This window comes from Ornithorhynchus anatinus, unplaced genomic scaffold, assembly GCF_004115215.2.
Source record: "Ornithorhynchus anatinus isolate Pmale09 unplaced genomic scaffold, mOrnAna1.pri.v4 scaffold_561_arrow_ctg1, whole genome shotgun sequence".
Lineage (NCBI taxonomy): Eukaryota > Metazoa > Chordata > Mammalia > Monotremata > Ornithorhynchidae > Ornithorhynchus > Ornithorhynchus anatinus.
In genome coordinates, this window is record NW_024396865.1 from 49,354 (window position 1) to 172,500 (window position 123,147).

Here is a 123,147-nt window from a genome sequence, read left to right on the forward strand (position 1 = left end):
GTGCCAAGTAAAATGTACTGCAGACAGTAAGCATTCAAAAAAAACGATGATGAGGATGTGCCTATGGCCTATAATAGCTCCAAAAGAGCCAACTGGGGAGAGATTTGGTTGCCTCTATAGGCCTGTCAGTTTCGTGGGCAACCTCTGGGGTAATTACATACAAGGAGGGTCCGTATGCCTGATGGAGAAGCCCGTTTGGAATTTCTTCCCAGGTCAGTGAACAGAGTAATTAATTTGGGCAGGGTGGACCTATAAGTGACAGAAAGGTCAGGAGGAGGACAGGATTTGTGTAGGAAGATAGGGATTTCGGTTTGGGATGCCTTAGGTTTTTTGGTGATGGCAGGACATCCAAGGAGATTTGTCTTGAAGGCAGGAGGAAATGCAAAACTGCAGGGAGGGAGGAGATCAGGACTGGAGATGTAGATTAGGGAACCATTGGCGTGTAGTTGGTAGTTGAAGCCATGGCCGTGAATGATTTCTTGAAGGGAGTGGGTGTTGATGGAGAATAGAAGGGAATGCAGAACTAAAACTTGAGGGATTTGTTTCCCATACTTTGGGGGTGGGAAGCAGAAGAGAAACCTGTGAATGAGACTAAGAATGAGCAGCCAGAGAGATGGGGTCAGAAGCAGGAGAGGAAAGTATCAGGGAAGCTAGATTTGGAAAATGTTTTCAGAAGAAGTGGTTGATCACAACGTCAATGGCAGTTGAGAGGTCGAGGAAGATTAGGATGGAGTAGAGGCCATTGGATTTGGCAAGAAGCAGTGTCTGAGGAGTGAAGGAGACAGAAGCCAGATTGGAGGGGGTTAAGGTGAGAATTGGAGGATATGAAACTGAGAAAGCTGGTGTAGACAATTTGCTTAGGGAGTTTGGAAAGGAATGGTAGCAGGCAGAAGGGGTGATAACTGGAGAGAGCCATGGGGTTAAGGGAGAGGGTTTTTTAGGATAGGGAGAATGTGGGCATGTTTGAAAGCAGTGGGGAGAAAACCTTTGGAGAGTAAACATGAAGATGGTAGTCAAGGAGAGAAGAAGGGAGGGCTTATGTGTTTTGAGAAAGTGTGAAGGGACGGAATTGTTTGAACAGGTGGTGTGGTGGACTTTGAGAGAAGGCAGGTGATCTCCTCTTGAAATACTCCTAGGAAAGATGAGAGAGTTGAAGAAGGGACAGGAGGATGGCGGGACTGGAGAGGAGTAAAGAGATTTTTAGGGAGATCCTGTCTGATAGTTTCAATTTTCTCAGCAATGCAGGTAGCCAAGTCATTAAGGGCAGGACAAGGGGAAGGCAGGGACGGGATTCGAAGAGGGAGTTAAACATCTGGAACAAATGACTAGGGCAGTGGTCTAAGTAATACTGCCACCCTGATTCACTGGGCACCAGTGAATCAAACCAAACAAATGCTGTTTTTCTGTTGTGAGAGTACTAGTGCATGGGAAGGGGCAGGAATGTCTGAGTCATTCTCAGGATTCATTTATTCAAAAGCATTTTTTGTACAGAACAATGCTTCAGAAAATACAAAAATGAAAATCTGTCCATGCCCTCAAAGAGTTTACAGTCGAATGTGGGGAGACCAAAAGGCCTATTTTGAGGAATGGAGTAATATTCATTTGCAATGGTATCTATATGCTAAATACTAGCTCCCTGTAGCATGGCCTATTGGCCTAGGGGAAAGAGCACAAGCTTAGGAGACATAGGATCTGGATTAGTCTCTGTCTCTATCTCTTACCTGATGTGTGACCTTGGGCAAGTCACTTAATTTTTCTGTGCCTCTGTTCCCTCATCTGCAAAATGGGGATTCAATATCTGTTCTCCCTTCTGGTTAGACTGTGAGCCTCATGTGAGACCTAATTATCTTGGATCCCCCCCCAGGATTTAGTACATTTAGTGAAATTTTAGAGGTGAAAAAGAGATGGCAAGGGATGGAAAGGAAATGGAAAAGGAAGTATGCACATGGAATCATTTTTATTCTTCTGGAGGATGACATTGGCTTCCAGTCTCTTCATTCCACAGAAATGACCTTCTCAAAGGTGGCCAATGATCTCCTTCTTGCCAAATCCAATGGCCTCTATTCCATTCTAATCCTCCTCGACCTCTTCTCAGAAACATTACCCAATCTCGGAAACATTATCCAATGTTGCCTTCACTGACACTGTCCCTTCCTCATTCTCCTACCTCTCTGGCCACTCATTCTCAGTCTCTTTCGTGGGATCCGTCCCTCCCTTCCACACCCTCAAGGTTCAGTTCTGGATCCTCTTCTATTCTCCATTTACACCGACTCCCTTGGAAATCTCATTCGCTCCCATGACTTCAATTACCATCTCTATGCAGATGACACCTAAATCTATATCTCCAGCCCTGATATCTCTCCCTCTGTGCAGTCTCACATTTCCTCCTGCCTTCAAGACATCTGTACTTGGATGTCCTCCTGTCATCTCAAATATAATATCTCTAAAACACATCTTATTTTCCCACAAAAACTCTGTCCTCCCCTTGATTTTCCAATCACTATAGATGGCACCACCATCCTTCCTGTCTCACAAGCCTGAAATCTTATCATCATCCTTGACTCCTCTCTCTCTCATTCAAACCATGCATTCAATCCATCACTAAATCCTGCCATTCCTACCTTCACAACATCACCAAAATCTGTCCTTTCCTCTCTAACCAAATTGCTACCACGTTAAGCCAATTACTTATCCTATCCTACCTTGATTACTCTATCATCATCGTTGCTGATCTCCCTGCCTCTTTTCTCTCCCTACTCCAGTCCATTTTTCACTCTACTGCCTGGATCATTTTTCTACAAAAACATTAAGGACATGCTTCCTCCACTCCTCAAAAAATACCCTAGTGGTTGCCGATCCACCTCCGTATCAAACAAAACTCCTCACCATTGGCTTTAAAGCACTTATCCACCTTGCTCCCTCCTATTTCACCTTGCTACTTTCCTAGTAAAACCCAGCCCACACACCTGACTCTAATGCTAGCCTTCTCACTGTGCCTCTATCCCATCTATCTCACTGCTGATCCTTCACCCACGTCTTGCCTCTGGCCTCCCTCCTTCCTCAATTCTGAAAGACAGTTACTCTCCCCTCCTTCAAAGCCTTATTGAAGGCACAACTCCTCCAAGAGGACTTCCCTGACTAAGACCCCTTTCCTTTTCTCCCACTCCCTTCTGCGTCACCCTGACTTGCTCCCCTTGTTCATCTCTCCTCCAAGCTCCACAGCACATATGTACAACCTGTAATTTTTTCATTTATATTCATATCCATTTCCCTGCCCTATAGACTGTAAGCTCACTGTGGGCAGGGAATGTGTCCATTTATTGTTGTACTGTACTTTCCCAAGAGCTTAATAGGGTGTTCTGCACACAGTAAGTGCATTACAATTGATTGAATGAATGAATGGATTTCAATGTGAGGAATGTTAGGTAGGATCCTGGAAATATGGGGCGGGAAAAACTGGCAAGGTTTGAAATTTGAGTGACAGCAAAGAGTTAAGGGATGAGTCCAAGACTGCACGCTTCTAGGACATGGAGGATGAAAGTCATATTGACTGAGATGGGAACATCACAGTGGGGAATGGGATTAAGTCTGAAGGTGAAGAGTTTGATTTTTAGCAATTCGATTTAACTGCTGGCTGAATGTCCAAGTGGACATTTTGTGGAGACATGAGAGGATGCATGTAGTTGCAGATTAGATGAGAGGTCAGGCTAGAGAAATGATTTGGGAATTATTGCACTGGGGTAGTAACAGAAGTCCTATAAGCAGATGAATTCCTCTGGGAAAGTAGTGCAAAATGTGAACCTAGAAGACATAGAAGAGACAGTTGGAGCATGCCTATGATAATAGGAGGGGAGACAGAGGAGGAACCAGTAAAAGAAACTGAAAAGGAGGGATCAGAATGGTAAGAGAAACAGGATGTTACCCAGGCTATAACCGAAGGCTAAATAAGGTTTCAGCCGAGAGCTTGGACTTGCTTGCTGGGGTGGAGAAGTTTCAGCAAGCCCTCAGAATCATGCCGCTCTTAACCTCTCAACGTTGCCATTACTTAGGACATTATAAAGATGACATTCTTCCCAAAAGGACTCCCCAAGGTAGCCAGTACCCGTGTAACTGGCTTTTAAAGGGAACACTGCTCTTTAAGTTGCGGAGCATTGGAAGCACTAAAGCAGAGGCAAGAATGAGTCTGGAGAGCCTTGCATTCTTCCTTGGAAATCAGAACAACCCAGAAGACAATCTTCCTTGTCGTCATTCATTCAGTCATTTATTGAGCACTTACTGTGTGCAGAGCACTGTACTAAGTGCTTGGGCAATACAATTCAGGAACAAATAGAGACAACACCTGCCCACAAAGGGTTCACAGTTTAGAAGGGGGAGGCAGACATCAAAATAAGTAAACAGGCGTCAGTAGCATCATTATGAATAAATAGAATTATAGCCATATACCCATCATTAATAAAAGAAATAGAATAAGAAATATGTACACATATACACAAGTGCTGTGGGGTGGGGAAGGGGGTAGAGCAAGAGGGAGGGATTTGGGGTGATGGGGAGGGGAGGAGGAGCAGAGGAAAAGAGGGGCTCAGTCTGGGAAGGCCTTCTGGAGGAAGTGAGCTCTCAGTAGGGCTTTGAAGGGGGGAAGAAAGATAGTTTGTCAGAGGTGAGGAGGGAGGGCATTCCAGGGCAGAGGCAAGACATGGGCCAGGGGTCGATGGTGAGGCAGGCGAGAAAGAGGCACAGAGAGGAGGTTAGCACCAGAGGCGTGGAGTGTGGGGGCTGGGCTGTAGGAGAGAAGGGAGATGAGGTAGGAGAGAGCAAGGTGATGGAGAGCTTCTTAGTTAACCCACAGGTGGGGAGAATGATTAACCCAAATAGTTGCTAATTGCTACTCTTCTTCTCAGCGCCTCAAGGAGGAACGTTGCTGATTTCTGGTTTGGAGGAGGTTGTTATGCAGATGGTGAATAGAGAGGGGGGAGGTGGGTTTGGTATTGAAAGATTTGGGATTATGTAAAACAAATTCAGAAGCTTCAGAATCTAGGAGATTTCTGATGTGTGTGTGTGTGTGTGTGTGTGTGTGTGCATGCATGTGTCTATTCACTCATCAGGGTGTTGCCCTGTTGTTTTAGGGGCTGTCCCTCTATGCCACTCCACCTGGATAGCCCATAGCAAACTTTGCTTTAGGAAGAACAAGCCTCATGGTATAGACTGGTGGAGTAGTGAATAGAGGTGTGTCAGAAAACACCACTTGGTCATGGATTGGGGGGGGGGGGGAGTCTTCTGATTCCTGCTCCCCTCTTGGACTACCCCAGACATAAGACAGCCCGGCCCCAGCTGTCACTGGTCACAAGCTGGACTGTAAGCTCACTGTGGGTGGGGAATATGTCTGTTATATTGTTATACTGTACTCTACCAAACACTTAGTACAGTACACAGCACACAGCAAATGCTCAATAACTACAATAGATTGACTGACTTTTGAACTCAAGCTATATGTAGGTGGTTTCTCCCACCAATTCTTTAACCCCAGTCCTCCCACCCTGTTACAAAATGAAGCATCCAAGGCACCAGAGTGGGAATGATTTCTGCATATACAGCTGCGTGTGTGGAGGTATTAACCGGGATCCTTCCCTATTGCACAGTGAGATGTCAGTATGATAGAGGGGAATGGGAGGGCCCCCAACAGTCCTGCTTCCTTTCTCAGAGTCCCTACCATGTAGTCACCTTAGCGTTCAGAAGATAAAGTCCCAGGAGGATTAGTGGAGAGGAAGAGAGAAGAGACACCAAAGGAAATACCCCTTGGCCATAGCAGGTGACCCACTGGACACTTGCTCAGCCTCCTACCCTTGTCCCAGACAAAGGCCAACTGACCCCAAGTACCAACTCCCCAAAGCTTCAATCAATGTGGCCCTGACCAAGTTATTTCTGTGTCAGAAAAACTGAGACCCGATGGTGCTTTGAGGAGACAGGAGTTATCAACAATGTCAAATGCAGTATCCAGGTCGAGAAAGGACAGGATGATAATTGTTTTTTGGACTTGGGTTAAAGGAGAATTAGCATAGACATGTAAAGAAACCTGTTTATTTTTGTAATTGAAAATGTAAAGAGAACTACTACAGTTTTCAGTCAGTCAATCATTAGTATTTATTGAGTGTTTTCTGTGTGCTAAGCACTGTAAGAGGTTCTTGGGAGAATACAGAGTAAGAGAGTTGGTAAAATGTCCACAGCCCACACGAAGCTTACAGTACAGACCGGAAGACAGACGTTAAAATGTTATGGTTGTACGTAGTGTTGCGGACCGCCTCAAGATGGCGATGGTGAGGCGCCCCTCGGTCCTAGATCGTTTCTTGTCTTTCTCCCCCCTCGTAACTTTCCTCGCGCCCGCCACTGCTCTTCTGGTTCTCCCGGGTCTGCTGTCTCTCGGACCTTCGGGCCCGAATTTTCCACGTGGAGCGTGTTGTGGCGTGGCCTTGTCTCGGTCCTCGGGATGGACCTGGTTATCCGTTCGATTAATGACCAGAAGCAAGTCAAGTGGCTTTGAGAGGGCTATCCACACTTGCTGCTGCAGTGTGCTCGCCCCCCTGCTGCTGCCTGCCTCAGCCGCCCTCGGCTTGTCCCGCGAATGGTGGGACTGGCTGCCCAACTACTGGGGGCATGGACCTCTTCTCTTTTGTCTTTCCTTTTCATTCATTCATTCATTCATTCATTCATTCATTCATTCATTCATTCACTAACGAGTATTTATTGAGCGCTTACTATGTGCAGAGCACTGTACTAAGTGCTTGGAATGTATAGATCGGTAACAGAGACAGTCCCTGCCTTTTGACGGGCTTACATTCTAATCGGGGGAGACGGACAGACAAGAACAATGGCAATAAATAGAATCAAGGGGAAGAACACCTCATTAAAGCAATAGCAAATAAATAGAATCAGGGTGATGTACATTTCATTAACAAAATGAATAGGGTAATGAAGATATATAGAGTTGAGCGGATGAGTACAGTGCTGAGGGGATGGGATGGGAGCGGGGAGGAGCAGAGGGAGAGGAGGGTTTAGCTGCGGAGAGGTGAAGGGGGGCGGGGTGGAGGGAGCAGAGGGAAAAGGGGAGCTCAGTCTGGGAAGGCCTCTTGGAGGAGGTGAGCTTTAAGTAGGGTTTTGAAGAGGGGAAGAGAATTAGTTTGGCGGAGATGAGGAGGGAGGGCATTCCAGGACCGCGGGAGGACGTGGCCCAGGGGTCAACGGCAGGATAGGCGAGAACGGGGGACGGTGAGGAGGTGGGCGGCAAGGAGGAGCGGAGGGTGCGGGGTGGGCAGTAGAAAGAAGGGAGGAGAGGTAGGAAGGGGCAAGATGATGGAGAGCCTTGAAGCCTAGAGTGAGAAGTTTTTGTTTTGTGCGGAGGTTGATAGGCAACCACTGGAGGTTTTTAAGAAGGGGAGTGACATGCCCAGAGCGTTTCTGCAGAAAGATGAACCGGGCAGTGGAGTGGAGAACAGATTGGAGTGGGGAGAGAGAGGAGGAAGGGAGATCAGAGAGCAGGCTGACACAGTAATCTAGCCGGGATATTACGAGAGCCTGGAGCAGTGGGGTAGCCGTTTGGGTGGAGAGGAAAGGGCGGATCTTGGCGATATTATAAAGGTGAGACCGGCAGGTTTTGGTGACGGATCGGATGTGTGGGGTGAATGAGAGAGCCGAGTCAAAGATGACACCGAGGTTGCGGGCCTGAGAGATGGGAAGGATGGTCGTACCATCCACAGTGATAGGGAAGTCAGGGAGACGACCGGGTTTGGGAGGGAAGATGAGGAGCTCAGTTTTGGCCATGTTGAGTCTTAGGTGGTGGGCAGACATCCAGGTAGAGACATCTTGGAGGCAGGAGGAGATACGAGCCTGAAGGGAGAGGACAGGGGCAGAGATGTAGATCTGTGTGTCATCTGCCTAGAGATGAGAGTTGAAGCCGTGAGAGCAGATGAGTTCACCGTTCACAGTTCTTTACTGTGTAGTCACAGCCTCTGAATTTCGTGGTGAGATTAAGATGGGTCTAAAGAGAACTCATCTTGCATTCCACCTTCCTACCGTGCCCAAAATTTCTTTTGTTTAAAAGATCCACTGTTGATAGGGCTGTTAATTCAAAATTGTCATTAAAAAGCTTTGGGGGAAAAAAAGGAAAAAAAAAGGCAAAACAAATCACCAGCTTTACAGGGTTTTGAGGATAAATTTCCCTTTCAATTCAAGAACTACCCTTTGGTTCACATTTCTTTGTTGCAAATAGGCATTGAGCTCAGGAAAAATTGGAGAAAAAAAATATTTCTATTAACTAATATTCTCTGTTCAGGAAAGTGGAAAGACTTCCCTTTTATAAGAGTTCATCTTTCTCGGGAGATGCAGTATTAACAAGATTAGAAAACAGGTATTTGACCTATGAGTAAAGGTTCTTTTCCAATGGGTTTAGGTACCAGGCAGCCTCCTTCCCCTTTTGCCTAAGTTGGTGGAGGGTAACTATGCTCAAAGGAAAGTGACTTAATTTTTCTTCTTAATAACTTAGAGGAAAATTATGTAAAATTTGAAATATTCACCAAAATTTTAGAACCAAAATTTGTACATGATCCTTGCCTTTTGAATTCATGCTGACATTCCCCTGGCATAAGTCTCCTTAGAAGAAAGATGTTTGGGGTCCAGAAAGTATATCAAAAAAATAAGACAGTCAAATGTTGTAAATTTAAAGAACATTTCTGTGCTTAATAACAAAGCTAGCAGAATTTAATGTGCATATTTTGTAATAGATATTCCAGTGGTAGTAGTTGACAGCATAGAGCCTTGGTTTTGTCTAATGTTTTTTCTCATCCCACTGTTAATATACTTGTAACTATAACTGTAATGCTGGAAGTTTGGTTTTGGTTTTTTTGTAAGTTCAATTCAGGTGCCAAATGGAACTTTATCCTAAACCATGGGAATACGAAAAATATGAGGGATTTTTAAATATACATAGGTCTGATAAGCCAATCTAGGAAAACAATGGAGTGAAATTGGAATTGCTGAATCTTATCATTTGACCTTCCTCTTTGAACCAAACTAATTGAATGTAGATGTTCCAAGCTTTATAACCTTGGAAGTACAGGAGTTGATTGAAATTGTATAGCTTTTTAAAGGTGCAGTTTCTTCAAGTTGTTTGCATTGCAAAATGTTCACTTCCTGAGCTTTGACAAACATGTTTATTCAGGAAGAGGTTGGGTACTGTCTTTGGTGGAATATTCACAAGGAGAAACTGCATTTGCATTAAGCATTACTGTAAATTTGAAATGTATAGTCTTGCCACAGAGCGTTTAGTTTAATCTAAACAAAGTTCATGTGGTGGTGGTAGAAAAATTCTTGAAATGCAAATCAGGACAATTCTTGAAAGGCAAAGATGGGTATCCTAACCTGCAATACTTTGTAGTTGTACAAAAAGCTGTTTGGGAAGAGGTTTGGAAATTTTCAAGTGTGTGTGGGTATGCTTTCTGATAAGGTGTGTTCAGCAATTCTGTCTTTGAGGCGGGTTAGGGTATTCCATTGTTCCAAGGAGCAGTAGGTTTCTGTCGCTCCTGGATCCCTGAATTCAGCCTTCTCGCCAATCCTTATATGCCTTCTGACAGCTGGGACCCCAGAGCCCCCCCTGTGGGATACCAAGACCCGGCAAGCTTTTGATCGCTTGCGTTCTTCATTAGGAACTGCCCCTGCCCTTGGGCTCCCTGATTATTCAAAACCTTTCCATCTGTTCATCCATGAGTGAGTTGGGATGGCGCGTGGGGTCCTTTGCCAGTACCACAGCCCTTCCCTTCGTCCGGTGGCATACCTGCAATTGGATCCTGTTATTCAGACCCAGGTCCCCTGTATTTGTTGCATTGCAGCTGCCTGTGATATTCTTGATCACACCCAGGACTTGCTTCTGGGGCACCGGGTTGTCATACGCGCCCCACACGACGTTGTAGCCCTTCTTCGTTCACGGGCCATACAGGCATTATCTGCTGCCCGTATGACTCGTTACGAGCTCACCTTGATTGGTAACCCCACTGTCATGGTGGAGCGCTGCGGCGCTTTAAACCCCGCCACCCTACTGGGAGCTGGGTTGGTAGACCCAGTGGTTCCAGCTGAGGGACCACCTGATTATGTCCAGGTTGCTTCAACAGTGGCCATGGCCCGGCCGGACTTAACGGACGTTCCTCTTCTGGACCCTGACCTTGAGCTCTTCACAGATGGTTCATCCTACGTGGATGATGGGGTCCGGTTCTCCGGGGCCGCAGTTGTTACCACCTGGTAACGGCAACCTCTGGTCGACCACCTTACCTCCTTCCTATAGCGCACAGGCTGAGGAACTAGTCGCTCATACTCAGGCACTCCTTTTGGTGGCAGGCCACTGTGTGAATGTCTACACGGACTCTTGTTATGCCTTTGGAGTTTGCCATGCCACTGGGGCCCTTTGGCGAGCCCGTGGTTATGTCGCTTCAGCTGGACGGCCTATTGCCCACAGCAACCTCATCGTGGGGCTGCCTCAGGCTCTGGCAAAACCTGCTGCAGTGGCCGTCATCCATGTCTGATCTCACAGAAGGTCCCGAGATGCTATCAGCCTGGGTAACACCAGAGCAGAGCACACCGCTTCGGTGGCTGCTCGGGACCCTGTCTGAGACAAAATGGTAGTGGTTACGCTTGATACAGATGTGACCCGGTTGACTACCGCCACACCTGTTACTGCTGAGGAGAAGGTCTGGGACTGTTGCGGACCGAGTATGAGGCTACCGAGTGGAATGGGTACTTCTGGGTCCCTGACGGCTGCCCCCATCCTCCCCCGTTCAGCCGTGTTCACTGTTTGTCAGTTGATCCACAAGTCTTCCCATTTTGGAGCAGGGGCCTTAGCTGACACGGTCCTCCGTTATTGGTTTGCTCCTGGCATTCACCCGGTGGCGCGCCGAGTCACCGAGACATGTCCCATCTGCCATTCATTTAATTCAGTCCGTCCTCTGGTTCCAACCTGTGCAGGGCGCCCCTAGGTTTATCTCCCTTTTGAGGGGCTCCAAATTGATTTTATTACCGTTCCCTGAGCTGAAGGCTTCTGCCATGCCCTGGTCATCATGGACCGCCCGACGGGCTGAGTTGAGGCTTTCCCCGCCAGGATCTGTACTGTCCTAGTGGTTGTTTGTGTTCTCTCTTAACCACTTTCTCTGCAGTTTGTGTTGCCGAGTGCTCGGCGTGGATCCATCATTTGCAGGTGAAAGCAGCTGTTGTGGACGTCCCCACGACGGCTCCCGGAGGACCTGCACTGTCACCTCCCATGCTGGCCGCTGCCCCGTGCCTTCCTTCAACGCCTCCGTCCCCACAGGCTGCCCGCGTCCCACCTCTATGTCTTGATCGATCCTCGTCTGGATGGGCTGCGCTTCCTTGACTGTGCTGGTTGTATATATATTTTTTTGTGTTTTCCTGGTTGTGTCTTCTTCAGGGCGCTCCATTATGGGTTACAGGTTCCGGCTGCTTGCCCATCCTCGCCCCGATAGCAGCCAGGACCCTGATGCGTCTCTGGGGGGGCCTCTTGGCCCCAAGGACGCAGAGGGGGGACTGTTGCAGACCGCCTCAAGATGGCGATGGTGAGGCCTGCCTCAAGCCCAAGTCATAGGACCTGCGCCATGCGAACTGTAAAATGCCTGCGCCATTACCTGTGCCATGCGGACTGTAAAATGGCCACGCCACGTGAAACTCCTCTACCATGCGCCACTTCAAACCTCGTGCGCCACTTTCCGCGCTGGCCGGTCGGGTGTCATGGGATCAGGAAAGTGCTTACTGATTGGGTACTGATACTATGTGTTCCTAGCCCCGATTGGGTGCCCTGTGCCAGCGGGGGGTTCCGCTGTACCAATAAAGCTGGCAGGGCAGCCCGGGATCAGGGTGCTGCAGTCACTCGTACCCCATCGGGGTGAACGGGCTGCTCGCCCGTTTCCGACTGTCCTGTTCTTTGACCCGTTCTCTCGGAGTCTTTCGTCACTTCCACTAAACGAACCCTTCCTAATTTGTCTAATTTTTGTCGATAACAATAGGTACTATGGGGCTGAGGGTGGGGTGAATATCAAGTGTTTAAAGGGTAGAAATTGAAGTGCTAGGACAATGCAGAAGGGAGAGAGAGTAAGGGAAATGAAGATTTAGGGAAAGCCTCTTGGAGGAGATGGGATTTTAATAAGTCTTGGAAGAGGGAAGGAATTCCAAGCAAGAGGGAGGACATGGGTAAGGGCTCTGCACCAAGATGAATGAAAAGAGGATATGGTGAGTAGGTTGGGGTGGAGGAGAAAAATGAGCTGGCTAGGGTCACAAGCCCCGGGCTGGTACCAACCAGGAATTTCTTAGACTGGTTACTCTGTGACACATTCAAAGTGAAGAGCTAAACCACCAAGATTACTATGGAAAGCTTTAGTTAATTCTTAACCTACATGAAGGGGACTAACACACACACTCACTCGAACAAATGTAGGTACCCATCTGACTGTTAATGGTGTCCATCTGTCACCCGTTGCCGGGGACAGGTTCTTTCGGAATCGGCGCGGGAGAGAGAGAGAGAGAGGCTGGAGATGGAAAACCTGAGTTTTGTATAGAATTTATTCCACGGGGCGGATTGAATTAATTAATTATTTAGACGCGACAGTCGGCCTTCCCTTTTGGGGGAAGTATGGTGTTAAAGCTTCCCCTTTGGGAGGAATTTGGTGTTAAAGCTTCCCTGATGGGGGGATTACACTAGTATGTTACTCGAGTGTGGGCGGACCAGGGCCTGCCCAGGAAGAGCTCGTTAATGGTTTACTAACAACGAGGTGAGGCGGCTAGTTCCCACCGTGTGCGCACCCACTTGGGAGGAATCCACTTAAGCGTTCAATCTACTTATGCGCCGACCCCATTTAGGCTTTAGATTCACTTATGCGTTACACACTCGTGCGTTAAACTCACTTGCGCGTTACATTCGCTTGTACACTACCCACTTACGCACTAAACTCACATGTGCATTATACTCACTTATACATTGCCCGCTTATACACTAAGCTCACATATGCGTTACACTCATACATTACCCACTTATGTATTTAACCCAGTTATGTGTTACACTCACCCGTCCCGCGACCCCTGTCTCTGTGCGTTGTTCCTGGTGGCAGAATGGTGTCTGGTGCTCGGGACAGGGAGAGACACGTGGGTGGCCGTTGCTACCGCTGTGATCTTCCCAGAGAGAGACCCGAGCACCAGAGGCAATAGGTATTTATTACCTTGGTTTGGGTGGTCCCCACTTCCTTCCTGTTCAATCTCCGCCCCCTTCCGCTCCCTTCCCTTCCATACCTTATTGGGTGGGCACGGAGGTGAGGGACACCTATCTTCCCGTCCTGCCTCCTCTGGCCAGAGAGGTTACGTCACTGATGGCATTTTGACCTTTGGGTAGCCAGTGCCCAGGTCCACCTTGGCACACCATTCCACTGATACCACATCAGAGGTTTGGAGAAGTTCCTGCCATCTTGGCTATGCCTGACTCTGTGCTGGTGACACAGGCTGCTAATGCAAACTTCCAGATGCTCCTTCCCCCTGTGCAAGTCAAAGTGACTGCCTTTTATCTGCCTAGGGTGTCGCAGTGCCTTCATGTGGCAGTTGTTAATAGGTCCAGGCCCATTACAAAGCAGAGCAAAGAGGGAAATCAACTTCTCCCTCTGTACCCTATCCCATGGACTAGCCTGGTAATGATCTCTCCTGGAGTAGAGCAGTCTAGTTCCTTCGTAAATTCATTCTTTGCTGTTTTTGTTGTTTGCAAGATCAAAAGTCACTCAAAATGGCTTCATGTGGGCTCACTGCAACTAGGTTATAGTAGGAAATCAATGAGGTAAGATAATAATGTGCTTACTAAATGCCAAGCACTGTTCTAAGGACTGAGGTAGATTCAAGCTAATTGGGTTGATTCAAGCTAATCCCAGTCCCACAGGGGGCTCACAGTCTTAATTCCCATTTTACAGATGAACTAACTGAGGCCCAGAGAAGTTAAGCAACTTGTCCAAGGTCACCCAGCAGACAAGCAGTGGATCTGGGGTTAAAACCCAATTCCTTTTGACTCCCAGGCTCATGCTCTATCCAATAAGCCATACTACAAAGATAGAAGATGTGGTGAGCAAGAGTGACTCCACCTTGTATTATCTGGCCTGGGGGCTGGAAGTGGGGGTGGGGGGGAACAAGGTCAAAGGACGACTCCATCATGTATTATTCGACTCTGGGAGCAACGAGGCCAAAGGACGATTTAGAGGAGAAACTGTTATCTTTCTGAGGTGTTTTTAGGACCTGAATTGTTGGAATTGTTTTGCAGAGGGCTTAAGGAGGGGCTAAATTGTTCTGCTCGGCAGGAAAAAGACTGCTGGATGGGGCTACACCCATAGGGGAATAAGGCCGGAGGAAGGGGTCGCCTTCCCCTCTGACTTACCCAGTAATGAGTGGAATAATAATAATAATAATAATGGTATTTATTAAGTGCTTACTACGTGCCAGACTCTACTAAACACTGGGGTGGATACAAGTAAATCAGGTTGGACACAGTCCTTGTCCCATGTGGGGCTCATAGTCTCAATCCCCATTTAAGGGGATAAGGCAACTGAGGCCCAGATAAGTGAAGTGACTTGCCCATGGTCACATAGCAGAGAAATGGCAGAGCTGGGATTAGAACCCATGACCTTCTGACTCCCAGGCCCGTGCTGTATCCGTTATGCCAAACTGCTTCAGGAGCAGAAGACAGCAAGCAATCCTGAGTAGCCCCCTTGCTGCAACTCTCCCCAAAGAACTGATAAAAGGGGAAAAAAACTGACCCTCTTTGCCCAGCATGGAACCACCTAAGCCATGCACTGACACCTATGGCTGCTGCAGGCAAGCACCTAAGACTTGAACCAGGATGACAACGAGCTGTGGGCAATCGGACTCCATGAAACTCCTCTAACATGAGATCATCTTCACCAAGACTTGGGTGAAACCAGCTGGGTTGGTAACTATAGGCATTGTGCTTTGTGTGTGTGTGTGCGTGCATGCATATGTTTTAGTAAAGTAAGCTTTCGGTTGTAACAGTGCTGTTTGGTTTTACTTTCTGGAACATATCATTTGAGCATCCAAATTAATCAAGGAATCAAATCCCTGGTTAAGGTCTCCTAGATCAAGCGCCTGGTACTCTGGGGGAGCAATCCCCTGGTGGGGCTCATGACAGAAGAGACTGAGCCGATTGAGTGCTTTAAAGGCAATGGTACGGAGTTTCTGCTTTATATGGAGGCAGATTGACAATGTTTTAGAGGATAGAAATTGAGTTGTCAGATAAATCACTAAAATAATAAAAATTTGTGCAAGAAACAACCTTCCATTTCAAAATACATGCATTATTTATATGAACAGGCAAATGTCACAGCCCTCTGTGGTTGAGCAATCAATGAATGGTATTTATTGAACATTTATTATACGCAGAGCACTATACTAAATGCTCAATAAATACCACTCATTGCAGAGCACTATACTAAAAGTTGGGAAAGTAGAATGCAGTAGTTTTGCTCAAGAAGATTACAGGTGTCAGGAGCAAGACAGACATTAAAATCAATGATGGATAGGGTTAACAGGAGAATATTAAGCGCTTAGAACAATATTCCACACATATTTGGTGCTTAATAAATATCATTGATTATAAGGAATTTTTCAAAATCACTACAGGACTGGGGGGTGGTAAGTATCAAAGGTTTAAAAAACGTACAGACCCAAGTGCAGGGGTGACACAGAAGAGAGAGTGAATAGGTGGGGAAATGAAGGGGAACCCATGACTCATGGGGGATCATGGGTTCGAATCCCCGCTCTGCTACTTGTCAGCTGTGTGACTGTGGGCAAGTCACTTAACTTCTCTGTGGCTCAGTTGCCTCATCTGTAAAATGGGGATTAACTGTGAGCCTCACATGGGACAACCTGGTTAACCTGTATCTACCCCAGCACTTAGAACAGTGCTCTGCACATAGTAAGTGCTTAACAAATACCAACATTGTTATTATTATTATTACTCAGGGAAGGTTAAAAATTATATACCAAGAAAACCTACCTGGACTGTGAGGTATATACATAGTACATAGATTTTGGAGAGTTTTTCTTTAATTTATTCCAAGTTGTTATTGTAGTCATCCATCTTTTCATGATGGTTTAGGAGTAACATGGACTATATTTCCTCTAAATGTCCTTTAATGTCTCCATAAGGATCAGCTGCTCTCAAAAGCTAAAGAACAGTTGCCCAGATTGATCTGCAAAAACACATAATTTCCTAGAAAACCTAACTCAGAATACTTATCCCACCTCAAAAGAGCACTAAATGAGGCATCACCAGTCCTAAATGTCCTTTTACAGAAAGCTTCATTCATGAACTGACATCTGGGCAGTGTGCTGGCAGGTTGTATAGAAAAAAATGAACAGCTGAGAATTTAACACTACTCAGCTCTTCTGAAATTCACTCTGAAGGTACTTTGAGTTCTACAGTTGTAAAAAAAAATCAAGAAATGCTTTGGCATGACATGATTTTCACAGTTTTCTTCATTCAGATTATAACTGGGCTCCTGGTGAATTCCACTTTGCTCATAATATACATCAGCACCCTCATTCCTCAGCCCCATTAGAAGAAATCTCCCTACTACCCTTCCTTTCCAAGCTCCTAGAACGAGTCGTCTACACTCGCTGTCTAGAATTCCTTAACTCCCATTCTCTCTTGGACCCCTTCCAATCTGGCTTCTGTCCCCTCCTCTCTACCGAGACTGCTCTTTCAAAGATCACCCATGACCTCCTTCTTGCCAAATCCGGTGGCTCCTACTCTATCCTAATCCTCCTTGACCGCTCAGCTGCCTTTGACACTGTTGACCATCCCCTTCTCCTCCACACCTTATCTCACCTTGGCTTTACGGACTCCGACCTCTCCTGGTTCTCCTCATCTCTCTGGCCGTTCATTCTCTGTCTCCTTCGCAGGCTCCTCCTCCCCCTCCCATCCTCTAACTGTTGGGGTTCCTCAAGGGTCAATTCTTGGCCCTCTTCTGTTCTCCATCTACACTCACTCACTTGGTAAACTAATTCGCTCTCACGGCTTCAACTATCATCTCTATGCAGATGACACACAGATCTACATCTCTGCCCCGTCCTCTCCCCCTCCCTTCAGGCTCGTATCTCCTCCCGCCTCCAAGACATCTCTACCTGGATGTCTGCCCGCCACCTAAAACTCAACATGATCAAAACTGAGCTCATCTTCCCTCCCAAGCCCTGTCCTTTTCCTGACTTCCCTATCACAGTGGATGGCATGACCATCCATCCCGTCTCTCAAGCCCGCAACCTTGGTGTCATCTTTGACTCGGCTCTCTCATTCATCCCGCACATCCAATCCATCACCAAAACCTGCCGGTCTCACCTTTATAATATTGCCAAGATGCGCCTGTTCCTCTGCACCCAAATGGCTATCTTACTGTTATCTTGCTCTCATAACATCCCGGCTGGATTACTGTGTCAGCCTTCTCTCTGATCTCCCTTCCTCCTGTCTCTCCCCACTCCAGTCTATTCTTCATTCCGCTGCCCGGCTCATCTTCCTGCAGAAACGCAGTGGGCATGTCACTCCCCTTCTTAAAAACCTCCAGTGGTTGCCTATAAACCTCCAAATGAAACAAAAACTTCTCACTCTAGGCTTCAAGGCTCTCCATTACCTTGCCCCCTCCTACCTCTCCTCCCTTCTCTCTTTCTACTGCTCACCCCGCACTCTCTGCTTCTCTGCTGCCCACCTCCTCACCGTCCCCCGTTCTCGCCTATCCTGCCGTCGACCCCTGGGCCACGTCCTCCCGCTGTCCTGGACTGTCCTCCCTCCTCACCTCTGCCAAACGAATTCTCTTCCCCTCTTCAAAACCCTACTCCAAGAGGCCTTCCCAGACTGAGCTTCCCCTTTTCCTTCTGCTCCCCCTCTGTCCCCGCTTCACCTCCCCTCAGCTAAGCCCTCTTTTCCCCCCTTTCCCTCTGCTCCTCCCCCTCTCCCTTCCCCTCATCTCAGCACTGTGCTCATTCACTCAATTGTATATATTTTCATTACCCTATTTATTTTGTTAATGAGATGTACATCACCTTGATTCTATTGATTGCTATTGTTTTCATGAGATGTTCATCTTCTTGATTCTATTTATTCTTTGTCTGTCCATCTCCCCTGATTAGACTGTAAGCCTGTCAATGGGCAGGGACTGTCACTATCTGTTGCCAATTTGTACATTCCAAGCGCTTAGTACAGTGCTTTGCACATAGTAAGCGCTCAATAAATACTATTGAATGAATGAATGAAAGAAGCCCAGAGACCTCGATCTCATGCACCTGACCTCTCTGGCCAACATAGTCACACTCCTCACCCAGTGTCCTCCAGGAATGGTGATGGCCTTTAGTTTGGAGCCATTTATATTTACCTTTGGATGCCAGATCACCTTGTTTATCCAGAGAGTGGCCAGAGCTATGTAAATCTGTACCACCTGTGGGCATTCCAGGCCATCACCATCAGTCCCAACAATTCCTGGTGGAAAAAACTCAAACCCAGAATCTCCAACTACATCCTTCCATCCTTCATTTTCTTCTGGGTCCTCAGTGTTTTGGTGGATATGAATATAAAATTCAGGATAGCAGCCATGAAAAATGTCACTATCAAAGTCAGAGTTCAAAATCTGAAATCTTGATCAAATACATTCCAAGAAACAGATGCAAACATTTTGATGCAATTTTGAACAGTTATAACATTGCAAGATATTTTCTATCTATTCCTCATGAGTTGTGCTAGTGGCTACATGGGGACTATGCTACACCAACTCCATAAACAAGTTCAGCACATTCATCGAGCCAGCTTCTCCTAAATTTTCCCCAGAATAGTCCAGAACCACCAGTACCATCCTGTTCCTTGTCATTTGATTTGTTTGCTTTTGCTGCATCAACAGCGGCATTAATAATAATAACATGATGGCATTTGTTAAGCGCTTACTATGTGCAAAGCACTGTTCTAAGTGCTGGGGAGGATACAAGGTGATCCGGTTGTCCCACGTGGGGCTCACAGTCTTAATCCCCATTTTACAGTTGAGGGAACTGAGGCCCAGAGATTAAGTGATTTGCCCAAAGTCACACAGATGATAAGCGGTGGGGCCAGGATTTGAACCCATGACCTCTTAATCTGACTGTCAGTTTGCTAGGGGAGGGTGTGGGGATGCTCTTTGACTCTTCTACCCTCTGGTGCTGATCTGTAATGATCCTTGTGTCCCTTGGTGTCAGTGGACCCTCAAGAGTTTGAGAAATGCTACTACTCTCTTAGATCCCGGGAATGAATAAGAGGAAACCTTCTCATCCTACTCTGGTCCTGCAATCTAAAGAGAAAGAGTCCAATAAAAGAGAAAGTGGGAAGCAGCAGATATCCACAGGTGTCTGTCACCCATTGTCTTAGCGGGAGAGGGCAACTGAGTGATTATCATTTCACTGGACCTGTCTGGAAGCCAGTTCATCCTGTGTGGCCCAAACACCTGAACATAATCTTCAAAAGACAAATTCTTGATGATACAATTATTAGGCAAATATGTACCCAATGGCAGCAGATATCCAGAACCAATCCATAAAGTTTGAGATAACTATTCTTTCCCAGTAAAATTTAACAATAGCACATATTCCCAATTGTTATCTTTCTGTTATGACTTTCCAAATCCCTGGGATCCAATGCCTAACACTTTCTCCAGCTCTTTAACAGGAGACATAATTGCAAAGACAAAGACAAACAGATACTCAAGCCTTTTCTTCTACATATGACCACATACTAAACAAAGTGACAAAGATTTGTATGCCTTTAGCCACATATGGGCAGGCTATATAGATTCCTATATTGGCACATCTTTCCTGGCTGAAGTATAGATGCACAGGACCTGCATTACTTTAACCTTTAACATCACATATCTTTAATATTTAATACCATCTGAACAAAAATATCAATGGAACCAGCAAAGAAAAAGATTGGACTTCTTAAAAAATATATGAACACTTACCCTTCAATTAACCCATTATAGTTGTTTTAAAATATGGTATTCTATGTGGTTCTAAACCCCCCTACCCCATGAACAGATGTCATTGCCTACCCAAATAAAACCTAAATCCTTCTTTGACCTCTTCATTCCTTTCTGCTATGTACTGACTCCCTCTTTATCCTAATTCAGTCCTCCACTATCTCTTTTCAGATCATTCTTCAATCCTTTTTCTCTTAACTCTTTGCTGGTTTTACAGATAGTATGCAAGTTGTCTATTCCACATTGCTGTCCTTTCCAAATCCATGAGCACATAAACTATATACATCATCTCAAATCCTTAATCCTCTCTTGTGTCTCTAATTCATTGACTAATAAATTGATCCACACAAATTCCCTTCCACTCCCTCAAAAATCCATTTTAATTCTCAATCATACCATCATCTCAAGGCATAACTCAGAATACCAAGGCATACCAGACCCAATTATAGTTACACACTATTCCCTCTCAGCTCTCAATATCAACTCTATCACCAACAGGTTTGGGAATGATAAGATTAGCAGATCCATAATTGCACAATAGAGGACATACATCTTTCATTTATGTATATACAGCATATCCAGTAAGTGTATTAGGCAAGTTTCACCATTTTCAAACACTGATCCTTGGGGACTTCAATATTTATATGGATGTTCCCAATTATCCTCCACTGTCCACCTCCTCTCACTCCTCTACTCCAATGACCTGCTCCTCCATGCCACCTCACGCACTCACCAACTCACACTTACACTTACCACCCTGGGCACCTAGCTGATCTTAACTCCCTGCCCGAATATATATCCCATACCACCACTCTCTTCTCCTTCAGAGCTTTATTAAAGTTACATCTTCTCCAGGAAGCATTCCCCGATTAAGGCCCTCTTTTACCCAGCTCACTCTCCCATCTATGTCATCTCTGCACTTGAATCTCTGACCTTTGGACCCATCTCTGTCCCATCACCAACTCCACCTTACTGATGTACATATCTTTAAATTTTATATTGTAAATTATTTATTTGTATTAATGTCTGCCTCCCCCTCTAGTAATAGACTGTAAATTTACTATGGGCAGGAAACATTTAAGCGAATTCCTTTTCATTGTTTTGTATTCTCCCAAGTGTTTAGTTCAGTGCTCTGCAGACAGTAAGTGTTTAATAAATGCCGCTAACTGATGGATCGATTGATACTGGGTAGATATAAAGATGATAGTCCATTCCAAATTTGATTATATAATAGTAATAATGTTGGTATTTGTTAAGTGCTTACTATGTGCAGAGCACTGTTCTAAGCGCTGGGTTAGATACAGGGTAATCAGGTTGTCCCACGTGAGGCTCACAGTTAATCCCCATTTTACAGATGAGGTAACTGAGGCACAGAGAAGTTAAGTGACTTGCCCACAGTCACACAGCTGACAAGTGGCAGAGCCGGGAGTCGAGCCCATGACCTCTGACTCCGAAGCCCAGGCTCTTTCCAATGAGCCACGCTGCTTCCCCATTATATACCTCTTTAACTAATTTAGCATACCTAAGCATAGTGCTGAACAATTCCTGATATCCTTAAAACAGAGAAATACCCCTACAACAGACATTCCTACTCTGTAAGACCATTTACAAATTATTTCCTTATTAACCCCCTTGCATTATAGTAGTTAAGCAGTTGAGAACTAGCTATCTAAACAGTGAAGTCCATACATCACAATAAAACAGGTTTGCTGTCTTCTTGATGGAGGAACCTCCCTCATACATATTTTTTCTTTATTCTTCTAGAATGATTGCTCAAGCCCCGAATGTTTATATTTATTCATTCATTTTTAATTTGTAATAAGGGCCCGAAAAAAATCACAAGGCTAGTTAGGTTCTCTGAACTCACGCCTCAGATTCCCTCCATCGAGCCAGATTATTTCAAGAATTTCTGAGGGGGGAAGGAGATTAAAAACATCAAGCCACACAGATGATTAGCAGCATGGCCTAGTGAGAAGCAGCATGTCCTAGTGCAGAGAGCACCACCTTGGGAATCAGAAGGAGCTGGGTTCTAATTCCACTTCTGCCATTTGTTTGCTGTGTGATCTTGGGTAAGTCACTTCACTTTTCTGTGCCTCAGTTCCCTCATCGGTAAAATGGGGATTAAGACTCTGAGCCCCATGTGGGACATGGTCTGAGTCTAACCTGATGACCTTGTATCTACCCAAGGGTTTAGAACAGGGCCTGGCACATAATAAGGAATTAAGAAATACCATTGAAAAAGAAAAAAAAAAAGATGAGGGAACCTCCAAGTCCTGTAGACAGTGCTACCTAGCTCCCCATGGAAGAGGAAAGAAATGGTGGCCCTCAAGAACACTGACTGTTGCTATCTTTCCGAGTGAGGTGCAGCATAGAGAACACAGAGACTACAGCTCGGTTCAAGATAGGAGCCTTTAATTCCATTCCCTCCCGGGAGGGATCAAAACATTACCACTGAGCCAGGCACTGAGTGGTCCATGTAATGAGCATGGGCCACTTATATGGGCAGGGTTTTAACCCATCCCCATTTGCATAATCTCTCCCCTGGTTGACCCAGTGAGTTCCCCTTGCCCCTCCTGAAGATAATCCCAAAGGAGTAAACCCTCATTAGTCCCCGTGCTGACAGTCATGTTCCATTGCTTCTTGTTGGCAGTTGAGCAGGGAGTTGGCATCCCTCAGTTTCCAATGGTACACATTCATCAGTCTTAGTCTCTCCACAGTGGTCCATTTATCTCCACCTTGTGGCCCCATCTGTTATTTGGAGTCTTGTGGCCTGAAGGGGAAGTCAGGAGGTACCCCCAAAATATCATGGTGTTGGGGAAGCTCAGAAAACTAGGATCAATGCCAAGCTATGATAGGGGGTGGGTTGCAGGCTGCATTCCAGGACTGAGAGTGGGGGATGTGCGGTGACACCTTGGTGTTGAGGTGTGTGTGGGGAAAGGGGACAGTGTCCCTAGGCCACTGAAGCAGGTCAAACAGCGAAGCCAGGCTCCCAAACTGATGGGGGAGGGGGCACCGTGTGTGGGAATGGAGACAACTGGTGCACACGATGGAGGCACTCCAAAATGCTGCTCATTACTGCAAGGTGATGATGATGATTATGATGATGATGGCATTTGTTAAGTGCTTACTATGTGCCAAGCACTATTCTAAGCGCTGGGGTAGATACAAGGTAATCAGGGTGTCCCACGTAGGGCTCACAGGCTTCATCCCCATTTTACAAATGAGGGAACTGAGGCCCAGAGAGGTGAAGTGACTTGCCCAAAGTCACACAGCTGACAAGTGGCAGAAGTGAGATTAGAATTGACAACCTCTGACTCCAAGCCCGGCCTGAGGGCACGGCAGAGGGTAGGTGTGAAGTGCACTACGGGCCTCAACCTGGATAGTAGGTGCAACAAGGTGGCTTGAATCATCCTTCCCACACTGTGCAGCTCAACCCGGACTGTGGTTAGGAACTAGGGAGGGGAAGAAGCAGCGTGGCTCAGCGGAAAGACCATGGGCTTGGGAGTCAGAGGTCATGGGTTCGAATCCCGGATCTCCAGGTATAGATATAGCTCCGCTCTGCAGATATAGGCTGCAGGCTGTAAAGGCAAGGTACTGTTCCAAGTGGTCAAAGAATTACAGCCCTGCTACATCCAGTCCTTCCTAATAATTGGGGTAATCCAACTAAATCTGTTTTGAAAACAGGAAATTCATTTTCACAGAATGTTCTGATTCTTTTGTCCCTGGGGAGCTAAGAATGGCAGGGTCTGAGATACTAAGCATTGCAAAATTTGCCAAGGACTTCGCTCATTGCTGTTTCTTCTCCCAAAATGGATAAGGGGATGGAGAAGTGGGTTAGTCAGGAAGTCAGTCATCAATGTTTGTAGAGTATCTACTGTTCCCTTGCCTTCGTCAGGCATAACTCCATGTAGTTAGAAAAACTGCTAAACATGAAATAGATAAACGAGTAAGAAAAATATTCAGCTTAACATATGCATTTCAAAAAAATAAATAGCAAATCTAGGAACAGATAACTATGAATATATACACACATACATAAACAGATTTTGGGGGATTTTGTAAATATACACACACATATAGATACATATTTGTATACATATATTCAGATATGTTCAGATATATACAAAGATATACCTATGTATATTTATACACATACACACGTACACTTACCACCTGAAGTAGCCAATGAGATGGCATGGCCAATTCAACATGAGCAAGACTGAGCTCCTCATCTTCCCTCCCAAACCAGGTCCTCTCCCAGACTTCCCTATCACTGTGGATGGCATGACCATCCTTCCCGTCTCTCAGGCCCGCAATCTCGGTGTCATCCTTGACTCGTCTTTCTCGTTCACCCCACACATCCTATCCGTTACCAAGACCTGCCGGTTTCACCTTTACAATATCGCCAAGATCCACCCTTTCCTCTCCACCCAAACAGCTACCTTACTGCTACGGGCTCTCGTTATATCCCGGCTAGACTACTGTGTCAGCCTTCTCTCTGACCTCCCTTCCTCCTCTCTCGCCCCGCTCCAGCCTATTCTTCACTCCGCTGCCCGGCTCATCTTCCTGCAGAAACTATTTGGACATGTCACTCCCCTTCTTAAACAACTCCAGTGGTTGCCTATCAACCTCCACTCCAAACAAAAACTCCTCACTCTAGGCTTCAAGGCTCTCCATCACCTTGCCCCTTCCTACCTCTCCTCCCTTCTCTCTTTCTACCACCCACCCCGCACGCTCCGCTCCTCCGCCGCCCACCTCCTCACCGTCCCTCGGTCTCGCCTATCCTGCCGTCGACCCCCGGGCCACGTCCTCCTGCGGTCCTGGAATGCCCTACCTCCTCACCTCCGCCAAACTGATTCTCTTCCCCTCTTCAAAACCTTACTTAAAACTCATCTCCTCCAAGAGGCCTTCCCCGACTGAGCTCCTCTTCTCCCTCTACTCCCTCTACCACCCCCCCCCCTTCACCTCTCCGCAGCTTAACCCTCTTTTCCCCCCATTTCCCTCTGCTCCTCCCCCTCTCCCTTCCCATCCCCTCAGCACTGTACTCGTCCGCTCAACTGTATATATTTTCATTACCCTATTTATTTTGTTAATGAAATGTACATCGCCTTGATTCTATTTAGTTGCCATTGTTTTTACAAGATGTTCTTCCCCTTGACTCTATTTATTGCCATTGTTCTTGTCTGTCTGTCTCCCCCGATTAGACTGTAAGCCCGTCAAACGGCAGGGACTGTCTCTATCTGTTGCCAACTTGTTCATTCCAAGCGCTTAGTACAGTGCTCTGCACATAGAAAGCGCTCAATAAATACTATTGAATGAATGAATGGCCAAGAATATGGGATTAGAGTTGGGTTGGGGGTTTGGGTCCTGTATCTCACTACTCTGAATATTACAGCAGAGTAGGAGGAGAGGAATCAGCTGTATCATTTTATTGATCACTGTCATTTATTCATTCATTCAATTCTATTTATTAAGAGCTTTTCTGTGGACAAATCAAAGTACTGGGTGATTGGGAGAGTACAACATAACTATAAACAAACACATTCCCTTCCCACAAATGAGCTTTCAATCTAGAGGGAGAGACAGACAGTTAATATAAATTAATAAATTACAGATATGTACATAAGTGCTGCGGGGCTGGGAGGAGGAAGAATAAAGGGAGCAAATCAGGGTGAAGTAAAAAGGAGTAGGAGAAGAGGAAAAGGGGGCTTAGTCAGGGAAAGCCTGTTGGAGGAGATATGGCTTCAATAAGGCTTTGAAAGTAGGGAGACTATCTTTCAGATATGAGGAGAGAGGGTGTTCTAGGCAAGAGGGAGGACATGGGTGAGGGATTGGAGGTGAGGTAGATGATTTTGAGGCACAGTGAGAAGGTTAGCATTAGAGAAGTGAAGTGGGTGGGCTGGGTTGTAGTGGTAAAGTAGTGAGGTGAGATAGGAGGGGGCACGGTGACTGAGTGCCTTAAAGCCAATCATGAGGAGTTTTTGTTTGATGGATGGTGGATGGGCACCAGTGGTAGATGGGCAACCACTGGAGTTTCTTAAGAAGTGGGGAAACATGTCCTGAACGTTTTTGTATAAAAATGATCTGGGCAGCAGTATGAAGTATGGATTGGAGTGGGGAGGGACAGGAGGCTGGGTGGTCAGCATGGAGGCTGTTACAGGATTCAAGGCAGGAAAGGAGTAGTGATTGTGTTAATGTGGTAGCAGTCTGGATGGAGAGGAAAGGGCATTATTTAATGGGCTAGAAGTGATACTATGTTGGCCATATAGATTTAATATTAATATTTAATTAAAATGTACTCATTGGCTCCCTAGATTCCCATCCCCATTCTCTCCTTCAAATTTCTGGCTTCATGATTTCTCCTTATCCCCCCACAAAAGTATCCTGAAGCTCCAACCACCTACAAAGTGTGCCAAACAAACGATTCAAAATTCTGTTTGCATCTGTATTCACTTTGTTTTAAAAATATATCTTTCCCTCCCTTCCCTCTCTCCATCCCTGTTTCTGTAGGATGGGCCTGGGTCAAAGAGGGCTGAGATAAAGTATGCAGCAGATTCGGGAACTAGATGACAGCATACAGAATGGTACGAAGAAGGACCTAACTTGGACACTGGAGATAGCCTTTTCCAGTATGCTCTTGTTCTTCTTTCATTATGAATAAGCAGGAATGGACTAACTGCTGAGAAAGTGAATGACAACACCATGTGACTAGTCACTAGCTGAGGAGAATTTTCTTTCATGTTTAATAAAACACTCAACATGATTGATTGTCTCCCATAGAGGAGAACATAGAGTGTCACCAGGGCAATGACTCTCTTGGCTGCTCTGACCTCTGGCATTGCACTTTGAGATTGGCTGGGTTTGTGGAGATATTGGACCTGCCTGTGGTGCCTGTGAAGAGCAAGCACCATGTAGCCACTGGACACACTCATGAGCCCCACAAACAACATATCCCAGGTAGCCAAAACTGCCACATTTAATATGGTGGTTTCTGTGCTAACAGGGACTACTGAGCAATATTTAAGGTCAAAAATGATTTGTACACTGCTTCTGTTCCTGGGGCCAGTCAAAGATATTGGGGCACTGACATCGATGAGGAGGTTGAAGATCCATAAAATGAAACAGGATGGGAGGATGCACTTGGGTAATTTAGCTTTGAGCCCTGCCCACAGGGAGGTGGTGGGGCTGATCGTGACAGCCTGGAAGACACTCAGGAGGCAGGTGGTGCAGATGGCCAGGCCCCGGGATACTCGATAAAGGTAAATGAGGATTTTACAAGCAATATCATCCAAAAAATTTCTCAGACCCCAAATTGACAAGGCATCTGGGATTCCCCCAGTGAGAAGAATTATGGAGTTAGACAGGGTTAAGTGAGCATTGATCAAATCTGAAGAACTTAACTTGTGTCTGGCAGATGTAATGCTAATGTAAAACAGCAGGAGGAATCCATTCACTGCAGATCTGTAGCAGCATTATAATCCTGAAGGAGATCTCACTGGCATCCATTCATACAGCTTCTCAGGCAAAACTTCAATAAGTTTCTGGGAATTTGTGACTTGGGGAGGGGGAGGGGGGAGAGAGAGAGAGATAAATCTGCAAATCACCTTGAATGCAGATCAAAAAAATACATAATTCACAGTCCTGTTATTCCTTTGTAGGTTTGTCAGAATTCACCATTTTTTTGTCCCAGTTCTACCAAGGAGGGCTAGAAAACATTATATGGGGTCAGCAATGAAAACATCATTGCACTAGCACTGATTCCATTTTAAGTTTTAGGACTGGCCAATGGCTAGGCATGACGGACCGCTGCCCTCCCTGGACTGGGGCTGAGGTGTTCATGGATCCCAGGCTGGGCTTAGTTATCAGATGATTATCATGGCATCACCTTGGTTCTCTCCAAATTTCACTCCCAACCAGTGCTAGACACAAGGCTTAGCTTCAACCATCCATATAGAAAAGGTAAGTCTATAATTGGGTTTGTACCCTTTATTCCTCCCCTGCCTTCACAGCCCTACGACACCTAAGCACATAATTGTAATTTATTTTAAGGTAATAGTGATAATAATGATTGTATTTATTAAGCGCTTACTATGTGCCAGGCATTGTACTAAGCACTGGGGTAGATACAAACAAATCCAGTTGAACACAATCCTGTCCCATGTAGGGCTCATAGACTCACTCCCCATTTTACAGATAACGTAACTGAGGCACAGAGAAGTGAAGTTCCTTGCTGAAGGTCATACAGCAGACAGGTGGTGAAGCCAGGATTCATGTCTGTCACCTCCTCTAACAATACTTAATATAAATTACTGTATTTGTTAAGCACTTACTATAGTCCAGGCACTGTACTAAGCGCTGGGATGGATACAAGCAAATCAGGTTGGACACACTCCCTATCCCATGTGGGGCTCACAATCTCGATCCCCATTTTACAGATAAGGTAACTGAGGCCCAGAGAAGTGAAGTGACTTCATTTCACTTGGCCAAGGCTGCACAGCAGACAAGTAGAGGAGCAGGGATTAGTACCCTTTACCTTCTGACTCCCAGGCTTGTGCTAACAACTGCACCATGCTGCTTCTCTAGACTGTAAGCTCCTTATGGGTAGGGAAAGTGTATACCAACTCTCTTAAACTGTAATCTCCCAAGCATTTATCACAGTTCTCTACAAACACAAGCACTCAAGGAATACAATTGATTAATTGTACCCCAATTTAGTTCAGTTTAGAACAATTTTCAATCACTTCTTTCATGAATTTACTTTGTGCTTAGAGTCTCTCATGGGGCAATCCAAATAAAGGTGTCCCTTAGGCCTTTCAAGGCCAAACACTGAGTACCTTTTACTGACAGTGACATTAGTTCTTTGACACCAGAATCCAGAGTCTGAGGGATCATTTCTTGGATTCTGTAGAAGATGCTGTCTTGATTACTCTGTGAGGATAGGACAGAGCTGGAGAAAAGAGATCTGTCATAGAAATACATTATTATCTCCATGAACAGGGACACAATGATCACTGTCTATTGTCAAATTAAAGTGGGGAGGACAATAGTAAGAGATTAAGGTAGAGGTGTTTGAGGGGCAGGATCAATCAATCAATCAATCATATTTATTGAGTGCTTACTGTAGGCAGAACACGGCACTAAGCATTGCCCTTGTGAGAGGACAATATACCAGAGGTAGTAGACACGTTCCCTGACCACAGGAAGCTTATAGTCTATAGGAGGAGACAGATATTAATATAAAAAAAGAAAATGTGGATAAGTAAATAAGTGCTGTGGGGCTGAGGGAGTTGGTGAATTAAGGATACAAATCTGTGTAAGGGCAGTGAGGATGGGAGTTGGAGAAAAGTAAATGTGGACTTAGTGAGGGAAGACCTCTTGGAGGAAATGTACTTTTAATAAGAAGGCTTTGAAGGTAGGGGGAGTAATAGTTTGATGGATATGAAGGGAGGGGGAGTTCCAGGCCAGAGGTAGGATTTGAATCAGAGATCAAGGGTGATATAGATAAGATCAATGTAAGGTGAGTATGCTCGCATTAGAGGAGGAAAGTGTGACAACTAGATTGTAGTAGGATCAGAGAGGTGAAGGAAGAGAGGGCAAGGTGACTGAATGCTTTGAAGTCAATGGTAAGGAGTTTCTGTTGGATGCAGACGTGAATGGGCAACCCCTAGAGTTTCTTGGGGAGTGGGAAAATATAGACTGAACGGTTTTGCAGAAAAAAATGATCTTGGCAACAGAATGAAGTATGAACTGAAGTCGAGTGAGACAGGAGGCAGAAAAATCAGCAAGGAGGCGGATGTGGTAATCCAGGTGGGATAGGACAAGTTCTTGGATTGCTGTGGTAGCAATTTGGATGGAGAGGAAAGAGTGGATTTTAGTGCTGATGTGAAGGTTGAACCAAAATCGTTTGGTGACAGATTGAATATGAATTATAGTGATGGCTAGAGAATAATGCAAAGGACTTGAGACAGGGAGGAGGGTGGAGTTATCTACAGTGTTAGAAAGGTCATGGAGAGGAGAGGGTTTGGGTGAGAAGATGAGGAGATCTGTTTTGAATATATAAGTTTGAAGTGTCAGCAGGACATCCAAGGAGAGATGGCCTGAACGCAGGAGGAAATATGAGCCTATAGAGAAGGAGAGAGATTAGGGCTGGGGATGTAGATTTGGGAATCATGCATATGGAGATGGTAGTTAAAGCCAAGGGAGCAAATATGCACTTCACGTGAGTGGGTGCCATTGGAAACTGAAGGAGACCCAAAACTGAGCCTTGAAGGACTCCCATAGTTAGGGGTTGTGAAGCAGAGGCACCTGCCAAGGACACTGAGAATGAGCAACCAGAGAGATAGAAGAACCAGGAGTGGACAGTGTCAGTGAAGCCAAGGTTGGTTAAAGTGAGAACAGGAGGGAGTACAGACATGACTGGGGACCCAAATCTCTTTGGTCTTTCCCTAAGACAACCCTGCCAGGTTCTTGAAGCTCTTGTTACTTTGTAAATTTCAGATAGGTTGTAAATTAGGATGGGGAATCATGTGTGCTTATGCTACTGCACTCTCCCAAGCACTTAGTGCTATGTTCTGCACTAAGCATTCAGTAAATATCACCGATTGATTGGTGTCACCACCAAAAGCAGAACAATCTGTAGAAAATGTGGCATACGTGCCATCCCAGCCTGTGTCACTCTCATTGTCCCAGTGTTAATCTCCCTCCCCTGACATACTGAGTCCAACACACAGATTCTGTCTCAAAGTGAAACATTCCCGAATGGATTTCTGACACTAATATCCCATTATCAGAAAGACAATATTTTTACTCACCCATCCAGATTGCTCCTGCTAGTTTGGAGATCAGCTTAATGGCCATTAGTCTTTGGAAGATCAAGGTAGTGGCACTATATAGTAGTTGCTTTCCTAATCTTCTCCTATGGGGATAGATTAGTGTGCATGCACCATTATGTGAATTGCTGATCATTAATCCACTGACATTCCAACTGGGACATTTCTGGGAATGCCCAGACTCCTGCTACTCCTATCCAACAATCTAGGACTATGATCCCAGAGCTTTTCCCCTCAATGAGACAATGTTTATTGACCCAACAGGGTTGCCTCTGGAGAAGCAAGGCAACAATAGCACCACATTCCATAGGCACTGGAGCCTGGTCTGACTCTCTAGTGTGTTTCCAACACTATAACTCTCCAGCTCATTGGGACATGGTGCAATGAGGATATTCTAGCACATCTGAAAATTTCTCCTCCCCTTAACACAAATATAAGCTCTCTCTCTCCCATATGAGTACTTATACTGTGAACCCCATGAGGGAGAGGGGATGGATTCTAACTGATTAATTAGTACCTATCCCAGCTCTCAGAGCAGTGCTGTATATATAGAAATCACTTAAAAATACCATAATGAATAATAAATTAAACTATGCATTGTGGGGCATGTGAGGGAAACCAAACTTGCCTGCTGACGTTTACTGACATGGCAGGTTCCTTCCTCCCTCATACTCTTTTTCAAACCTCCAATTAGTAGATGATAGCTAGGATATAGACAAGGGGCAGCTAGTGACAAGGACAAGCACAGCTCCTAACTCCCAAATGGAGGAACAGAGCCCATGTCAGTTCCCCTAAGAAAGATCCACCTAGGACAGTTGTCCTAGTGACAACACAATTAACTGAGTTTCTTACAGCCTAGAACTGGGTACTCAGAGTGCTCCTTCTGGACTGACCAGAGAGATGACAGTGGAAATTTCTAGTTTCCCGATAGTCATTCACTTTTTGCAAGTATTTATTGAGCACTGACTATTGAGTGCAATACTATGCATTTGGGAGCATGCAATAAAAATAGCTGACATGGCCTTTGATTCTGGGAGAATAAACAAGACAAAGGGGTATACACCAGTGGGAATAGGAGAAATCCCACAAATACAGCTGATACAACTGATAACAGTAAAAGTGACCAATGCTCCCATGGTGGTCATGGCATTTAGCTCTCACTCTCAGGAGGGGGAAGAAGAAACCAGGAGAGAGACTTCTGAGGCATCCTTTAAGAGATAAGTTTAATTAAAAAGCTACAATTCCTTACATGGTTTTAGCATGGAGCCATGCTAGAGGGAAACACTAGGGGAGCCAGGTAGATGGGGAAGGGGGCCCTCAGCAATTTTGGGTTGAGGCCTTGAGTCTTGTTCCTGAGAAAGCAGGACATAGAGACGGCTTGGAGCTAGGACCCTGTCAGCATAAGGGATTATCTTGGGTAGGAGCGAGGGGCCTACCCCCGAGAGGAAGAAATTACACTAAGAAATGGCAAAATCTGAAGAATTTAGAGAGGGTAAGACAGGAACTTGGAATGGTTAAGAACTAGATGAATAGGAGCCTTGAGATGCCTACAGGAAAGTACAGAGCCTGCCTGGGGGAATAGTATTAGAACTTTGGAAAGGCAGTTTGAATGACATTTGGTTTGACTGTTATCTGACTAAGAATACTGGCCATAATACCACCAAACCTTATTGAGTACGCTGATCTAGGTGTCTACTGGAGGAGAAACTCTGGTTTTAGGAGAAGATTCATGGAACTGGGAAGGGAATTCTGCCTCTGTGAGCTTCCTGTAGTCAGCCCCAGGATGGGACAATAAGTCAGACTCCATTGATTTCCTCATCATTGAGGAGATGCCTTGGTTTCAGATGGGGTGGGTGGTAGTGAGGACAATGATAGGGGTGCAGGGAGTTGGAGTGCATTATTAGGGAAAGATCTCCAGATTTGGCTATTATGGGATGGAAAGCACTATAGGACCCAACCAAGGCCAAATCTGAAATCCCTCTATCTGACCACAACCTCCTTACCTGCCTTTTCTCCCACACTCCTCGTCCTCGCAAATCTATACTGTTTTTCCACAGAAACCACTTATATTTTGATTCACACCAATTTTTTCAAGTCATAAGGCCTTTTTTTGGTCTCCATACCCAAACTACCTTCTCTTGGTGGCCAAAACGATACCCTCAGCACTACCCTGTACTAAGCTCTTGGGAGAGTACAATGCAACAGAGTTGGCAGAAACGTTCCCTGCCCACAAGAAGCTTACAATCTAGAAGAGGAGAGAAACACTAATATAAATACCTTTCAATGTATAATTTATAGATATGTGCTGTGGGGTTGAGGATGGTGCGAAAATCAAATGTCCCAAGGTCACAGATCTAAATGCCTAGACAATGCCGAAGGGAAGGAGAGCTGGGGAAAAGAGGCTTTAATCAGGGAAGGTCTCTTGGAGGAAATGTGGTCTTACAATTCAACTCTCAATGCCAAGATCCTCCTTTCAAACTCTTCTTTCTTCTCTGGATATCAGATCTGTGCCCAGGCTGTTCCCACCCTGATAACGTCACTGTTCCCTACCTCCTGCCCCACATATCCTCTTTTTCACTTTGCTGCTCAAGTCCCATGTCTCCAGAAAGCATTTCCTCATTACCTTCCCCTGTTCTTCACCCAGTCTGTTTCCTTTCCTTGTTCTTGCCATGTCTCAATCTGTAGGAATCCATTAGTCCAGGACATTCTTCCTCTCATTCTTTTGTCCATTTACACCAAACTGCAGGATCCTCATGACCTATCTCTGATTCCAGGAAGAGTGAATCAACCCTGCCCATCAGAAGCCCAGGGCCATTCCAGGTGAGTCCTTTCTCCACTGAGTCCCCCTAGTATGGATTGTCTGGGAATAGTAGCTGTTATATACACAAGCATGCATATGTACACACATATCAATTATTTTCTCTGAAACTTCTCCCATTTTTTCAATACAAGATAATTTTGACTAATCTTCAGGTGTTAGCGAGTCTAAGAGGCAGGATGCCTTTGTTCAGTAGAGTTGTGAGCTGCATATATGCATGATTGTGGTTATATTTACCCCAGAAATTTTATTTTGTTGTGTATCAAGGTATTTAACCTATGTTTGTAAATTTCCAGATTATGCTTGTCCATGTTTGGGTCTCTAGAGGCATCTCAGTATGTAGGTATCTTTGTATCTTTGTGTGTCTGGGTATGTGTGAGTGGAGGGTAGGGGCAATTAGTCCATATGGGTCGGTGTATTTAGGTCCCAGTTTTTAAAGTAGATGCAGAAGTCCAGTCCCAACCACGCTTAGCACTTGTGATGTAGCATATTTATTTCCTATTCTCAGCATTTATAATAATAATAATAATAATGTTGGTATTTGTTAAGCACTTACTATGTGCTGAGCACTGTTCTAAGGGCTGAGGAAGATATAGGGTAATCAGGTTGTCCCACGTGAGGCTCACAGTCTTAATCCCCATTTTACAAATGAGGTAACTGAGGCACCACGAAGTGAAGTGACTTACCCAAAGTCACACAGCTGACAGGTGGCGGAGTTGGGATTAGAACCCATGACTTCTGACTCCTAAACTAGTGCTCTTTCCACTGAGCCATGCTGCTTCTCCAACCAGAACACTAACCATACTCCTCTTCATGTCCTGTGCTGCCAGGGTGTTTGCCTGGGCACCTCCGTGCACCATCTCTAAGATTTGGAATAGGGATAGAGGAGGGATAACTTGGTTTGGCTTCCCTGGGCACAAGGGATCTGGGCACAAGGGATCCTTCCTCATGGTTCCAGTGACATCTGACCAGTGGCTTTACTTTTGTCTTTGAATGAGGTTCTTCTATCCTGGGCCTTTCCAGACCGGAACACTTCATCATCACTCCAATTTGGGCTCCTCACAAGGGTCCCTCCAAGGTCTCAGTCTGAAACTTTCTCTGTCCAATCTGGGGCTGATAGACTGTTGCCTAGGGACTCCTCTTTCCAGAGTGAACTAGGCCATACATTCCACCCTAATTTTAGGCATTTCACCCTGGGTTTAGGTTCAATTCAATTTAATGCAATTAGGTCATATTTATTAAAGCATTTACTGTGTGCAGAGCACTGTATTAAGCGCTTGGGAAAATACAATACAACAATAAAGAGTGACAATCCCTGCCCACAGTGAGCTCACAGTCTAGGCAGACTGTGACGGACATCATTACAAATAAACAGATATGAATACAAATAAATTACAGATAAATACATAAGTGCTATGGGGCTGGGAGAGGAGGGAAGTGCAAAGGGAGCAAGTCAGGGCAATACAGAAGGGAGTGGAAGATGAAGAAAAGTGGAGCTTAGCCTGGGAAGGTCTTTTGGAGAAGATGTGCCTTCTGTAAGGCTTTGAAGAGGGGGAGAGTAATTGCCTGGCAGATTTGAGGAGGGACGGTGTTCCAGGCCAGAGGCAGGATGTGGGCCAGGTGGTGGTGGCCAGACAGGTGAGATGGAGGCACAGTAAGAAGGGTAGTACCAGAAGAGTGAAATATGAGGGCTGGGTTGTAGTAGGATAGGAGCAAGGTGAGATAAGAGGGAAGAACAAGGTGATTGAGAGCTATAAAGCCAATGGTGAGGAGTTTTTGTTTGATACGGAAGTGGATAAGCAACCACTGGAGATTTTTGACGGAGGGGTGACATGCCCTAAACGTTGCTATAGAAAGATGATCCAGGCAACAGAGTAAAGTATGGACTGGAGTGGGGAGAGACAGGAGGTTGCGAGGTCAGCAAAGAGGCTGATGCAGTAACCTAGGCGGGTTAGGATGAGTGATTGTATTAATGTGGTAGCAGTATGGATGGAGAGGAAAGGGTAGATTTTGGCGATGTTGTGCAGGTAGGACCAACAGGATTTGGTGACGGATTGCATGTGTGGGTTGAATGAGAGGGGGGAGTCAAAGATAACACCAAGATTATGGGCTTGTGAGATGGGAAGGATGGTGGTGCCATCTACAGTGACGGGAAGGTCCTGTAGAGGAAAGGTTTGAGTGGGAAGATAAGGAGCTCTGTTTTGGACATGTTAAGTTTGAGGTGAGGGAAGAACATTCAAGTAGATATGTCTTAAAGGCATGAGGAGATGCAAGCTTGGAGAGAGGGAGACAGATGAGGGGAGGCATGAGAGCGAATAAGTTCTCCAAGGGAATGAATGTAGGTGGAGAATAGAAGGAGAAGGAGTGTAGATGGAGAATACAGCCATCGGCTCTGAGTATTCACTTCCTGTCCTTCTTTTTAGTAAAGCCCCTAGCCCCCGTGGCCCCTGCATTGTTGCTAACCATTTCACAGGAACAGCAGATAGCATGGAGGTGAGAGGGGGAAAGGGAAGCTGCATAGCCCCGTGGAAACAAAATGGGCCTGGGAGTCAGAGGACCTCTATTCTGCTCTGTTCCCGTCTTAAGCTTTCCCATCCTTCCCAGCAGTATCACTAGAGGAGATCTCCTGCCTCCCCTCAAAAATGACTCCCTCCACCTGCACATCCAACCCCATTCTTTTCAACTTATCAAAACTCATGCCCCCCTTCCTTCTTCTCTCCCAAAAGCCAATTTCAAATGTTTGCTGTCCAAAGGCTTCTTCTGCACTGCTTTCCAACATATCCATTTCTTCCCATTCACCAAAAACCCTTCCTCTACCCCCAGCTCCCTCCACTTATCACCCCATGTTCCTCCTACAAATTATCTCCAAACTCCTTGAGTGAGTTGTCTATACCCGCTGTTTTCAAATTCCTCTTCTCCAATTCTCTCCTAGACCCCCTCCAATCTAGCTTTCATCCCCCTCAATCCACAGAAACTGCCCTCTCAAAGGTCACCAATGATCTCTTTCTTGCCAAATCCATTGGCCTCTACTCCATCCTAATATTACTAGATGTCTTGGCCTCCTTTGACACTGTCGAACACCCCCTTTTCCTGGAAACATAATCCAACCTGGGCTTCATTGACACTGTCCTCTTTTGGTTCTCCTCTTATCCTTCTGGCCATGCATTCTCAGTCTCCTTGGTGGGCTCTTCCTTTGCCTTCCATCCCCTAACTTTGGGTGTCTCTCAAGATTCAGTTCTGGGCCCCCTTCTCTTCTCCAACTACACCCATTCCTTTGGGGAACTCATGACTTCAACTAGCCACCCCTATACAGATGATACCCAAATCTTCATCTCCAGCCCTGTTCTCTCTCCCTCTGTGCAGTCTCACATTTCCTCCTGCCTTCAGAGGACTTAGATGTCCTCCTGTCACCTCAAGCTTAATATGTCCATAACAAAGCTCCTTATCTTCCCACTCAAACCTTGTCCTCTCCTTGACTTTTCTGTCACTGTAGAAGGCACCACCATCCTTCCCGTCTCACAAGCCCATAACCTTGACGTTATCCTCGACTGCTCTCTCTCATTAAACCCCCATATTCTAAATCCTCCACCAAATCCTATTGGTCCCACCTTCATAACCGCTAAAACCTGCTCTTTCCTCTCCAACCAAACTGCTGCAACGTTTTCTCCCCCTTCCCCCTTCACCTCCCCTCAGCTGAGCCCCCTTTCCCTCTGCTCCTTCCCCTCCCCCCTTCCCCTCTCCTCAGCACTGTGCTCATTAGTATATATATTTTTATTACCCTATTCATTTTGTTAATGAGGTGTACATCCCCTTGATTCTATTCACTGTGATAATATTGTCTTGTTTTTGTTTCGTTTTGTTTTGCTCTGCCATCAGTCTCCCCTGATTAGACTGTGAGCCCGTCATTGGGCAGGGATTGTCTCTATCTGTTGCCGAATTGTAAATTCCAAGAGCTTAGTACAATGTTCTGCACATAGTAATCGCTCAATAAATACTATTGAATGAATGAATGAATAATACAATCACTCATCCAAGCCTGCCTGGATTACTGCATCAGTCTCCTGGCTGATCTCCCAGCCTTCTGTCTCTTCCCACTTCAGTCCAAACTACACTCTGCTTCCTGGATCATTTTTATACAAAAACATTCAGGACATGTTTCCCCACTCCTCATGAAACTCTAGTGGTTACCAATCACCTCCACTACAAACAAAAACTCCTCACCATTGCCTTTAATGCATGTAATCCCTTTACCTCCTCCAGCCTCTCCTCTCTTCTCTTCTACTACTACCCAGACTACACACTTTGCTTCTCTAATGCTAACCTTAATAATAATAATGTTGGTATTTGTTAAGCGCTTACTATGTACAGAGCACTGTTCTAAGCGCTGGGGTAGAGACAGGGGAATCAGGTTGTCCCACGTGGGGCTCACAGTCTTAATCCCCATTTTACAGATGAGGGAAGTGAGGCACAGAGAAGTTAAGTGACTTGCCCACAGTCACAAAGCTGACAAGTGGCAGAGCTGGGATTCGAAATCATGAGCCCTGACTCCAAAGCCCATGCTCTTTCCACTGCGCCACGCTGCTTCTCAACCAATCTCACCTTCTCAACCAACCTTCTCACCCCAATCTCATCTATCTCACTGCCGACTCCTCACCCAGGTCCTGCCTCCTCAAATCTGCCAGACAATTACTCTCTCAGCTCTTCAAAGCATTCAAGCCACATCTCTTCCAAGAGGCTGTCCCTAACTAAGCCCCCCTTTCCTCTTCCTCCACTCCATTCTGCATCTCCCTGACTTGCCTTCTTTATTCATCCCCCCTCCCAGATCCACAGCACTTTAGTACATATCTGTAATTTGTTTATTCATATTAATGTCTTGTCTCCACCCGCAGACTGTTAGCTTGTTGTGGACAGGGAATGTATCTGTTTATTGTTGCACTGTACTCTCCCAAGAGCTTAATACAGTCCTAATAAGAACAGTTGAATGAATGAAAGAATGAAAGCTAAATTTGGAGGAGTAAAGAATGCATGGTTGGGTGTGGTAGAATTGCTTGTGATGTTAATGTGGCCCAACAACCTTGTATCCACTGGTCCAGCTAAAGAGGAACACAAAAACGACATTTTGGGGTGTGTTGACTCTCAGAAATGTAATGTTGTTAAAATAATTTCCCCAGTGTGTGGTAGTGCAAAATTTCCTAGTGTAACCATTGAGAGTGATACTGAAATTTTGGCTATGGTGATTTATAATATATTAATTTCTACAAACAAATTGAGATCAGGCTCATTTATGGATTCCTCTCCAATTCTCTTTCTACACCCACTTCTTCAGGGAACTCATCTGCTCCCATGGTATCAAACTACCATCTCTATGCTAACGATTCCCAAATCTACCTCTCCAGCCCTGACCTGTCTTCATCTCTTCAGTCTCATATTTCCTCCTGCCTTCAGAACATCTTTAACTGTATGTCCCACAAATCACATCCAACTCAACATCCTAAATTGAATTCCTCATTTTCTTATCCAAATGGTGATCTTTGCCCAGACCTACCCAATCCTTCAAATACCACCACCCTTCCTGTCTCTCAAGCTCTCAACCTTGGCATTATTCTTGACTCAGCTCTCTCCTTCAACCTGCTTATTCAGTCACTAAAACCTGTCAAAACTATCTCCACAACATCTCCAGAATTTGCTACTTCCTTGTGATACAAACTGCTTCCATACTGTTTCGAACATCGACGGATCCTATCTCTACTATTACATCAGTTTCCTTGCTGTTCTCCCTGCCTCCAGCTTCTCTCCTCTCCAGTCCATACTTCACTCCGCTTCTGGCATAATCTTTTAAAATAATTGTTGGGTACATGTCTTCCCACTTCTTCCATCCAATTCTCTCAAGTCTTCATGTCCCATTTAGCCTCTGTACCCAGACTGTCTTCCCTTGATGATTGAATTGACACCCTTAACACCACCCTCCCTACTGAACTTAATGCCCTTGTTCCCCTATGCCTTCATCAAACTTGTACCAATAACCCACAGGCCTGGATCACCTCCACAGCCTGCTTCCTTTACTCCTGTGCATGAGCCACAGAGTGCTGCTGGCAGAAATCTAAATGTCAGGTCTACCTCATCCTTGCCTGCTTAAACTCTGCCCTCTCCTCTGCCCAGCAAAATTATTTATCTATCCTTATTGACACCCATGCCCATTGCCCTCACCAATTGTTCCAAATGTTAAACTCCTTCCTCAAACCCCCTGTCCCCCGCCTCTCCCATCCATTGCTCCTAATGACCTGGCTACCTACTTGACTGAAAAAAATTGATCCTATCAGATGTGACCTCCCTAAAATCTCTCCTGCTCCTTTACAACCCCTCCCGCCTTCTGCTCCTTCTTCAACTTTAATACTTCCCAACCGTTTCTCAAGAGGAGATATTCCACCATCTCTCAAAATCCATACTCCTCCTATGCATCTGACCCCATCCCTTTGCACTTCACCAAACACTTGTCCCCTCCCTTCTTCCCTCCCTTACCTCCATTTTCAACTGTTCATTTTCCACTGACTTCTTCCCTACTTCTTTAAAAACATGCTCATGTCTTCCTTATCCTAAAATACAACCCTCCCTTGACCACACTGTTCTTTCCAGTTATAGCCCCATCTCTCTCTCACCATTCCTCTCCAAATTCCTTCAGCAAGTTGTCTACACCTGCTGTCTCAAGTTACTCTCCTCCAATTCTCTCCTTCACCCCTTCAAATCTGGCTTCCATACTCCTAGACCTCTCGGCTGTCTTCAATACTGTTGACCACTCCTTTCTCCTGGAAATATAATTGAACCTTGGCTTCAATGACACTGTCTTCTCCTGCTTTTCCTCTTATCTTTCATTCATCCTCAGTTTCCTCCATGGGCTCATTCTCTACCTCCCAGCCCTTAACTGTGGGTTTGCCCATGTCCTGCCTCTGGCCTGGAACACCCTCCCTCTTCATGTCCTACTGTGAGCTCCCCCTTTAGACTGTGAGCCCATTGTTTGACAGGGATTGTCTCTATCTGTTGCCAAATTGTACATTTCAAGAACTTAGTACAGTGCTGGGCACATATTAAGCATTCAATAAATACGATTGAATGAATGAATCCGAGAGACAAGTACTCTCCCCAAAAGCCATATTGAAGGCACAACTTCTCCAAGAGGCCTTCCTTGACTAAGCTCTCATTTCTGCTTTTCCCACTCCCTTCTGCATCACTCTGACTTTCTCCCTTTATTCACATCCACTCTGCCCCAGCCACACAGCATTTATATACATGATTTATTTATTTATAGTAATACCTATCTTCCCCTCTGGAGTCTAAGTTCACTGTAGGCAGAGAACATTTCTGATACTTTATTGTGTTGTACTCTACCAAATGCTTTGTAAAGTGCCCTGCGCAAAGTAAATGCTCAACAGATACAGTTGACTGATTGAGTGTTTCTCTTCCAATAGTTGTCCATCCATCTCTGCATGAAGAAGAAATTCTTCTCCTTTAGATTCAAGAAACTTGGTAAGCTCTCACCCCCTTACATATTTCATGAGAGAAGCAGTGTGGCTTAGTGGAAAGAGCACGGGCTTGGGAGTCAGAGGTCATGGGTTCTAATCCCGACTCTGCCACTTAACAGATATGTGACTTTGGGCAAGTCACTTAACTTCTCTGTGCCTCAGTTACTAGAATGGGGATTAAGACTGTGAGCCCCACATGGGATAACCTGATTACCTTGTATCTACCCCAATGCTTAGAACAGTTCTTCATACTTAGTAAGTGCTTAACAAATACCATTATTATTATTATTATTGTCTCTTTTCCCACTACAACCCAGTAGGCAAACTTTGGTCATCTAATACAAACCTACTACTCACAATCCTTAGTCTTGTCTCACCTGCCACCGACCCATTCCTCACATCCTCCCTCCTGCCTGGAAATCTGTCCCCTTACATATCTGACAGACCATCACTCTTCCCAGCTTTGAAGATATGTCCCCTAGGAAGCCTTCCCAAACTACACTCTCATCTCCCTATTTTCCCTCCCTACTGCATTTTCCAATAACTTAGCCTCATCACCCAAGCACAAAGATATTCAAACCTATTCCCACTCCCTCAGAACTTACGTGCATATCCTTATATTCAGCTGCTTCCTCTGCCTGGAATTTGTGTCTATGCCTGTCTCCCCCATTAGACTGTAAGCTCCTTGAGGGCAGGAATCATGTTTACCAAATGTATTGTACCTACCTACCATGCTCTGCCCCAAGCATACACTCATAAATTCTGTTGATTGATTAATTGATTGGAAACACTTTTTTATGAAAGGGTTTATGGTTATGTTTATGGGAAGTTAGTCAAAATAACAAAATTCAATCGATTCTATTTGTTTAGTGCTAACTGTATGCAGAACTTTGTGCTAAGCACTTTGGGAAAGTACAATACAACCAAGCTGTATTCAGTGATAGTACTTTCATTTCATAGCCAACAATATATCCGGATTCCTGAGTGAAGTTTGTCAAATTCTCTCTGGTTTTAGGAGGACTGTCTTATCTTATGCTGTCGAGTCATCTCCAACCCACAGAGATACCATGGACACATCTCTCCCAGAACACCCACCTCCATCTGCAATCGTTCTGGCAGTGCATCCTTAGAGTTTTTCTTGGTAAACATATGGAAGTGGTTAACCACTGCCTCCTTTCATGCAGTAAATTTGCGTCTCTGCCCTTGACTCTTTCCCATGTCACTGTTGCCTAGCATAGGTGAGTTTTGACTTGTAACAGATTGCCTTCCACTTGATAGCCACTGCACAAGTTAGGAATGGAATGGATATGTCTCTGCTTGACTCTCCCTCCCATAGTCAAGACTGGTAGAGTACTGGAAACTCTCCAGGTGCGACTCTGAGAGATCTTTAGGAGGATTACTACTACTACTAGTAAAATTTGTTAAGCACTCACTATATGTCAGACACTGTACTAAACACTGGGGTGGGTTTAAGCAAATCGAGGTGGACACAGTCCCTGTCCCATTTGGGACTAATAGTCTCATTCTCTATTTTACAGATGAGGTAAATGAGGCACAGAGAAGTTAAATGAGTTGCCCAAGATCACACAGCAGACAAGTGGCAAAGGCAGTATTTGAACCCATGACTTTCTGAGTCCCAGGTCCATGCTCTATCCATTACACTATGCTTCTTCTAGAGTACTCTGAGTCCACATTACTGAAATGTCACTGTTGAGTAATTCATGATCAACTTATATTTGCCTCTCAAGGGTATAATTATCAACATACAGAAGCTGATAATGCTCAGAGCTGGTTTAATGTAAAAGTTATCCAGTGGATCAAAAACATTTTCTGACACCAGCTTCCAGGTTCGAATCTCCCATTCGGGCCTGGTGGTATAGAATAGGTGGTATAGCCCAAGCTCATGAAAACCTTTCTAGTACAGCCAGATTTAGTTATTCACTGAGTGCAGATTGCAGTTCTGATGTCCTCCCATCACCTCAAATTTAACATGTTCGAAACAGAGCTTCTTATCTTCCCTCCCAAACCCTGTCCACTCCTGAACATTCCAGTCACTGCAGACGACAGAACCATCCTTTCTGTCCCACAAGCCCATAAACCTGGTGTCATCCTTGACTCCGCTCTTTCATTCAACCCACATATTCAATCCATCACCAAATACTGTCCATTTCACCTTCACAACATAACCAAGATCCGCCCTTTTCTTCCCATCCAAACCTCCACCTTGTTAGTATAATCACTCATCCTATCCCTCCCATATTACTACATCAGCCTCCTTGCTGACCTCCCAACCTCCTGCCTCTTCCCACCCAGTCCATAGTTCACTCCAGTGCCCTGAATATCTTTCTACAGAAACGTTCAGGGCATTTCACCCCCTCCTCAAAAATCTCCAGTCGTTGCCTATCCACCTCAGTATCAAGAAAAAACTCCTCACCATTAGCTTTAAAGCTCTCCATCACCTTGGCCCCTCTTAACCTCACCTCCCTTCTATCCTTCTACAACCCAGCCCAGATACTTTGCTCCTCAGGTGCTAACCTTCTGACTGTGCCACAGTCTTGCCTGCCTCACTGTCACCCCTGGATCACACCCTACCTCTGGCCTGGAATGTCCTCCCTCCTCAAATCCACCAGACAATTACTCTCACCCACTTCAAAGCCTACTGAAGCCACATCTCCTCCAAGAGGTCTTCTTAGACCAAGCCCCATTTTCCTCATCTTCCACTCCCTTCTGCATCACCCTGACTTGTTCCTTTTGTTCTTCCTCCCTATCTCAGCCCCAAAGCACACACACACACACATATATATATATATATATATATATGTAAATATATATCTGTGATTTCATTTATTTATATTGATGTGTCTTGTATTAATGGCTGTCTCCCCTCCGCCCCCTTTCTAGACTGTCGAATCGTAATGGGTGAGGATTGTCTCTCTTTATTACTGTATTGTACTTTCCCAAGTGCTTAGTACAGTGCTCTGCTCACAGTAAGTGCTCAATAAATACGAATGAATGAATGAATGAATGAATGAATGAATGATGGTCTCAAATCCTCCTCCTTCTCCTCTTCTGCCTCCTTCTCCTTCCTCCTCCATCTCAACTTCCTCCCATCCTCCTCTCCTCCTTCTCCAATCCTTATCATCTTCACCATCAATAGGGTGACTACTGTGTGCAGAGCACTGTGCTAAGTAAGTACTTGGGAGACTACAATGCAAAAGAGTCGATAAATCTACTCCCTGCCTATAAGGAGATTACCATCTGCACGGGGAAATAGACATTAAAATATATTATGGATATGTATATAATTGCTGTGGGAGTGAGGGTGGTGTGAATATCAAGCACAGGTAATATGGGAAGGGATCCTGGTCTAAGTGGAAGGTGCACAGGACTGGGGGTCCAAAGGCCAATATTGGAACCCCAGTTCTGTAACCGGCCAGCTGTGTGGTCATAAATATGTCAGCTAACCTCTCTGGAGCACAGCTTCCTCATCTGTAAAATAAGGATAAAGTAGAGTGTGATCTCCATGAGGAATAAGGACTGTAGTCAATCTCAGAACCCTGCATTTCCCACAGCCCTTAATACATAATGCTTATAAAATACCATTATTATTGTTCAAGTTATTATTCCAACAATTACAAATGATGGAAATGTTCAAATTAATGCCTCAAATTACAGCTATTAGTTGGCTCTCACGGCAATGAAAATAAACCTTGCTGCATTTTGATTGTGGGATATCAGCATCAATACAAAATTTAACTATATCACAATTTTTGCTCTAAGGTGAAAACAGTAAAGTGGGGGATAGATCAGATGATCTTGAAAATCATCAACAGCAAGTAATACCTTCTGACAGTTACAAGCCACAATGTATTTCTCTGCTCAAACCTCAAATTACCTAGATGTCAGACAGCTTATTAGTATTTCACTTTGGATTTGATTAACTGCTCAGGTTATTAATGAAATTATTGATGCTTTTGGGCTGATGATTCATTCATTCATTCAGCCATATTTATGATCTGGGCATGTCACTCCCCTTCTTAAACAACTCCAGTGGTTGCCTATCAACCTCCGCTCCAAACAAAAACTCCTCACTCTAGGCTTCAAGGCTCTACATCACCTTGCCCCTTCCTACCTCTCCTCCCTTCTCTCTTTCCACCACCCACCCCGCACGCTACGTTCCTCTGCCGCCCACCTCCTCACCGTCCCTCGGTCTCGCCTATCCCGCCGTCGACCCCCGGGCCACGTCCTCCCGCGGTCCTGGAACGCCCTCCCTCCTCACCTCCGCCAAACTGATTCTCTTCTCCTCTTCAAAACCCTACTTAAAACTCACCTCCTCCAAGAGGCCTTCCCAGACTGAGCTCCTCTTCTCCCTCTACTCCCTCTGCCACCCCCCCTTTACCTCTCCGCAGCTAAACCCTCTTTTCCCCCTTTCCCTCTGCTCCTCCACCTCTCCCTTCCCATCCCCACAGCACTGTACTCGTCCGCTCAACTCCATATATTTCCATTACCCTATTTATTTTGTTAATGAATTGTACATTGCCTTGATTCTATTTAGTTGCCATTGTTTTTACAAGATGTTCTTCCCCTTGACTCTATTTATTGCCATTGTTCTTGTCTGTCCGTCTCCCCCGATTAGACTGTAAGCCCGTCAAACGGCAGGGACTGTCTCTATCTGTTGCCGACTTGTTCATCCCAAGCGCTTAGTACAGTGCTCTGCACATAGTAAACGCTCAATAAATACTATTGAATGAATGAATGAATAGTGAGCACTTACTGTGTGGAGAGCACTGTACTAAGTACTTGGAAAGTACAATTCAGCAACAGAGACAATCCGTCCCCAACAACGGCGGGGGGTGGGGGGGCGGCTGGGGCTAGGTCTCTTAGATTCCATGCTGAGGGAGCAAGAATACATCGGGTATATGTTTTTTTAATGTGTCAGGCTCTAAAACGCAGAAAGAGTAGGAAAGAGGAACAAGAAACAGAATGAGTGGAGTCTGGGTTCAAGGATATGGGATAATAATAATAATATTTGTTAAGCACTTACTATTCATCAAGTTCTGTACTAAGCCCTGGGGCAAATAAAAGATAATCAAGTCCTATATAGGGCTCAGAGTCTAAGCAGAAGGGAGAAGAGGTAGAAAATCTTTTGTTTTCAGATGAGGGAAGCAAGGTTCAGAGAAGTTGCCCAAGGTCACAAAGCAGGTATGTGGTAGTGCTGGGATTAGAATCCAGGTCCTTTGACAGTGTAATGGGGAAAGTTCCAGAATGCAGTCTTTGTGACCTCCACAGTGCTTAATGTCACTTCCTGATCATTCCTCTGTCTCCTGGACTGATACTATCTCAGTTGGGTAAGTTTACATGAGGAAAAAATTTTCAGAGAAAGGATGAGTCCCATCACTCTTGATGTCACCACCATCCCCCTGTCTCACAAGCCTGTAACCTTGGCATTATCCTTGGCTCCTCTCTCTCAGTCAACTCACACATTCAAGCCATCACTAAATACCATCAGTTCTACTTTCACAACATCGCTAAAATCCACCCTTCCCCTCCATCCAAACTGCTACCACATTAAGGCAAGCACTTATCCCATCCCACTTTGATTACTGCAACAGCCTCTTTCCTGACCTACCTGCCTCTTGTCTCTCCCCACTCCATTCCATATTCCACTCTCCTGCCCAGATCATTTTCCTTCTAAAACCTTCAGACCAGTTTTCCCCATTCCTCAAGAAACACCAGTGGTTGCCCTTCCATCTCTGCCGCAAACAAAAACTCCTCACCATTGCCTTTAAAGCACTCAATCACCTTGCCCCCTCTCCTACTACAACCCACCTCAAACACTTCATTCCTTTAATGTTAACCTTTTCATTATACCTCCACCTCATCTTTCTCTCCATCAACTGCTTGCCCACATCCTATCTCTGTCCGAGAACACCCTCCCTCCTCATATCAGACAGATAATTGCTTTCCTCTACTTCAAAGCCTTATTGAAGGTACAACTCTTCCAAGAAGCCTTCCCTGACTAAGCCCTCCTCTTCTCCCACTCCCTTCTGTTTTGCCCTGACTTGCTCCCTTCAATCATCCTCTGTCCCATCCCCACAAGACATATATTTACATCTGTATTTATTTATTTTTTTATTTATTTATTTATTTATTTATTTATTTATTTATTTATTTATATTAATTACTATTTCCCCCTGTAGACTGTGAGCTTGTTGTATGCAGGAATATATAGGAATATATCTGTTTGCTTTTGTATTGTATTCTCCTTAACATCGAGTACAGTGCTTTGCACACAGTAAATGCTCAATAAATAAGAATGAATGAATGAATGAATGAATGAATGAATGAATGAATGTATTGGGGTTATTAATTTTGGCTCTGTGGCCTTGTGGGCTCTATAAGCTTTGAGGGCCAGAATCCACTTGACTGTACACCAGTGGAAAAGCAAGACAGTAAACTGCATTATTGTGGACTTTTTGATTTGTTGTTGTCTTATTGTGGAAATGGTAGTTATTTGGGGGCAATGGACTGGTTCTTCCTCTTTAAGGGGTTCCTCTAATAGGAATCCTGGTACCTAATTGATGGGAGGCTGTTGCTAGCAACAGTCATTTTTTGAGGATATTGTGCTGTTTAGTAGAAGAATTTCTGAAAAACTGGATTAAGTATTGAGACATAAAACATAAATTGTCTCATTAACAATAAACAAGTCAGCTCCCACAGTTAATTAAGGTCTATAGATTTATTCCTGCTCTCATGGTAGCACATGGAGAGTTTCCAGTACTCTACCAGACATGACTACAGGAGGGAGAGTCAAGCAGAGGCCTAACCATTCCATTCCTAGCTTGGCAGGTGGCTAGCAAGTGGATGGCAATCTGCTACAAGTTAAACTCACCTGTGCTGGGCAGCAGCAGGATGGGAGAGAGTCGAGGGTGGAGACTAAAGTTTAGTGCAGAGAAGGAAGCAATGGTAAACCACTTCTGTATTTTCACCAAGAAAACTCTGTGGATACCAGAACGATTGCAGATGGAAGTGGGGCGTTCTGGGAGAGATATGTCTGTGGCAGCATTATGGGCTGGACACGATTTGACAGCATAAGACAAGATAGGTTTATTCATGATCACTGAATGCATTAGTCAATCATATTTATTGAGCATTTCCTGTGTGGAGAGCTTTGGAGAGTACACTAGAATTAGTGGACAGATTAGTGGACAAAATCCCTGCCATCAGAGAGCATACAGATCTAGTTAGGGAGACAGACATTAAAATAAGTTACAGATAGAGGAAGAAACAGAGTATGTAAATAAGGACTATGGTTGCAGTATCAAATTGAGTGAGTATCAAATTGCTTAAGGTGTCGAGACCCAAATGCCGAGGTGATGTAGAGGGGAGGAAGAAAAATACAATATTCACTATTTTTGAGGTGGTTCATATTATTTCAGTTTTCTCTGAATCACTATTGATTTTGTTTAAATAGTGAATACTCATACTTTTCAATAGCAGAGAGAAACTCATGTATTTGATTTGAAATCTCAGGGCAATAGGCATCACTACCTGCTTGACACATAGTAAGTGCTTAACAAATACCATAATTATTATTATATACCACTGAAAAAGGCACTGTTCATTGAAATTAATTTCTAAGATAAGAGATAAGATAATTCTCTCTGTGAAACTCTTCAAAATAATTATATCAGTATGGTTTTGTTTTCAGAGTATTATTTTAATGTGTAGTCTCTCCAAAATTCTTGTTCATTTCCCCTGGCACTACAAATTGTTTTCCATATATGTGTCCAAATAGAATAAGCTCTTCAATTTATGCTTTACACAACAGGTCAGCAATAATTAATAATGATCTCAAAAAACAATCAAAACTTCATATCATATTATTTTATTTGAAAAATTCACCAGAACTGTCACCAACATTTTATTTTTGTTGAGGGAGTAGTCCAGAAAGTGAGAAAAGAGTTGTGGCTGCTTCTAGCCTATTATTATAATGAACTGACACAAGTGGCTTCTGGCCACTGGGGACAAACCATCTCCTGCTCTCCCCTGAAAGTGTCAGGATCCTGCTAGTGACAAGAAAATCACTGGCCTGGAGGGGGATGAGGACATGAAACTTTTCCTTATAAATGTCAACCTGGCCACCACAGAGGAGAGAGAGTGACTCAGGTCCCAAATCAAAGTACAGCCTGGTGAGTGTCTCCTTTTTTGCAATGATATTTGTTAAGTGCTTACTATGTCCAGGTACTGTACTATGCATGGGGGTGGATACAAGCTAATCAAGTAGGTCACAATCCATGTCATACATGGGTCTCACAGTCTTAACCTCCATTTTACAGATAAGGAAACTGAGGCACAGAGAGGCAAAGTGATTTGCCCAAGGTCATCCAGTAGGCAAGTGGCAGATTTGGGATTAGAATCCAGATCCTGACTTCCAGGCCCATACTCAACCCACTAGCCAATGCTTCCTCTCACTAGGCCACGCTGATTCCTGCTGACCTTATGGTCAGAACAGAGAGGAGATCATATTTTCTGTAAGCCAGAGTGGTGATGGAGACATGGGCCAGGAGAGGACTGGTTAGTAAGATGAAAGGGAACATGACTGTTAGAAGAGGCCATTCCCTGACACCCTGACCTTGAGACAACCCCAGTCCCCTCACAAATGAGGTGAATTTCCCAACCTGCCTCTGTCCCCTTACTACATTAGCTGTAGTAAAATAGCCCCCTGCTCTTGGCCATATGCGTGGCCCTTTCTCCATCCTATTCATTCATTCACTCAATCATACTTATTGAGCGCTTACTGTTTGCAGAGCACTGAGAAAGCACTTGGAAAGTACAATTTGACAACAAATAGAGACAATCCCTACCCAACAATGGGCTCACAGACTAGAAGGGGGGAAACAGACAAGAAAACAAAGCAAACCACGAAGACAGGCATCATTAGCATCAATATAAATAAATAGAATTTTAGATGTATACATATCATTAATAAAATAGAATAATAAGTATGTACATATATACACAAGTGCTGTGGGGCAGGGAGGGGGTAGAGCAGAGGGAGGAAGTCGGGGCAATGGGGAGGAGAGGAGAAGTGGAGGAAAAGGGGGGCTCAGTCTGGGAAGGCCTCCTGGAGGAGGTGAAAAATAATGATGGTATGTGTTAAGTGCTTACTATGTGCAAAACACTGTACTAAGCACTGGGATAGATACAAGGTTATCAGGTTGTTCCCACGTGGTGTTCATAGTCTTCGTCCCGAATTTACAGATGAGGTAACTGAGGCACAGAGAAGTTAAGTCACTTATCCAAAGTCACACAGCTGACAAGTGGCAGAGCAGGATTCGAACCTACGACCTTCTGGCATCCAGTCATATGATCTATCCACTATGTGATGCTGCTTCCTGCCTTCCAGTTGTATATTCAGCACAAGTTTCTGCCTCCCAGTCTTGGGGAGCTCCTTCAACTCCCAAGCCTCCCCTCCCCTCCCACCACAAACACACCTTTGAGCAGTGCTCTGCAATTCATGGTTGGGACACCCCCTTTCTCAGACCTCCCCAACTGCCCCTGGTCTTGGAGCTGCAGAGCTGTCTCTGCTACAGCTGACTCCAGGCTGATCAAAGGAAAAGGATGGAACTGAGGGGCACTAGATTGGGTACTTTGCTGAAATTAAAATAGTTTTGCTGCCTTTCTCTCTCATGACCCTTAAGAGGCAGGCAAACTTTCCCCCCATAATTCTCCAAAATTGTCAGGCAGACAGACAGACAGACAGACAGACACACACACACACACACACACACACACATGTCCCTAGGAATTTGGCAAACCAATTTAGGTTTCATTCATTTCCTGCCAGAAAAAATCTAGTCCCTGAAGAGTTCACTGGATTAAACTTTCCTCAAATCTCCATAAGAATGATTCAATTTTTATATTTTTAATACTTGCATGGAAGGCTTTGAATTAGATTTGAAAAATCTTTCAGGCTGCAGTTTAATTTTCAAAAAATCTACTTCTCCCTATTTACTTCTCTCCTGTTTACACTGTGCTCCAGCAAGATGTGGAACATCCTCACTTAATTTACTTGAACCACTTCCTCCCAAAATCCTTGTCATTTACACCTGCTGTTTAATCCTCAGTCAGTGTTAGTTTCAATTGTTCTAAATTCCTCCTGGCAATTGGCCCCTGCAAATTATAATGTCCTAAAGTCATGAGGCCTCCTCCCTCCTCCCAAAAAAGACCTTTATTCCTCCCAAATACTTTGATTGTACTTAAAAGGGGTTAAACTACATAAATTATTGACAATCTGGTCATAACAGCTTTCTCATTCCACCTCTGCTCACCATCTTCTGTTTCACTGGTTTAGTTTCCAAATTTGCTGGAAGCCTCATTCTGACTGTGACCATCAACTGCTTAAAGAGCAATTTGATCATTTAATATGTCATGTGTTAGGCAGCCCAAGTTTGGAAGTAAGTATTCTTTTTATCTTTGTAATAATGTGTGTACAACATGATTACATTCACTTCTGAACTGTAACAAGCAATATATAACTAATTCAAAGACAGGATTTCCTTTGCAAATGAACTCTGTGTTCTTTGATCTTGTAATGATTAGTTAGTCAATTGTATTTATTGAGTGCCTGTTGTGCATGGAGCTGGGTACTCACTGTTTGTAAGATTACAATATACCAACATAGCAGACACACTCCCTTGCCCACAACAAACTTAGAGTCTAGTTGAGAAGACAGACATCACTAGAAACAAATGTTACAGATATGTACATAAGTGCTGTGGGCCCGGAAGGGGGGGCGAATAAAGGGAGCAAGTTGGCCAACATTGAAGGGATGGATGAAAAGGGAAAGAGGGCTTAGTCACGGAAGGTGTCTTGGAGAAGATGTCCCTTCAGTAAGTCTTTGAAAGGGATGGGGAGAGTGATGTGAAGTGGAAGGGCATTCCAGGACGAGGGTGAGAGGGCAGAGGTGAGATTCATTCACTCATTCATTTAATCAGATTTATAGGGGGCTTACAGTGTTAAAAGCACTGTATTAAGAGCTTGAGAGAGTATAATAATAAATGGACACATTTCTGCCTACAAAGAGCTCACAGTTAAAAGGGGAGAGAAACATTAATATAAGGATATAAATAAATCAATTACAGAAATAATAACAACAATGTTGATGATGATGGTATTTGTTAAGCACTTACTATGTGCCAGGCACTGTTTTAAGCACTGGGATAGATACAGGTTTATCAGATTGTCCCACGTGGGGCTAACAATCTTAATCCCCATTTTACAGATGAGGTAGTGTTGGTATTTGTTAAGCTCTTACTTTGTGCAGAGCACTGTTCTAAGCACTGGGATAGATACAGGTTCATCAGATTGTCCCACATGGGGCTCACAGTCTTGATCCCCATTTTACAGATGAGGTAACTGAGGCACAGGTAAGTTAAGTGACTTGCCCAAAGTCACACAACTGACAAGTGGCAAAGCCAGGATTAGAACCCTCGACCTCTGACTCCCAAGTCCATTTTCTTTCCACTAAGCCACGCTGCTTCTCTAATATACAGTTCTCTATATATATACATACATATATATACGTATAAATACTTATATATGTGCTGTGAGGATGGGAGGAAGGATGAATGAAGGAGGAAGAAAGAGTGGCGCAGAACAGAGTGGGAGAAGAGGAGAGGAGGGCTAACTCAGGAAGGTTCTTGAAGGAGATACACCTTCAGTACGTTTTGAAGTGGGGGAGAGCAATTATCTGTCTGATATGCGGAGAGAGGGTGTTTCAGGCCAGAGGTAGGATGTGGGTGAGTGGTCAGTGGTGAGATAGACTAGATTGAGGTACAGTGAGACGGCTAGCATTAGAGGAATGAAGTATGTGGCCTGGGTGGTGGTAAAAGAGTAGGGAGGTCAGGGAGGAGGGGTCAAGATGATTAAGTGCCTTAAAACCAATGGTGAGGATTTGTTGTCTGATGCATAGGTGGGTGGGAAAGGACTAGAGGTTCTTGAAGAGTATGGAAACATGGACTCAGAGATTTTGTAGAAAAATGATCTAGTCAGTAGTGTGAAGTATGGACTGCATTGATGAGAGACAGGATTCACTGGGGTCTTCAAGGAGGCTGATACAAGGCAGGATAGGAAAATTGCTTGGATCAACATGGTAGACATTTGGTTGGAAAGGAAAAGATGGATTTTAGTGATGTTGTGAAGTTCGACTGATGGGATTTAGTGATGGTTTGAATATGTGTTAGTTGAATGAGAGAGAGGAGTCAAGGATAACACCAGGGTTATAGACTTGTGAGACAGGAATGATGGTGGTGCTGTATATGGTGAGGAGATAGTCAGAGGAAGGACAGAGTTTGGGTGGGAAGATAAGGAGTTCCCTTTTAGACATATTTAGTTTGAGGTGAGCACAGGACATTGAAGTCCAGATATCTTGAAGGCAGGAGAAAATGTGAGACTGCAGAGATGGAGAGAGATCATGGCTGGAGTTGTAGATTTGAGCATCATCCACATAGAGGTGGTAGTTGAAGCCATGGGAGTGAATGAGTTCTTCGAAAGAGTGGCTGTAGAGGAAGAATTGAAGGGGAGCCAGAACTGAACTTTGAGGGATAGCCAGAGTTAGGGGTTGGTAGGCAGAGGAGGAGCCCATGAAAGAAACTGAGAATGAGCAGGCAGAGAAATAGGAAGAGAAGCAGGAGAGGATAATGTAAGTGAAGCCAATGTTGGATAATATTTCCAGGAGAAAGGGGTGGTCCACAGTGTCAAAGGCAGCTGAGTGGTCGAGAAGGACTAAGATGGAGTAGAGGCGATTGGATTCGGCTAGAAGGAGATCACTGATATCCTTTGAGAGGGCAGTGTCTGTGGAGTGAAGGGGACAGCAGCCAGATTGGAAAGGATCAAGGAGAGAATTTGAGGAGGGGAACACAATCAGCTGAGATTCCATCTCTCCAATTTTTCTTCCTTTAACTTATCTGACAAAGACATGACAAGGCTGTACCTAATGCTTGTGAGCATCCAATGCATCAGAGTTGGTAGACACATTACATACACGTAAGGAGCTCAGAGCCTAGAGTTCTAGTCTAAAACATCTGCCCCTCCCTCTCCCCCTCACATGGCTGCAACCTGTCCACTCCCTCTCTCAGTAGGTTAAAATCCATGAAAGAAGCAAGGGAAGTGCAAAAACACAGGAATTAGTGTGTTTAATTAATTAGTGACACCCAAACCTGTTAAAGTCTTGATTGTCTGAATTGCTATTACATTTGATTTAAGGGAGATGTGAACTATAAAATGGGTATGAACTACCTGTTCTCTCTCTCCTTTAGACACTAATCCCCAGGTGGGACAGGGTTTGTGTCGGATATGACTTAGCACATTACTCGGTATTATTAAGTGCTACATCCACAGGCAGGTTCTGTCTGGCCACCTTCTACTCATCTTCCATGGTGCTGAGCTCTATTGTAATGCAGTCAGCACCAAGCCAATTCCATCACATAGCCCATGATTAGACTGTAAACCCATCAATGGGCAGGGATTGCCGAACTGTACATTCCAAGTGCTTAGTACAGTGCTCTGCACACAGTAAGCGCTCAATAAATACTATTGAATGAATGAATGAATGCCAAGAAGATGTGCCTTCAAGAGGGCTTTGAAGGTGGGGAGAGTAATTGTCAGATAAGAAAGGAAGGCCTTTCCAGGTCAGCAGCAGAATGTGAAACAGGGGTTGGCAGAGGTAGATGAGATGTAGGTCCAATGCATAGGTTGGCATTTGAGGAGCAAAGTGACAGACTGGATAGTAGTTGGGCAGCAGTGAGGTACAATAGGAGAGGACAAGGTCATTGAGTGCTTTAAAGCCAGGGATAAGGAGTTTCTGTTTGAAGCAGCGGGGGATGGGTAATGACTGGACTTTCTTGAGGATTGGGGAAGCATAGGCTGAACGTTTTTGTAGTAAAGGGAAGGGAAGAAAATTTACAGGATGCAGCTGTTATTGCTTTGTTAAGGGATTTTTCTTCTTTTAAGTAATGAAAATTAAGTTTTTGTAGTTGTAAAGCACTATAATGTTCCAAGTGCTGGTGTAGATGCAATCTAATTAGATAATGAATAATTGCCCCTTCTGTGTGCCACGCACGGTACTAGCCACTGGGGTAGATCTTCAGCTCTCTCAGGATTAGCACCCATGTCATCTGACTCCCAGGCCTAACTTACCAATAGGCCTTGCTGCTTCCCACTAGGGAATCACTGCTTCTTTCAGGTTACTCCTCCATCCTAACCATTTAGCACACAACCTATTACCTCACACCCTTTACCGACCTTCCAGGCCACTGTGTAACCCAAATATCGCAAATCTTATATCACAAGAAGCATCCCCCAACCCAGCCCCACAGAACTTATGTATGTAACTGTAATTGTATTTGTTGCTTTTAATACCTGTCTCCCCCTCTAGATTGTAAGCTCATTGTGGGCAGGGGATGTTTGTTTATTGCTATAATGTACACTCCCAAGGGGTTAGTACTGTGATCTGCACACAGTGAGTGCTCAATAGATATGATTCAATGAATAAATGAATATTCTTTAGGAATGGTATTTATAATAATAATGATGATATTTATACACAAAGAATGGCTAGAAACAGCATGACCTATTGGCCTAGTATCCTCATCTGCAAAAGAGGGTTTTAATACCTGTTCTCTCTCCTACTTAACTGTGAGCCCTATGTGAGATATGATTATCTTCTGCATTCCACAATGCTTAGCATAGTGCTTGACATAGAGTAAGAACTTAAAAAAAATGCCACAATTGTTTTAATAACTATTTTTATTAGTCTAGAGTAAATCCAAGAGGAATTGCACACACATGTCTCACAGTCTAAATTAGGGTAGAAAGCTATGGAAAGCATTGATGGTGGACTTCAAAAAAACCTAAAATGAACTTGATACACCAGTTATAGAAAACTCACTCAAGGAGTTTGGAGAGGAATGGGAGGATGGGGCCATAAATGGAGGAAGCTGGGGTTCAAGGGAGGGTTATTCGGATGAGGAGAGTTATTTTAGGTAGGGTTACTTAGGAGACCTGGGTATGTTTGAAAGCAGTTGGAGTGAACCCATTGCAGAGTAAACAGTTGAGGACAGTGGTTAGGGAGGGAAAAATGGAGGGGGCATGTGTTCTGATAAGGTTTGAAGGAATAGAGTTGGATGCACAGGTGGAGGGGGTGAATTTTAAAAGAAGGCAGGAAATTTCCTCCACAGATTCAGTTGGAAAAGATGGGAGAGTTGAAGAAGGGGCTGGAGTGAGGAGGGACAGGGGAGATTTTGGGGAGATAAGACCTGATAGTTTCAATTTCCTCAATAAAGAAAGTGGCCAGGTCATTAGGGACAAGGGATGGGGGTGGCTGGGAAACAGAAGATTTGAGGAGAGAGTTAAACATCTGGAACAACCGATGAGACCAATGGACATGGGTGTCTATAAGGATGGAAAAATAATTTTCTGGGCAGAGGAGAAGGCAGAGTTAAAGCACTCTAAGATAAACTTGATGTGTATGCAATTGGCCTGTTATCTATGTCTGGTGCACAAGAATGAAGCAGTGGATTGCAGTGGTTGATCCAGGGCTAACTGTTAGTGGAAAGAGAGTGACAAAGGGATAGGGGAGTGAGTGAGTTGAGTTCAGTAAAGAGGGTGATGTTGAGAGCGGTAAATGGTCTTGAAGGGAAGATATTTAGGGTATAGAAGCTTAATGGGGCACGAGGTACTGAGAAATCTGGATGGGGTCAAAAGATTGGATGACACTGTGGCGAAACAGCACAGATTTGGGGGGAGGAGGTGTGTGGTAGAGAAAACAGGCGAAGAGGTTGTGTTCAGGTAGAGGGATTTCAAAGACTGCAGTGGCTATAGAAGATGGTCTTGAGTGTGTACAAGTTGGTGAGTGGATGAGGTGGGGTGTAGCAGGAAGTCAGCGGAATTGGAGTGATAGAAAGTGAGCAGTGGAAGGGTGGTATTGAAGTCCCCAAGGATCAATGTAGAGATAGAGAAAGAGATAAGGAATGAGAGAAACAGATGAAAATGGTTAAGAAAATGTTGGAGGTAGGGCCTGGGAGGGGTTAGGTGACTGTTACTCGAATCTAGAATGTATGATAGAGGTGGATGGTATGAGCTTTGAAGGAAGGGAAAGAAAGGGATGGGAGAGGTCGAATGGTGAGAAAGAGGCATTGGGATGCAAGAAGGAAGTCAACATGGTGTTCTTTTACCAAACTTCATTCAGTGTAGATTCATGTTTCTGATTTTACTTAATACTTGTTCTTACTTTCAGTGTTGAGAAAATGATTTTCAAATCCCATATCTTATAAAAAAAAAGGATGTCTGGAAGGCTTTTGTTCTGAGTATATCTTGTGGTCTTGTGACTGATGGCACGATGGGACAGAAAATCCTTATAAGACTAGCTCCAGCCTTAAGTCAGGGCTAGATAGATAGAATATGAAATCTGCTGGTACACACCAGTTATAGAAGTTGAGAAACAGTGTGGCCTAGTGGAAAGAGAATTGTCCTGGAAGTCAGAGGACTTGGGTTCTAATCCCGGCCTTGCAAATTGCTTCATGTGTGACCTTGGGCAAGTCACTTAACTTCTTTGTGCTTCAGTTTCCTCAACTATAAAATGGATATTGAATGCCTGTTTTCTCTTCTACTTAGACTGTGAGCCCCATGCACCTCCCTCTCAAAGTTCACAAATGATCTCATTTTTGCCAAATCCAACAGCCCCTACTCCATCCTAATCCTCCTCTACCTCTCAGCTGCCTTCAACACTGTGAATCACCCCATTCTCCGGGAAACCTTATCCAACCTTGGCTTCACTGACACTGTCCTCTCCTAGTTCTCTTCATCTCTCAAGCCCTTCATTCTCAGTCTCCCACTCCCTAACTTGTGAGGGTCCCTCCATATTCAGCTCTGGGTCCCCTTCTATTCTGCATCTACACCCACTTCCTTGGAGAACTCATTTGCTCCTATGGCTTCGGCTACCACCTCTATGCAGATGATCCCCAAATCTACATCTCCAGCCTGGAGATGTTCTGTCCTTCTCTCCAGTCTGGCATCTCCTCCTGCCTTCAAGACATCATGACGTGGATGTCCTCCTGTCACTTCAAACCTAATGTCTCAAAGAAAGCTCCTTATCTTCCCACCGAAATCCTGTCCTCCCCATGACATTCCATTCAATGTAGATGGTGTCACCACCCTTCCTGACTCACAAGCCTGTAACCATGGTGTTATCTTTGACTCCTCTCTCGCACTCAACCGACAAATTCAGTCCACCACTGAATCCTGTCACTCCCACCTTCACAACATTGCTAACAACTGCTCTTTCCTCTTCATCCAAACTGATAACATGTTAATCCAAACGCTCACTTTTTTGCTCCTGGATTACTGTACCAGCTTCCTTGCTGACTTCCCAGCCTCCTGTCTCTCCCCACTCCAGTTCATACTTCACTCTACTTTACAGATCATTTTTCTACAAAAGCATTCTGGACATGACCTTCTGAATCCCTGGCCTGCGTTTTACTCTCTATGTCATGTTGCTTCCCTTAGGGTACCCACACATAAGAATATTCAATGTACCAACCCTGCGAGTGTCCAGATGTAGTGGTAAATGCTTGCTCTTCACCACTGCTCTTTGGGCAGTATCACAGCCAATTTCGTGGACAAAACTGAAGAGTTTCATCTCAGAACCAAAAACAGCTAAGAATTTCCAAAGGAGATGAGAAAACCCTAAATCTGATATTTTGCAACTGCCCTTTCCTCTCTAACGTTATGGCACTCTCCCTGAAACAAACTTTCTTCACCTGCAGACTATTCTACTAATGAACCTCCTCACTCGTTTCCATGCTTGCAATTTTTACATTCTAAGCTAGTTAGTCATAGTATTTATTCAGAGCTTACTACATGCCAAGCACTGTGATAAGCACTCAGACTTCACAAATTCTTCAATATTCTCCATTGCCTGGGTCATTGTTCTGAACACCTATTCTGTTGCCTGCAGCAAGGAGAAGTTCGAGGGCTTCCCTTCCCAGTACCATTTTTAGCTATGTAGTGTAAACACTGATAATCATGGATTGCTGAAGCAGCGTGATTCAGTGGAAAGAGCACAGGCTTGGGAGTCAGAGGTCATGAGTTCTAATGTGCCACTTATCAGCTGTGTGACTTTGGGCAAATCACAACTCCTCTGTGCCTCAGTTACCTCTTCTGTAAAATGGGGATTAAAGACTGTGAGCCCCACGTGGGACAACCTGATTACCCTGTATCTACCCAGCGCTTAGAACAGTGCTTGGTACATAGTAAGTGCTTAACAAATATCAAATTATTATTATTGTTATTTAATTCTGGTTCATTACACACCATCATTGCTTGATAAATACAAGTGTAAGTAATCACTTTTGTATTTAGTGTCTAATGATAATGATAATAATAATAACAACAGTGATAATAATGATAATAATTGTGGTATTGGTAAAGCTCTTACTACATGCAAAGCACAGTACCAAGTGCTGGGGTAGATCCAAGATTATTGGGTCCCATGTGGGGATCACAGTCTAAATAGAAGTGAGAACAGATATTGAATCCCCATTTTGCAAATGAGGGAACGGAGACACAGAAAAATTAAAGGACTTACCCAAGGTCACACACCAGGTAAGAGGCAGAGACTTTCCTTTTCACCTTTTCCATGCCTTTCTGATCCTTGGAGACTTCAATATCCACATAGATGTACCCGATGACTCCTCTTCCGCCTGCCTTCTATCCTCTGCCAACCCCCCAACCTTGCCCACTCACCAACTGGGACACACACTCAATCTCTTCATCTCTAACAGCTGCACAATCTCCACCCTCACCAACTCTGAAATCCCTCTCTCTGACCACAACCTTCTCGCAAGCCTCCTCTCCCACACTCCTTCTATCTGTAAATCTGTATTAGTCCCCCACAGAGACCTCTGCTCTCTCGACCACATCCATCTTTCTCAGCCCATCTCTTACCCCCTAGCCTCCCTACCCATTCTACCCACTCTTATTGACTAAAGAGATGCTCTCAACTCCACTCTCTCTACTCAACTCACTCGCTCCCCTATCCCTTCATCTCTCTCGTACCACTAACCCACAGGTCTGGATCAACTCCACTGTCTGCCTCCTTTGCTCTTATGCTCAACCCGCTGAACGCTGCTGGTGTTAATCTAAACACCAGGCCAACCTTGTCCACTTTAAGTGTGTCCTTTATAATAATGTTGTTGGTATTTGTTAAGCGCTTACTATGTGCAGAGCACTGTTCTAAGCGCTGGGCTAGATACAGGGTAATCAGGTTGTCTCATGTGAGACTCACAGTTAATCCCCATTTTACAGATGAGGGAAGTGAGGCACAGAGAAGTTAAGTGACTTGCCCACAGTCACACAGCTGACAAGTGGCAGAGTCGGGATTTGAACCCATGAACTTTGACTCCCAAGCCCGGACTCTTTCCATTGAGCCATGCTGCTTTATCTTATCTCTGCCCTCTCCTCTGCCCAGTAAAACTATTTCTCTTCCCTTGTTGACACCCATGCCCATCACCCTCATCAGCTGTTCCGGACACTTAACTCACCCTGTTCCTCCTCCTCCCCCATCCCTCACCAATGATCTGGCCACCTACTTCATTAAGAAAATTAATATTATCAGGTCTGAGCTCCCCAAAATCACCACCTCCCCAAAAAAATCACTCCCCCACCACATCCTCCTTGCTCTTGAACCACTCCTCTACTTTCCCATCCTTCCCAGCAGTATCTTCAGAGGAGATCTCCTCCCTCCTCTCAAGTGCCGCCACCTCCATATGCGCTTCAGACTGCATTCTGTCCCACCTTTTAAAAACTCTCACTCCTTCCCACCTCCCTTCCTTAACTTCCATCTTCAACCGCTCACTCTCCAACGGCTTCTTCCCCTCTGCCTTCAAACATGTCCACGTCTCCCCCATCCTAAAAAAACCTTCCCTTGACCCAACAGCCTCCTTGAGTTATTGCCCCATTTCCCTTTACCCTTCCTTTCCAAACTCCTGGAGTGAGTCCTCTGCACTCGCTGCCTTGAATTACTCAACTCCAACTCTCTCCTGGTCCCCCTCCAATCTAGCTTCCATCCTCACCACTCCACTAAAACCAACCTCTCAAAGGTCACCAATGACCTCCTTGCCAAATACAACGGCTTCACCCTAATCCTCCTCGGCATTTCAGCTGCCTTTGACACTGTCGACCATCGCTTTCTCCTCAACAAGTTCTCCCTCCTACTTCACCTCCCTTCTCGGCATCTACAGCCCAACCCGCACACTCCGCTTCTCTGCTGCTAACCTCACCATGCCTTTTCCTTGCCTGTCTCACCATTGAACCCTAGCCCACGTCCGGCCTCTGGCCTGGAATGCCCTCCCTCCTCATATCCTGGTGATGTGCTCCTGGGGACATGGTGCTCCCCTGCTTGGGCCCGGGACATTGTGCTCCCCTGCTCCTCCCACCTCGGGCCCTGGGACATTGTGCTCCCCAACCGCCCTCCCCACACTCCTCCCGGAAGTGGCCATTTTGGGAAGCCCTCACTCCCTCTTCCCCCGTGAGGTGGTTGATTTCCCACGCCCCGAGCAACGATATCCTTGTTCTCACTGTGTTACCTTACCTTAACCGCCACCTACGCCCGCATCCCACCCCGAACATCCTCAGGGCTCCCGCCGCCGCCTTAGAGACATTTGGACATGAGCCCCAGGACTCTCCTTGCAGCTAGCCTTTTGACTTTGATTTTGATCAGTTCGACCCTTAGTCAAGTCAACATCCGACCCTGGTTATAACCCGCTTATTAATACTATTTTATTGTATCATGCTACTAAATTACCGCTTTCGCATGTTATTGTTAATTATTCTCAGTGCTGCCACCTACCTCTCTGGCCTCACCATGTCCTTCCACCCACCCCCCCCCATCTGCCCCTCCCAATCCTCTCCTTCCCCTTCCCACTCTACCGAAACTGCTCTCTCAAAGGTCACCCATGACCTCCTCTTGCCAAATCCAACGGCTCCTACTCTATCCTAATCCTCCTTGACCTCTCAAGTGCTTTTGACACTGTTGACCATCCCCTTCTCCTCCACACCTTATCTCACCTTGGCTTCATGGACTCTGTCCTCTCCTGGTTCTCCTATTATCTCTCTGGCCATTCATTCTCGGTCTCCTTCGCAGGCTCCTCCTCCCCCTCCCATCCTCTAACTGTTGGGGTTCCTCAAGGGTCAGTTCTTGGCCCTCTTCTGTTCTCCATCTACACTCACTCTCTTGGTGAACTCATTCGCTCTCACGGCTTCAACTATAATCTCTATGCAGATGAACCACAGATCCACATCTCTGCCCCTGACCTCTCCCCCTCCCTTCAGGCTCGTATCTCCTCCTGCCTCCAAGACGTCTCTACCTGGATGTCTGCCCGCCACCTAAAACTCAACATGGCCAAAACTGAGCTCCTCATCCTCCCTCCCAAGCCCTGTCCTCTTCCTGACTTCCCTATAACAGTGGATGGCACGACCATCCTTCCTGTCTCGCAAGCCCAAAACCTCGGTGTCATCTTTGATTCGGCTCTCTCATTCACCCCACACATCCAATCCATCACCAAGTCTTGCAGGTCTCACCTTTATAATATGGCCAAGATCCGCCCTTTCCTCTCCACCCAAACGGCTATCTTACTGTTACAGGCTCTCATAATATCCCGGCTGGATTATTGTGTCAGCCTTCTCTCTGATCTCCCTTCCTCCTGTCTCTTCTTGCTCCAGTCTCTTCTTCTTTCCGCTGCCCGGCTCATCTTCCTGCAGAAACGCTCTGGGCATGTCACTCCCCTTCTTAAACACCTCCAGTGGTTGCCCATCAACCTCCGCATGAATCAAAAACTTCTCACTCTAGGCTTCAAGGCTCTCCATCACCTTGCCCCTTCCTACCTCTCCTCCCTTCTCTCTTTCTACTGCCCACCCCGCACTCTCCCCTCCTCTGTTGCCCACCTCCTCACCGTCCCCCGTTCGCGCCTATCCCCCCATCGACCCCTGGGCCATGTCCTCCCGCTGTCCCGGAATGCTCTCCTTCCTCACCTCCGCCAAACTAATGCTCTTCTTCTCTTCAAAACCCTACTTAGAGCTCACCTCCTTCAAGAGACCTTCCCAGACTGAGCTTCCCCTTTTCCTTCTGCTCCCTCTGTTCCCCCTCTACCCCCCCTTCACCACCCCTCAACTAAGCCCTCTTTCCCCCCATTTCCCTCTGCTCCTCCCCCTCCCCCTCTCCCTTCCCCTCCCCTCAGCACTGTGCTCGTTCGATCAATTGTATATATTTTCACTACCCTATTTATTTTGTTAATGAGATGTACCTCACCTTGATTCTATTTATTGCTATTGTTTTAATGAAATGTTCATCCCCTTGATTCTATTTATTGCTATTGTTTTTGTCTGTCTCCCCTGATTAGACTGTAAGCCCATCAGTGGGCAGGGACTATCTCTATCTGTTGCCGATTTGTACATTCCAAGCGCTTAGTACAGTGCTCTGCACATAGTAAGCACTAAATAAATACTATTGAATGAATCCGCCAAACTAACTCTCTTCCCCTCTTCAAAGCTCTACTGAAAGTTCACCTCCTTCAGGAGGCATTCCCAGACTGCACCCTCCCTTTCCCTCTGCCCCTCCTCCCCTCCCCATTTCCCCTACTCCCTCCCTCTGCTCTTCCCCTTTCCCCTCCCCACAGCACTTGTGCATATTTGAATATATTACTTATTACTCTATTTCATCAATGATGTGTATATATCAATGATTCTATTTATCTATTTTGTTGGTATTGATGCCTGACTACTACTTTTGTTTTGCTGTCTGTCTCCCCCTTTCAGACTGTGAGCCCATTGTTGGGCAGGGATTGTCTCTGTTGACGAATTGTACATTCCAAGCGCTTAGTACAGTGCTCTGCACACAGTAAGTGCTCAGTAAATACGATTGAATGACTCAATTAATAAATGGAGTCAGTGGGTCTGGACAGCCTGCTCTATGAGTTTGGAGGGAAATAGTAGGAAGGAGATGGGGAGATAACTGGAGGGATACAGTAGAGAAGCAGCATGGCTCAGTGGAAAGAGCCTGGGCTTCGGAGTCAGAGGTCATGGGTTTGAATCCCGGCGCTGCCACTTGTCAGCTGTGTGACTGTGGGCAAGTCACTTCTCTTCTCTGTGCCTCAGTTACCTCATCTGTAAAATGGGGATTAACTGTGAGCCTCACGTGGGACAACCTAATCACCCTGTATCTACCCCAGCGCTTAGAACAGTGCTCTGCACATAGTAAGCACTTAACAAATACCAATATTAAGAGTTTACTTAGGACAGGGAATATCTTGGGATACATGAGCACATTTGAAAACAATTTGTATGCAGGGTTTCATCCCCACTTTCATCCCCATTTCCAACCTGGACAGAGACTTTCCTGGACCTAAATTAGAAGCTCAGCATCAGTGATTCAAATCCTCTTGTAGAGGGAGTTGTAGGACCTGGGTTAGAATCCAGGCTCTGCCTTGATTCTGCTGGGTGAGCTTAGGCAAATCACTTAACTTCTCTGTGCCTCAGTTATGTCGTCTGTAAAATGGTGATTACTATTGTGAGTCCCATGTAGTTAATGTACTGTTTCCAATATGTTTAGGTTGTAACTAGTCCAGCACTTAGTACAGTGCCTGGGATATAGTAAGAGCTTAACAAATCACATAAGAAAGAAGGAGAGGGAGTTTGGCTGGCCAAGGGGTCCTTTGCCATGAAATCTCCACTCTCCCTCCACTGCCAGGTTGTTGATGAAATTACCTGTTCTCCCTATCGAGACTATGGAGCAAGCGCTGGTTCCAACCTGATTAAATTATATCTACTTGTATCCTCCTAGAACGGGCTTGTCACATAGAAAGTGTTTAAAAACACCATCATTGCCATTATGATTATTAGGAATCAAGGGAAAAGATCACTGCAAACAAGCCATGAGAGTGCAAGGGAATAGTGACCGGAGTTTCTCATAATGAAGTAAAAAAGATACTTCATTTATCAGAATGTTCACCCATTCACATATGAATTTGCAGTAAGTTACTTCTTCATGCTGCTCTATTTAATTATCTCTCAAAGGAATTTCAATATAACATATACATCATATATGTATTATACATGTCACATATCAATACATAGCAATACATTCATATCTCATTTCCTTTGAAATATAATGTGTTATCTATATCATTCTATTCCTTGGAGAGATTATACATTTACGTATGAAACAGAATAGTATATGTAATGTGTGTGTGTGTGTGTGTGTGTATGCATACCAATATTTGTTAATGAGTACATTAACCATGGCGATGAAGTACATCCATATTTCTTCACGGTGGGGAAATACAGAATCAGATTCCCAGACCTGCTGTCCCAACTGACTGCAAGTTTCCCAATCAATCAACTAGTCAATGGTATATATTGAGCACTTACTGACTGCCAAGCGGTGTAGCCTAGTAGAAAGGGTCTGGTGACTGGGAGTCAGACCGCTTGAGTTCTAATCCTCCCACTGCCATTTTCTCCTTCTATGAACTTGAGTAGGTCACTTAATTTCTCTGTGCTTCCATTTCCGCATCTCCAAAATGGGTTTCGATACCTGTTATCCTTCCTACTTCGATTGTTAGCCCCATGGAGGATAGGGGCTATGTCCCACCTAATGATTTCTCCAAATGTTAAATACACTGCCTGGCACTTAGTAAGAGCTTAACAAATATCACAGTTATCATTGTTATTGTTATTATTATTATTATTGTTACTGCTGAGGGGATAGTCCAGAAATTGAAAAAAGAGTTGTGGCCCAGCTGCTTCTTGCTTGTTACTATGATGGGCTGACACAAGTGGTTTCTGGGCACTGGGGATGAGTTATCTGCCTGTTGCCCCAGGGAATGTAAGGATCCTGCTAGTGACAAGAAAATAATCGTCCTGGAGGGAGATGAGGACATGAAACCTTTCTTTATAAATGTCATCCTGGCCCTGACGGAGCAGTGAGAGTGACTCAGGTCCAGAATCAAAGTGCAGACTGGCAAGTGTCTCCTTTTTAAAAGAAATGGTATTTATTAAGTGCTTACTTTGTGCCAGGTACTGTACTATGACTTGGGGTAAATGCAAGATAATCAGATTGGATACAGTCCGTGTTTCACATGGTTTTCACGGTCTTAGCCTCCATATTACAGATGAGGGAACTGAGTCATAGAGATGTGAAGTGATTTGCCAAAAGTCACCCAGTAGGCAAGTGGTGGAATTGATATTAAAATCCAAATCACTCTGACTTCCAGGTCCTTGTTCTATCCACTAGGCAGTGCTGCTTCTCTCTAGGCCACCCTGATTCTTGCTGACTCCATGGTCAGAAGAGAGAGATCATCTTTTTTGTAAGCCAGAGGGGACGAGAGAGACCTGGGCCAGGAGAGGACTGGTCAGCAGGATCAGAAGGGAACATGACTGTTGGAAGCTACCATTGACCCACACCCTGACCATGAGACACCCCCACCCCATTTGCAAATAAGGTGTATTTTCCATCCTGCCTCAATCTACCTACTCATTGCTATTGTTTTTGTATGTCTGTCTCCCCTGATTAGACTGTAGGCCCATCAAAGGTCAGGAACTGTATCTGTTACCGATTTGTACATTCCAAGCGCTTAGTACAGTGCTCTGCACATAGTAAGCGCTCAATAAATACTATTGAATGAATGAATGAATTAGCTGTAGTAAAATAACTTCCTGCTGCTGGCCATATTCTGAGTCCCTTACTCCATCCTATTCCTGCCTCCCAGCTGGTTACTCGACACAGGTTTCTGCCACCCAGATTTGGGGAGCTCTTAGCATAGGATCAGCCCTGCTCCCTCAAGACCCAATCCCCGCACCTCTCAGCAGATCTCTCCTCAACCACAATTTTATCTTGGGGCTGCAGAGATGTCTTTGCTGGAGCTGACCACAGGTTGGTCAGGGGAACAGGATAGGACTTTTGGGCACTAGACTGGGAATTGTGTCGAAATAAAAAAAAATTTTCCTGCCTTTCTCTCTCGTCCCCTGAGAGGCAGGCAAAGCTTTTCCCTATATTTCTCCAATACGGACAGTCACACACACACACATACACATGCGTGCACACATGCACAAGTCTGTAGGAACTTGGCAAACTAATTTAGGTTTCATACTTCTCCCACCAGAAGCAATCTAGTCCATGAACAGTTCACAGGATTAAACTCTTTCGAAATCTCCATAAGAATTATTTTTTTTTTATTTTTAATACTTACACTGAATTAGATTCCAACAATCCTACAGTCTGCTATTTTATACGAAAACAATCCATTTCTCCCTATTTACTTTTCTACTGTTTGCACTTTGCTCCTGCAAGATGTGAATATCTTCACCTATCTTCTTTGAATCCAGTTCCTCCCAAATTCTTGTCATTTGCACCTGCTGTTTAATCCTCATTCATTATAAGTTTAAAGGTTCCCAATTCCTTCTGTCGACCTGCTCCTGCAAATTATAAAGTCCTAAAGTCATGATGCCACCTCCCAAAAAAGACATTTATTCCCCCAAGATACTTTGGTTGTATTCAATGGGGGTTAAACTATGTAAACAAATTATTGGCGATCTTATACTGCAGCTTTCTCCTTCCATCTCTGCTCACCATCTTATATTCCACTGGTTTCGATTCCATATTTCCTGGAAATCTCATTCTGACCATGACCAATTTGATCATTTAATAATCCTACGTGGTAGGCAGGCCAAGTTTGGAGATAGGCATTCTTTTTATGTTTATAATAATACATGTAGAACAAAATTACACTCACTTCTGAACTGTAACAGGCAATTCAAAATTAATTAAAAGACAGGACCTCCTTTGCAAATTAACTCTAATTTGAGTTCTTTGATCTTGTATTGATCAGTTAGTAGTATTTATTGAGCAGTTACTGTTTGTCGAGCAAGTGGTTGGGAGACTACAATATGACAACAGAGGAGACATTCCCTTGCCCACAACAAGCTTACAGTCTATAAAAGGAGACAGACATTAATATGAATAAATGAGTTACAGGTATGTACATACATGCTATGGAGGTGGGAGGGGGTTGAATAAAGGCAGCAAGTCATGGTGACACAAAAGGGATGGAATTAAAGGGAATGAAGGCTTTTAATCATTCATTCATTCATTCATTCATTCATTCAATTGTACTTATTGATTGCTTACTGTGAGCAGAGCACTGTACTAAGCACTTGGAAAGTACAATTCGGCAAGAGATAGAGACAATCCCTACTCAACAACGGACTCGCAGTCTAGAATGGAGAGACAGACAACAAAACAAAACAAGTAGATAGACATCAATAACATCAAAATAGATAAACAAAATTGTGGATAGATACACATCATTAATAAAATAGAATAATAAATATGTACAAATATATACCAATGCTGTGGGGTGGGGAAGGGGGTAGAGCTGAGGGTGGGAGTAGGGATGATGGGGAGGGGAGGAGGAGCAGAGGAATAGGGGAGCTCAGTCAGAGAAGACCCCTGGAGGAGGAGAGCTCAGTAGGGCTTTGAAGGGGGGAAGAGTGCTAGTTTGGCAGATGTGAGGAGGGAGGACATTCCAGACCAGATGTAGGACGTGGGATGGGGGTCGACGGTGGGACAGGTGAGAACGAGGCACCGTGAGGAGGTTTGTGGCAGAGGAGTGAAGTGTGCGGGCTGGGCTGTAGAAGGAGAGAAGGGAGGTGAGGTAGGAGGGGGCAAGGTGATGGAGGGCTTTGAAGCCAATAGTGAGGGGAGTTTTTGCTTCATACGAAGGCTGATAGGCAAGTACGGGAGGTTTTTGACATACCCAGAGAGTTTTTGGGTGTCTTGGAGGAGAAATCCTTCAATAAGTCTTTGAAGAGAACAAAGAGAGTGATTATCTTTTGGATGTGAAGAGGGAAGGCATTCCAGGACAGAGGCAGGATGTGGGTGAGCGGGCAGAGGTGAGATAAATAAGATCGAGGTAATAATAATAATAATAATAATGTTGGTATTTGTTAAGCGCTTACTATGTGCAGAGCACTGTTCTAAGCCCTGGGGGAGACACGGGGGAATCAGGTTGTTTCACATGGGGCTCACAGTCTTAATCCCCATTTTACAGATGAGGTAACTGAGGCCCAGAGAAGTTAAGTGACTTGCCCACAGTCACACAGCTGACAAGTGGTAGAGCTGGGATTTGAACTCATGACCTCTGACTCCAAAGCCCATGCTCTTTCCACTGAGCCACGCTGCTTCTCGAGGTACAGTGAGAAGGTTAGCATTAGACGAGCTAAGTATGTGGGCTGCATTGTAGTAGGGGAGTAGTGAGGTGAGGTAGGAGGGGGCAAGGTGTGTTAAAGTTTCTGTTTCATGTGGAGTTGGATGGACAACAACTAGAGGATCTTGAGGAGTGGGAAAACATGGGCTGAAAGTTTCTGCAGAAAAATTATTCAGGAAGCAGAGTGAAGTATGGCCTGGAGCCATGAGAGACAGGAGTCAGTGGGGTCTTCAAGGAGGCTGTTACAATGCAGGATAGGATAATTTCTTTGATTAACATCATAGCAGTTTGGATGGGAAGGAAAGGACAAAGTGATGTTGTGAAGGTTGAACCGACAGGATTTAGTAATAGATTGAATATGTGTGGGTTAAAATGAGAGAAAGGAGTCAAGGATAATGCCAGGGTTACAAGCTTGCGAGACAGGAAGTATGGAGGTGCTATCTACAGTGATTAGAAAGTCCTGGGAAGGACAGAATTTAGGTGGAAAGACAAGGGGTTCTCTTGTAGACGTGTTAGGTTTGAGGTGATAGTGGAACATCCAAGTACAGATGTTTTGAAGGCATGAGGAAATGTGAGACTTAAGAGAGGGAGAGAGATCAGGGCTGGAGATGTAGATTTGGATGTCATCCACATAGAGGTGCTAGTTGAAGTCATGGGAGCAGATGAGTTCTCCAAAGGAGTGTATGTAGATGGAGAACAGAAGGGGACCCAGAACTGAACCTTGAGGGACACCCACAGTTAGGGGTTGGGAGGCAGAGGAGAAGCCCATGAAAGAAACTGAGAATGAGCTGGCAGAGAAATCGGAAGAGAAGCAGGAGAGGACGGTGTAAGTGAAGCCGAGGTTGGATAATGTTTCCAGGAGAAGGGGGTGTTCCATAGCGTCCAAGGTAGCTAAGAGGACGGGGAAGATTAAGGTGGCATAAAGGCCATTGGATTTGGCTAAAAGGAGAACACTGGTACCCTTGGATAGGGCAGTGTCTGTGGAATGAAGGGGACAGAAGCCAGATTGGTGGGAGTCAAGGAGAAAATTGGAGGAGGGGAACGGAATCAGCTGAGATTCTCTCTCCCATATTTCCTTTCTTTAACTTATATTACCCGACAAAGGCATGATATGGCTATACTAAATGCTTGGGAGTGTCCAACGCAACAGAGTTGGTAGACACATTACCTGCCCATAAGGAGATGACAATCTAGAAGGCATTTATTTTTATCTATTGCCCATCCCTCTGCCCCTCCCCGTCTCACATGACTGTAACCTGTCCATTCCCTCCCTTGGTAGGTTAAAAACCATGAAAGAAGCAAGAGAAGTGCAAAAATACAGGAATTACTTGGGGTACTCTGGCAGACACCTAAACCCGTTAAATTCTTGTTCGTCTGAATTGCTATTCACATTTGATTTGAGGGAGTCAAAAACTATAAAATTGGTGTGACCTGTTCTTTCTCCCAATCAGACTGTAATCCCCATGTGGGACAGGGACTGTGACTGATGTGATTTATCTTGCATTTACCTCAGTATTTAGCACAGTATATGGTTATACCAAGTGTTACATCCACAGGCAGGTTCTGTCTGGCCACCTAATGACAGCCTCTTCTACTCGTCTTCCTTGGTGTTGATCTCTATTGTACTGAAGTGAGATCTGAGTCACTTTCATCACATAGCCCATACCAAGGTGATATGCCTTTAATAGGGCATTGAAGATGGAGAAAATAATTTTCTGTCAGATAGAAAAGGGAGGGCTTTCCAGGCTAGCAGCAGGAAAGAGGCTGGCAGAGAGACAAAATGAGATCTAGGTACAGTGCCTAGATTGGCATTAGAGGAGAGAAGGATGCAGGCTAGATAGTATGGTAGAGCAGTGAGGTAAAGTAGGAGAGGTCAAGGTCATTGAATGCTTTAAAGGAGCTTCTGTTTGATGCAGAGGTGGATAGGCAACGACTGAACGTTGAGGAGTGTAGAAACATGGACTGAATGTTTTTGTAGAAGAGGAAAGGAAAAATAATTTGCAGTATGTAACCGTAAATGTTTCATGAGAGGACCTTCCTTCTTTTAAGTAATGATAAGATATTTTAGCAGTTGTACAGCTCTTAGAAATGTGTCAAGTGGTGGGGTAGATGCAATCTAATTAGATAATGAATAATTGTCGAGAAGCTGCATAGCGCAGTAGATACAGCACAGGCCTGGGAGTCAGAAGGTCATGGGTTCTAATTCTGGCTTTGCCACATGTCTGCTGTTGACCTTAGGCAAGTCACCTATCTTCTCTGGGCCTCAAATACCTCATCTGTAAAAGGGGGACTAAGACTGTGAGCCCTATGTGGGACAGGGACTGTGTCCAACTAGATTTGCGTGCATCCTCCCCAACGTTTACTACAGGACTTGGCACATATTAAATCATTTAGCAAATACCACAAATGTCATGTTTATTAAGCCCTTACTGTGTACCATGCACTGTATTAAATACTAGGGTAGATACGAAATCATTAGTTTGGGGACAATGTCTGTCTTACACGGGGTTCACAGTTCAAGGGGGAGGAAGTAAAGGTGTTTAAACTCCATTTTACAGATGAGGAAACTGAGGTTCAGAGAAGTTAAGTGACATACCCAAGGTCACACTTCAAGCAAGTAGTGGAGCAAGATTAGCACCCAGATCCTCTGACTCTCAGGCCTAACCTGTTTCCACTAGGTCCAATTGCTTCTCAGTGTAGAATCACTGCTTCTTTCAGGTTTCTCTTCCATCCTAATCATTTGGCTCATGACCTTGTCCCAAGGTGCACCCGAGGTACCCCCTATAATAATAATGATGGTATTTGTTAAGCACTTACTATGTGCCAAGCACTGTTCTAAATCCTGGGGTTTATTCAAGGTTATCAGGTTGTCCCACATGGGGCTCACAGTCATAATCCCCATTTTACAGATGAAGTCACTGAGGCCCAGAAAATTTAAGTGATTTGCCCAAGGTGGCAGAGCCGGGATTAGAACCCACATCCTCTGACTCCCAAGCCCGTGCTCTTTCCACTAAGCCACGTTGCTTTCAAATGCTATCTCGTGATTGTCCAAGCCAGCAAGGTGGATTTCGGAAGTGTGAATAGGATACTGCCCTCACAACCAAAACTGCTAGATTGACAGCCCAAGCTGGGAATACAGAAGGAGTCCCTTGCCCCCGTGCCCATCAAATTAGGTATGGAGGAGGGGGAGGGTAGAGATTGGATAAACTGAGGCTGAAAGTTGGAATGGCCTAGGAGCACAGGTAATAAATGCTTGCAGCCTCTGACCTACTGGGCAGTGGATCGACACTTGCAGCAATCGGCTGTGGGTCACCTCTGCCCAGAGTGTGGGATGCCCGCTCTGCCTGCACCAAGTGAGGAGCCTTGGGATGGGTGAGTGTCCCGCTGAACTCTCATGGGGCTGGAAGCTGGCTCTTCTCCATGGGTGTTTAACACCTAAATGGATTCCTCCCAAGTGGGAAGTGCTTGTGGATCAGAGCTAGCTGCCTCATCACGTGTGAACATAGCATAAGTGGATTCCTCCCGGGTGGGAAGCATTTGTGGGTGGCAGCTAGCTGCCTTCCCATGTGCAAACAAAGCATAAGTAAATTCCTTCTGGATGGGACCTAGATTCGCATCAGGAAACAATGAACATTGATGTGGCTCAAGAAGTCTGTTTCCTCTCCCAGACTGGAGTAGGTATCATGGGGAACTCCCTTCTCAACATGCTTGGCTTCTCTTCATTCCTCCTGGGTTCCAAACCAAAGCCCAGAGACCTAGGTGTTTTGCCACATATGAGTAGCACGTAATTATATTCTTCTTGATAGGAAAGTTTTAATATCAGTAAATAAAGAGCACGGGCTTTGGAGTCAGAGGTCATGGGTTCGAATCCTGGCTCGGCCACTTGTCAGCTGTGTGATTTTAGGCAAGTCACTTCACTTCTCGGTGCCTTAGTTACCTCATCTGTAAAATGGGGATTAAGACTGTGAGCCCCACGTGAGGCAACCTGATTCCCCTGTGTCTACCCCAGCGCTGAGAACAGTGCTCGGCACATAGTAAGCGCTTAACAAATACCAACATTATTATTATTATTATTAATAATCATATTCCTCCCAAAAGGGAGGTTCAATTTGCCGCATCAAAAATAGTCAAATAATTCAATTCTCCTCGTGGAATAAATTTTGTACAAGACTCAGCCTTTCTGTCCCCCGTCTCTTACTTTAAGTGACAGACTTAGTACCTCACACCCCTTACTCACCTTCCAGGCCACTATGTAACCCAAATATCCCAAACCTTATATCACAAGAAACATCCTCCAATCCAGCCCCACAGCACTTATGCTCATATCTATAATTTATTAATTGGTATTAATGTCTGTGTCCCTCTCTAGATTGTGAGCTCGTTGTGGGCAGGGATGGTGTCTATTCATGGTTATAATGTACTCTCCCAAGTGCTTAGTACAGTGCTCTGCACACAGTAAGTGCTCAATAAATATATGATTCAATGAATGAATTAATATTCATTAGCAATGGTATTTGTACACCAAGTTCAGGCTACAAGCAGCATGGCCTATTAGCCTAGTGGAAGGAGGATGATCCTGTGAGTCAGAAGACCTGGGTTCTAAACCCAGCTTCATTACTTAGCTGCTATGTGACCCTGGTCAAGTCACTTAATATCACTGGGCCTCAGTAACCCCATCTGCAAAACGGGGATTTAATACCTGTTCTCTCTCCTACTTAGACCTGGTAGCCCCATGTGGGATTTGATTATCTTCTGCCTACCTCAGCGCTTAGCAGAATGTTTGGCACAGAGTTAGAACTTAACAAATACCACAATTTTTACTATTTTACTAGAGTAAATCCAAGACAGATTATACACACATGGCTCACAATCTAAATTGGGGAAGATCACTATCTAGAGCAATGATGGTGGACTATAAAAAAACTAAATCGAACTTGAGGCACCAGGTATGGACAACTCGCTCAAGGAGTTTGGAAAGGGATGGTAGTAGGAAGATGGGGCAATAACTGGAGGAAGCTATGGGGTCAAGGGAGGTTTTTTTTAGGATAAAGGAGAAATGGGCATATTTGAAAGCAGTGAGGATTGAAGCCCTTGGACAGCAAACAGTTGAAGAATGTGTTTAGGTCCATTCTGGACATGTTACCCCACTACTCAAAAACTCTAGTGGTTTCCCATCCACCTCCACATCAAACAAAAACTCCTCACCATTGTCTTTAAAGCACTCTATCACCTTGTTCCCTACTACATCACCTTGCTTCTCTCTTGGTATAACACAGCCCACACACTTAGTTCCTCTAGTGCTAACCTTCTCACTGTGCCTTAATCTCACCTATCTGGCTGCCAACCCCTAGACCACGTTCAGCCTCTGCCCTGGAACGTCCTCCCTCTTCAAATCTGACAGACACTTACTCTGCTCCTCCCTGCCCCCACCCACAAACCAAAGCCATATTGAAAGCACTTCTCCTCCTCTTCTTCTTGAAGGCCTATTGGAGGAGGTGGGCCTTCAACAAGGCTTTGAGGTCGGGGAGAGTAATTTTTCCTCATCTCCCACTCCCTTCTGCCTTAACCTGACTAGCTTCCTTTGCTCTTCCCCCATCCCAGGCCCACAGCACTTAAGTACATATATATAAATTTATTTAATGTACATATCTGTAATTTCATTTATTTGTATTGATGTCTGTGTGCCCCTTGTAGAATGTAAGCTCTTTGTGGGCAGGAAATGTATCTATTGTTGTGTTGTACTTTCCCAAGCGCTTAGTAGAGTGCTCTGCATACAGTAAGTGCTCAATAAATATGATTGAATGAATGAATGAATGAATAAGAGCTTGAGCACAGTTAGGGATTAATTCAACTAGCCACCTGAGCACAGTTCACTAGGACATAGTTCCACACCAGAAGCCACACACCCTCATCTCCCACCCTTGCCCATATCCCGCTTACAACTGTAGACTCACACCCTCATACCCAAGCAGCCAGGTTGGGTTTGGGAGGATGTGTGTGAGAGAGTAGGTTGAGACTGTCCCTCATTTTATATCCTTGATTCTTTGCTCTGGTGTTCATTACAGAAACAGGAGTACTGAGCCTGAGATTGGAGTTGGGACTGTATTGTAGGAGTTGCAGCTAGTTGCAGCTAGTCATATACATTTCACTCAAATTCTTGATCCCAAAGCCAGACCCCAAACAATACAGATCTCTGACATCTGAGGCAGAAAAAATTGAGGGTCACTGGTGGAGATCCTAGATGTTAAATACAGCCTGTGGGATACTGAACTCTTTCTCTTTCACTCTAAGATATATAACTATGAGAGAGAGAGAAAATAAAGGAGAGGGCTTTGGATGGTGAAATGTTCGGAGTGAAAGGTTTAGTGCACATATTACAGCAAACTCCTTCTACCAATGTTTGGACAAAGTCATTGTGGAGAGGAACCCACTTTAAGCTGAAAAGACCGGATAAATGATGAGAGACCAGATAAGAGACAAAAGAGAAGTTGCCCAGATGGACAGATCAAGGAGACCCAGCTAGCTAAATCCAGATAAGGCCACTATCTTGGTGGAATAACTTGGAGGTATGGTAAGTGGATGGATATAAGGCTAGGCTGCTTGCCAGGATAACCATTTGCAAGGTCACATTTTAGGTCAGGGAAGACCCACCCAACAATTACATGAAACAAGCCAACAAAGAAAGAAAAATATCTTTTTTTATTGGTATTTGTTAAGCACTCACAAGGTGTAAAGCACCATTCTAAGCACTGCGGTAGGTATAAGTTAAACAGGCCCTATCCCAAATGGGGCTCACAGTCAAGTGGGGTGGGGATCAGGTAGTGAATCCCCATTTTTTGATGTTGAGGAAACTGAGGCACAATACATTTAAGTGACTGTCCAAAGTCACCCAGCAGGCATGAGGCAGAGCCAGGAGTAGAATCCAGGCCCTCTGGCTCCCAGGTCCATGCTTTATCTATTATACAACATGGCTTCCTTGTAGTTTTGGAGCCCCCATCTTTCTCCAGATGAAGCCAATGCCTGTCATTCCTAGACCACATAATCTTCCAGGAGCAAAAGCCTTTTCCTGAAATTTTCACACCCCAGATCAGGCTGAAGACAGCTCTAATGATCACTTAGCTGGAACTGTCTGTTAAGGCAGTGTGTCCCATTGCCCTCCCTGATGTCCTGTGAAATCTTAGGAAGGTACTGTCCTAACCCACTGACTTCTAGGAAGAGAAATACCTAGGAGGGTCAAGAACCTAGACTAAGGGGTAAAATCTGAAATAATTTTATTCTGAATATTACCCTTCATTTGCTGCTCCCGAAATTCCATGAGTCTGAGGCCTAAAGATGAACTAAGTGCAGGGGATAAAGTACATGGATGATATAGGTGGAAGGAAACACTGGAGTTATGAGAGTGGGGTAGTCACCAGTGATGTTGGAAAGTTCACATAAAGTACACGAATGATATAGGTGAGAGGGAACCCTGGAGTTATGAGAGTGGGGAAGCCACCAGTGATGTTGGAAGGTTCACAATTCTGCTGCTGCTGGTCGGCTCCTTCTGGGGTTGGAACAGGGGCTGAAAGGAGCCACAGTGGAGAGTTGGGTAGCTTCTCTCCTAGGCGGTGGGCCCCAGAGGTTAGGTTGGTCACTGAGGGATTGGGGCTCAGAGTACTCCTAGTCCAGGGCTGCAGCTGCCATACAGCACCAGTCTTCAAATGAATTTTGTGATTACCAAATGGCCTTTCAACCAATTACTTTGGCCCCATTTGAGGCTAATTCATTTGACCGAGGGAATCTTATTGTGGCAAGAGAGTTGGCGTGCAGATGAAGTGTAAAGCTATGCCATATAGGGCTAACCATAATGGAAAGGTCAAAGCCTACGCATCAGACAAAGTCGATTCACCTGTGATGGACAGCTGTGGCATGGGAAAGAGTCAAAGGCAAGTGACGAAATTATCAAAATATTGATCACAGACAACACCAGAGACTCAAGGTTTTACTGTGGGGAAGAAAGCAACAGTAAAAAGCAGTATGGTGTAGTAAATAGAGCACAGACCTGCAAGTCAGAAGGTCATGGGTTCTAATCCTGGCTCTGTCACTTATCTGCTTGGTGACCTTGGGCAAGTCACTTTACTTCTCTGGGCCTCAGCTAACTCATCTGTAGAATGGGGAATTGAGATTGAGAGCTCCACACGGGACAGGGACCTTATTCAACCAAATTTGCTTGTATCCACCTAAGAACAGCACCTGGCACATAGTAAGTACTTAACAAATACCATCATTAATTAAACCACTTCCATATCTTTACCAAGAAAACTGTATGGATACAGACACCACAATGACTTGATGACAGAAGATGGAACATTCTGAAGAGGGTGTGTCCATGGAGTCGCTCTGGGTCAGAAACTGGCTGTCAAAATAAGCACCTCCAAAGAGTAATTGGATCATATGCGGCTCTCTTAGTTGTCCTTCCTCCTTGGATGCACAAATCCTGGAGGGGCCTTTTCTCCCTTGTATCCCTTTGCTGCCGGGGCAGATTTGTTCCTTGGACCCTTAAGAGGTAACTGAAGCACTACCCCAGCTGCACAAAAATGTTAGAACACTACAGGATTTCTAATACTCAAATCGAAAGGGTCTTTAACAAGTGAATTGGTCAATATGAAATAATTCCTATAGAAAATGCCTTGGCCTTTCCTCACCATCATCAATATTATTCCTTGAGTGCTTACTATGTTCAGAGCACTGTACTAAGCACTTGGGAATGTATAATACAAGAGTTGGCAGACACATTCCCTGCTCACAGTGAGCTTATATTTCCCACATTTCCCTTCCCCAGCACTCTACGTTTCCTGTGTGCAACATGCTGTCTGGTTCTGTACCCCTCAAACTCTCAAGGAATCCCAGGTCTCAGGTCCACCCTCTCCTGATTCTCTGAGACCAGAGCCAAAGGCCTTCCGAGCCACATGATCATTTTCCTGCCTCTCAGATAGTTTCCTGAATCCTAAGGGACCTCTTAAATGCTTCTCATAACCCCTCTCTCCCCGGGATTGTTCAGTCCTATCTCTAACTCAAAATGCTTAAGGGGCATCCCAATTAATTAGCCTCTTCCCCTTTTAGCAGTCTTCCCCTGTGATGGCTGTTATCATCTTACTGAGTTATCTCATCTCTTACTCCGTTCAATTACCTGTCCCTCAGGGAGGAGGTCATCAGGAGTGAGTTATTACTGGCTCAAGCAATGTCTGATGGTCTTCCCCTCTGACTGCTTTGTTTGAGGTTATCTTGAGTGAATGTCTCATCCTGGCACAACAGTGCAGTCTGTAAAATGTTTTAGGCCCAGTGGGCCCATGGAAAATCACTCTCTGCTGGGGGTAGGACAACAAGGCACCTGCTAAGAGGAAATTGTGCCCTATTCAATGAATGGAGTTCTTTGAATTGACCATTGAATACGTAGATATATATTTTCAAAGGGCTTTTGACACCAACAGTTTACATACAAATGGATTGTGACATAACCAAGTAAACATGACCATTCCTAGCCAATCTCACTGAAATACTCAATTCTTTCTGGAACCTCTCCCAGTTTTCTTTCCAGCTCCAGGAATGAAATTCTCACAGTCTCTGTCCCATCCTTCTTCCTCCAGTGTTGCTGCAGATATTCGCGTCAGGAAGCAATGAACATTGATGTGGCTCAAGAAGTCTGTTTCCTCTCCCAGACCGGAGTAGGTATCATGGGGAACTCCCTTCTCAACATGCTTTACTTCTCCTCATTCCTCCTGGGTTCCAAACTAAAGCCCACAGACCTGGTCATCATTCACCTAGCTCTGGTCCACACTGTGATGCTTCTTACCAGGTGGATCACCAGAACAGCAGGAATACTGGGGTTTGGGATTGTACAGACCAATGCTGAGTGTAAGCTGTTTGCCTATGTCTGCCGCATCACCCGGGGCCTCTCCATCTGTACTACTTCTCTACTGAGCATGGTCCAGGCCATCACCATCAGTCCTACCACCTCCTACCTGTTCCACTTCAAGATTCAGATCCCAAACTTCATCCTCCCAGTCTTAGCCATCTTGTGGATTCCAAACATGCTGATAAGCACCCAACTTTTGTACCAAGTGGTCGGTTTACATAATGCAACCACCATTGAGAGCAATTGTTACACTGTGCCCTTAAACACACTCCTCCAGGGGTTGATTCTCACCCTCATGGCTCTCCGTGACATCCTCTCCCTGCGGCTAATGAGCTGCTCCAGTGGCTACATGGTCATTCTCCTGCATCGACACAGACACCAGGTCCAGCATCTTCGCAGTACCAGCCAAGCCTCTGAAACATCACCAGAGAGACGAGCCACCAAAATCATTGTGCTGCTTATGAACTGCTTTGTAGTCTTCTACTGTGGAGACTTTGTCCTTTCCCTGTTTCTAGGGACATCCATGAAGAATAATGTCACCCTCTTGAATGCTAGCATGTTTGTGGTAAATGGATATGCCACTGTCAGCCCCTTTGTCTTGCTCACCTGTGACACCAGAGTCATCAAGTTCCTGGGTGATTTTCTGGGGAAAAAGACGCGAAGATAATGCTGCTATCTGCAAACTCGCTTTGATATGGAAACCCAGTGATGATCCTGTGTCTCAAGCAAGGAAGACCGTGGAAGAACAATATTACCATTAAACCAAGGACATTTCTAGCCATAGTCCCTGGAGATAGTCAGGGTTTCATTAAAGGTTGAGGGTTTGCAGTACTGATAATTTCTACTGCAGACTTCCCTCCTCTGGAAGCTTTCCCAGACTCCTGGCTACAGTTCCTCCATCTCCTACTTTGCTTTGCTAGATCTTTATGTAACGTTTGATGGCTGGATCTGTGCACAGCATGTTGTGTCTCCTCAGTTGTTCTCTATGGATAGCAGTCTGGCCTAATGGAAAGAATATGGGGCTGGGATTCAAAGAACCTGGACTCTAATCCCAGCTCTGCCACTTACCTGATGTATGGATAAGTAATTTAGCACTTCTGTGCCTCTGTTTCCTCCACTTTAAAATGAGCATTCAATACCATTTCTCCCTCCTACTTAGATTGTGAGTTTCCTGTGATCAGAGACTGTGCCAACCTGATTAACTACCCAGGCACTTAGCACAGTGTATGACCCAGAGGAAGTACTTAGCAAAGACCATATCATTATCATCACCATAATTATATGATAATTATTATTATCATTATTATTATAACTTGAGACCCATGGTGTAACCAGATTTTCATACTCCCTCATTTCTCCTTATCCTTTGTCATCTTCCCCATTTTCCTCCCTTAAAATAAGATACAGAGACAAAGAGTTTAACAAAGTTAGTGATAATAATAATAATGATAATAACAACAATTGTGGTTAAGTGCTTACTATGTGCCAGCTAAGCACTGGTTTGGATACAAGCAAATCAGATTGGACACAGTCCCTGTCCCACCTGGGGCTCTCAGTGTCTTAATTCCCATTTTACAGATGAGGAGGTAATTTTGGTACAGAGAAGCTAAGTGATTTGCCAAAGGCCACACAGCAGACATATGGCAGAGTCAGGATAAGAACCCATCACCTTCTGATTCCCAGGCCTATGCTCTATTCACTACACCATGCTGTTTTCCATGGCATATCCACACCTAGGAATATCCATTAGGTTCTAACCCTGTGAGTGTCCAGATTTAGAGGTAAACACATTCTTTTCACCACTGCTCTTTGAGCAGTATTACAGCAAATTTCATGAAAAAAGCTGAGATTCATCACAAAGACAAAAACAGCTAAATATTTCCAAGGGAATTGAGAAAATACCAAATCTGATATTTTACATCTGCCCTTTCCTCTCCAACGTTATGGTGATCACCTGCAACATACTTTCTTTAACAATGGGCTGTTCTGCTCATAAACTCCTCACTTGTCTCCATGCTTCCAACCTTTTCATTCTAAGTTAGTTAGTCACGGTATTTATTCATTTGACAAGCAGCCAAGTTCTGTGATAAGCACTCAGGACTTCATAAATTCTTCAATGCCTGGATCGTCATTCTGATCACCTATTCTGTTGCCTGGAGCAAGGAGGAGCCTGAGGGCTTCCCTTCCCATTACCATTTTTAGCTACTTAGTTTGAACATTGATATCTTGGATTGCTGAATTTACAATTTAATTTTGTTTTGCAATCCATCACTGTTTGAAATGTATATAGATTCTGAGCCTTGTGTGAACAATCTATCTTGTATTTAGCATCTAAAGATCATAATGATAACAACAATAATGTGGTTATGATAGAGTACTTCCTATGTGCAAAGCACTGTACTAAATCCTGGGGTGGATCCAAGATAATTAGGTCTCACATGGGGCTCACAGTCTAACCAGAAGGGAGAACAGATATTGAATCCCCATTTTGCAGATGAGGGAACAGAGGCACAGAAAAATTAAGTGACTTGCCCAAGGTCACACATCAGGTAAGAGATAGAGACAGAGACTAATCCAGATCCTATGTCTCCTAAGCTTGTGCTCTTTCCCCTAGGCCAATAGGCCATGCTACAGGGAGCTAGTATTTAGCATATAGATACCATTACAAATGAATATTACTCCATTCCTCAAAATACGCCTTTGGTCTCCCCACATTCGACTGCAAACTCTTTGAGGGCATGGACAGACTTTCATTTTTGTATTTTCTGAAGCATTGTTCTGTACAAAAAATGCTTTTAAATAAATGAATCCTGAGAATGACTAAGACATTCCTGCCCCTTCCCATGCACCAGTGCTCTCACAATAGAAAAACAGCATTTGTTTGGTTTGATTCACTGGTGCCCAGTGAATCAGGGTGGCAGTATTACTTAGACCATTGCCCTAGTCATTTGTTCCAGATGTTTAACTCCCTCTTCGAATCCCGTCCCTGCCTTCCCCTTGTCCTGCCCCTAATGACTTGGCTACCTGCATTGCTGAGAAAATTGAAACTATCAGACAGGATCTCCCTAAAAATCTCTTTACTCCTCTCCAGTCCCACCATCCTCCTGTCCCTTCTTCAACTCTCTCATCTTTCCTAGGAGTATTTCAAGAGGAGATCACCTGCTTTCTCTCAAAGTCCACCACACCACCTGTTCAAACAATCCCATCCCTTCACACTTTCTCAAAACACATGAGCCCTCCCTTCTTCTCTCCTTGACTGCCATCTTCATGTTTACTCTCCAGAGGTTTTCTCCCCACTGCTTTCAAACATGCCCACATTCTCCCTATCCTAAAAAACCCTCTCCCTTAACCCCATGGCACTCTCCAGTTATCACCCCTTCTGCCTGCTACCATTCCTTTCCAAACTCCCTAAGCAAATTGTCTACACCAGATTTCTCAGTTTCATATCCTCCAATTCTCACCTTAACCCCCTCCAAACTGGCTTCTGTCTCCTTCACTCCTCAGACACTGCTTCTTGCCAAATCCAATGGCCTCTACTCCATCCTAATCTTCCTCCACCTCTCAACTGCCATTGACGTTGTGATCAACCACTTCTTCTGAAAACATTTTCCAAATCTAGCTTCCCTGATACTTTCCTCTCCTGCTTCTGACCCCATCTCTCTGGCTGCTCATTCTTAGTCTCATTCACAGGTTTCTCTTCTGCTTCCCACCCGCAAAGTATGGGAAACAAATCCCTCAAGTTTTAGTTCTGTATTCCCTTCTATTCTCCATCAACACCCATTCCCTTCAAGAAATCATTCACGGCCATGGCTTCAACTACCAACTACACGCCAATGGTTCCCTAATCTACATCTCCAGTCCTGATCTCCTCCCTCCCTGCAGTTTTGCATTTCCTCCTGCCTTCAAGACAAATCTCCTTGGATGTCCTGCCATCACCAAAAACCTAAGGCATCCCAAACCGAAATCCCTATCTTCCTACACAAATCCTGTCCTCCTCCTGACCTTTCTGTCACTTATAGGTCCACCCTGCCCAAATTAATTACTCTGTTCACTGACCTGGGAAGAAATTCCAAACGGGCTTCTCCATCAGGCATACGGACCCTCCTTGTATGTAATTACCCCAGAAGTTGCCCACGAAACTGACAGGCCTATAGAGGCAACCAAATCTCTCCCCAGTTGGCTCTTTCGGAGCTATTATAGGCCATAGGCACATCCTCATCATCGTTTTTTTTGAGTGCTTACTGTCTGCAGTACATTTTACTTGGCACATGAAAGAGTCCAATACAACAGAGTTGGGAGACATGTTCCCTGCCCACCAGGGGCTTGCAGCCTAGAGAAGAGTTTACAGCTCAAAGGAATTTCCTCTGGGTGGACAGTCATCTTTTTGGGGGATGTTTAACCATTCTCCCCCATCCTCTCCTACCCACCATGTCACTCGTCTTGCTCCGGGCTCTGCTGCCCTCACTTCTCTCCTTCACACCCTAGTCAAAAAGTAATTGAATTCATCTCATGACCTACTTTCTCAAGCACCCAGTTCATCAAGCAGTTAGAGCTACTGGTTGATTGCAAACTTAGTGCTTACTACCACTGCCTGAATAAGCTACAAGGACCTTCAGGCTCATCCTCTGGGGATTGCACCTCCCAAGCACACACTGGAAAATGTCCTGGAGTTTCCTTAACTAAAATGTGAAATAGCCTTGCCTCCTGGTCCATGTCTTTTCATGGCTTCTCATGTTATTCTTGTCCTAAACCTGGCTACATCTACATCTACATCTATATCTCTGCAGACATTTCTGAAATAGCCAGACTTGGAGAGGAAGGAGGAATGGGGCAGAGCAGTAAGATGGTTGGAATCTCAGAGAAACAGGAGAGCTGTTACAGATTCTAGTTATAAATTTAAGTATTTGTTTAGCGCTTATTACGTGTTAAGTCATGTGCTAAGCACTGGAGTAGATAGAAGTTAATTAGTTCGGACAGAATCCTTTTCCACATGGGTCTCACAGTCCAAGTAGGAGAAAGTCTGCTGTTTCTCCGTTTTTCTCTCCTCGGTGCTCGGTGCTTTCTGAAAATCACTGATGACGATCATGTCCCCCACTCCCCGTCGCTCCTCCCACAATAACTCATTTCACACCTTCTTCTGTTCCCTCAATGTCATCTTCCTCACCTCACATTTCCTCATACCACACCTCAGCCACCAGACAGGGCCAGCTACTCCTTGGGGCCCCCCGAAAATGGTCTGAGGGAAAGATGATTCAAGGAATTCATAGTGATTTCGCTTTCATAGGTCTGAGACTCACTGGCCCTTTGCTGCTCCGGACTGCTCCTTAGCTTAAAAGTTAACATGCTGCTGCTCAAAGAGCTTCATGTCACATTCGGATCTTGTTCTCTCTCCACTCCTCTAACCACCCCCCCCCCCCCCCCACCCACGGAACAGTGGGATGGAATTTTGGGATTGAATTTCTGCCCCTAGGAAACACAAGTGGTGGTCTGGGAGTGCGGAGGGTTCAGCTCTCCAGGATGGCCACCTCGCCAGCCACGCTAGGGCGGGAATGGGTTCGCCCTCCCAGAGCAGGGTGGGCTCTACTGAGTTCCAGGAGAAATGGAAACTAGATCCGGGGGGCTCCCCCGGGCCTGAGAGAGACCAATCCCTCCTATTCCTTTTCCCTTCCAGCTGTGACAAGGACAGAGTCCAGCCTCCCAAGTACCACTGTGCCTGGATCTCTCTGCTGGCTTCAGCTAGGTCCCAAAGCCTAGCACATGGGCCTCTTTCTCCTTTCCTCCCTCATTTCCTCTTGGCTCCACTTTTCTCCCAGATTCATTTCTTCGTCCCCACAACCTTCTTTTGAAGTATGGACCTCTCTTCACGTGGCAGCAGGGGCTGTAGGTTACCTCTCTCTCTCTCTCTCTCCCTCTCTCTCTCCTTCTCTCTCTCTCTCTTTCTCTCTCTCTGTGTCTTTTTGTCTCTCCCTTTTCACAGCTTAATTTAGCTGCTTCCTAGCCTGCTACTCCATATAATCACGTTCCCATGGCTGCTCTGGTCGGGCTTCTCTTTCTGTTTCACTTGAGCTGTTACCAGGTCCCTTATAATACCAAACTAAACACCAAGTGACTCCTTTGAAACTCCCTCATCTTTCCAGGTTGTGCTCAAATTATGCAACAGGCATCCTGATCCTGGCATTCTTCCCCACCCTCTGCCCCCTACATCCTCTCTTTCTCATCTTTTTTCTTTGCTGCTCAAGATCCATCTCCACCCAAAAGCACCACCCGATTAACTCCTCCTGTTTTCCACCTTGTTCCCCATCCTTTCCTTATTCCTGCCATGTCTCAATGGGCATGTATTTTTAGTTCGGGACCTCCTGTCTCTCTCGCCACTGTTAAGTTTGTTGTTTACCTTCAGATGGCAGGAACCTCAAGACCTCCATTTCCGGGAAGACTGGCTCAACCCCGACCACCAGAAGCCCAGTGCCATTCCAGGTAAGTCCTTTCTCCATGGAGTTCCACCTAGCTTTGACGGATGGGCACAGTAGCTGTTTCCGGAAGTCATATGACCTCAGCGGATAAGAGGGGTTAGGTTTTAAAGAGGGGAACCTCTAGGGCCGGGTCCTGTGAGATTCGAATAGTGCTTAAGATTAAAAAAAGTCGGAAGGTCAGCGTGGCTCGGTTTTCCCGTAACATTATTCGAGGATCTTTTTCTGTGAAAAACGTTTTGGGTGTCATTTTGTTAGCATACATTTCTGCTTCTTCCTCCTTTGAGAAGAGTCTAAAAATACTTTGGATGCGATCTTCTACAATTTAAAGAAGCAGTATTTTCTTTTTCTTTGCTAATGACATCTTCTGTCTCTTCCTACAGGTTCTGTCGGTTGGCGAACCCGTCACTGTGAATGAGCTAGAGATGGACTTCCAGAGATTCTTTGGCTCCCAGCGGTCAGGACTGGAGGCCCCGACACTGAACTGGATGGATGGCACCGTGCTGAAGTCAGACCAGGAGACAAATCCCTGTCTCTCCTTCCTCACAGCACAGGCCAGAACCAGATCAAATCCAATGACCGACAATGAGGACTTTTATCCTCTCCCCAAACCATCTACATTCACAAGATGTGGCTTCCACAGATTTCCCCGAAAAGCCTCTGTCCAAGGCACTCCCTTTTGTCACCTTCCCTCTCACCCTCTACTCCAACCAACCACCCACCCACCTTGCAGTCTTTTGATATATGGGGCCTCATATCCAAAGGACAAGCAGTGGCCTTCACTACCTTAGTAAATGGGCACTGCTACACCATGGCCCAATATTGAGGGTGGTGGAATCCACTTATCTGAACTCTGCTAGTTGTACTGCTGGGCATAACCTAGAATTTCTACCGGATTTCTACCGGCCCTTTGACCGTCCTGGATAGAAGGAGTAGTGGGGTGTTTCAGTTTAACCGAAATGAGGGCAAATAGTATTAGTGGCCTTTGCCCAGTCCATGACAAGGTAGGAAAGAAGGCCGGTTCTAGCAAGGTGCCGAGATCTCCTGCTGCTGTAGCAGCGGTTAGGAAGTGCTATCCTTGATGGAGACCTGAGACAGGCAGCATAGCAGGAAGAGATATCGAGCTGCCATTCCCTTCCCCTTGTCTTCTCAGATGGGACCCCTGTTCTCAGGTCCATTTTAGCCTATTCTCCCCCACCCCACGTGCTCTCGATTCGAAGATAGTCAGAGCTCCGTCCGAACCACCTCGGGTGCTTGCTTTCTCTCCCCTATCCCCTGTGTTCACCCTGGTGGTGCCGTGAGGACTAGAGCTGCGCCCCCCTGCAACTGAGAGTACTGTGGGACTGTGACCTTGGCCCCTCGCCTTTCTCCAGCACTCAAGGCCCATGGCTGATGCAACCAATGGATATGCCTAGTAACCGCTGGAAGGACAGGTCCAACCTCTTTAATAATTTTCATCCCTTTCTCACCTTTCATACCTTTTCTCTTTCTCCATGCCTACCCTGACACTTGCGACTTCAAGATCTACAAAAATGTGACTATCTTTCTACTGCACCCTCCTACTCAACTCCTCAACTCCATTGATCTACTGCTCCTCCACCCAACCTCATTCACTCACCAACCTGGACACGCCCGCTCCTGAACACGCCCGCTCACATGGCTTCCACTACCTCCTCTATGCCAATGATATCTAAACCTATATGGCCAGCCCTCATCTCTCCTTCTCTCTACAGTCTCGTATTTCTTTCTTCCTTCTAGAAATCCCTACTTGAATGTCCTCCCCTCACCTTAAACCTAACATGTCTAAAGCAGAACTTCCCACCCAAACCCTGTCCTACCCCTGATTTCTCCTCACTGTAGACAGCATCACCTTCCTTCCTGTCTCACAAGCCCAAAACCTTGGCATTATCATTGAGTCCTCTCTCTCATTCACCCTACATATTCAATCAATTACTAAATCCTTCGGGTCCACCTTCTCATATCTGCCCATTCCTCTCCTTCCAAAACACTATCACGTTAGTACAATCATTTATCCTCTCCCGCCTGGATTATTGTAACAGCCTCCCTGCTCATCTCCCAGCCTCTTGGCTCTCCAGTTCATACTTCACACTGCTGCCCGCATCATTTTTTACAAAAACGTTCAGACCATGCTTTCCTTCTCCTCAAGAACCTTCAGTGGTTGCCCATCCATCTCTGCATCAAACTCAATCTCCTCGAAATTAACTTTAAAAAGCATTCAGTCGCCTCGCCCCCTCCTACCTCACCTCGTGAAGCAGCGTGGCTCAGTGGAAAGAGCCCGGGCTTTGGAGTCAGAGGTCATGGGTTCGAATCCCGGCTCTGCCATCTGTCAGCTGTGTGACTGTGGGCAAGTCACTTAACTTCTCTGTGCCTCAGTTCCCTCATCTGTAAAATGGGGATTAAGACTGTGAGGCCCACGTGGGACAACCTGATTCCCCCGTGTTTACCCCAGCGCTTAGAACAGTCCTCGGCACGTAGTAAGCGCTTAACAAATACAAATTCTAAGCGCTGGGGGAGACACAGGGGAATCAGGTTGTCCCACGTGGGGCTCACAGTCTTAATCCCCATTTTACAGATGAGGTAACTGAGGCCCAGAGAAGTTAAGTGACTTGCCCACAGCCACACAGCTGACGAGTGGCAGAGCCGGGATTCGAACCCATAATCTCTGACTCCAAAGCCCGTGCTCTTTCCACTCAGCCACGTTGATGATGAAGATTCTAATCATGATAATAATAGCGGTATTTGTGAAGAGCTTACTATCTTCCCCGTCTCCCTCATCCCTTGTCCCCCAAAATCTGGTCACCTAGAGTATTAAGCAAATTGACTCTATCAGGTGCGATCTCCCGAAAATCTCCCCTGCCCTTCCTCAGTCCCTTCTCCCTCCTGCTCCCTGTTCGACTGTCCCATATTTCCCAGCAGTATCTCTAGAGGAAATCTTCTGTCTCCTCTCAAAATCCCCCTCAACCTGCAAATCCCACCCAATTCCTTCACATCTTATTAAAACCCTTGCCCCATCCCTTCTTCCCTTCTTAACAGCCATCTTCAATTGTTCGCTCTCCAAAGGCTTCTTCCCCACTGCTTGCCAACATGCCCATGTCTCTACCTAAAAAAAACAACCCTCCTTTGACCCCACGGCTCCCTCCAGTTATTGGCCGGTCTCCTTTTCACCATTCCTTTCCAAATTCTTGAGCGAGTTGCCTACACCCGCTGTCTCAAATTCCTCTCCTCCAATTCTCTCCTCGAGCCACTCCAATCTGGCTTCCATCCCCTCCACTCCACAGAAATCGCACTCTCCAAGATCACCAATGATCTTCTTGCAAAATCCAACGGTCTCTATTCCATCCTAATTCTCATCGACCTCTCAGCCGTCATAATGATAATAATTAATAAGAATTATGATATTTGGAAAGCGCTTACTATGTGCAGAGCACTGTTCTAAGCGCTGGGGTAGACACAGAGTTATCAGATTGTCCCACATGGGGCTCACATTTTTTTACTCCCCATTTTCATAGATGACGTAACTGAGGCACAGAGAAGTTGAGTGACTTCCCCAAGGTCACACAGCAGACAAATCGACCACCCCCTTCTCCTGGGAACATTATCCAACCTTGGTTTCACCAACACTGTCTTCTCCTGGTTCTCCTATCATCTCTCTGGGCGTTCATTCTCTGTCTCCTTCGCTGGCTCCTCTTCTGTCTTTGAAGAGCACAGTTTGCACCTCGCATACACAACTTAATGCCCTTGGCGTTTTCCTTTCTGTGATCGCAGCCAGCCAGCCAGATAGGCTTCAAGTGAAGACCAATGTTGACACACAGTTCGGGGCCCGGGCGAGATGTCATGTAATAACAGAAGACAATTCATAGATTAGAGCAATTATGAGGACAAAGCTCGAAGTAAAGGTCAACAACGCTGCTCGCTTGTTATCCAAAGGGACCTTGTAGCCGGGGACACTCGGGCTGGTCTCAGCCCATATTCGGACTGAATACTAAAATCTGTGAGGTCACCCCCCTCCCTCCCCCGAGACTCCCGATCTTTTGACCCCATCCAATTTTCTCAACTCATCCTGTCCCATTAAGCCTTGAAGAACAATTTGACGCTGTCAACATTCCCTCTCTACTGAACTTAACTCACTCGTTCCAACAGCTGCAGCACAACAACTCAGCAGGTGGTTCTGGAAGAGGTCACAGGTCCTCCCTCCTCTTCACCACCCATGACGGCACACTGGGAGCTGGAAAAGATGCTCCGAGCTGCACAAAGGCTTGAATGAACAGACGGGGTCACGGTTTCGTCTATATACAATTAAATAGACTGTGAGCCCGTTGTTGGATAGGGATAGTCTCTACCTGTTGCCGAATTGTACGAATGAATGAAAAGAACTCAAAAGCTAAAGATGAAAGAACGGACGGGGGGAATTGTAGAGAGTGGAAAGGAAAAGGATTTTTTTGGATGCAGGCTTTCAAAGCGTAGTTAGAGTTTACAGGTTGGGGGGGCGGCTAGTTCTCATTGGGAACCCCTCTTTCCCTTCCCCTTCTCTCCCCCACCTTCTTCTAAGAAGTTCCATTCGTTCTGAGAAAAGGTCGCAAAAAAATGAGGCAAATGTTAATATTAAGAAATATTTTACTTGATTGTTTAGTTTATACATTTATCTAAGTAAATAAGTGATGGTTTCAATTTAGAATAGATCTTGGAAGCTAATGGCAATTTGGAGCAATATCCTCCACTTCAGATCAAATCCTTCACGATGAAACTTTGATGGGGTGAAATCCTTCAGAGATATGACAAAGTCTGCCCTTTCCAATGTCTTATGTTTTATGTTTTCGAAACTGGAATTACCAGGTTGCCCGATGTGGCGAGATGGGGGCGGCGCTGGGGAAGAGAGGGAGGAGATACCTTCCGTGAACTATGGGAAGAAGGAAGCCAGATAGAACGCGGGCTGGGGCGGTGAGGGGAAGGGGACGTGTTTCCTCCGAAATCAAAGTGTGTATAAGTTAACCTCGAACTGAACTTCGCGGAAGGGAGAATCATAGTTTAGGTGTCCGCAGCCAGGGCTCCGCCAGCTCCTCTGGGTGTTTCATGCTACCTCAGATCCGTCTCTGCACTCGTCAGCCCGGAAAGGGCAAAGCATTGAGGGTGGGGTGAGAGCCGGAGCTTGCGGAGAGAACAGGACTCTTTTCCCCAGTTCACGGGGGGGGGGGGAAACAGGAACGGAGAAGGTAAGGGACTTGCCCAAGATCACACAACAGGAATGAGGTATAAGTGGAACTGCAACTCGGGTCTGCTGAGTCCCAATGTCGTGCTCTTTCCAACAGGTCACGCCAAGTCCTGAATATCCCACCCCACAGACACAGTTACTAATTGCATGCCCGTGGAGACACGGGAGCATGCGTTCCAGTCGCGAGTCAATGATACTGTGTTTTCAAGCATTGGAAGCGGTGGGATTTCTGAATCCCGCTGGGCTGGTATCAGGGCATGGAATTGGAGATTTAGAAGGAATCACTCTTACCAATCCTTTTAAGCGGAGCACGTGCAGTGGGTCACGGGAGACTTCATCCTAAGAACAGTCCGGAGACAAAAGCAAACTTTGAAGCAGGCTTAGCTTTTAGAGACCATGAAAATAATAACACCCTGCATCTCCATGGGATCACGCTTATACATGAGGTACGGTGAGCTATCTCATAACAACCCTTCTCCATCCCCATCTCCCTTCCTGACCCCTAAAAACTCAGTCCATGTTGCGACCAGCCTCCATCCCCTGCTTTCCCTTTCAGTGTCTTGAGTTTGAGGGTCACAAAGACATCTCTCTTCTTCTACCTCAGGGTGAAGTGCATAGCCCCCTCCCGCCCTCAGGCTCCATTCACCTCTTGCCGCTCCACTCACGCTCCCTCCTCTTTCTCTGCGATTGAGATTAGGGTGCTGCCAGGGACAGACTTTCTGGCATATTAACTCACCTGGACAGACTTTGTCGCCTTCTCTGGACCGTAGCCATTTCTCGATATTTCCTTCTGGTGCTCTGAAACCAGGCTGTAACCTGGATGAGAAAACAGACAGAAAATCAGTTCAGTTTGAGTCGTGTGTGTGTGTGTGTGTGTGTGTGTGTGTGTGTGTGTGTGTGTGTGTAGGAAGACAGGGAGGTTTGGGGACGGGGCGGGAGCAAACCTATCTGATTCCCTACAGAGGCAATATTTGGCCTCATCTTGTAAAACGGAGATGTGATTCAGATTCCTGGGAGGTGATGAGCAACCACATCTCCAGCCCACGACTGCTCTTCAAGCCAGTTTAGCACAGGGGCTTGTGTGGTCAGATGCAATGGATGATATGGTGAGTGAAATGGGGAGAGGAGCTGAATGGGAGAGTGAAAGAAAAACATCTTGAAAGGTAGATGGGTGTGGGATGTGGGCAGAAGGGTTAAGGAACCTCATTTCTGTTTAAATGACTGATTTTTGGTACCATACTCGTTCCCTCCCCCTCCACTGTTCAGCTGTGCACTCCTCTAGACCTCTACCTGAAGGAACTCAAGCCCACAAAAAAGTTGGTTTCTTACCTGTGGAACGGATATCGCCAAATCTCCGGCCAGTCTTACTGCTTCAGGGGTCCTGACCCGATGCTTCATTTTAAATGTCATCCACAAGGTTTCCATGATGGATTTGCTCACAGGACGATTCTGGGAGGTTTTGTGGACCACCACCCTGTCCATCTTCCTCTTGGCTACGTTCCTTTCCTTTCCTTCCTCCTCTTTCTTTTCCATTTCATTACCTTCGTCGTTATTCCTAGCAATGCTGATGAGTCCAGAGGAAGACCCGGACCCATGTGTCTGATCAAGAGGTGCCATTCGTGGTTCCAGAAGGCAGGAAGGGGCTATTAGAGATAGAAAACGAACAGTAAGCAGAAGACTCGAGAAACGCCTGATATGCAATACCGCCGGGCTATGCCCCTTCCCCAGGACCCAGCTCTCACCAGGATCGATACATCCCTTCACCCTGGATTCACCCAGTATGCACAGATACATCCATCCCTCTCTAGAGATGTGGTGAGATAAACTTTTCTGTCATACTACCTGAACTTTGAGAGGTGCTCCTTATTGGGGGATCACGTCCCATGGTCTGGGTGTATTTCTCGTACCAAGATCGTTCAATCTCTTCGTCCCCTTCACATAGCGGTAGTATTGCGGAGGACACCATGTCCACTTCCACCGCAGAGATCTTTGGGTAAGCCTTTACAAAGCTCCAGAACAAGGATTCCTGGGATGCGATGGTTTCTGGCAACAGGAGAACTCTGCAGGAGAAAAGAAAGGAGAACATTCAGCCCAGGAGTTTTGCCCCATCGTCGCCACGCCTGCCTGTCGAGCCCTTCAGAAGCGGTAAATGAAGGGAAGCGGGCAACCTTTGCTTTGGGAGCCGAATTGGCTTACAGCCTTCTTTGGAGTGCCCCAGAGGACACAGTCGATCTGGGATGGACTTTTTCTACGGATTGATTGCTCCGTGACGAAGACCAGCCAAATCAGTTTGCTCTGCTTCCCGCCGCCTTTTCTCAAGGGCCCAGAAGGGGAAGCTCTACTCCTGCTGTGTTGGCTCCAATTTAGCACTTCCCCTATCTCCACGCGTTATGTCACGTTCTGCCTAGCTGGTGTGAGTGCGCTACTTGGTACCTCAGCTGATAAGAGAGACTTGGCTCTTGAAGAGCGATCAAGGGCGGGGTGCAGGCCCATCGCACTCCGGGGCAAGAGTTCACACTCTCACTGCCAATCCATTAGAAAGGTTAACATTTCAATGCAAAGTGATCCCTTACAGTTAATCAATCAATTCTTGTTAATGAGTTGAGAGTGAAATGAGTGCTGACTACCCCCTGACTGAATTATCCCCGTGCCTGTCGTTGGCGGAATGAGCCTCCCACGCAGAAAATTCTTGGGACAATAGTAGCACAACAGAACTCAAGCAGGAAAATGACGGAGCAGGCCCATCACTACGGCTATCTTACTGGTACAGGCTCTTATAATATCCCGGCTGGATTATTGTATCAGCCTTCTCTCTGATCTCCCTTCCTCCTGTCTCTCCCAGCTCAGAGCCCAGCATCCCCTGGCCCTTCCCCGCCCAGTCCGGCATCCCCTGGGCCATGGGGGAGTAGTGAGGAGTTTCAGCTCAACCGGAATGAGGGCAAACAGCATCAGTGGCTTGCGCCCGGTGCAGGAAAAGGGGCTCAGCGAGCCGGCGGAATTGGGGGTGGAGTGGTGGAGGCGGAGAGAGGGTTAAATGTCAGTTCACACACGACACCCAGATCCCCAGCTGCCAAGGCAGCGGTCGGGGAGCGCTGCCCATGTGTAGGCCTGGGACAGGCAGCGCAGCAGGAAGAGACCACGAGCTGCCATACCCTTCCCCTTCTCCACTCAGATGGAAACCCAGAGTCAAGGCCCACTTCAGCCCCTTCTCCCCTCCCCATGTGCCTTGGATTTGAGCGGTGGGCAGAGCTCCACCTGGCCCTCCTTCCTGGCTGGCTTTCTCTCCCTCTCCCACTCCCCAGAGCTCACCCAAATGGGTGCGGGGACCAGGCCTCAGCTCCATCCCAGTTCACCCACTCACTAACTTGCACGTAGTCTACAGGAGCCAGGACTGGAAAAGAGAAGCATTGACATCACCCTGAAGTCACAGGCCCGGATGCAAAACCCAGAGGCCTAAATCGGGTTTTTGTTTTGTTTTTGTCTGTCTGTCTCCCCCGATCAGACTATAAACCCGTCAAAGGGCAGGGAAGGCATCTGTTACCCATTTGTACATTCCAAGTGCTTAGCAAGCGCTCAATAAAAACTATTGAATGAATGAATGAATGAATGCACTCGACAGAGGAACATGGGACGCCTTTAATACATAATTTCCCATCAGGAAAGCTCCAACCCGAAAAACATCTTCAGGATTCTCCCCACATGTCCAATCAGTCCCCCAAACCCGCCGGTCTCATGTTCACAACATCGCCAAGATCCGCCCAGACGACACTCGTTTCACACCTCCCTCTTTCGCCCCTTTCTGTCAATCCGCAGCGTTGACACTTTGTTGCCTCAATCTCCGGCCACCAGGGGCGTGGGGCGATTTCGTGGGAGGAAGAGCCAATGCTGATCCGAGGAATTCGTGGTGACACCCTATTTAAATGTCGCAGGCTCGCTCGTCCCTGCCTGGTCCAGACGCAACCTCAGCCCAGAGGGGATACGACGCTGCCGGCCAACTGCTTCGCCGTCCGCTCGGATCTCGCTCCCTCCCTGTTGCAGGATGCGCGGCCCCGCCAGCCCCTTACCCAGCTCCGCGCGGAGCCATGGGAAGGGGTCTCGGCCCCTCGGAAACAAGAAGACTGGTCGGGGAAGCCCTAGCCGAGGGCTCTCCAGGAAGGCCTCGCTAGACAGCCCCGCTCAGGATAGTACGGGTTCGCCCTCACAGAGTGGGGTCCTCTCTACTGGGATCCAGGAGAAACGGAAACTGGGTCCGGGGCCCTCCCCGGGGCTGGAGAGAGATCGGCCCGGTTCTTTTCTCTTTCCTTCCAGCTGCGATGAGGATGCCACCCAGACTGCCAAGCGCCGCTGTATCCGGGTCTCTCCGCTGGCTGCAGGTAAAGTCCCTCTTTCTCTTTTTCTCCCGCTCGCATCCTTTCTTTTCCCGCTATTTCCCCAGGTTCCTCTCCTGCCATCCCACTCACTCCTTCTCGTGAAGCCCACCCTTTTCTCCCTGACATGGCTGTGGGACCTCAGGACTGCCTCTCCGACTCTCCCCTTCTTTATCTGCTGCTATTTGGGAACCCTGTTTCGGCGGTGACCCTGGCCGCGTGTCTATTTCGCTTTCTCTCCGCCTGCTCCCGAGTTCTTTCCTCTGCGACCCTCAAGGCCAAACTTTCCCTTTCAGATTCTTCCTGCTTAACCGGGTCCCAGGCCTGTGCCCGGGCTGCCCCTGAGATGTGATCCTGACTCCTTTCCTCAGGGCCTACCCCTTACCTCATCGTTTGTCCTAGACCACACGAGCTCCATCTGCACCTAAACGCATTCCCCCACCCCCTGTTGAACTCCTCCGGGTTTTCCACCTTGGCCTCCAGGCTTTCCTTCTTCCTGCCACGTCTTGATGGGCAAGGATTTTGAGGATTTGGGGGAACTCCTGTCTCTCTCGCCACCATTACCTGTGTTTGTTTCCCTACAGATGGCAGGAAGCTCGTGACCTCCATTTCCAAGAAGCCTGGCTCAACCCCGTCCATCAGAAGCCCAGTGCCATTCCAGGTGAGTCCTTTCTTTCTCCATGGGGTTCCCCCTAGTGTCGAAGGCTTGGCACGGTAGCTATTCCCGCAAGTCAGGTGACCGCGGCCGAAAGTTGGGGGTAGGATTCAAAGGCGGGGTGGGTGGCGGGGGGAGGGCGGGGGGCGCGCCTCTTGGGCACGGGTCCTGCGAGATGTCAATAGTCCTTAGGGATTCAGTCCGCAAACAAAACAAACCAAACAGTGGGAAGATCAGCGTGGCTAGGTTTTCCCCGACGCATTGCCGAGTAGCCGTATCTTTTTCACTGCAATAGGTATCGGGGGGCGGGGGTGGGGGCGGCGGCATTTGGCCAGAAGACCTTCCCGCCCCTACCTCCTTTGAGAAGACTCTAAAGGTACTTCGCTAGGATTGAAAGAAGAAGCATTTGCTTTCTCTTTGCTAATAACAAGATCTTCTGTGTCCCCTTCCTCCAGGTCCTGCTGGATGGTGAACCCATCACCGTGAATGAGCTGGAGATGGCCTTCCAGAGATTCTTTGGTTCCCAGCGGTCAGGGCTGGAGGTCCCGACACTGAAGTGGGTGGATGGCTCCGTCCTGAAGTCAGACCAGGAGGCCAATCCCCACCTCTCCTCCCTCACAGCGCAGGCCAGAGGCAGGTCAAATCCACTGAGCGACAATGAGGACTTCTGCCTCATGTCTGCGGTCTCCTCGCCCCGAGCCATCTCCATCCACAAGCTGCGGCTCCTGCGGATTCCCCGAAGAGCCTCGGTCCGACCGAGGGCCCGTCGCCGCCTGTGCTGGGACTCCTGAAGATTCGCTCCTGTCCTTCAGTTGTCCCCAGAGGCTGGGACAGGCTGGTGCGGCCTGTAGATTTCCACCATCACTGATGGTCTGCGAGGGGCGCGGACCTAGTCACGCACATAGAGAGCTAAGGCCCTAGTCGCCCTCTCTCCCACCCTGCCAGCCTTGGTGTCCTTGGAGACGTGGGTCCTCAGACGCAAAAGCGCTGGTGATCCCTGTCTCCGTAGAAAGGCACTGCTACAACCTGCCCAGTTCCTGAGAGCGGTGGCCGTCACTTACCCGAACTGTGTTGGGGGTGCCGCTGGGCAGAGCCCAGCATCCCCCTGCCCTCCCCCGCCCAGTCCTGCGTCCCCTGGGCCTTGGGGGAGTAGTGAGGAGTTTCAGCTCAACGGGAATGAGGGCAAACAAACAGCGTCAGCGGCCTGCGTCCGGTCCAGGGAAAGGGGCTCGGCGAGCGGGAGGGAGTGGGGGTGGAGTGGTGGAGGCGTGGAGAGGGTTGAAGGCCAGTTCCCACGCGACACCCAGATCTCCGGCTGCCATGGCAGTGGTCGGGGAGCGCTGCCCGTGTGTAGGCCTGGGACATGCAGCGCAGCAGGGAGAGAGCTCGAGCTGCCATACCCTTCCCCCTCTGCACTCAGATGGGAACCCAGAGCCCAGAGCCCAGCCCCACTTCAGCCCCTTCTCCCCGTCCCCACGTGCCTTGGATTCGAGCAGTGGGCAGAGCTCCTCCTGCCTGGCTGGTTTTCTCTCCCTCTCCCTCTCCCTCTCCCCAGAGCTCACCCAAGTGGGTACGGGGACCAGGCCTGAGCCCTCCCCCTGCACGTGGAAGTCCCGTGGGACGCTCGAGCCAGCTCCCCGCCCCTCCCCAGCACCCAGGATCCCGAAACCGGCCACGTGGTAATGGAGATCCCAAGATAGAGGGTCACGGCATGGCCACCAGGGACCGTGACCCAGGGGGCGATGACTCGAGGCTGGGAGACAGCATCCTGGACTAGGCCCGGAAGCCAGTGGAAGCACGGGGCCCACCTCCAGCTTCTTTTTGGAAACCATTTGGATCCCTTTCGCACCTTCCTTCTCTCTTTCTGCAGCCTTACCTTCACACCTGGGGATTTCAACTTCCACACCGCCTCCTATCGCTTCGCAATTCCACTGACCTCGTGCTCCATCCCACCTCACCCACTCACTAACTTGCACGTACTCTACAGGAGCCAGGGCTGGAAAGAGAAGCACTGAAATCACCCTGAAGTCACCGGCCCGGATCCAAAACCCAGACGCCCAAAGATTGACGACTCTTTTCTGCTAGGTATTGCTGGTTACTCAACGAGCAGGTGTCAGTACTGAATAAAGGAAGTGAAGGAGGTTGACCATCTGAATAACCTATTCTCGTGGAGAGTTATTTATTTGGAGTTTTGCAGGAACAGAGCATGAGTAAGCCCCACAGAGCCAAAATGACCATGAGGAAAGAGCGGAACGTCCCACCGAGATTGAACTTTGGATCGCTCAACCCAGAGATCGGAGGGCTAGACATTTCCCAACTCCCTCTCCTTTCCGCCTTTCTGAGCCTCTACACACTCGTGATGTTCCATCTCCTCTGCAACCGACTGCTTCCTTTTCCCTTCTCCTGGAGCCGGGACGCGGGAGGAAGAATGTCACGATCGTTAACACTGTCCTCGGCGGCTTCTTGCCAAAGGAATTTCCCTCTGCTGGGGAGTCTGAGGGCCACCGAGTACACTCACAAGGGGAACCCAACTCGCAACCCACGCCGGACATCCTCAGGGCTCCCTCCGCCGCCTCAGAGACATTTGGACATGAGCCCTTTCCTCTCCATCCAAACTGCTACCTTCGTCAATAATAATAATAATGATAAAGGGGCTATTTGTTAAGCCCCCACTATGTCCCCTGCACTAGGGGAGTGCGGGGCGCGGGGGGGGAGGAGGGGATACAGGGCGATCAGATTGTCCCACGTGAGGTTCACAGTCTTAATTCCCGATGAGCTGACTGAGGTACCGAGATGTTAAGTGACTTGCCCAAAGTCACACAGCGGACAGGTGGCGGGGCTGGAACCCATGACCTCTGCTAGATCTCCTAAGCCCGTAATCTTTCCACTGAGACACGCTGTAGTCACTCATCATATCCTGACTGGATGACCACATTCGCATTCTATCTGATCTCCCATTCTCCTGTCTCTCCCCACTTCAGTCTGTACTTCACTCTCGGCCGCTGGCCGCTTGACTTTGAGTCTGATCGGGTAGGGTCGGCTCGTCCCCCGACCCTGGTCATCGCCTGCTTATTAACACTATTGTAGTGTGCCTTACTGTAGCATGTTGCTATATTTGCGATCTCGCTTTTTATTGTTTATTGACGTCAGATTTTGAATTTGATCAGGTCGGCCCTTAATCGAGCCTACCCCCGACCCTGGTCATCGCCCGCTTATTAACACTACTGTATTGTATCATACTGTATCATGTTGCTATATTACCGATTTCGTTGGTTACTGTTTATTGTTGTTAATGCTGCCACCCACCTCTCTGGCCTCACCATGTCCCTCCTCCCCCCATCCTCCCTCCCGCCCCTTCCTATCCTCCCCTTCCCCTTCCCCTCTCTCGCTCAGCTCTTTCCCGCTCTCTCCTCTGCCTCCTCCCCCCTTCCCCTCCCCCGCCCTAGAACCCCACTTTACCAGCGCTTCCCCTCTTCCTCCTCCCTCTACTCTCCCCCCACCAAACCACCTCCTCAGCCCCTCCCCCCTTCTCTCTTCCCCACCCACGCCCCATCCCAGTCTTCTTGTCCCACCGCTACCCCTCATCCCCCTCTCCCCGTCCAGGGCCCCACCACCACCTTCCCATCCAAACCCTTCCCTCCCCCTGCCCTTTCGCCCCTCCCCCCCTTGCACCCACAGCTACTTTCAAGTGTGGCCTCTGGAACCCCCGCTCTATTACAGGTAAGCTACCTTTCGTCCATGACCTTTTCCTCTCCCGCTCTCTCCTCCTTCTCGCCCTTTCAGAAACGTGGCTCACTCCCGAAGACACGGTCTCCGCCGCTGCTCTCTCCAGCGGAGGCCTCTCCTTCTCCCATTCCCCCGGACTCACTGGTAAGGGAGGAGGCGTCGGCTTCCTCCTCTCACCCCGTTGCCGCTTCCGCACTATCCCTCCTCCCCCCTCCCTCTCCTTCCCCTCCTTCGAAGCCCATATCATTCGCCTCTACCACCCCCTCCAGATACTTGTCGCCCTCCCGATCCCACCTTCGACTTCTTCAACCACCTAGACCCCTTTCTCACCTTCCTTCTCTCCTTCTCTCTGCCCACTCTGATCTTCGGAGACTTCAACATCCATATGGATGTACCCGATGACTCCTCTGCCGCCCGCCTGCTATCCCTCCTCGACTCTGCCGACCTCCTCCTCCACCATACCGCGCCCACTCACCGACTTGGTCACACCCTCGATCTCGTCATCTCCTACCGCTGCACTATCTCCACCCTCACCAACTCTGAAATCCCTCTCTCTGACCATAACCTTCTCACCTGCCTCATCTGTCACACTCCCTCCCCCTGCAAACCTTCGCTACTGCCCCACAGAGCCCTCCGCTCTCTTGATCCCATCCGTCTTTCCAAAAGCATCTCTCCTCACCTTGCCGCCCTGTCCTCACTTCCCACTCTCGATGATCAGGTCTCCGCTCTCAACTCCACCCTCTCTACTCATTTCGACTCTCTCGCCCCCCTTTCCCTCCGCCGCTCTCGCTCCACCAACCCACAGCCCTGGATCACCTCCTCTGTCCTCCTCCTACGCTCCTATGCTCGAGCTGCTGAGCGCTGCTGGCGAAGGTCCAAGCACCAAGCCGACCTCACACACTTCAAATTTATCCTTTCCTGCCTTAACTCTGCCCTCTCCTCCGCCAGGCAAAACTTCTTCTCCTCCCTCATTGACACCCATGCCCGTCACCCCCGCCAATTGTTCCGGACCTTTAACTCTCTCCTTAGGCCCCCTGTTCCTCCCCCTCCCCCATCTCTCACCCCCAATGATCTGGCCACCTATTTCATCACAAAAATCAACACAATCAGGTCTGAGCTCCCCAAAGTCACCCCTCCGCCTCTCCCTTCCCCCCCACCAACCCTCTTCCCTACTTTTCAATCCTTCCCTGCAGAATCCTCAGAGGAGATCTCCTCTCTCCTCGCAAGTGCCACCCCCTCCACCTGCGCCTCGGACCCCATTCCCTCTCACCTTATTAAAACCATCGCCCCTGCCCTCCTCCCTTCCTTAACTTCTATTTTTAACCACTCAATCTCCAATGGCTCCTTCCCCTCTGCCTTCAAACATGCCCACGTCTCCCCCATCCTAGAAAAAAACCCGCTCTTGACCCCAATTCCCCCTCCAGTTATCTCCCTATCTCCCTACTACCGTTCCTTTCCAAAATCTTAGAACGAGTCATCTACAATCGCTGCTTAGAATTCCTTAACTCCCATTCTCTCCTGGACCCCCTCCAATCTGGCTTCCGTCCCCTCCACTCTACCGAGACTGCTCTCTCTAAGGTCACCCATGACCTCCTTCTTGCCAAAGTCCAATGGCTCCTACTCCATTCTAATCCTCCTTGACCTCTCTGCTGCCTTTGACACTGTCGACCATCCGCTCCTCCTCCACACCTTATCTCACCTTGGCTTCACGGACTCTGTCCTCTCCTGGTTCTCCTCTTATCTCTCTGGCCGGTCATTCTCGGTCTCCTTCGCTGGCGCCTCCTCCCCTTCCCATCCTTTAACTGTTGGAGTTCCTCAAGGGTCAGTTCTTGGCCCTCTTCTGTTCTCCTTTTACACTCACTCCCTTGGTGAACTCATTCGCTCTCACGGATTTGGCTACCATCTCTACGCAGATGACACGCAGATCTACATCTCTGCCCCTGTCCTCTCCCCCTCCCTTCAGGCTCGCATCTCCTCCTGCCGCCAGGATGTCTCCACCTGGATGTCGGCCCGCCACCTAAAAATCAACATGAGCAAGACTGAGCTCCTCATCTTCCCTCCCAAACCCGGTCCTTTCCCAGACTTCCCTATCACTGTGGATGGCACGACCAATCAATCCTTCCCGTCTCTCGGGCCCGCGATCTCGGTGTAATCCTTGACTCGTCTCTCTCGTTCACCCCACACATCCTATCCGTTACCAAGACCTGCCGGTTTCACCTTTACAATATCGCCAAGATCCGCCCTTTCCTCTCCACCCAAACGGCTACCTTACTGCTACGGGCTCTTGTTATATCCCGGCTAGACTACTGTGTCAGCCTTCTCTCTGACCTCCCTTCCTCCTCTCTCGCCCCGCTCCGGTCTATTCTTCACTCCGCTGCCCGGCTCATCTTCCTGCAGAAACGATCTGGGCATGTCACTCCCCTTCTTAAACACCTCCAGTGGTTGCCTATCAACCTCCGCTCCAAACAAAAACTCCTCACTCTAGGCTTCAAGGCTCTACATCACCTTGCCCCTTCCTACCTCTCCTCCCTTCTCTCTTTCTACCGCCTACCCCGCACGCTCCACTCCTCTGCCGCCCACCTCCTCACCGTCCCTCGGTCTCGCCTATCCCGCCGTCGACCCCTGGGCCACGTCCTCCCGCGGTCCTGGAACGCCATCCCTCCACACCTCCGCCAAACTAAATTCTCTTCCCCTCTTCAAAACCCTACTTAAAACTCACCTCCTCCAAGAGGCCTTCCCAGACTGAGCTCCCCTTCTCCCTCTACTCCCTCTACCACCTCCCCCTTCACCTCTCCGCAGCTTAACCCTCTTTTCCCCCCATTTCCCTCTGCTCCTCCCCGTCTCCCTTGCCATCCCCTCAGCACTGTACTCGTCTGTTCAACTGTATATATTTTCATTACCCTATTTATTTTGTTAATGAAATGTACATCGCCTTGATTCTATTTAGTTGCCATTGTTTTTACGAGATGTTCTTCCCCTTGACTCTATTTATTGCCATTGTTCTTGTCTGTCTGTCTCCCCCGATTAGACTGTAAGCCCGTCAAACGGCAGGGACTGTCTCTATCTGTTGCCGACTTGTTCATTCCAAGCGCTTAGTACAGTGCTCTGCACATAGATAGTAAGCGCTCAATAAATACTATTGAATGAACATATGGTGAGAAGCAATGTGGCCTAGTGGAAAGGGCAGGGGCCCGGTAGTCAGAGGACCTTGGTTCCAACCCAGCTCTGATACATGCCTCCTTTGTGACCTTGGGTAGGTCGCTTAACTCTTCTGTGCCTCAGTTACCTCATCTGTGAATTGGAAATTCAGTTCTCCCTCCTACTTAGATTGGGAACCCTGTGTGGGACAGGGAGCGGGTCTGATTTGAGTATCTTCTCCAGCTCATAGAATAATAACAGTAATAATGGTATTTGTTAAGTGCTTACAGGCACTACTGTATTGAGCACTGAAGTGGATTCAAGCAAATAGGGTTGAACACAATCTCTATCCCACTTGGGGTTCACAGTCTCACTCCCCATTTACAGAAAAGGTAACAGGCCCAGAGAAGTAAAGTGACTTACCCAAGGTCATCCAGCAGGTAAGTGGGAGAGCAGGGATTAGAACCCAGGTCTTCTGACTCCCAGGCCCATGCTCTATCCACTACCCTAGTGCTTGACACATAGTAATAATAATAATGTTGGTATTTGTTAAGCGCTTACTATGTGCAGAGCACTGTTCTAAGCGCTGGGGTAAACACAGGGGAATCAGGTTGTCCCACGTGGGGTTCACAGTCTTAATCCCCATTTTACAGATGAGGGAACTGAGGCACAGAGAAGTTAAGTGACTTGCCCACAGTCACACAGCTGACAAGTGGCAGAGCTGGGATTCGAACTCATGAGCCCTGACTCCAAAGCCCGTGCTCTTTCCACTGCGCCACGCTGCTTCTCATAGTAAGCATTTAACGGATGCCACAAGTATCATTATTATTATTATTATTCTATGGTGAGTGCTTAAATTCTATTATTATTATTATTGCACAGTTCTGCATGCCAGTTGCGAATGGCGGAATGGAGGGTATCCCTTGATGGTTGGTGGGGCACTCTGCAGCCTTGAGTCCAAGCATCTCCCACCTCCGCCCTTCCTGGACAACCGCAGGTCATGGCGGGGAGTTTCAAGCCGGAGGGATGTTGAGAGGATAAAAATGAGACCACTGATTCATTACCATTCAGTGATGATCATTCAGTGGTATTTACTGAGAAATTACCATGTGCAGAGCACTGTACTACGGGCTTGAGAGAGGCCAATAGAACAAAAACAGACACATTCCCCGCCCACAATGACTGATGTGAGTGGAATTCAGAAATCCAAATTACTATCATTGTTACATCCAAAAGATCTCTCCTGAGAGACCCGCTAGCAGTGGGCACACCAGCCCCTGGCAACCTGGTCCACCCCGTTAATCAGCCGATTAATGATATTTATTGAGCAATTTGTGTGTGCAGAGCACCGTACTAAGTGCTTGGGGGAGAACAATGACAGCAGAAGCAGCTTGACCTAGTGGATAGAACGCAGCCCTGGGAGTCGGAAGGACCTGGGTTTTAACCACGGCTCCACCACTTGCCTGCTGTGTGAACTTGGACAAGTCAGTACACTTCTTTGTGCCTCAGTTACCTCATCTGTAAAACAGGGCTCAAGACTGGGAGCTCCATGTGGGACAGGGACTATGTTCAATCTGATTAGCTTGTGTCTACCCCAGCACTTAGAACAGTGCTTGACACGTAATAAGCACTTAACGAACACCATCATCATCATCATTATTATAATTACAGTGTTGGTAGACACATTCCCTGCCCTCAAGGAGTTTACAGTCTATTGGGGAGACAGATATTTAAGTAAATTAGAGGTAGGGAAAGAGGTAGGGTATAAGAATATGAACATGAGTGCTATGGGGGTGGGGTCGACATCCCCCAGGCCCACCTGCCCCATCTCCCGCTCTGCCACCCCATCCCTGACTCCTTCCTCCCAGTTGGATCTCCCCCACCACCACCCCTCCACCAACCCCCAGGCCCAGCCCACTTCTTCAAGCCCCAGTCATCCCCATCCTCAGCACCTCCTAAATAGCCACGCTTAGTATTCAGGGTTTTATTCATTTGTTCACTGGGTCCAGTATTTAATTTGCTCGCACATTGGTAGTTCTGGCTTACTTAACCATTTGGGTCCACTCTCTCTCCTCCATTAGAGGGCAGGGACTATGTCTCTTACGTATTTTAGGCTTCCCAAATGTCCAGTACACTCAAAAGGCACCCAGTGCAGCACTGGGCACATAGTAATAATAATAACAATAATTATGGGATTTGTTGAGCGCTTACTATGTGCCAGGCACTGTACCTTAGTAGCTCTGGGGTGGATACAAGCCAATCGGGTTGGACACTATTCCTGTCCCACATGGAGCTCCCAGTCTCCATCCCCATTTTGCAGATGAGGTAACTGAGGCCCAAAGAAGTGAAGTGACTTGCCCAAGGTCACAAGGCAGACAAATGGCAGAGCCGGGGTTAGAACCCATGACCTTCTAATGCCCAGGTGAATGCTAAGCAAGGAGGATGCTATTATCCTGGCGTCTGGGAATGTCACAAGTGATTTCGGCTCTTAAGCTAGAGCCCGGGTCTCGAGGGGGAAGATTCCACCGGCGCCCGGAGTGGTCCCTTCTCTGGACCAGGGTGGGGAGAGCAGTGGACGGCATCCTCGGGCAGACGATTATTTGCATAATTACAGGGGACAGTGGGGGGTGGTGTCTGTAGAGAAGGGACAGGGAGGCCATGGGCCAAGGGTGGGCCATTTCTGGGCAGCCACAGATACCGCTGAGACACTCCACCTTTCCCCCCACTGAGAGGTGCACACCAGAAAGGTTCACTTGGGCCCAGCTTGCCCAATTCAGGGGTCCTGGGGGTCCATCAGGACCACCTACCTCTTTTGGCACAGGCCGGAGACTCCTCGGCAGCTTTTGCACTGCAGTGAAGTGGCTTTCGACTAGGCGGTGAGGGGCGGGGTGGACGTGGATATGTACTGGGACCGTGGGGGTGCGGGAGATTACAGGAACCTGTCCTTCGCTGGGTCTGATGGATCAATGTTAATGTCATCGTCCACCAGATTGATGTCCTCGAGGGTCTCATCCTCTCCCTTGACTAAGGTCGAGCTGCTGGAGCTCATCTCGATGGCGATCTCCTCGGACATCTGGGTCCTGGGGAGTGGGCAGAGGTGCTGAAATGGAGGAAGTACAGAGCTCCCACCATTGGAGGCAGAGGCATCCCCTCCAGGGGACCCCAACTCCCAGAATAGCTCTATGGCCCCAGGGGCATCGGAAAGACCGAGCTTCCAACTTGACACGCTCTGCCCGCCACCTCCCAACTCCGCCCGGAGGACTGGAGCCTGCAAAGCTGCCCCTGCGCGGGCGAGAGGGGTGGGGACCGCTCCCATCCTCCCACACTGAGCCATACCGCCCTGTGGGCCCCTGGGGACCGGTGCCCAGGGTAACCTCCGCGGTTGGCCCCTTAGGGGGAGGCACCTGACCTTGGTGGACAGTGCCAGGGTCACACGCCTTTGGCAGTGGCACGATGGGAAGCAACGGCTCCTGGCCCAGTGGCTCGGGGACTGAAACACAGACAACTTTCTCCTTCCCCCTCCTCCCTGCTTTCTTTGCCAACCTTCTACTAGGTCCGGGAAGAAGCAGAATGGCCTCTAACGATTGATTCGGTCTTGTGAGCGATCTCTTCGATTTACCTCTTCCTTCCCTCTTTGTACCCTTCTGCCTAGGCGTCTATGCATCACTTTATGTTGATTTGTCCCCTTCATTAGACTGGGGTTTTCAAGGGCGGGACCTGCATCTCATTTCTGTCTGACTCCCAAGCACCTTCTGTAGTGCTCTGCCTACACTAGGTGCCCAATACAGTACTCTGCACACAGCAGGCACCCAGTACTCTACTCACGCTCCCTCTGCATCACCCTTGCCCTTGGATTTGCACCCTGCCTGAGCCCTGTAGCACGTATGTACACATCCATAATTGATTTATACTAATTTATACTAATGTCTGCATACCCCACTAGACTGTAAGCTCGTTGGGGGCAGGGAGTGTGTCTGTTACATCATGTTTGAGAGCTCACTTTCTCCGGGATGCCTTCCCAAACTGAGCCCTCCTCAGTTTGCACTGCCCCTCCTCCCCTCCCCATTGCCCCTACTCCTCCTTCCCTTTGTTCTACCCCTTTCCCCACCCACAGCACTTGTGTATATTTGTATATATAATTTATTACTCTATGTTATTAATGATGTGTATATATCTATGACACTATCTATTTTGATGGTATTGATGCCTGCCTACTTGTTTTGTTTTGCTGTCTGTCTCCTTTGCTGTCTGTCTCCCCCTTTTAAGCTGTGAGCCCGCTGTCGGGCAGGGATTGCCTCTATCTATTGCTGAATTGTACATTCCAAGCGCTTAGTACAGTGCTCTGCACACAGTATGCACTTAACAAATACGATTGAATGACTATCATACTTTCTCAAGTGCTTAGTACAGTGCTCTGTACTATGTATTGGTACTAGCAACAGTGGGGTTTACTGAGTATGCACTGGGTGCTGAGCCTGTGCTAAGTGCCAGGCTGGTCATGGTCCCCATCCCCCATGGGGCTCCGAGTTTTAGAGGGAGGGATAACAGGGATCTTAAGCCCCGCTTTGTGGAGGAGGAAACTGAGGCCCAGAGAGGTGAAGGGATTTGTCTAAGGTCATCCAATGAGCCCGGGACTCCCAGCAGCCTGGATCCCTCTGGAACTCCGCAGCCCAGCCCCTCCGCCGCTGCAGCGCCAGCCCACAGTGGGCGAACCTTCTTGTAGTGGCTGGGCAGCAGGCTGCCCAAGATCTCGCTCAGATGTTTCAAGAATGGTCTCTCCTCGGGTTCGTTGTTCCAGCACTTGACCATGATCTCATACCTGGAGAAGGAGGGGAAGGGGAATGGGGGAGGAGGAGCGCAGGGGCCCAAAAAGGAAGACTTAACAGTAATAATAGTAATAATAATTGGGCCATTTGTTAAACACTGCATGCCAGGTATTGTACTTAGCTCTGGGGTGGATACAAGCAAATTGGGTTGGACATAGTCCCCGTCCCACGTGGGGCTCAAGGTCTCAATCCCCATTTTACAGATGAGGGAACTGAGGCAGAGAGACGTGAAGTGACTTGCCCAAGGTCACACAGCCGACAAGTGGCGGAGCCAGAATTAGAAACAATGACTTACACCTCGTCGGTGGCATGGTCCGGCTTGGCCATTCTATAGCGGCCCTTGATCTTGCTGTAGAAGGTACAGTCGATGATCATGCCCGGGTAGGGTGTGCCCCCTGTCGACAGAGCAGTACCGTTCACGTGAACAATGGGGTGCCATTCAGGCCACAGAGGGCCTGGCCCTAGGTGACTTAGCCAGCACTCAGGAGACTGGACTGCCAGTTCCACAGCCGTGGTGGGTTGAGCAGGGCAGACGGGAAATTTGTGGTCCCCAAACATCTTGGCATCAGAGCAAGGGAGTTTCACAAGAATGAGAAGCTGGCAAAGCCAAAGGGAAACACAAGAAAAGGGGGGTGAGTACAGAATTCCCTTCCCCAAGAAGCTGCTCAGCCTAAAACACCAACAGGTTCAGAGGAAATTGGACAGAGTCACGGACAAGGAGTTCATACAGGATCCGTGCTGGGGCACTGGAGGGAGAGTCAGGGGTGGAAAGGGGAGAGTCAGGGGTCCGTGGTGGGTTTATTGTGTGAGGAGACAGTGGTCCGTGCTAGGTCACTGGAGGGAGAGTCGGGCGGTCAGGGAAGTGTCAGGGGGTCCAAGCTGGTTACTGATGGAACAATTAGGGGTGGAGAGGGGAGAATCAGGGTTCCGTACTAGGTCACGTGGGGAAAGGCAGAGATGAAGAGAGAGAGGTGTGTGCCCATCCACAGCATGCGGGTGGGTGTCCACAAGGGCAGCCGGCAAACAGTTGCTTCTGGCATTCCAGAGGAGGACTGCCAGGGGCAGGGCAGGGGGTTGACGGGGATGTACCAAGATAGAAGATCTCCCACAGCAGGATCCAGTAAGACCAGATATCACTCAGCGTACTGTACAGATTGTCAAAGATGCTCTCCGGAGCCATCCACTTCATGGGCAGGAACATCTGTAGCATGGAGGTAGCACACAGAGAGGACTCAAACCATCCTCCCCAACCCTGAGCCTCTCTCCCCCAAGGATAACAATAACAGGTCTATTAATTATTATGGTACTTGCTAAGCTCTTTCTCTGACCCAAGTAATGATAATAATTGTGATATTTATTAAGGGCTTACTATGTGCTAGGTACTGTTCTAAGCACTGGTGTGCATACAAGCTATCAGATTGGACATAATCCCAGTCCCACATGGGGCTCTCGGTCTTGATCCCCATTTTAGAGATAAGGCATAGAGATGTAAAGTGACTCGCCCAAGGTCACACAGCAGACAAGTGGCAGAGCTGGGATGTCACACTAAGTACCATACTGAGGTAGATCCAGGATAATCAGGTTCTGTTGCACTGTACTCTCCCATGTGCTTAGTACAGCGCTCTGCAAATAGTAAGCCCTCAATAAATGCCAAGAATTGACTGACTAGCGATCCAGCAAATCCTGTTAACGTTGATGACTGAGATGAGAACATCCTTCCACTCTACTGCTTTCATGGTTACAATTAAACCCCTTGCCAGCCTTTCCCAGAGACCAATTCCCCCTCCCAGCCCCACTGCACTTATGTCCACATCTGTAATATTATTTATAGTGTTAGTGGCCTTTGCCGAGTCCATGACAAGGTAGGAAAGAAGGCCGGGTCTAGTAAGGTGCCGAGATCTCCTGCTGCTGTAGCAGCGGTTAGGGAGTGCTATCCTTGATGGAGACCTGAGACAGGCAGCATAGCATGAAGAGGTATCGAGCTGCCATTCCCTTCCCCTTGTCTTCTCAGATGGGACTCCCGTTCTCAGGCCCATTTCAGCCTATTCTCCCCCACCCCACGTGCTCTCGATTCGAAGATGGTCAGAGCTCCGTCCGAACCACCTCGAGTGCTTGCTTTCTCTCCCCTATCCCCTGTGTTCACCCTGGTGGGGCCGTGAGGACCAGAGCTGTGCCCCCCTGAAACTGGGAGTACTGTGGGACTGTGACCTTGACCCCTCGCCTTTCTCCATCACTCAAGGCCCATGGCTGATGCAACCAATGGATAGGCCCAGTAACCAATGGAAGGACAGGTCCAACCTCTTTAATAATTTTCATCCCTTTCTCACCTTTCATACCTTTTCTCTTTCTCCATGCCTACCCTGACACTTGCGACTTCAGTATCTACAAAAATGTGACTAACTACCTTTCTACTGCACCCTCCTCCTCAACTCCTCAACTCCATTGATCTACTGCTCCTCCACCCAACCTCATTCACTCACCAACCTGGACACGCCCGCTCCTGAACACGCCCGCTCACATGGCTTCCACTACCTCCTCTATGCCAATGATATCTAAACCTATATGGCCAGCCCTCATCTCTCCTTCTCTCTACAGTCTCGTATTTCTTTCTTCCTTCTAGAAATCCCTACTTGAATGTCCTCCCATCACCTTAAACCTAACATGTCTAAAGCACAGCTTCCCACCCAAACCCTGTCCTACCCCTGTTTTCTCCTCACTGTAGACAGCATCACCTTCCTTCCTGTCTCACAAGCCCAAAACCTTGGCATTATCATTGAGTCCTCTCTCTCATTCACCCTACATCTTCAATCCATTACTAAATCCTTCGGGTCCACCTTCTCATATCTGCCCATTCCTCTCTTTCCAAAACACTATCACGTTAGTACAATCACTTATCCTCTCCCGCCTGGATTATTGTAACAGCCTCCCTGCTCATCTCCCAGCCTCTTGGCTCTCCAGTTCATACTTCACACTGCTGCCCGCATCATGTTTTACAAAAACGTTCGGACCATGCTTTCCTTCTACTCAAGAACCTTCAGTGGTGCCCATCCATCCAAGTCAATCTCCTCGAAATTAACTTTAAAAAGCATGCAGTCGCCTCGCCCCCTCCTACCTCACCTCGTGAAACAGCGTGGCTCAGTGGAAAGAGCCCGGGCTTTGGAGACAGAGGTCATAGGTTCGAATCCCGGCTCTGCCATCTGTCAGCTGTGTGACTGTGGGCAAGTCACTTAACTTCTCTGTGCCTCAGTTCCCTCATCTGTAAAATGGGGATTAAGACTGTGAGCCCCACGTGGGACAACCTGATTCCCCCGTGTCTACCCCAGCGCTTAGAACAGTGCTCGGCACGTAGTAAGCGCTTAACAAATACCAACATTATTAACATTATTACCTCGTTGCTCTCCTACTCCAGGATTAATGATGAAGATACTAATCATGATAATAATAGCGGTATTTGTGAAGAGCTTACTGTCTTCCCCGTCTCCCTCATCCCTTGTCCCCCAAACCTGGTCACCTAGTGTATTAAGCAAATTGACTCTATCAGGTGCGACCTCCGTAAAATCTCCCCTGCAGTATTTTCCAGCAGTATCTCTGCAGGAAATCTTTTGTCTCCTCTCAAAATCCTCCTCAACCTGCAAATCCCACCCAATTCTTTCGCATCTTATTAAAACCCTTGCCCCATCCCTTCTTCCCTTCTTAACAGCCACCTTCAATTGTTCGACCTCCAAAGGCTTCTCTCCCCACTGCTTACCCATGAGACATGCCCATGTCTCTATCTAGAAAAAACAAACCCTCCTTTGACCCCACGGCTCCCTCCAGTTATTGGCCCGTCTCCTTTTCACCATTGCTTTCCAAATTCTTGAGCGAGTTGCCTACACCCGCTGTCTCAAATTCCTCTCCTCCTATTCTCTCTTCGAACCACTCCAATCTGGCTTCCATCCCCTCCATTCCACAGAAATCACACTCTCAAAGATCACAAATGATCTTCTTCTTGCAAAATCCAACGGTCTCTATTCCATCCTAATTCTCATCGACCTCTCAGCCGTCCTAATAATAATGATTAATAATAATTATGATATTTGGAAAGCACTTACTATGTGCAGAGCACTGTTCTAAGCGCTGGGGTAGACACAGAGTTATCAGATTGTCCCACATGAGGCTCACATTTTTTTACTCCCCATTTTCATAGATGAAGTAACTGAGGCACAGAGAAATGAAGTGACTTGCCCAAGGTCACACAGCAGACAAATCGACCACCCCCTTCTCCTGGGAACATTATCCAACCTTGGTTTCACCAACACTGTCTTCTCCTGGTTCTCCTATCGTCTCTCTGGGCGTTCATTCTCTGTCTCCTTTGCTGGCTCCTCTTCTGTCTTTGAAGAGCACAGTTTGCACCTCGCATACACAACTTAATGCCCTTGGCGTTTTCCTTTCTGTGATCGCAGCCAGCCAGCCAGATAGGCTTCAAGTGAAGACCAATGTTGACACACAGTTCGGGGCCCGGGCGAGATGTCATGTAATAACAGAAGACAATTCATAGATTAGAGCAATTATGAGGACGAAGCTCGAAGTAAAGGTCAACAAGGCTGCTCGCTTGTTATCCAAAGGGACCTTGTAGCCGGGGACACACGGGCTGGTTTCAGCCCATATTCGGACTGAATACTAAAATCTGTGAGGTCACCCCCCTCTCTCCCCCGAGACTCCCGATCTTTTGACCCCATCCAATTTTCTCAACTCATCCTGTCCCATTAAGCCTTGAAGAACAATTTGACGCTGTCAACATTTCCCTCTCTACTGAACTTAACTCACTCGTTCCAGCAGCTGCAGCACAACAACTCAGCAGGTGGTTCTGGAAGAGGTCACAGGTCCTCCCTCCTCTTCACCACCTATGACGGCACACTGGGAGCTGGAAAAGATGCTCCGAGCTGCACAAAGGCTTGAATGAACAGACGGGGTCACGGTTTTGTCTATATACAATTAAATAGACTGTGAGCCCGTTGTTGGATAGTGATAGCCTCTACCTGTTGCCGAATTGTACGAATGAATGAAAAAAACTCAAAAGCTAAAGATGAAAGAACGGACGGGGGAAATTGTAGAGAGTGGAAAGAAAAAGGATTTTTTGGATGCAGGCTTTCAAAGCGTAGTTAGTTTACAGGTTGGGGGGGCGGCTAGTTCTCACTGGGACCCCCTCCTGCCCTTCCCCTTCTCTCCCTCACCTTCTTCTAGGGAGTTCCATTCGTTCTGAGAAAAGGTCGCAAAAAAATGAGGCAAATGTTAATATTAAGAAATATTTTACTTGATTGTTTAGTTTATACATTTATCTAAGTAAATAAGTGATGGTTTCAATTTAGAATAGATCTTGGCAGCTAATGGCAATTTGGAGCAATATCCTCCACTTCAGATCAATTCCTTCACGATGAAACTTTGATGGGGTGAAATCCTTCAAAGATATGACAAGGTCTGCCCTTTCCAATGTCTTATGTTTTATGTTTTCGAAACTGGAATTACCAGGTTGCCCGATGTGGCGAGATGGGGGCGGCGCTGGGGAAGAGAGGGAGGAGATACCTTCCGTGAACTATGGGAAGAAGGAACCCAGGTAGAATGCGGGCTGGGGCGGTGAGGGGAAGGGGACGTGTTTCCTCCAAAATCGAAGTGTGTATAAGTGAACCTCGAACTGAACTTCGCGGAAGGAAGAATCATAGTTTAGGCCTCCGCAGCCAGGGCTCCGCCAGCTCCTCTGGGTGTTTCATGCTACCTCAGATCCGTCTCTGCACTCGTCAGCCCGGAGAGGGCAAAGCATTGAGGGTGGGGTGAGAGCCGGAGCTTGCGGAGAGAACAGGACTCTTTTCCCCAGTTCACGGGGGGGGGGGGAACAGGAACGGAGAAGGTAAGGGACTTGCCCAAGATCACACAACAGGAATGAGGTATAAGTGGAACTGCAACTCGGGTCTGCTGAGTCCCAGTGTCGTGCTCTTTCCAACAGGTCACGCCAAGTCCTGAATATCCCACCCCACAGACACAGTTACTAATTGCATGCCCGTGGAGGCACGGGGGCATGCGTTCCAGTCGCGAGTCAATGATACTGTGTTTTCAAGAATTGGAAGCGGTGGGATTTCTGAATCCCACTGGGTTGGTATTGGGGCATGGAATTGGAGATTTAGAAGGAATCGCTCTTCCCAATCCGTTTTAAGCGGAGCACGTGCAGTGGGTCACGGGAGACTTCATCCTAAGAACAGTCCGGAGACAAAAGCAAACTTTGAAGCAGGCTTAGCGTTTAGAGACTACGAAAATAATAACACCCTGCATCTCCATGGGATCACGCTTATACATGAGGTACGGTGAGCTATCTCATAACAACCCTTCTCCATCCCCATCTCCCTTCCTGACCCCTAAAATCTCAGTCCATGTTGCGACCAGCCTCCATCCCATGTTTTCCCTTTCAGTGTCTTGAGTTTGAGGGTCACAAAGACATCTCTCTTCTTCTACCTCAGGGTGAAGTGCATGGCCCCCTCCCGCCCTCAGGCTCCATTCACCTCTTGCCGCTCCACTCACGCTCCCTCCTCTTTCTCTGCGATTGAGATTCGGCTGCTGCCAGGGACAGACTTTCTGGCATATTAACTCACCTGGGCAGACCTTGTCGCCTTCTTCTGGACCGTAGCCATTTCTCGATATTTCCTTCTGGTGCTATGAAACCAGGCTGTAACCTGGATGAGAAAACAGACAGAAAATCAGTTCAGTTTGAGTCGTGTGTGTGTGTGTGTGTGTGTGTGTGTGTGTGTGTAGGAAGACAGGGAGGTTTGGGGACGGGGCGGGAGCAAACCTATCTGATTCCCTGCAGAGGAAATATTTGGCCTCATCTTGTAAAACGGAGATGTGATTCAGATTCCTGGGAGGTGACGAGCAACCACATCTCCAGCCCACGACTTCTCTACAAGCCAGTTCAGCAGAGGCGCTTGTGTGGTCAGATGCAATGGATGATATGGCGAGTGAAACGGGGAGAGGAGCCGAATGGGAGAGCGAAAAAAAACATCTTGAAAGGTAGATGGGTGTGGGATGTGGGCAGAAGGGTCAAGGAACCTCATTTCTGTATAGATGACTGCTTTTTGGTACCGTACTCGTTCCCTCCCCCTCCACTGTTCAACTGTGCACTCCTCTAGACCTCTACCTGAAGGAACTCAAGCCCACAAAAAAGTTGGTTTCTTACCTGTGGAACGGATATCGCCAAATCTCCGGCCAGTCTTACTGCTTCAGGGGTCCTGACCCGATGCTTCATTTTAAATGTCATCCACAAGGTTTCCATGATGGATTTGCTCACAGGACGATTCTGGGAGGTTTTGTGGACCACCACCCTGTCCATCTTCCTCTTGGTTACGTTCCTTTCCTTTCCTTCCTCCTCTTTCTTTTCCATTTCATTACCTTCGTCATTATTCCTAGCAATGCTGATGAGTCCAGAGGAAGACCCGGACCCATGTGTCTGATCAAGAGGTGCCATTCGTGGCTCCAGAAGGCAGGAAGGGGCTATTAGAGATAGAAAACGAACAGTAAGCAGAAGACTCGAGAAACGCCTGATATGGAATACCGCCGGGCTATGCCCCTTCCCCAGGACCCAGCCCTCACCACGATCGATACATCCCTTCACCCTGGATTCACCCAGTACGCTCAGCTACGTCCATCTCTCTCTAGAGATGTGGTGAGATAAACTTTTCTGTCATACTACCTGAACTTTGAGAGGTGCTCCTTATTGAGGGATCACGTCCCATGGTCTGGGAGTATTTCTCGTACCAAGATCATTCAATCTCTTCGTCCCCTTCACATAGCGGTAGTATAGCTGAGGACACCATGTCCACTTCCATCGCAGAGATCTTTGGGTAAGCCTTTACAAAGCTCCAGAACAAGGATTCCCGGGATGCGATGGTTTCTGGCAACAGGAGAAGTCTGCAGGAGAAATGAACGGAGAACATTCAGCCCAGGAGTTTTGCCCCATCGTCGCCACGCCTGCCTGTCGAGCCCTTCAGAAACGGTAAATGAAGGGAAGCGGGCAACCTTTGCTTTGGGAGCCGAATTGGCTTACAGCCTTCTTTGGAGTGTCCCAGAGGACACAGTCGATCTGGGATGGACTTTTTCTACGGATTGATTCCCCCGTGAGGAAGACCAGCCAAATCAGTTTGCTCTGTTTCCCGCCACCTTCTCTCAAGGGCCCAGAAGGGGAAGCTCTACTCCTGCTGTGTTGGCTCCAATTTAACACTTCCCCTATCTCCACGCGTATTTCACGTTCTGCCTAGCTGGTGTGAGTGCGCTACTTGGTACCTCAGCTGATAAAAGAGACTTCGCTATCAGAGCGCGTCATGGAGCAGTGTGGCCCCGCTGTTCTATTTGAAGAGCGATCAAGGGCGGGTCGCAGGCCCATCTCACTCCGGGGCAAGAGTTCACACTCTCACTGCCAATCCATTAGAAAGGTTAACATTTCAATGCAAAGTGTTCCCTTACAGTTAATCAATCAATTCTTGTTAATGAGTTGAGAGTGAAATGAGTGCTGACTACCCCCTGTCTGAATTATCCCCGTGCCTGTCGTTGGCGGAATGAGCCTCCCACGCAGAAAATTCTTGGGACAATAGTAGCACAACAGAACTCAAGCAGGAAAATGACGGAGCAGGCCCATCACTACGGCTATCTTACTGGTACAGGCTCTTATAATATCCCGGCTGGATTATTGTATCAGCCTTCTCTCTGATCTCCCTTCCTCCTGTCTCTCCCAGCTCAGAGCCCAGCATCCCCTGGCCCTTCCCCGCCCAGTCCGGCATCCCCTGGGCCATGGGGGAGTAGTGAGGAGTTTCAGCTCAACCGGAATGAGGGCAAACAAACAGCGTCAGTGGCCTGCGGCCGGTGCAGGAAAAGGGGCTTGGCGAGCCGGAGGAATAAGGGTGGAGTGGTGGAGACGTAGAGAGGGTTAAAGGTCAGTTCACACACGACACCCAGATCCCCAGCTGCCAAGGCAGCGGTCGGGGAGAGCTGCCCATGTGTAGGCCTGGGACAGGCAGCGCAGCAGGAAGAGACCACGAGCTGCCATACCCTTCCCCTTCTCCACTCAGATGGAAACCCAGAGTCAAGGCCCACTTCAGCCCCTTCTCCCCTCCCCACGTGCCTTGGATTTGAGCAGTGGGCAGAGCTCCACCTGGCCCTCCTGCCTGGCTGGCCTTCTCTCCCTCTCCCACTCCCCAGAGTTCACCCAAGTGGGTGCAGAGACCACGCCTGAGTTCCATCCCAGCTCACCCACTCACTAACTTGCACGTAGTCTACAGGAGCCAGGACTGGAAAAGAGAAGCATTGAAATCACCCTGAAGTCACAGGCCCGGATCCAAAACCCAGAGGCCTAAATTGGGTTTTTGTTTTGTTTTTGTCTTTCTGTCTCCCCCAGTTAGACTGTAAGCCGGTCAAAGGGCAGGGAATCTGTCTGTTACCCATTTGTACATTCCAAGTGCTTAGCCAGCGCTCAATAAAAACTATTGAATGAATGAATGAATGAATGAATGAATGAATGTACTCGACAGAGGAACGTGGGACGCTTTTAATACATAATTTCCCATTAGGAAAGCTCCAACCCAAAAAAATCTTCAGGATTCTCCCCACATATCCAATCAGTCCCCCAAACCCGCCAGTCTCATCTTCACAACATCGCCAAGATCCTCCCAGACTGCCAAGCGCCGCTGCATCCGGGTCTCTCCGCTGGCTGCAGGTAAAGTCCCTCTTTCTCTTTTTCTCCCCCTCGCATCCTTTCTTTTCCCGCTATTACCCCAGATTACTCTCCTGCCATCCCACTCACTCCTTCTCGTGAAGCCCACCCTTTTCTCCCTGACATGGCTGCGGGACCTCAGGACTGCCTCTCCGACTCTCCCCTTCTTTATCTGCTACTATTTGGGAACACTGTTTCGGCGGTGACCCTGGCTGGGTGTCTATTTCGCTTTCTCTCGGCCTGCTCCCGAGTTCTTTCCTCTGCGACTCTCAAGGGCAAACTTCCCCTTTCAGATTCTACCTGCTTATCCGGGTCCCAGGCCTGTGCCTGGGCTGCCCCTGAGATGTGATCCTGACTCCTTTCCCCAGGGCCTACCCCTTACCTCATCGTTTGTCCTAGACCGCAAGAGATCCATCTGCACCTAAACGCATTCCCCCACCCCCGGTTGAACTCCTCCGGGTTTTCCACCCTGGCCCCCAGGCGTCCCTTCTTCAGGTTCCAAACCGAGGTTCGCGAAGACCCTTCAGCTGACCACCCACCTCCTATCGCTTCTCAATTCCACTGACCTCGTGCTCCATCCCACCTCACCCACTCACTAACTTGCACGTATTCTACAGGAGCCAGGGCTGGAAAAGAGAAGCACAGAAATCACCCTGAAGTCACCGGCCCGGATCCAAAACCCAGACGCCCAAAGATTGACGACTCTTTTCTGCTAGGTCTTGCTGGTTCCTCAATGAACGAGCTGAATAAAGGAAGTGAAGGAGGTTGACCATCTGAATAACCTATTCTCATAGAGAGTTATTTATTCGGAGTTTTGCAGGAACAGAGCACGAGTCAGCCCCACAGAGCCAAAATGACCATGCGGGAAGAGCGGAACGTCCCACTGAGATTGAACTTTGGATCGCTCAACCCAGAAATCGGAGGGCTAGACATTTCCCAACTCCCTCTCCTTTCAGCCTTTCTGAGCCTCTACACACTCGTGCCATTCCATCTCATTTGCAACTGACGGCTTCCTTTTCCCTTCTCCCGGAGCCGGGACGCGGGAGGAAGAATGTCACGATCGTTAACACCGTCCTCGGCGGCTTCATGCCAAAGGAATTTCCCTCTGCTGGGGGTCCGAGGGCAACCGAGTACACTCACAAGGGGAACCCAACTCGCAACCTACCCCGGACATCCTCAGGGCTCCCTCAGCCGCCTCAGAGACATTTGGACATGAGCCCTTTCCTCTCCATCCAAACTGCTACCTTCGTCAACAATAATAATAATAATGATAAAGAGGCTATTTGCTAAGCCCCCACTATGTCCCCTGCACTAGGGGAGCGGGGCGGGGGGAGGAGGGGATACAGGGCAATCATATTGTCCCACGTGAGGTTCATAGTCTTAATCCCCTTTTCCCCGATGAGCTGACTGAGGTAACGAGATGTTAAGTGACTTGCCCAAAGTCACACAGCGGACAGGTGGCGGGGCTGGAACCCATGACCTCTGCTAGATCTCCTAAGCCCGTGATCTTTCCACTGAGACACGCTGCATTCACTCATCATATCCCGACTGGATGACCGCATTCGCATTCTATCTCATCTCCCATTCTCCTGTCTCTCCCCACTTCAGTCTGTACTTCACTCTGCTGCCCGGAATATCCTTCTAAGGAAACGCTGTCGGCATGTCACCCCTTTCTCCCAGCCCCCCCTTCCTCAAAAAACCTCCAGCGGTGACCTCTCCGTCTTTCTATCAAGCAAATAATCCTCACTCTTGGCTTCCAAGTTCTCCATCACCGTGCCCCCTCCAACCTCACCACCCTTCTCTCTTTCGATAGCCCAGCCCAGACGACACACTCACCGCTCCTCTGATGCTTTGCCCCCTCACTTTTTCTCATTCATGCCTGTCCCTCAGTCAGCCCCTGTACCACGTCCTACCTCTGCCCTGGCATGCCCTCCGTCCTCACATCCGCCAAACTAGCACACTTTCCCCCATCCTCCCTCGCCCTTCACAGCCCTACTGAAAGCTCAGCTCCTCCAGGAGCCCTTCCCATTCTGAGTCCTCCGTTTCCTTCTGTTCCTCTTCCTTCCCTCCCCATCGCCCGGACACCCTCCCTCGGCTCTACCCCCCACCCTTCCCCGCCCAACAGCACTCACGCATAGATGCACCTGTTTAGTATTCGATTAATTTTATCAATGATGTCTATAGAGCCATAATTCCATTTATTTATGTTGATGCAAGTTTTTTTTGGATTCGTTTTGCTGTTTGTCTACACCCACCCACCCGTCCCCTCCTAGACTATGCCCGTTGTTGCGTAGGGATTATCTCTAATTGCTCCCGAATTGTACTTCCCAAGTGCTCAGTACAGTCCTCTGCTAACAGTAAGCACTCAGTATATAAGAAGGAAGGATTGAAGGAATGAAGGAATGAACGAATGAACGAATGAACGAACGAACAAACGAATGAACAAATGAACGAATGAACAGTGCCGGGTCAAGCCGCGGTAACTCACTTTTCCAGAGGGCAGAACAAGATCCGGCTCCCCACCCTGCCGTCCACCTTGCGGCCCGTTTTCCCAGGGTTGCTTTTTCTCAAATGTTATCAGTTTGTCTCCTGCTCCACAGCACAGTGTTATGTACCCTACTATAAAAAGCCTCTCCTCTCTACTTCCCCTTCTGCAAAGTGGCCGCATTACCTCTCCGGACACAGAGGGAATACGCAGAACTCACGGGGTGGATCAGCTTCATTAAATTTAGAAAATATGTATTTATATATAATATATACACTGCACCTGTCTCCTGCTCCACAGCACAGTGTTATATTCCCTACTATAAAAAGTCTCTCCTCTCGACTTTCCTTTCTGCAAAGTGGTTGCATTACCTCTCCGCACACAGAGTGAATACGCTCAGCTCCTCCAGGAGGCCTTCCCAGATTGAGCCCTCTCTTTCCCTCTGTTCCTACTCCTTCCCTCCCCATCGCTCGGACACCCTGGGATAGAGCTCCCTAGAGCTCACTTATTCTACACCTCTCATATCTCTTCACGGTGCCGGATTAGAGTGAAGCTCAACAGGGTGTTGTATGCAGTCGGATTCCCCTTGTCCGCACCAGTTCTAAATCAGCTGCTAGGCCGAGGCGGGACACCGCGGGACCAGGGCCCGGGGGGGGGGGCGGGGGAGACCCCGGGAGAACGGACCCCTGTTCCAAGGTGGACCTGGGCACCTGCTACCCCAAGGTCAAAATGCCATCGGTGACGTAACCTCTCTGGCCAGAGAGGCGGGGCGGGACGGGAAGATAGATGCCCCTCACCTCCGTGCCCACCCAATTAAGTATGGAAGGGGAGGGAGCGGAAGGGGCGGGCATTGAACAGGAAGGAAGTTGGTACCACCCAAACCACGGGTAATAAATACCTGTCGCCTGTGGTGCTCTGATCTCTGTTGGAGGACCACAGCGGTAAGCAACAGTCACCCACGTGTCTTTCCCTTCCCAGAGCACCAGACGCCTATTCCGCCACCAGGACCATCGCACAGAGTCAGGGGACGGGTGAGTGTAACGCATAATTGGGTTTAATGCATAGGTGGGTAACGTATAAGTAAGTGTAACACATATGTGAGCTTATTGCATAAGTGGGTAATGTATAAGTGAGTAGACTGAACGTTTAAGTGGATTCCCCCCGAGCTAGCCGCCTCACCACGTGCAAGGAGCGCATATGTGAATTTAACGCATAGGTGGGTTTTAACGTACAAGTGGGTTTAACGCTTAAGTGGGTTCCTCCTGAGTGGGTGCGCACATGGTGGGAACTAGCCGCCTCACCACGTTGTGAGTAAACCATAAGCGAGCTCTTCCTGGGCGGGCCCTGGTGTCTGCCCACATGCGAGTAACATACCAGTGTCTTCCTCCCGTTAGGGAAGCTCTAACACCATATTCCTCCCAAAGGGGAAGCTTTAACACCATATTCTCCCATATTCCCTTCCCCCCCTTCCATCCCGAAAAGGGAAGGCCGATTGTCGCGTCTAAGTAATTAATTAATTCAATTCGCCCCGCGGAATAAATTCTATACAAAACACAGGTTTTCCATCCCCGGCCTCTCTCTCTCGCCACGCCGATTCCGAGAGAACTTGTCCCCGGCGGGTAACAACCCCCCACCCCTCATCCCCTCCAAGGGGGCCCCACCCCATCCCCCTTCCTCACCCGACTCTCTTCCAACCCCGTCCGCCCCTCCCCCCCCCACTTCCACCAGAACATCGCTCCTGGAAGAGCGGAGGTGGGGGGGTAGGGGGAAGAGGAGGGATGGGCCGAGAAAGCAGGGGGGGGGGAGGGAGACGGACCCGAGGTCGGGGGGAAGGGAAAAGGGGGAATCCCCCGGGTGTCCCAGGCTCGGCCGCTACGCCCCCCGCAGCAGGTGTGATCCACAGGAATGGAGCGGCTCGGCTCGCCTCCAGAGTCGGTGCCGCTGCCGACCCCCGGGAACCCCCGGGGGCACATTCATTCAGTCATTCATTCATTCAATAATATTTATTGAGCGCTTACTATGTGCAGAGCACTGTACTAAGCGCTTCGGATGTATAATTAGACAACTTTAGAGACAATTCCTGCCCAAAAACGTGTTCACAGTCTAAATGGGGGAGGCAGACAGCAAAGCAAAACAGAACAAAACAAAACAAGACATCATCAAGATAGATATACACCTCATGAGCAAAATAAATACGGTAATAAATAATATAAACAAATGAGCACAGTGCTGAGGGGAGGGGAAGGGGGAAGAGCAGAGGGCGGGAGGAGGGGAAGGGGAGGGGAGGAGGAGCAGAGGGAACGGCCATGCCTCTGACCCCTGTTCAGGCCGGCCCTCCCTTTCCCTCTGCTCCTCCTCCTCTCCCCATTCCCCCTATTCCCTCCCTCTGCTCTCCCCACCTTCCTACTTCCCACAGCACGTGCCTATCTCTGTAGGTTATTGATTGCTCTATTTTGTTCATGATGTGTATTTCCCTTCTCCTCCTCCCACCCACCCCTCACACCACCCCTCCTGCCTCCCAACCCCCCCCCCCCAACCAGGAGGCGGGACGGGGAAAGGAAGGGGCGACGGAAAAGGGATGGGGGAAAGAAGAGAGGACGAAAGGGATGGGAGAGAAGGAGAGGAGGCGCGAGGGCCGGGAAACCCGGGAGGGGATCCAAATGGGGACGAGGGTGAGGTGGGAGAAGAGAGAAGGAGAGTGGGAGTGGGGGCACGGGGAAGCGGGGAGACGGGGAGAAAGAGCGGTTGGCGGCGGCGCGGGAAGAGACCCCGGGGGCGGGGGGGAGCGGCGGCGCCCAGCCCCGCTTCTCGCCCCAGCCCGACGGACCCAGCAAATCCTCAGAGCCAGTCCTTATCCCGAAGTTACAGATCTGCCTTGTCGACTTCCCTTACCTACATTGTTCCAACACGCCAGAGGCTGTTCACCTTGGAGACCTACTGCGGCTGTGGGTACGGCCCGGCGCGAGATTTACACCTTTTGCCCCGGATTTTCAAGGGCCAGCGAGAGCTCACCAGACGCCGCCAGAACGGCGACGCTTTCCAAGGCGCGGGCCCCTCTCTCGGGGCGAACCCATTC

The 123,147-nt window shown here is 47.2% G+C and overlaps 5 protein-coding genes, 1 long non-coding RNA gene, 1 other non-coding gene and 2 pseudogenes across 7 annotated transcripts; 4 read left to right on the plus strand and 5 right to left on the minus strand.

Moving 5' to 3' along the window:
- Nucleotides 1-16,529: 16,529 nt before the first annotated feature.
- Nucleotides 16,530-19,353, plus strand: LOC114808924 (annotated as a pseudogene).
- A 7,082-nt stretch (nt 19,354-26,435) lies between these two features.
- Nucleotides 26,436-30,966, minus strand: LOC114808925 (annotated as a pseudogene).
- An 11,518-nt stretch (nt 30,967-42,484) lies between these two features.
- Nucleotides 42,485-42,622, minus strand: LOC114808930. The gene has a single exon (XR_003756686.1). It is a non-coding gene; the product is annotated as a small nucleolar RNA SNORA7 (small nucleolar RNA).
- A 6,676-nt stretch (nt 42,623-49,298) lies between these two features.
- Nucleotides 49,299-91,403, plus strand: LOC114808922. The gene is made up of 3 exons (XR_003756684.2): nt 49,299-49,428; nt 51,594-51,696; nt 91,245-91,403. It is a non-coding gene; the product is annotated as an uncharacterized LOC114808922 (long non-coding RNA).
- Nucleotides 79,187-80,321, plus strand: LOC120637979 (vomeronasal type-1 receptor 100-like). The gene has a single exon (XM_039911056.1). The coding sequence runs from the start codon at nt 79,212-79,214 to the stop codon at nt 80,115-80,117; it is 906 nt and encodes a 301-aa protein (XP_039766990.1). The 5' UTR covers nt 79,187-79,211; the 3' UTR covers nt 80,118-80,321.
- A 43-nt stretch (nt 91,404-91,446) lies between the features above and the next one.
- On the minus strand, nt 91,447-92,786 carry LOC120638204 (NANOG neighbor homeobox-like). The gene is made up of 3 exons (XM_039911053.1): nt 92,477-92,786; nt 91,884-91,963; nt 91,447-91,486 (listed from the first exon to the last, which is right to left on the minus strand). Exons 1-3 carry the CDS (start codon nt 92,762-92,764, stop codon nt 91,447-91,449), a joined length of 408 nt encoding a protein of 135 aa, XP_039766987.1. The 5' UTR covers nt 92,765-92,786.
- A 2,400-nt stretch (nt 92,787-95,186) lies between these two features.
- LOC120638205 lies at nt 95,187-96,960 on the plus strand. The gene is made up of 3 exons (XM_039911054.1): nt 95,187-95,520; nt 96,099-96,175; nt 96,625-96,960. The coding sequence occupies exons 1-3, from the start codon at nt 95,187-95,189 to the stop codon at nt 96,958-96,960; spliced, it is 747 nt and encodes a 248-aa protein (XP_039766988.1).
- Nucleotides 96,961-105,962: 9,002 nt separating this feature from the next.
- LOC114808926 (platelet-derived growth factor receptor alpha-like) lies at nt 105,963-109,069 on the minus strand. Its single transcript, XM_039911055.1, has 4 exons — nt 108,949-109,069; nt 108,155-108,254; nt 107,679-107,852; nt 105,963-106,113 (listed from the first exon to the last, which is right to left on the minus strand). Exons 1-4 carry the CDS (start codon nt 109,067-109,069, stop codon nt 105,963-105,965), a joined length of 546 nt encoding a protein of 181 aa, XP_039766989.1.
- Nucleotides 109,070-114,013: 4,944 nt separating this feature from the next.
- Nucleotides 114,014-115,801, minus strand: LOC114808923 (NANOG neighbor homeobox-like). The gene is made up of 4 exons (XM_029057191.2): nt 115,574-115,801; nt 115,061-115,374; nt 114,480-114,560; nt 114,014-114,082 (listed from the first exon to the last, which is right to left on the minus strand). The coding sequence occupies exons 1-4, from the start codon at nt 115,614-115,616 to the stop codon at nt 114,014-114,016; spliced, it is 507 nt and encodes a 168-aa protein (XP_028913024.1). The 5' UTR covers nt 115,617-115,801.
- Nucleotides 115,802-123,147: the final 7,346 nt, after the last annotated feature.

Coding starts and splice junctions, on each gene's coding strand:
- LOC120638205 (XM_039911054.1), top strand. CDS start 95,187: ATGCGCGGCCCCGCCAGCCCCTTACCCAGCTCCGCGCGGAGCCATGGG. Junction 95,521..96,098: donor GGTCTCTCCGCTGGCTGCAG/GTAAAGTCCCTC, acceptor GTTTCCCTACAG/ATGGCAGGAAGCTCGTGACC. Junction 96,176..96,624: donor GAAGCCCAGTGCCATTCCAG/GTGAGTCCTTTC, acceptor CCCTTCCTCCAG/GTCCTGCTGGATGGTGAACC.
- LOC114808926 (XM_039911055.1), bottom strand. CDS start 109,069: ATGCTACAGATGTTCCTGCCCATGAAGTGGATGGCTCCGGAGAGCATC. Junction 108,255..108,948: donor GTGGGAGATCTTCTATCTTG/GTACATCCCCGT, acceptor CTCTGTCGACAG/GGGGCACACCCTACCCGGGC. Junction 106,114..107,678: donor GGAGTTCCAGAGGGATCCAG/GCTGCTGGGAGT, acceptor CCCACTCCCCAG/GACCCAGATGTCCGAGGAGA.
- LOC120637979 (XM_039911056.1), top strand. CDS start 79,212: ATGAACATTGATGTGGCTCAAGAAGTCTGTTTCCTCTCCCAGACCGGA.
- LOC114808923 (XM_029057191.2), bottom strand. CDS start 115,616: ATGGGACGTGATCCCTCAATAAGGAGCACCTCTCAAAGTTCAG. Junction 114,561..115,060: donor TGGCGATATCCGTTCCACAG/GTAAGAAACCAA, acceptor TTTCTCATCCAG/GTTACAGCCTGGTTTCATAG. Junction 114,083..114,479: donor AGGCGACAAGGTCTGCCCAG/GTGAGTTAATAT, acceptor GACTGTTCTTAG/GATGAAGTCTCCCGTGACCC.
- LOC120638204 (XM_039911053.1), bottom strand. CDS start 92,764: ATGGCACCTCTTGATCAGACACATGGGTCCGGGTCTTCCTCTGGACTC. Junction 91,964..92,476: donor TGGCGATATCCGTTCCACAG/GTAAGAAACCAA, acceptor TTTCTCATCCAG/GTTACAGCCTGGTTTCAGAG. Junction 91,487..91,883: donor AGGCGACAAAGTCTGTCCAG/GTGAGTTAATAT, acceptor GACTGTTCTTAG/GATGAAGTCTCCCGTGACCC.